Source organism: Triturus cristatus, chromosome 7 (genome assembly GCF_964204655.1).
Source record: "Triturus cristatus chromosome 7, aTriCri1.1, whole genome shotgun sequence".
NCBI lineage: Eukaryota > Metazoa > Chordata > Amphibia > Caudata > Salamandridae > Triturus > Triturus cristatus.
The window spans coordinates 1,074,276,881-1,074,421,059 of record NC_140590.1 but is presented as its reverse complement, the minus strand read 5'-3'; the positions used below and the strand labels follow the sequence as shown (position 1 = coordinate 1,074,421,059).

Genomic DNA, 144,179 nt, shown 5'->3' with positions numbered 1-144,179 from the left:
CTGGAGCAGAGGGTAATCTCCCTCCTCCCCATCCACACGGGTGAGCAACAGAACTCACTTCTCAATAAAACACCACTATGACCTTGATTATAGACCAAATAGCCGCCCCCGAAACTAAAAAGAGCCAGGAACATTCCTTCCAGATCATGGTTCAGTACAGACATAAACTCAGAAAGAAGAGAACTAAGAGCTGCAGAAAGACTGTGGCAAAACAACCCGTCCACAATCCTACGAGCTAGACTCAAAGCAGTAAGAGGGAGATACAATAAACACATAAAAATGAAAATGTCTGTCTCTTGCAACGCCCTTGACAAAGCAAAGAACAGACCTAAGGAACTATTCAGCCTCATCAGCCAACAAACCTCCAAACCCCCTATGACACAAGTTATGGCCTCCTAAGACCTGTGTGACAACTTTGCCAATTTCTTCAATGACAAAATCTCCAAGATAGAACTCTCCTTGGACGTACAAAGCAGTCCCCACAACAGTAAATCGCCCACTGAGTCAGAAGATATCACACCCAAGCACCTGCCTAATTTGTGGAAATCTTTCAACTCCATCTCCGAAGCAGAGGTCATCAAAATGATCTCCAACACCAAACCCTCAGCACACGTCATGGATCCCTTACCTGCCCAAGTGGCCATAAAGCTCAAACTATGCCTAGCCCCGCACTGGACTAAGATTATAAACAGCTCCTTGAGTACTGAAGTCATGCCTGACTGTCTCAAAATCGTCCAAGTCACTCCTCTACTGAAAAAACCTGGCTCTGACACAAACGATCTGAACAACTTCAGACCCGTCTCTAACCTCCCTCTCCTAGCAAAAATTCTGGAAAGATCTGTTCTCCTCCAACTCACTCAACACCTAGACAGCACCAGCCTTCTTGATCCTCATCAATCGGGGTTCAGAAAAGGTTACAGTACAGAGTCAGCGATCCTAAATGTAATAGAAGATATGCACAAATCTCCGGATAAAGGCCAATGCTGCCTACTCATACTCCTGGATCTATCGGCAGCCTTCGACATGGTTGAACACAAACTACTCATCAAAGCAATTCAAGAAAGGGCGGGAGCAGAGGAGGTGGTCCTTCAGTGGTTTGCCTCTTTCCTACAGAACCGGACCCAAAGTATAAAAATCAAGAACTTCTCGTCTGACCCACTCCCCGTATGTAGGGGTGTCCCCCAATGATCAGTACTCTCCCCACAACTTTTCAACATCTATATGGAGCCCCTTACCTCCATACTAAAAAAACAACAACATTCCCTACCACCTCTATGCAGACGATACCCAAATGTATCTGGAAACCTCCTCCATCGAAGACATCCAGAGGCTGAACGCCACTCTACAAGAAGTCTAGCACTGGCTCTCACGCAACCACTTAAAACTAAATCAGGACAAGACGGAAATCCTCTTCATCTCCAACAAAGAGGAGAACCTCCAAATCACAGAATGGATAAAAGCCATCGAGGCTCTCAACCACAACCTCACCCTAGCTGATTCTGCAAAATCATTGGGAATCACTCTGGACCCCAAACTAGACATGAACAAACACATCAAAAACACCGCAAAGAGCTTCTTCCTCAACCTTAAACTACTCAACAAAATAAAACCCTTCATCCCTCCGAGTGACCTCAAACAAGCTACACAATCACTGGTACTGTCCAGACTGGACTACGGGATTGCAACCCTCACAGGAGCAGCAAAATCCCATCTTGCTCCACTCAGATCAACTCTGAACGCAGCAATCAGAATGGTCACGGGAGTAAAGAAATATGATCACATCTCGCCTGCACTCAGAGAGCTAAAATGGCCCCCTGTTGAAATGCGTGCCAACTTCAGAACCACCTGCCTCACACACAAAGTGTTGCACACACGGAAACCCGCTTACCTGGCTGCTAAACTCCAGAAGGCCGGTCAGTCAAGAACCCTAAGGAGTACAAACACTCTACTCCTAATCCCCCCAATATCTCGCAGACAATAAAACGCATCTCGATCCTTCGCAGGAAGTGCACCGAAAATATGGAACTCCATTCCAGTCCATATCAGGACTAACCCCTCCTACATAAAATTCAAAAGGCAGCTCAAGGACCTCCTCCTCAACCGATCTCTCCCAAACGGATAGCTACAAACCAGTCGCCGAAGACAAACCATAGTAACACATGGACACTTTGTCATCAATGACCTCTACCTCACTCTCCGCATGACTACCTCCCGCCCCCCCTCACCGGTCGAACCCCTCCGTGAGTCACTGGGTTCTCTACGACTACCTAAGCGAGGCGTCATATGTTCCCTGTACATTCTACTGCGACAACTGTCATTTGTTCCCTGTACATTCTACAGCGATAACTTACTTTACGAGTGACATTTTGCACTCCACGTCGATATAATGCGATGCTTCTTGGGACATTGTATGTACTAAATTGCTTAATGTATCCTACGAGTGATTCATGCTGTAAAGCGCTCCGATACCTTTGGGTCTGGCTAGCGGTATATAAAACTCATAAATAAATAAATAAAAACGATTCTAAGATTCTCATTAACCTGGGTCTAATTTTTTGGGGGGCTTTGAACTAGTTGTATTTCGTATTATTTAATGGTGCATCATCATCCCTCTCCCCTTTTCTTCAATGAACTCCTAAAAAGAGAGTTCCTTGCTTCTTCGTTGTTATAGTTTAAGTAGGGGTTTTGTCTTCGACCAAACTTTCCTTCATTTGCTTATTTTAGCACAAAACACACTTGTTTACGTTTTTTTGCAACTCTGCAAGTCCTGGTATATTTCCCCACCCAGTACAATGCTTGGAGACCTTCCTGAAAATGTGGCTTCACTCTGGATCGCACACAAATATTAGTGCCCTATAATGATATGTAGTTGTGTTATTAGGTTTGCTACCCACCACTTTGCACAGTATAGATTTTGCCAACTACCTCTTGCCAAAGAGAAGTCAAGTCCAACTTGAGGTTCAGGCCACAAGCAAGACTTCTAAATGCCGACTGTTCCAGGGTGGCCAAAGTCCCATAAGGTTTATGTACTTTTGCCCATATCTAGCCATGGGAAGTGCCAACCCGTGAGCCTTTGCTTACTTCAGCTTCAAATTTGAGCTTGATTTCTGTATTGTAAAAAGTTTATTAAGGAAAATCTTGAAGGGCACACAATTTGGGGACTCGTAAAGTGTAAAAGGTATGCGTGCACTGAGTGCATTTCTGTCAAGAAGTGCTGATACTCCCTCTTTGATAGTAATGGATTCCTACTTAGAGAGTACTGTTACTTTCCCTGTCAGACAACATGTGTGGGTACTAATAGACTGATAGTACTTGCCTATTTAAAGCACAATTAATAGACAAGTGTCAGCTTTAATGGCAGTCCGTATGCAGACAGACATAGCCACGTTTGCCACCCTCACTCACTCTTCTGCCTCTTTTCAGTGGCTTTCCATGTGACTTCTTCAGGGAATTCAGTCTTTTTCCTCGGCAACACGTGGCATTGTCGAACTCACTTCTCAGATAAATACGTTCCTGCAAGCCCCATTGTGTAGAGTGATGCTGGTTAAAAGACAGGAGTGCGCAGAATTGACAACATTGACTTTTGTGATTTTTGTTTTAAAGTTCATCAAGTCAGAGAAGTTAAAATACGTGGCAGGTGTAAGATATAACAAAAACTAGGATTCACAAAAATGAGAAGCTTACTTTGGCAGGAAAATTTCAAGCAGAACGTGTTTTTGTTGTTGTTACTAATCTCATATTTCGCTAGAAGAATTTCAAATTCACACTAAACGACCAGGACTGGCTAATGGAGCCACATTTGACACTGTTTCACAGCTCACATCCTCAGTGACTCATTTTCAAGGGGAAACGCGAGTCATCTCTTAAAGGTGCTCGGTAGCTCTGGGCAATTTTTGGTCGTCAGAGAAAAGGAAGCATCCGAGACACAGCATTTCCAATACTCTTGTACTTGGAGTCTTTCTCAGACTGATTTGTGAGTAATGTAAAGGGTCTTGAAGGTGATTAAGTCCTTCAGTGGGTAATCGGCCCCTAGGTACTTCCTGGGTACATGTCAACCATGGTGATGTCTGTCGCATGTTAGGGTTTGAGTGGTCTTTCAGATGATGCATAGAAGATGAAGGGGAAACCACAAATACCACGACCGCTGAATTTTGCGTTGCATTTACAACGCGGGCAGAATAACAAATGCATCTGAACCACGCATTCCATTTACAACACAAGTCGTTACAATGACATGCGTTAGGTAAAGCTGCAAGACTTTTTAGTGTTGCTGTATTAGCCATGCCATGCCTCATCGGGGCTGCTTCCCTCTGGTACACATTCACATTCTTTTCCCTGTTTTCCAGAATTCTTAAGGGAATCAATGCTCTATTTCCCCTCAGCTGCTGCTGTCTCAACCATATTCCTTCTTTCCTAGATCGGGGAGTCGAGGCTAGACCTGGATATTCCAACTTGGAATTTAGGAACATTTTTGCAAGCGGGTGCACTGAAAGGTTTTTGGTGAAATGAAGTCAGGAATACCATAGGTCGATGATTCAGTGTAAAGTGCTCCAGCAGCTAGGGCGAGGAAGCAGTAACTCAGCACCCAGGAGTTTACTGTCCCTTTGTTTTGGCGCTTCTCAATGTCAGTAAAGCGAATCATTGAACTTAGCGTTGACGTCACTCCTCTCAATGAAATCCTTTGTGTATTATTATATACATTCAAGGAATGCTCTGTGTCTTGCCGCTGATAATTGTGACAGTTCAGGAAGTGCACACAATAAATGCACTATATTGATTCTGGGAGCTTTAATTTTTGATACCACTACCCACCAGAAGGAATGTATTATTTCACTATGGGATGCTAATTGTGGAGTCTGCTGAGCTGTATTCAAGTCCTTTGAGACACTCAGATTCAAGGCATAACTGACTTTTGAGCCATACTTGCATTTCCCTGGTTGGATGCTCGCTATGGGGCTGTATTTAGTGCAAGATGTGCTGCCAGGGACCTATGATGAAATCCACACCCTACAAGGCCGCAGTGTAGTCTCCGCCTCCTGCAGTGTGGAGCAGGTTTCAGCATTTTTACCAGGACTGAGTTTGCTTTCCAGTCCAGCCCTGTTACAGTTCTTCACACTTTACCACAACTGTTGTCTTAACAGACTGAGCCATCTTATTGGCTGTGTTAGATTGGGGAGTGGAAAGTAATGAGACCACATACTGCTTTTTTCTCTTCGTTAGGTCCAGCGATAGCCAAGGCCTTTTGATGTTACTAAAATTAAATGTATAATAAACCTACTTATTGGGGTTTTCCTCCAGCCCTCTTCATCCATTGGCCTTTAACTGTGCCATTCACATATTTCTTCATGACATGCCATGACAGCATACAGCACTGGGCAAAGGGTCAGCCCACTTCAAATATTGTCTAAATTCACCATAGGTGACGGGATTCTAAAACACAAAGTAGTTCTCTTCAGTGCCAGGCACTGCTATGGTATTGTGTTTGCTTTTTTTAGAACACTTTTTTTTAATTTATTTTAGATTGCAAAGGGCCAAGCAGCTTTCTCTTCAAAAACGTTTTGGAAAAAACTACGGTAAAACAAATCAAGCATCGATCGACAAAGCCAAGAGGCTTGCGGACAATTTGCCATAATCGCGAATTGCAAGTCGTGGCCACTTGAGGGCAGGCTAGGATTACAGTTCAGTTGTAAATGCATGGACTCCCTTTGCCTGTACGTCTATGTATCACAACTTGAGAGTTTACACCTGAATTTATGAGCTTTCACTCTGTCGCTATAAGGGACCTTTTTGCCCAACAAGCCTGTTTCGGTCTCTTTAAAACATGTGTTACTTTCATCAAGTCTGCTGAGACAGGTGAACGCATTCACTACATTTTAATATTAATGTGTTTCTGTATAGTGCTTGCTATTTTTAACTACTGTAAATAACAAATCATATTCTTACTCAATGTAATGATACTTTTTTTTTGCCCCCGAAAGATAGTGTGTGTGCGCGCAGCACAGTTATCAATTATACATGTGGAATTACTGCTTGCACACTAGTACTACACATATCGTTGATGCCGTCGAGTTCCGCAGTATTGTAAATTGCTCCACTATAGGCCCCTGAAAATAGGAAGTAACATGAGAAAATGGGAACCACATCATGAATTTCCACACGAGTCCGATTTCCAGGCCTTTTTAGGGATCAAAGTCCTCCAGGTTTGACCTGGATTTGTTCCCGGAAAACAATGCACTATACCTGCATGTGGTAATGCCATTGGACTCTTAGGGGTTTTTTACAAGCCCCTTGCGCTGCCGGTGCGTCACTTTTAAAAGTGACGCACCGGCGGCGCAAGGGCATTGTAAATAAGCCCCTTAATATTTTTGGGACAGAAACCCATGTTTCTGCACAATGGTATAAGGAAGCTAGTGGTAATGAGATCCATTACCATTTAAGTGCACAGAGAGGTTCTTTCATGCCTGTGTGAGTACCTCAGCACGTGGCCTCTGTGTCAGAGCCCTCCTTGATCCAGGAGGAGGGGCTAAAGCCTGAACCTTGTTTTTGCTCTCCAACCTTTCCTATTGTTATAGGCTGGGGTGGGATCAGGTTCAGTGGTCCAGCAGGGTAGTGCCTTATCCCAACCCCTCTCAACTTGTCACAGTTTGGGGTTGGGACCAGCCAGTGCTTAATTTGAACCTGGGCTTTCCGGTGCTCAGCACCGGCACTTAATTGGTTTCCGGTGCTCAGCACCGCCACCTGATTGTCAATGTCAACACCATACTTAGATCAGTCTACCACATGGTGACGCCGCTCATCTAATTTAGAGATGAGCAGAACAACGGTTGTTTAGAAATACAATATACATTAAAATTGCTAATACCTGCCTCCCAGCCATTCCTTTAGCTTTGGGGACCTGGAATAATCGGAACTGTCGCATTTACATGCCAGAGAGACCGTTAGTTATTGCTTTGGCAGCGATGATAAGGGCGATGGGTGGTGCACGCTGCCGTGGCCTCCTGGTCAGAGCTCTGGCACTTAATATTTTACAAATTAAGCACAAACCAAACCCCACCTAAGCTGGTGACGTAAAAACGAATACGTGTGGGCAAGTGTGAGGTCAAACGCAGTTCCAGCCACGCGTCTGTATTGGTTCTTCACCTCGTTCTTCAGAGAATGAGACCAATGGCGACACTTTAGAGGCTGACGGTGGCCCTTGCACGCAGGGCACAGGGCACAGTGCAGTTTGTTACCATCCCATCTTGTGTTTTTGTACAGGGGCACAGCAGCTGCCAGAGTTGGTGTACAGCAGAGTGGACACACCAGGAGGAGAGTAAAACAGGGTGCTGATGTCAGGGTCGGATTGGTAAGGCAGGCACTCGGGCAATGGCCGACGGGCCGGTATCAAAGTTCCAGCTGTGGGCCGATTTTTTGGCAGCCTGGGGGGCCGATTTGGCCGGTGTCTGGTATGTTCAGATGTCGCCAGTGGCCCAGGGGGGCCCTGAGTGGTCTTTCTGGAGGCAGATAGGCGTCCATTACCTACCTTTTATCAACGGGCAGAGGTGTCACTTCCTTTCTCTTGCTGGGCCAGCCAATTAATGTGTGCATACTGAGCGGGGGCAGGGGTCCTAAGCAGAAGTGGCCTCACATGTTTTCAGGTGTTAAGACAACTTTGCCGAAGCAGTGTATGGAGGAAAGGCAATATGCAAATGTGGGCCACTTTTTTTTAGCGTGCCCGGGCCAATGTCTAATCCCCATCCAACCCTGGCTGATATCATTCGATGCAGAGGGCTCAGACAGACATGCTCTGCTCCTAAAGATGACTGGATTGTGCTGCTTATGCTGAGAAAGAGAAGCCAAGAGGTTGTAAGGGGGTGAGCGTGCACACCTGGAATAAGTGTTTTATTCTTCCTTGCCAAATTCGCATCAAGTGTGACTCATTGGCTGTTCATTATTCCACCCTGTACCACTTTTTAAGCTATTTTTTATCCCTTTTTGAGCTCGTTGTTTGTGAGATAGAGAAACCATAGAGGGTACATGGGGTCTGAGCAAATGATTTCCTCAAAGAGACCAGATTCATATTGTGTGTATAGGAAGCCCCCATCCCTTCATCTTATACGTATTTACTCCGAAGGAGGAATGGTTAAATAAGCCCTGCCTAAAATGGGTCAACGAAGGACTAGTGGGGGATGCTCAAGAGGTGACTTCAAAGACGCTCTGAAAGAACACTTGCCTGAAAGAGAGATGGTTCCTGACTACTGCCCTCTAGAAGATAGACTCTTAAATTATTCAATGGTAAGAAAGGACAGACCTAACAAACCAGGTGGTGGGATTGCTATTGTGTTTAAAAATATCTATGAATGCAACATACAAGAATTATCGATATCAGCCTGCGAAGCAGTGTACTTCTCAATGGAACTTACACACAACTTCACAGTATCTGGCGCACTAATTGACACCTATGCAGAGTGGGGGGGGGTTGTAACCTCATCATAAGCTCTCCAAACCCAACACCCACGATTTTTCTAAATCCAAAACTGGGCACCTAATATTAAAATTGGATCAAGGTAGTCCCATTTTTGGTTTTTAATCACTGTCTATCACTGGTTCTGCACTCTCAACTCACCGTTAGTTCTCACAAAAAATCTTTTTGTTTGTATGTGTTGTTTTCCCCTCCCCTATTGCTCCACCTCCAAGCGTTTGGCTGACGCGGAGGTGTAGAAGCAGCCCTATGATGAAGCATGACACAGCTTGCTGTGTGTGAGGGCAGTTTCACAATTTTGGTGTATCCCCCACTCACCTTTTGGTCTCCACATAACATATGTTGCTTTATCCCTCTTCTTCTTGTGATATTCATTCTCTAAGCGGGAGGTCGAAGAGGGATTTACCTCTCACCCCTCTGTAGTTCTTGTGTTTTTGCACTAATATACTGCCTACCCAGATACGCTGGTAAGTGGTGTACATTGCTTCCTGACCTACCAGCCCCCCATATCCTCAGATCTGCCAATTTTATACTGTTAGGGGATCTGAATATCCATCTTGAGGATAGCCTATCCCCCCCTGGTCAGATCCTAATTGAGGTTCTCAGAACACTGAACCTGGATATAATTTGTTCCGCACCAACTCGCAAAGTACGACATCTTTTAAACTAGATCTCTTCCTATATAAAACATCTTGACACTGCACCTACCCTGATATTACTGTGGTTGGATCACTGTGGTGTACCGTTCTCTGTCCAAACCTGTCCAGTTCCGGCCAGAGCGAGGGGTGGATCAGACTTTACGACCAGGACTTGGACAAGACTAAACATCCCACTCCTTAATAATCAACTGAGGAACACGATGCCTAGCTTAGCTCAAGAGGTTGAGCAAGACCATCCTAGGATTGACGACTGTCTGCAGGACTCACTGGATATAGTCCTGCCAGCTAAACTCAGTCACCCAGTGAGATCCTACCCTCCACTCCTTGGTTTTCTGAGGCACTACAGGTGGAGAAACAATTCAAGGGCCTGGAGAGGTCCCGGATGCTCACCTGTGATGAGGATAGCCAGCTCAAATGTATAACAGCCTTGAGAAACTATCAGGGTCCCTTTAGAGCTGCCTAGGCCAACTTTTACTCTGAGCAAATCATATCAGCCCAAAACTGCCCCCAAACTCTTTTTAGAGTGGTGAAGGAACCCTCCCATCTCAATAAGGTTTCACCAGCGCCGGCATTGTCCAAGCCTTAGTGCGCAGAACTGGTCCTTTTCTTATAAAAACGGTGTCAGATATCCAACATTCCCTGAAGGCGGTCTGGAGGTACATTTCCCTGTCAAGCATAAGCCTGCCCCCTCTTGTCCCTTAGGACCTGATTATTTCAGCCACCTCATAAGCTCACCAGAAATTGGATTGTTGGGCCACTCTGTACCTGCCTCTATGTCTGTCACTGCTGCAATCAATAAAGTCAGGCTCCCCTAGAGATCCTCTTCCCCCTGCCAAGCTCAGCACCCTAGACCTGGATGTCTTGCAGCAATTGATGGGGCTACTCAATTCTTCCTTACAAGAGTGGCATATCCTACAGGCATGGACACATGCCATGGTCTAGCCCCTCTTGATGATACCCAGTCTGGACCCTTCCATTTGGTGTAATTATAGACCAATTTCTATGCTTCCCATCATGACCTAAATCACGGCGAGACTTGTTTATAAACAATCACCAGTTTTGTGGAGTCCCAAAATTTGCTACATCCTTCTCAATCTGGGTTCAGGGTGAGACATAGTTCGGAATCCACCCTTCTAGGAGTCACTAAACACCATAGACGGCTCCTGGATGAAGGCGAGACGGCCGCACTCATTTTACTCGCTCTCAGCACGGCCTCCAATACCGTGTCTCATGCCATTCTCTTATAGAGGTTGGCTAAACTACATCTCCAAGGGACAGCCCTATCCTGGATGACATCCTTCTTAGCCCCTTCAGTGCTCATGACGGAATGGTTCCGTCTTGAGCACAAGTTCTAGTGTGCTCATGATGGAACCATTCCGTCATGAGCACATGCTCAGGAAATCCCTCTGCTGCAGACAGCAGAGGGATTTCCCATTTTATTTTTGCCTGGGGAGATGGGTAAGAGCTTCCCCAACCTCCCCAGACTGATTTTTGTAGTTCATTGAAATGACGATCACGCGCATAGTGCGCTATCATCATGACAATGAAATCGAAACTGAAACTTAGTTTCAATTTCTCAGTTTTGGTGCTTGTGGGTCTGTCACAGCCCCCAGAGCACCGAAGGAGATGGGAGGGGTATCGTTGAAAAGGGGAGAATCTCCCCTTTCCAATGGTACCCGTCCCTAGTGGATCCCTGCAGGGGATCACCCTAGGAGAGTGATCCCCAAGCAGGGATCCACCCACTAGCACCAGGGAGGGGGGAGCAGCCCCTTGGGCAAGGGCCTTTGCTCCCCCCATTTTCTTTTGGGCACAAAAGTCTTTCTGCCCCCCGTGGGGGGCAGAAAGCCCACTAGACACCAGGGATTTTTTTTATTGACATTTGGGGTGGGGGCTGCCCAAAAAGGGCTTGGCAATGCCCCCACCCCCCACATAAATGTCAGTCTTTCTGACTCCCCGGGGGGACAGAAAGCCCAATAAAACCCCTTTTTTTTATTGAGGTTGTGGTGGGGGCTGCCCAAAAAGAGCATGCCAACGCCCCCACCCCCCAGAGAAATGTCAGTCTTTCAGTCTTTGACCCACCCACACAAGTGAGGTACCATTTTTCTCAGAAGACTTTGGGGAATGCGGGCTTGGTGGAATTTTGTGGATCCACACAGATTCCAGAACTTTCCACCACAGAAATGTGAGGAAAATGTGTTATTTTTTTTTACACATTTTGAGGTTTGCAAGGGATTCTGGGTAACCAAACCTGGTGAGAGCCAGTCAAGTCACCCCATCCTGGAATCTCCTGGGTGTCTAGTCTTTAAAAATGTATAGGTTTTCTAGGTTTCCGTAGGTGCCGGCAGAGCTAGGGTTCAGAAACTACAGCTAGGCACTTTGCAAACAAAGGGTCATTTTTCACTGTGAAAATGTGGTGTGTCTACGTTGCGTTTGGGCAGTTTCCTGTCATGGGCACTAGGCCTACCCACACAAGTGAGGTACCATTTTTCTCGGAAGACTTTGGGGAATGCGAGGTGGGTGGAAGTTTGTGGATCCATGCAGATCTTTGTTCCCCCATTTTCTTTTGGGCACAAAAGTCTTTCGGCCCCCCGTGGGGAGCAGAAAGCCCACTAAACACCAGGGATTTTTTTTATTGACATTGGGGTGGGGGCTGCCCAAAAAGGGCTTGGCAATGCCCCCACCCCCACATAAATGTCAGTCTTTCTGACTCCCCGGGGGGACAGAAAGCCCAATAAAACCCCTTTTTTTTATTGAGGTTGTGGTGGGGGCTGCCCAAAAAGAGCATGCCAATGCCCCCACCCCCCCAGAGAAATGTCAGTCTTTCAGTCTTTGACCCACCCACACAAGTGAGGTACCATTTTTCTCAGAAGACTTTGGGGAATGCGGGCTTGGTGGAATTTTGTGGATCCACACAGATTCCAGAACTTTCCACCACAGAAATGTGAGGAAAATGTGTTATTTTTTTTACACATTTTGAGGTTTGCAAGGGATTCTGGGTAACCAAACCTGGTGAGAGCCAGTCAAGTCACCCCATCCTGGAATCTCCCGGGTGTCTAGTTTTTAAAAATGTATAGTGTTTTCTAGGTTTCCGTAGGTGCCGGCAGAGCTAGGGTTCAGAAACTACAGCTAGGCACTTTGCAAACAAAGGGTCATTTTTCACTGTGAAAATGTGGTGTGTCTACGTTGCGTTTGGGCAGTTTCCTGTCATGGGCACTAGGCCTACCCACACAAGTGAGGTACCATTTTTCTCTGAAGACTTTGGGGAATGCGAGGTGGGTGGAAGTTTGTGGATCCATGCAAATCTTTGTTCCCCCCATTTTCTTTTGGGCACAAAAGTCTTTCTGCCCCCCGTGGGGGGCAGAAAGCCCACTAAACACCAGGGATTTTTTGTATTGACATTGGGGTGGGGGCTGCCCAAAAAGGGCTTGGCAATGCCCCCACCCCCCACATAAATGTCAGTCTTTCTGACTCCCCGGGGGGACAGAAAGCCCAATAAAACCCCTTTTTTTTATTGAGGTTGGGGTGGGGCTGCCCAAAAAGAGCATGCCAATGCCCCCACCCCCCCAGAGAAATGTCAGTCTTTCAGTCTTTGACCCACCCACACAAGTGAGGTACCATTTTTCTCAGAAGACTTTGGGGAATGCGGGCTTGGTGGAATTTTGTGGATCCACACAGATTCCTGAACTTTCCACCACAGAAATGTGAGGAAAATGTGTTATTTTTATTTACACATTTTGAGGTTTGCAAGGGATTCTGGGTAACCGAACCTGGTGAGAGACAGTCAAGTCACCCCATCCTGGAATCTCCTGGGTGTCTAGTTTTTAAAAATGTATAGGTTTTCTAGGTTTCCGTAGGTGCCGGCAGAGCTAGGGTTCAGAAACTACAGCTAGGCACTTTGCAAACAAAGGGTCATTTTTCACTGTGAAAATGTGGTGTGTCTACGTTGCGTTTGGGCAGTTTCCTGTCATGGGCACTAGGCCTACCCACACAAGTGAGGTACCATTTTTCTCGGAAGACTTTGGGGAATGCGAGGTGGGTGGAAGTTTGTGGATCCACGCAGATTCCGAAATGTTCCACCACAGAAATGTAAGGAATATTTGATTTTTACACTTTTTTAGGTTTGCAAGGGATTCTGGATAACAGATCCTGGTGAAAGCCTGTCCCGTCACCCCATCCTGGATTCCCCAGGGTGTCTAGTTTTAAAAAATGTATAGGTTTGCTAGGTTTCCCTAGGTGCCGGCAGAGCTGAGGTTCAAAAACTACGGCTAGGCACTTTGCAAAAAAAGGGTAATTTTTCATTGTGAAAATGTGTTGTGTCCACGTTGCGTTTTGAGCCGTTTCCTGTCGTGGGCACTAGGCCTACCCACACAAGTGAGGTACCATTTTTTATCGGGAGACTTAGGGTAACAAAGAATTGTAAAGCAACTGTCATTACCTATTGACTTTCGGTGCATTTCTGCCTTCCAAATGAAAGACAATGTATAAAAAAGTCATTTTGAAAAATGACCTATAATTCTCATGCTAGTATGGGTATTCCCAATTTTGGAAATGTGCAAATATCTAGTGTTTCTAAACTTTATATTTTGTTCCCATTTCAGAAATACATAGGTGTCTTTCATACCGATTTTTCCATGTATATATTTTCCCAGAATAATTGCTATATACCCGGTACATAATAAAAAACCATTGCAAGTCGCTGCTCAGTCATTGGCTCTGGGTTCGCCGGGTTCTTGGTGAACCTACAAGTCCTATATATCCCCACAACCAGAAAGGTCTATTGCTTTCAAACAGTTGTCATAATTAGAAGAAGTTACAGGTAAAAACGTTGAAACAAATGGCTTTTTTTTCAACTAATTTTCAATTTTTCCTATATTCAGTGGTTAGTTTCTATAAAGAAACCTTGAAGGATCTACACAAATGACCCCTTGCTGAATTCAGAATTCTGTCTACGTTTCTCAAATGTATAGCTTTCCAGGATCCATTATTGCTTTCATACCCATTTTTACCATTAACTGGAAAGAGGTTGAAAGCACAAAAAATTGAAAAAATAGGCTCTGTTCCAGAAAAATGCCAAAACTGTGTAAAATATTTTGGTTTTCTGACAAAAGTCTGCTTGTCTCTGAAAGCATGGAAGATGGTTATTTCAGCACTACAACCCCTTTTTTGATACAATTTGCAGGGAAAAAAACCAGACGCTTTAATCTGTAGCCTTTTTTTCCCATTTTTCCCATTTCACCTTTAGAATCCCTGTGATGTTGGGAAAAAAAGGACGCAAATTTGGCGTGGATACCTTATGTGGTCAAAAAGTTACAGGGGCATGTTGGAAATGGCCCTTTTTGCAGGGTTATCCCTAAACCTTTTGCTTTTTCCTCCTATTTTTTTCCTGACCTGTGTGTGTTGGTTTTAGGACTCTGGGCACTTTCCCACTGCCAATCAGTGCTAAAGTGCATATGCTCTCTGTGTAAACTGTGTTATGGATTGGTGTTTCCATGATTGGCCTATTTGATTTATGTGTCAATCCCTAGTAAAGTGTGCTGCGCGTGGCAGGGCCTATAAATCAAATGCTGTTGGTGGGCTGCAGCACTGGATTGTGCCACCCACGCAAACAGCCCATAAAATGTAACTCTGGCCTGCCATTGCAGAGCCTGTGTGCTGCCATGTCGACTTGGCAAGTGCACACACTTGCCAGTCCCTAAGCCTTCCCTTTTCTACATGTTAGTCACCCCTAAGGTAGGCCCAAGGTACCCCTGTGGGCAGGATGCATTGTATGTGAAAGGTAGGCCATGCCCTGGTGTGTGTGGCATGTCCAGATAGTGAATTACAGCCTACTTCGTTTTTCACTATTGCAAGGCTACCTGGCTAACTGCCAGAATGGGCAGTTTGATTATAACATCCTATAATCCTAACTGACCCAGGGAACATGATAGACATTTGAGTTTAGTATGCATGAACTCAGAATGATAAAAATACTTATTTTAGTGAAGATGGTTTTAACATTCTTTGCTTGAAAATACCACTTTTAGAAAGTAGTTACTTTCTGACCTAACCATCTAACCTGCCTCTGCTAGCTTGTGTATTGTCTGTCTGGTTTGTGAGTGACCGGGGCTGGGGGAGACTCCCGAAGACAGGGTGAGTCAGCACAGGGCTGAATAGACCTATCTGCACATAGATGGGTGGGAGGAGTCGCACCTGGGTTTGAATAGGGCTGTGCCTGCCTTCCACAATGCCGGCTCCACCTCCTGTGGTGCGTCTGAAGACCCTGGCCTACACTGACAAAGGAAGAAGGTGCACACTGGCAGAATGCACCCAGAACTGGTTTGAACTAGGTACAGGACCCTCTGCCTTCAGAGGACAATGGATTTGCTGGTATAAATATTGGGGCTCAGACCCCATAACTTTAGATTACTTCTGAGCTAAGGAACCTGCCAGGAAGAAGGACCGGGAAAGCTGGAGGAGGAGTACTGCCCCTATGCTGTGTGTTGCTGCAGTGGTTGTTTCTGTCTTGAGTAGGGAAAGGACTGGACTGTGCTTTCATCATCCTGCTGTTAGAATTTTCTCCAAGGGCTTCAAGTAGAGCTTGCCTCCTGATGGAAGTCTCAGGGATAGAAAAGACTTCAAAGAACTCTTTTGGATCAAGGAGACTATGAAGAAGAAGATCTGGAGAAGCTGTGAGGAGGAACTACCACTTTGCTGTGTGCTTTGCTTTGTTGGCCTGCAGTGGCTGCTTCTGTCCTGTGCAGTGAAAGGACTGGACTGAACTTTCTGCAATCTATTTTTGTGAGTTTCTCCAAGGGCTTGAGGTAGAGCTTGCCCCCTGTTCAAGAAGTCTCAGGAACAGCAAAGACTGCCGACTCTGTGTCCTGAAGGCACCGCAGAGGGCACCGCCGCAACGCCCCGCCGCAACCTTGGTCTCACCAATGATCCCTGTCGATGCCGCCACCGAGTCGCTGCTTGCACTGCGACCTGTGGGCACCGCACCGCCTTGCTTCACGCCGAAGCTTTGGCACCGCAGAGGGCACCGCCGCAATGTGACCATGGTCTCACCAACGACGCCTGCTGACGCCGCCACCGAGCCGCTTCTCGCACCGCAACCTGTGGGCACCGCACTCCGCATCGCCTCACTTCACGCCGAAGCTTTGGCACCGCAGAGGCAAAACCGCAAACACCGCAACGCGACCCTGGTCTCACCAACGACGCCTGCTGACGCCGCCACCGAGCCGCTGCTCGCACCGCAACCTGTGGGCACCGCACTCCGCACCGCCTCGCTTCACGACGACGCCTTGGTATCCCCGATGACGCCACTCCACGCCGGGCTCGACGCTGCTGCTTGCACCGTGGTTCGAGGGCACCGCTCGTAAAGTTACACGATGCACCGCCCTCATCCCGCACCGTAGCCTTGGCCTACCGACTCCGGTGCCATCGACTCCAGTTCGTCAGCTGACGACAGCGCTGCTGCACCATGACCTGCCAGCACCGTGACAAGCACCGCCTTCATCTCACACCTCTGGTCTCACTGACTATGCCATCTGACGCTGCCACAAAGCCGCTGCTTGCACTGTGACCTGAGGGCATCGCACGCCGCACTGCTGCACTTCGCACCGCAGCACCCGACGCCTGCCGATGCCAGTGCTCCTGATTCCATCAGAGAGGAGATCGACCTGCAACGCGCTGGACAACGAGAGGTCTTGTCTTAAGTATATAAAAATATTGAATATTTTTCTAGACTGGTGTGGTGTCCGTTTGTAGTGCTTACAATGTATTACTGTTGGTTATGTGCAAATGCTTTACACACTGCCTCTAAGATAAGCCTGACTGCTCGTGCCAAGCTACCAAGGGGGTGAGCAGGGGATATTTTAGGAGTGTAACTCCCTTATCCTGACTAGGAAGAAGGGTCCCTACTTGGACAAAGGTGCAAGCCCTTGCCAACTAGAGACCCCCATTTCTAACAGGTCCTAAGCGCAAACTACCCCAAATAGCCAAAAAACAGGCTTAGCACGGGGGGGGGGGGGGAAGGCCTAGCTGCGAAGGGGTTAAAGGATCACTCCTTCCAGGTCACCTAAGCCAGTGCCTCTTCCAAACGGCATGTCCTTGTCTCAGGGGTTACCCAAGGATCATCCCAAAGTCCGGCATCTTTAACATCTATATGTTCCTATTGGCTGACTTAGTGGAAATTTGCGGCCTTACTTTATTGTCAGACACAGATAACACACAAATCACCTTCTCCTTTTTATCTGATCAAGACCATAAACCTGATGCCTTGAACTCTTGTTTGGGCTTGGTTGCCATGTGGATGAACAACAATTCAATCAAACTTAATGGAGACAAGACCGATGTACTAGTGCTGGGAAAGAACCCGTCACTTTGTGGTCACTCTTCCATGCCCAGCTCCCCAGGTTAAGAACCTTTGCTTTCTGCTGGACGATAAGTTGTCCATGAAGCCCAGGTGGCAAAGGTGGCTGCCACCTGTTTCGCCATCCTGAAATGGTAGTGGAAAATAATTTGGCTACTCCCCTTCCCAGGTCAAAGGATGGTTATTCGGGCACTTCTTATGTTGAGACTGGACTATGGCAACGTTCTTTATCTGGGACTAATAAGGTATCCATCAGATGGTTGCAAGTGTTCCAGAACTAAGATGCAAGGATGCTATACAGACTCCCTAAAACTGCCTCTGCCTTATCTCTCCTCTGCAAGTGTCATTGGCTTCGAGGTGGAGAAGCAGATTCACTTTAAAGCATTTTGCTATGTGTACAGAGCTAGCTCAGGGTCTGGCCCACATTACCTTCACAAACTGGTGAGACCACATCAGCCGGCCCATTCCCTGCTCTCCAGCGAACTGTCTCTGTGCACTGTCCCCAGAGTCAAACAAACACGCATAGGAGGCCACTCCTTTGCATTTAGGGTACTAAGTTGTGAAATGCCTGACCGGAACCCTTGAGAAGTTTTACCTCCCTGTCCACCTTTCATAGGCAGTTGAAGATTTGGTTGTCCTGAGTCAGTGGGGCATGGATAGACCGGACATGCCGCTAGAGCACCCGTACACCCCATGCGGGTAGCTGTGCGCTATACAAGACTCGCTAATAATTAGAAAAACTAATGGTCATGAAAACTCATGAAAATTATATAATTAAAAGAGGAAAGAGAGGAAAAAGTACAGAAACTGGAAATGGGGATCTTGATCAGATGATTACAAAGTAATAATGTTTACAAGCCAATCACTGCCACTGAAGTGTAAGCAAAATCAGGCGATGGAAGAACAGCCTTGAACCATTAGGGGCAATAACTGTCCTATGGAAATAAGTCAACTACATTTGGACGGTCTGTGCATTCATTCGGGGAGCAGCTCAGGGCCCTGATGACTTTCAAGTATGTGCCTGTGGGACATTTCGAGATTGCATAAGCGTTCTATATATGAGAAAAGGTCCCTGAGTTATTGTCTAAAGAAGCCTTTAAAATAGAAAGGATCGGGGCTCCATTTAATGAAAACAAGACGTCATCTTGGCATCTGTAACGACGATGAGTGGGAGTTTTAAAGACAGAATGAATAAGTCCATGATAGAAAAGTGCCTGCTTCACTTTAACTCACGCTTAGGGGAGAATACTTCAGAAACACCCTCTCCAGAGGGACCTTGTGTAAAACAGAAAGTGATCCTAACATTCCTTCTTTGACTTACAGACGATTCAGGGAGGAGCTAGTGAGATAATCCAATACCCTGTCATTTAAACAACAAAATCAGAAATGTTTCCATAGTGCCAAAGTATGTAAGGCACAAAAATCAAGCCAGTTTCGCCCCTCTGTATAATACACCTTAGCCAGGTCGGTATTGCCAATGCCCCAGTATACAAAGTGCTAATTCCAATTACTGTAATGCCCGATAAGCTAATACACTACCCTCTGGCAGACATTGATAATGCCTCAATATGTAAAGCAGCGGTACCATGCACAGGGAGTTACATGTAATTCCCAGTTTGTAAAACACAATTCCCAAGGTTAGTACACACATTTATTTGTTTATATATTTTATTAAGAGTGTGGTTGCCCAAAAGAGACATATTAGTGCTGAAAAAATTAAACCATCTAACCAGCGTTGGGCTAAATTGTAAATAGCCAGGTCTTTAATTTCCTAAACATAAGAAAAAAATTCTTGCTTCTCAATTCTAGGAGCAGAGAGTTCCAAGCTCTGGCCACCTGGTAGGTTGAAGATATACCTCTTAAACAAGATTTTTTTTAAATCTTTTGGATCTGTAAGAATGTGGCTATAGAAGATCCTAATGTTATTGGAGGACAGTACCAAGATAAAATCTGTTGGATAAATAGCAGTTAAGTTTATGCAAAGCCTTGAAACAGATGCACAGGCTTTGGAACAGAATTCACTTCTGGATCAGTAGCCGGGGCAAGGTGCGTAAGTGGGTTGTAATTGAGGCATTACGTGGCACGTTCAAAAGCAGGCGAGCAGTGCTATTGGGACCAATTCAATCTGATGAATAGTCAAAACAGAGAGACAAAGATAGAAAACTGTAATAATGAAGCATCAGTCAGGTAGCCAGGTAACGTAGAACAGGTTGTATATTTATTAGGCAGGTTACAGGATCAAATACGATGGTAAGATCTCAAGTAAAGCCTCTGTTAAGTCCATATATAAGAGAGCCTCAGATCTCTTGTAGAGCCCCACCAGGAGCAGCCTCCCTGCTGCTCAGCCCATCTCTTCCAACTGCCAACTCCTCCAGTCCCTCACACCCAATATTCTAAGTGACATCACACATGGCTGAGAAGCAAGGGACAGAGTAGCAATGAGGAAGATGCACACAACACAACAGGTTATAACACATCTCCCTTCCTTACGAAAACAAAGTAAAAAGAATAAAGATACATCAAAACAAGGTATCACCAAAATAGCATCGCAAGATAAAGAAAACACATTATGCAAGTAAATCAGAAAATACATGCAAGAAAATCACAATAGCAAAAAGAATAATGAACCCCATCCCCCTCCCTAGGGAAATTAACTGAATTGGTACACACCACCATCAAAACATAGAAATAGGGGAACAACGTCACCCTATAGGGGAAACACCTCCCGTAGAGTCTGAAATAAGGAAAATAAACCTTCCCAAGACACACCATAACTCTAATCAACAGCAATGGTGTAAACACACCACCCCATAGGGAAAAACACCTCCCTAAGAACCCAAACAGCGTAATAGGGGAACAACGTCACCCTATAGGGGAAAAACACCTCCCTTAGACTCAGAAATAGGGAAAATAAACCTCCCTATGATACAAAACATAGAAATAGGGGACAACATCACCCTATAGGGGAAAACACCTCCCTTAAACTCAGAAATAGGGAAAATAAACTTCCCTATGATACTTCATAACACCATACTCCCTATAGAGGAAAATATCCTCCAAACACTCTCCAAACACTGTAATAGGGAAAAACCTTTCCCTATGATTCACCAAAATTCCAAATCCAGTAATAGGGGAACACCTCCCTATAGGGGAAAAACACCTCCCTTTTGAAAAGGAACACAAGTCCCTGTGAACTGAATTAGGGCACATAACTCCCAAAACGTCTCAAAATTGAACTAAAACACACAGCTCCACAACTCCATGAAAACCAGAATTGGAGGACTACTAACCAGTAACCTCACCATAAAATTGTACACAACACCTTTAAACCAGGACTGAGGCACACACTACCCCACAGCCTCAACATAGAGAGACACACCTCACTATGAAACTAAATCAGAACACACACACCACCCCCACAGGATAAAAGCACTCACTCACACCCCACAAAACAGTACCTTCCTCCCCCCAGTTGACGCCACACCCATCCATCCACACCCTAGTAAGCTACAACAAGGAAGTGTGCGCATCACCGCGCAAGTACAAGCGATCAAATTTACAAAGAGAGCTCTCTTCTGCTAGCTCCATAAATTGTGCTGAGTATATTGTCACCTTACAAGCTCTCACGTGTTGGCTCTTGTAATGCTGCTGGGGTACTGAATTTTACAAACTCGGGGTATTGACACTGCTCGGGGCACTGCTCTCCTGTGGGCTCCTGTAATGCTGGTCGGGTACTGAACTCACTCCAGAGGAAGTGTGCGCATCACCGCGCATGTTCGGGGAAAGATTCAGCTTCCAGCGCGCAAGTCTAAAGGATCAGCTTCGAACTTGCTGCTTCCTGTTCCCAATGTGCATGCGCCAGCTCCAAAACTTCTCACAATTCAAAAAAACACTTTTTGACACGCAGGAATTTCGCCTCTCAGACCCAAGCTTGCCATCGTCGTCACTAACACTTCTGTAACTCGAGAACAGAGGAAATCACAAAGAAATCTCTTTGCCAGGGATCAAGCGATCAACAGCAACTCACGTCGTCAAGGTAACCAACCCAGACGAAAACGAATGGCCACGGAGCTGCTCCCCGCGGCAGTTGAAGCTGGTAAGACGGCGCGCTCTGAGTGAATGTCATGAGGATGGCTCGTGGCATGTTTGAAAGAGTGAATGTTACTGAACCAAAACCGCCACCGTTGCACAGTGAAACCAAACAGCCTTAAAAAAAAAAAAACTTTCCCATTTTGCTGAAATCGGCTTCAATATCGTAGGTCACACTCCGCTTGCCACGATGATTTCAATTGCCAAAAGAGCACAGCCTCTTACACTTTGTCGTTAGTCCTCACACACCTCACATGCACAGTTCATCTTCCTTACAGCGCGTACAGTGCAGTGGGCACAATCCACAACCTCACCAGCCAGTTAAGAGGCAATCAGTGGTCGATTACTTGTATTGCTCCACAGTAAATTATCTCAGAAGTGTTGACAGTAGTTCCTTTGAAAACAGTTAATTACCAGTTAACGCTGAGGCTCAAACACTGCCATAACCACAAAAAAAAAAACATTCCACCGAGGCTCGACACATGCCCCGATCCCAGAATCAGACGGTCCAGTCACCACACATTGGGATATATTAACTAAAGAAGGACCATTAACACCGGAGCTCATTCACTTTAACGTCATGTAGGTTCACTTTAACGTGTAAGAATCTCTTGCAACACGGTACAGAAGAAAGAAACTGGCACTTACATATTAGGGCGACCGATGGAGTGGTCACTGGTGGGGCTCCTGAGTGTCAGCTTCGTAAATTTCACTCGTAATTTCTCTTTAAGTTCCTTTTTCCATTTCCAGTTCATAAGATTCAATTACTTTACTCACATCCTCAGTTCCAGCACACGTAGGTTCTTTCCAGTCGTCGCCAGTGTAATAATGAAGCATCAGTCAGGTAGCCAGGTAACGTAGAACAGGTTGTATATTTATTAGGCAGGTTACAGGATCAAATACGATGGTAAGATCTCAAGTAAAGCCTCTGTTAAGTCCATATATAAGAGAGCCTCAGATCTCTTGTAGAGCCCCACCAGGAGCAGCCTCCCTGCTGCTCAGCCCATCTCTTCCAACTGCCAACTCCTCCAGTCCCTCACACTCAACATTCCAAGTGACATCACACATGGCTGAGCAGCAAGGGACAGAGTAGCAATGAGGAAGATGCACACAACACAACAGGTTATAACACAAACCTTAGAATATTCAAGGTGAGCTGAGCTCCTACCTTGTAATATTGGATATTAAGCCAATTTTCAGAGAAATCATGATTTTCCTTAAGATCTTTAAGTGTAGAAAAATACTTGATCCGTGTTACAGATTATATTCCAGGTTGTCGGAGAGACAGAATGGATGCCTCATCTCTAGTATTTTTCAAAAGAAGTCGGCCACCGTAGTCAGTCACACATCGCGGTAAGTATTTAATGGATTGTCCACATACTGATCTGAGGAGGACCGCTGGAGTCAGTTTCCTGACAGATAATATGTCACAAGGATCAAGTGTTTACTCCTTATTTAAATATTGGACGTGTGCAGCAGCAACACGCCATAAGGAATTGTCAGTCCCCGTTCCCCTCACAGGTGCTCGGCTGGGCCCCATGTGAGTAACTACCCTTCCTACCTAACTCCCTGCTAATTAGCCACTCATTATTGGCTCGCACATCACCACTCTGAAAATGTACTGCTGTATTCATTCAGGTGTCCCTCACTGTTAGGTCCTGATGAGCCCCCGTATTGAATGTGGGGTCGAAACTCCGTCGACGCACACCTAAAATCAAACCAATTTCAGACCCTACTAATATGTCAGAAGGTTGGGAATAATTACCATGTATTTGCATTATGGCCATTGTTGTACATTATGAAACCTTGTTGTATGTCACAAATTGTCCCTCTTTGATATGTAGCTTCTAAGTTCACTTGGGACACCGAGCACTGTCTTTAGGTGCAATATAATGCAGTTGCAATGCTTACACGAAAAGCATTTGGCCTTTAATTTGTCTTCTATAGGAATGCTTTTTTCTTTTTTAGCATCTTTTTGACCTATGATAATTGCCTTTGTACATAGCTATTATCAACTATCCTATACATTATCCGCAGGAACCTTTGTTCCCTTATTAGATCATTACCAACTAACCATCACGCCTCAAGCAAGTGTGGCATTTTGGACTATTGTAGGTCCCCCAAAGCTATAGAGATGGCCTGGAAATGCAAATGTTATAATTCTTTAATACGTTGAATATTAAACAGTCGTGTAGTGGTTGAAAAATAGGCTGAGACTGCCACCATGAAGTGTACGCTCGTAAACAAGTGCCAGGGTTTAGAAATGAGTGCCGTTGCTGAGCACTGGCAAACACCGCCACAAATTAGCACTGGGGCCATGTAAAGATTGTATAAAATGGGACTCAGAGAGGACCTCTGAAGTACTCCGCACTGCCAAGGTTTAGCTGTAGATCTGAAATGAGGCTGCAGACAGTTAAGAGGTACTCAAACCAATTCAACGGCTGCTCTTGCACTTCGACCCCCTCACTCCTATCCACCAGAGTGACGTGTCAGATGGTCTCAAAGGCCTGTGGAGAGAACAAGGAGGATGAGAGCAGGAACTGCACTTGCACACCGATCATGCACAGTTCATTTTGAACTGCTTCTAAAGCAACCTCTGTTTCATGAAAAGGCTGGAATTCATCCTGAACTTTGATGAAATTGGATTAGCAGAAATATATTCAGAAACCTAATGACAACTTTCTTAGTTACGTTTGCAGAGCAAGGATGAAATGAAATAGGGCAGTAATTGCTAAGAAAATTGTGGAAGTAGGTCACCTCAGTAAGGACAGCAGGAGACACAAATGTTGAATTGAAGGAAGCTTTATTAGGACACGAAGTTGCAGAGACCCCATCCAGTCAAAGGACCAGCTTAACAGCCACACAAGCAGTTCCAACCCAGTGCCTGGTAACGTACCCCACATTCCAGAACATGTAGAATGTGAGTCACAAGAAGATTCAGGACACCACAAAAATAAAAGACCAAAAGAGTTTTTTGTTTTCTTTAGTACTGGACCAATAAATGTTTTTTTCCAGCCAGAAGGCACAAAGCTAGTCTTCAGCGATCAGTTAACTAGATGACAGACCACTGGATTGATATTGGTGGCAATAAGATGAAATATACGATAATATGTTAAAGCACCATCCGAGGGTCAGTATCTATAATGCCCCTGTGTGCAATAAAACATATTCCCAAGCCAGTACCAGTATTAACCCAGTACGTAGAGCACCAACCAGAGGCTGTAATACCAATTGACTGTAAAACACTAGTCCCAATGCCAATTCCCGTAATTCCCCAGTGCATAGAGTGTGCATTACCTGTAATCTCCAGTATGTAAAACACAATTCCCCAATAGATTACCCATAATGCTCCAGCATGCAAAATCACTCTCAAGCCAGTACCTATTATACACCAGTTTATAACACACAATCTCCTGGGGCATGCCCTTAATCTTCCAATATGTAAGACATCATACCCCAGGGCACAATATGTTACGTCCCAGTATTAAAGCCACTCGGTCCAGCACGAGGGGTGCACTGAAGCCCCTGATCTGCACCCCCTTTCCTGGGCTGCCCCTCTGAAGGGTCAGCCAATGAGAGGAAATGGTGGGACTGGATAGTGAAGCAGCCATTGCTGCTTTGCTGCTCTCTTAGCCCTCCCTACCCTTGCCATCTCTAGATATGCCCAGTCTGTCCGCTAAGCCACCACCCTGCCAATCCCTGCCCAATCTCCTTTGGTCCCTGACCCCCTTCATGTCTATTCAAAAGCGTCTTTGGTCGCAGGAGGCAGAGAGCTCTGGTTAGAAGCTCGCCCTCTCCTGAGTCAGGAATGCTCCTAATGGCTACTTAATACATCGGCCGGAACCTCCTGCTCCTGTCACGTTACCCCAAATGGTTTTGGATCAAACCTGGTAGATTGTGTGCCCCTCAAAAAGAAACCAGAAAAAAGAAGGACTGGCGGGTGTCTCTCACCCCACACCACAGAGTTAGTATGCTCTTGTGAAGTAGTGGTAAGAATCAGACAAACCAGTCAAAGAATCTCCTACATCTACACGTAATGTATCAGAGATGCACTCTGAACCCCAGAAGTAGTTTACACACAAATGTTGGCATTTTATAATGTTTTAGAATTTATAATGTGCTGTTCTCGTATAAAACAGGTGAAAAAGTACTATAATCATAATATTGAAGATCCCTGCAATTCAATTCATACATATTTGGAAAAACGTGTGTCTTGCATGCCAGTAGTACCAAAACTGTACACAGGGTGGTGATCTTGTCCCATGGTTAATAAAAGTGAAGTCGAAAGCGACTTAACCTGAGTCAAAGGAACGATTATATCACATGACTCTAATAGTATGAAACCCATTAGCGCTGATAGCAGACAGCTATAGCCATCTCTAGCTAGAGACTAAAAACATAGAAAGAGTGAAAACTAGGTACATCACAAACACTGTTCATCAGACATCCCTAACTTAATAGTGATATATCTAACTATATTTTATGAAGCTTGCTTAAAGCCTGCTGCATTAATCTATCATAATGTTTGCTGAATCATGTAAAGTGCCTCTGCATACCTGTATGCGTGTAGGTCTCAAACATGAGCCACACATATCAGCATCCGTCCTCAGGAACTTGTCAGCCTACTTGACCCACCCCAATCACAATGAATTAGGGTCCATGGAGCAAGTGAGAGCCTGTCACTCTCAGATCCTGCATCTACTACACAGGACAGAAGACACTGCTTCTGTTAATGTGTTTGTAAGCACACAGAAACTATTGCAGAGTATCTGTATAATTCCTCCAGCTCAAGGTTAACAAACAATGCATTTCTAGCTTATGTGAAATGTTGCTGATGAAGGGAAAAGCCTTCTGTGGCCATGATAACTGCAGCAGTGAAAATACATGTCAAAGCGGCATATGTAGTTTAAGTTAGCAAAAGTGGAGCCAAGAAGTCAGTGTTTGCAGAAGCCTGAATCCCAGCGCTAACAGTTCACAATCACACACTTAATCCATTCAGTGCACAACCAAGGACAGTGTTAACACGTTCCAAGGTCTGAGACACATGTAACATTGTTAAACATAGCAGAAATGCATATAACACCCCTGACACCCCCTGACTCTGCTATCTGAACCAGAGGATGACAAAGCAAAGATGGGAAGAAAGAATCACCGAGCTGGGATCACTGTTGTTGGAAGGTAAGTGCAGGGGCTGTGATGGAATGTGTGTGTGTCTGTGTGCATGTGTGTGTGTGTTAGAGCATGAGTGGGCATGTGAATATGTATGAATGAGTGTGTCCTAGTGCACATGCTTGTGTGTCTGCGTGCTTGTTTATCTATGCCCAGGAAGTGTGTAAGACTGACACGTGGCATTCCAGTGATGATCCTGGACAACAACATTTTGGCCTAATTGTGGCATATTTGTGCCATATATTGGCCATCTGGGGCACTGTTCTTGCAGTCCATGGCATAACCGTGACCAACACCAGGCATATTGTGGTATTTGTTTGCTAAATTTGGAGTTTTCGTGCCATAATGCTGATCACTCCAACCCTAGAATAGATTTTTGGGTGATATTTTGGCTATCTTTGGTATACTGTTGTGTTATCATTGACATAGCACGGGAATTCCTGACAACGTTCCAATACCCTGGCATAATAATGGCCCATCATGGCCATTTAGAATAATATGGCAAGTGGCTTGTGGCTATCTGTTGCATAATGGTGGCACACGTTCAATGGTACCAACACTGGACTCTTTTATGGCCTTTCCTGGCATAATGTTTGCTAGCATTAACACAATGGTGGCAAAAGTCTCTGATGATAATGATCTTCCCTGGTGTTTAAAGGTGGGTAGAAATGGAAATCACAAGTAGATCTTGCACATTTGTACCAGTCAAAAATGAAAAACTGTTGTTTCAGGACCAAACGTATTAGCTGAAAATGAAACCTTTTTTAGATTTTGTGATGAATACTCTATATTTTCACTAATTCTTTTTTCAGCAGGAAATATGTTGCCTTTCGTTCTTTATTTCCTTAAACAACTTTTGTGTATGTTTGTTTCTTGCAAACATTGACGTCTGCTCTCTATTAGAAGCACAGTCTAGGCATGTTATTGTGAACACTCCAGGTACTGTAATAAAAAAAAAAAAAGCATAACTCTGGTATCCAGCAGCATTTTATTTTCTTGACAGCATCAAACTAAGGAACTAAGTATAGTGCTTTGCTGAAAACGTTCTTGTGCACCCTGTGTATACCGTCTAAGCTAACAATGCAGGGCCTCATTTACAAGCCCACCGTGCTGCTGGTGCATCACTTTTTCTGACACACCGGCGGCGCAATGGGCTTGTCCATATTTACAACGCCATGTAAAGTCAACATGCGTGACTTTTCATGGCCTTGTAAATATGGGCACCTTTCATGCATTACTCTGCGTGAAAGGGGCATTCCATAGGTGTTGCTGTTCCTACGCAACATCCATGGAGCCTGACACATTCCCAGATTGACAAAGTTTTGTAAAGCTGGGAATGGGTCCGAATCCCACGCCTGCCCATGGGAGGTATAGGAGTGGAGCACCTCGTTTTGTCCTCTTACTATGTGTGCTGCATTCTGCAACATGCATAGTAAGAAGAAAATGCAGTCAATTATTATTTTTGTGCAGGAAGGTGTTCGTTCCTGCACAAAAGCAATAATCGCAGCAACGCAGGCACCCTTGCAACATGACGCAAGTGTGCCTGCTGTGGATCGTGGCAGCAAGTTGTGCACCAGCACAGTGGAAACACACAAATGCATTGTTTTGTTGTTAATACGACACATCTCTTTGCTTCTAAAATGACGCAGCTCTGCATAAAAACATGGCTTGTGGTCCCTTGCTGCATCATTTCATAGTAAATGAGGCCTGCATTCTTTAGTTACTAAAAACAACTACATCCCCAAGCCCCATTTTAACAATGTCCCAAAAGAAGCAGCAAATAACTCAAACGAGCAGTTGGATACATAAAAGTTACGTCCGTTATTGACAAGATCGCACTTTTCAAACCTGTATTTAGGCTTCTTGCGCGCAGTTGTCAGCATAGTTAAACCAGTGCATTGTGAGCTACAGTCTTAAAGTGGTTTATGATGTGGCAATATTGTCAATGTCAAACACTGCATGCATGTGTGTGTGTATTGATGTATCCTCCAGCATATGTGAATGTAAGTGTGTGTCTGCACGCATGAGTATTGGGTATTGGCTAAATGAATATTGATGCCTATATACTTGTTTAATGGTAGTTCATCTAAACGGAATGTACAGTAAAGTTCAGCCATTCCAACAAAGACCACTTCGCCTATCGCAAGCCAGACTAATGTGTTTTGCCGTTGCTTGGTTTCTTAGCGCCAGCTATGTAGGTGGAGGTCTGTTCTCCGCCATGACAGCAGTTTCTGCCAATATTAAGAGATGTCTGCTGCGCCAGTGGACATCTCTAAGGCTCAGATTTACAAATCTGTCACACAACGCAGCGCAGCACGCAAAGATCCTGTGCTGCGTTGCATGACAGGGAGAGAGCAGGGAAGCACCATAGCTTCAGAAATATGGCACTATTCTGCTCTCTCCCTAGCGCTAGTGCACAATCATGGTACCAAGCACAATGCACTCACCTTTGCACCATAGTGCAAAGGTGTCTGTGTGAGTCTAGCATGGGTTTTGTACCGGAAGGGTACCCTTCCAGTACAAAATACTATGCTTAGACTAACTTTAAATGTTTTCTCACTTTGATGTGTGGGATAAACTGCAGCGCATGTGCAAAGTGGGAAAAGTTAGGAGAACTAAAAGCTGTTCATTTGTGGCACAAAAACCTGTCAACTATTGTTAGTAGATAGATTTTTGCCTCGGAAACCATGGGTGGTTGCTTGGGAACACTCATGTACCACCCATGAAACGCCCCTTGATGCAGAGTAACTCAAAGCAGCACATTGTGCTGGTTTGTGTGACTTTTTCTTACCAATCAACACAAATACCAATTTGCATTGGTTTGTAAATCCCAAAAAGGATTTTGCGATGGGCCTGCGTTAAAACAATAACACAAAACTGACGCAAAACCTTTGTAAATCTAGGCTCAGATTTACGAAGCTCCATTGGAGCGTTAAAGTAATTTACTTTGTTGCCCTGACAGGGTATATAAGTTACTCCGAACTCCATATCAGGCCCACAGTTTCCAATGGTGTCCTTGATATACTCTGCTCACTGTTCTCCTGCACTTCCACCTGCCATATTTCTATTTTTAAAACTGTACATAATAATGGAAACCGAAGAAGAAACAGTGAAAATAGTCTCTATAGGAGGGTGCACAGTTTTAGACATAAGTTAACAAGTGTGTGTTGCATGTTAAGTATCCCTGCTCGCTCACCCTTATTTGGAAGGAGTCAGTGGTTAATTTGTAAAAAATGAAGTGCCGGGGCTCTTGACAGGAGGCAGCTTGCACAAGCCCATTTCTCCTGTTAGTGCTGCCTAAATCAGAACCAACTACAGAACCATGAAAGTGGGAAGAGGATGTGGCCTTATGGCCAGAGCTGCCGACTTCGGAGCTGGGGAACCAGGTTCGAGTCTGGTGTCTGGATCAACATCCTGTGATTCTGGGCCAATCACGTAATATCCCCGTAAATGAATGTGTCCTTAACTGGTGCTCCTGAAAAGGGCTGGTGTTGAGGGTTAAGTTCTGGTGCTGAGCACCAGATACCACAGGCTCAAATTAAGCACTGGAAGAAGTCACTCTTAATGGCATCATCCAACAATCCATCTCCTCTAAAGACCTCAGCTGTGCAGAATTCAGTGCAAGTCACCCTCAAAAACGTGTTCACCTCCATTGAGTACAGTGAGTCGACCGTTTGCTCAAAGAATTTCGAGTTGATATCTTAAATAGGCCTGACTGGTTTTGTTTTTCACATAGGCTGAAACAAATGTGAAACTATGTGTTCTCTGTATTGAGTTAAAAAACACAGTTAAAGGTTAGTTGTGGTTCTGTGAACACTAACCCAAGCAAGGCTTGAAATCCGCCAATTATGGTACGCAGCATACAACGCACATCATAATTCAAACCTCCTCCCACACTCAGCGCGCCACTTTGCCAATGGTATGTGAAAAAAAGACAGTCAGCTAAGATCAAAACTTGGCCGGCCGTGTGAATTATGGTGTGTGTAGGGTATTGCATATCATAACTGACAAATTTCAGGGCTTCTACAATCTACCAGAGTTTTCATTCAAACACAGCCTTGAATACATATTTTATCATAAAAAAATTACACTTATCAACAAAGGTTAAAAAAGTTATACATTTTGGATTTTTCTGAAAATTACTATTTGTGGTGCTTGTTTCTAAATACAAAAGTGGCTGTGCAGTTGTGGTTTTCTGGAAAATCGTATCTTTTTCGATGGCAAATTAATCATTTTTTGCATTTCTTCTTTCCATTTTTCACCCTTCCTGGCATTCCCTAGCACTCCCCTAAGGTCACTCACCTCTACTAGGGGGCTGATTAGGATGGCAGATAGATCAGCACCGCCGGCCCAGCGGTGGCGATCCGCCCGCCATCGCAACCCGAATTACCCCCCTCCATATTATAATGGCGGGGGGTATCGCGGATGTGGGCCACAATATGGTAGGCACCGCCATCCATATTATGATGTGGGGAAATCAATTCCTTTCCATGGCGACATCGCTGGCGGGGATTCACTTTGGTACCCCCCTACTTTGCCCTGCACAAGGTGGCAGGCACCGCGCGGTGCCTGCCACGTTGTGCATGGCAATGCACAACATTGCACTTCACCCAGCAGCACCCGCCGCAATGTTGAGAATGCCTGATGCGACCGCCGCGGTGGCGGTCGCATCATGATTTGGGTGGCGGGACCACCACATGGTTGGCGGGCGGTCCCGTTTCCGCTAGGGTGGCGGGTGGACATAAGTCCGCCTGCCATCCTAATCACACCCCTAGTGTCTCCCCTAACCTGTGGATTTTTTTTCCTCAACACATAAATCCCAATTTTAACCAGAAAAATGGCAGGAACAATTGTCTTTGATACCTATCATCAACCAGTCACATTCCTTTAAAATTGGCAAGCGATTGACCAAAATCGTAATTTTTGTCATCAACATTTTAAAAAGCCTTGATTTATAAAAGTGCTAACCCTTTGAAACACACCTGGCACCTTTTTTAAATGCTAGTATTTCAAAAACGACTGAAGTTGTTTGTACTAAACCTTTCAATATGTGCATTATGAGCGAACTTCAATAATCAAGTCAAGTTTGCTGTCAGTCATTCAGCGGTTTTTGCTGTAGCAGTGAGCACAACTTCCAATTTTGCACATTGCAAAACTTTGTAAAGTTTACGGGTTCCATGATTAAAAACTTGGAGATATAGGGGTCTCTTGAACGGAGGTGGAATAGAACAGTTTGTTTATTTTCTACGGAATTCTATTTTTTCAGTTCAGGCCTAACAGCTTTAGTTTTGCTGACAGTAGATTAATGAATACGTCTAAATCTATAGGAAAAACCCAGTTGGCATTTTTTATTTCTTTTTAATGAGAGTGTGATTTTATTTCCCTGTCTAGAGGGTTAAGGTGGAAAGTTTTACAAATTAGTGTTTTATGCCCTAGGGTTAGTAATCCTGTTCTAGTTTCTGTGTATTACCAACGCCATGGGAGAGGTCTAACCCTCACTGATTAATGATGAAGTCATGTTCTTTAATATGGACCTTATCTTAGACTTTCTAATGTATCCTTTGGTATTGATGCAATTGTAATAATTTTTAATTAATGAGCAATGTTTTTTTAATCATAACGAATAGTGAAAAATCCAACTTTTACAGGGCGAGTTTAGCCACAGATATCTTTCAGTGCCCATCAAATTTAGTTTAGTGGAAGGTCAGTTGGGGATGTTTCATGATCGGTGGAGAACTGTGCTAATAAATGCCCATCTTTTCCCATGCCATCCTGGCAGCCAATATCTCTTATCACTTTTTTATTCATCGTGTAATTTTTTTATTCAACATTCGTCACTATGAAACATACCTGTATGCCTTCATAATCTGTGTTATGGTTACCCACAAATGGTTACTTTTCAAACACATATGCGCATCCTTCACAATCACAACAACACTCAGCTCCACCTCAACCTCCCACCCTAGATCTCCAGTACACACCCCTTGCTCTACTACCGACACTCAAACTCAATACCACTAACTGTTCCAACATCTGCACCACCAACGGCACTAATGCCACCACCTTAAATCTAAACCACAACACACCCACACCACCTAACCTTACACTTCAAACTACATTACCATCTACACCGTCACAATCAACTGCATCCCATATTTACACCAGGTACATTGAACAGCCTATTTCCACTCCACTTCCACCACCCATAACATGTCTACATGCTACACCACCACACATACCCCATACAGCTATCTACTCGCCACATACAAATGCACACCTACACTGACTACATCCTGTATCCCACCTCCTCTTCTACCACCATCTACATCTTAGATGTCCATTACCGAGTCCCATCAACTACACCAGTACTTACACACTTTGTCTTAAACCACTACATACACTCTACATTTTTACACCTTAGCCCATTTATAGTTACACCTCCAACACTCTATCATGCCTTTACCATACATGCCTTTTCAAACTCTATGACTTACACCATACACGTCTCACACCACCTACACTCTGCATCACAACCTAGACTCTGGCACCACTTAAACCTACAATGTCATCCACACCCTACACCCAACAACATTGCCTGTGTATAACCAAATAGTTCACCAACACCCTGCATACACACTAACACATGCATCTCCACATATAACCTACACCTATGGCACTATATAGCACCAAGACCTACACCCTATACCTAAAAATTACACACACATTGCAATCGCCCTCACACTTCACACCACCCTACATACATCACCACTTTCACTACACCTACCTTTTACACGTAAACATACATCACATTGTGCTTACCTAACCAAACTTTTACTTCAACCCATACATACAATTACACTCAACCACACATCCTCTTTATCATTGTGTACCTAGCACTTATGGCTGTACTCTACAGCCACAGCACAAATACCATATACCGTACACTGCCATGTCCACTGTACGCCTTAAATTACTCTTGCACCACCACACTCACAATTAAGTCCCAGCTATACCCTCGCCTATTTCTCAGGCAACCCATAACTCACTTCAGCTGTACCATATGCAACCTTCTACACTGTCACTATACCCCTACAGTACCCCCCGCAACAATGTACACTCCACTACAGCTCACAAACTTCATTACGCCTTATATCCCACATGGACGCCATAAGTTACATCACACACAATACAACACCACCACCCACACTTTGCACAACAATTTACACCATACTCTCCCATCTACCCTCACACTACTGTCAACACTCTACTCCTCTACCTCCAGTTCCTCTCTGCACACACATCCTATACTACTGAAACCATAAACACCCCAAACTTACATTTACCCCACTCCCTAAAACTACATCAGTACTTGAACCCACACCACTGCCTACATCTTATATCCTATACCTACACCACCTCCTTCACCACCATACACCTACACCACCTAATCCCTACACAGTACCTGAATCAAGCTCCACCATTTAGACCCTACCAATAACGCCCCACACCTACAACACATTCCTCTTACGTCTTATCCACACATCCATTCATGATCAACAATATGTTTCATAATCATAATACTCTACAGCACTTTATACATCCAGCCACGAGTGTTCTTCATTGGCTGCCAGTGAGGAAACACTTTATTTTTAAGGGACTCTGCAGAGCCTATAAGGCCTTGCAAGGCCAAGGTCTGATGTACTTCAGAGTTAGGATTTTATGGTATTTACCAAATAGGACTCTCCGCTCAAGTTCGGCTCGAGATCTGTGTGTTCCCCTGTACAGACCATCGACCTGGGGCGATAAGAGTCTTGTACAGTGTACGGCTTGTATTGGAATCGCCTCCCTTGGGAACTGAAAAATGCTACTTCACTGCTCAGGTTCAGGAAGGAAATAAAGACCTGGCTGTTCTCCCTGGATCTTTGAGTGATGTGTCTTTTCTGGGAAAGTTGAGGTTTCTGGTTTTTGGGTTCTTTTCTGTCATGGACCAAGACACCTCTGGGCAGTTGTTAGCCCTTTATAAAAATGAAACCAAAATCAAATCAAAATCAAGCACTGTTTATTATACTGCGAATAAAAAACAAACAGAATAGCGATGTCCAATTGAACATGGGATACTTTGAAAGTGATGCAGGTGTACCCAGGGCTTTGAGTCAGCCCTTTGCCCAAACCTGTTTGAAGTCAAAAAGCATGGTGTCTACTGGTGGTAGTGAATGTAACTGTGCAACACTGGACATTTATTCCTACCAGACGGGTGCAGCAGCTGGAATTAGATAGGTCAGATGTAACTGGTACATGTATCAACAACAGCTGAAGAAGAGGTCACACACCGTTCCTCCAAAAAATATCCGGAGCACAGGGATCTCTCCACTCTCTCTAATCCCTCTACTCTTTCACTCTCTTATTTCTTCTTGCCTCACCTCATTCCTCCTCATAAATAGGGATTCTCTAGCCAGGCATGTGTCCTACAAACCTGAGACAGAGTGCAAATGCCTTTTGGTTTCCCCTTGACTTCCTCCCTCACACTCCAGTAGGCTTCGGGCCACCTAGTACATGGCTGAGCCTTACTCAAGGTTTGTCAGACCAACTCAGTCAATACATGGAGAATATTACCTGATGCTCTTTTCAGGTTACCTAATAACATGAGTGGATGATGGATATGAATCTTTCTCGCTAAACTTTAATGGTCAATGCTAGAGCATGGATATGAATTTCTCATGAATTCAAGTTAGATATCTTATGCACTAAACACCACTGTGTAGCTGTGGCTAGCACAATGCCCTCCATTATTTTCTGACTTTTTTTAACTCTTCGTCAGGCTGTCCTCTCCCGTGTCATTTTCTGATTAAAAAGGGATTGCTAAATCTCTGCTATAGACTAGGGCAAACGATCTCAAAATCTGTTAAAGCTAGTAGCTCAGCCATCTGGCGAGCAATGGTATATCACTCTTCCTTTTTTTGAAGCCTAATTCTTTCCTCTATGAGAAGCTCTATGTCATAAGACAAAGGCTGTTTGCCAACTGCTCAACTGGTGCCCTAGCCGAGGCATGTCCTGGTCACCCTCTCAACCTTATGCTCCCCTATCCAGTTAGTGGAGTCTTCCAGCTGGCCCAGCAAGGAAGCTGTTAGAACGGTACTAATTTAACTTAAACCCCAGGCTGGTGGTACTCCAGTTTGGTTAGTAAAGAATCAGACTTCTAATTTTGCCTAGTTGGTTGGTTCTCTTTTCAAAATGTCCTTCACTGAAGGTCATGTGAGGTGCGCATTTAAAGAAGGCATTGCTACTCCAATGATGAAGGGGTGTCTGTTTTAGACTGCACTTACAGGCTTCTTGTGAGGCCTGCAACCACAGCCAGGATGATGGAGAAACTAGTCGAGGACCAGTTTCAGTCATTCCTGAAATCCCCTTCCAGGATGTCCTCATTCCAGCCTGGCTTCTTTTCCGTCCCATTTAAAGGACTGAGCATTGTGTATAATCTGTGTGCGAAGGCAGTTCGAACTGCTGTTGCTAGTGATGTACCAGTTCTGTGTTTCCTCGTGAAAATTAAGAAACTTTTTCAGTACACAAAATCCCAAACTGTTGTCTTTGTCAGTGTTTGTTATCAGAGAAGTCAGGCCACTGCACATTTCTTGTGAAGAATAAAGCATGTCTATAATAGTGATTAGAACATTGGAATGTTGAGAGCTCCATTGAAGACAAGGGAGTAGCTTCAGGCTTATAATGGCTATTAGAACATTGGAATGTGGAGCACTCCATTGTAGACAATGGAGTGCTCCGTGCTTCTACAGGCCGGTAAAGGCCCGCAGAGCAACATTCCAATATTTTACAAAAGCCTCTCGAAGCTCGAGGGGATTTAAATCCCCTCGAGCTTCGAGAAGCGTTTGTTTAATTTGTTGGAACATTCTGCCCTCTAGTGGCAGAATGTTCTAATAGCCTTATAGCCCTTCGTAGCAGGGCTATACCGCTATTAAAGTCCCGCTGCTTTTGTTAAAGTCCCTCGCCTTCGGCTCTGGCCTTTAACACTGCAGCGGGCCTTTAATAGCCGGTATAGCCCGCTACGGCGGGCTATAAGGCTATAGTATTAGCCTGTAGCTCCAACATTCCAATGTTTGTCTTCATGTTTCTCTCTTTTTAATTTAAAACATTTTACCATTAATGGGTGGAATATTCTAACCCTTTTGCCTTGAGCTATGCCAATTGTTAAAGGCCCTCTCCTTCCTTATAGGCCCTTGCCTGTGGCTCAGGCCTATGACTGGAGTTCAGGGCCTTTAACAACCTAAATATCCCTTGACAGCGGGCCATAAGACTATATTATTGACCTCTTCATCTCTATTGTCTTCAGTGGCACTCCCAACATTCCAATGTTCAAATGCTTCTTTGACGAACACTATCACTAGATTTGCTTTCCAGACCGCAGATGCCCTTCATTTGTAAACGAGAAAAGAAGTTTAAGTGAAACCAGTGCCACATCACCCTGCCAGAGTTGTGTCTTTGCACTTTGTAGACACCTATTTACAGAGATCATGCTCAGCTATTTAATAATTAAAGAGTAGTTAAGTTGTCTGTGTTACTTATTAATATACAAATTCCAGCAGTTGGAGAGACTGAAAAAGACTGAGTTGAGAGTCGAAATGTACATGTTAATTTATGGGAGGTTGAGCGTATGAATGGATGTATAGATGAATGGATGCATGGACTTTCTATTGCATTTTTCATATTCAATAATTTTTTTGGTTGACAAAAATACTGTAAAACAAGCATTAGTGGATTCTCAGAGAGGGGTCCAGTGAGTTCTGCATTGAGGAAAAAAAAAATCATTAACTGAAGATGCTATTGAGATGCAAGTTCTTCCGTTTTTTTCACGCACTTGTATGATGCAGAGTGGGATGAAGTGTAATAAAAATATCACATATACGAGCATTTTAAACACATACATAAAAACCTGTATGAAAAAAGCAGTAGTAGAAGATTCTTAAAATATACTGGCTACAGTGGCATATGATAATGCGACATTAGGGGTGAAAGCTAACCAATCACTCAGCTTGGATTTGTAGGGCATGTCTAATCAGCCGTGAAGGTATCCAGGCACTGGGATCTTGCTGGATCAGTTAAAGAGCTAGATCTTGAGTCCTTTTCTGAATTCAGGGTGAGAGGATGCTGTTCTGAGGTGCAGAGAGAGGTACTTCCAGGACTTGGTGGTGAGGTAGGAGAAGGTGTGTCCTCCACTGTTGCTTCGGCGGATGCGGGTGTGTGTGAGGGCGAGGGAGGCAGAGAGCAGGTTTCTGGAGTGTTCTTCTTTCTTCCGTGGTGATGCTGCAATATATATCACCAAATGGAAGATATATCGCAGCATCGCCAAGGAAGAAGGTGTTTCAGACAGCATAAGTCCAGTCCCTGAGCCTGAGTGAGTCTCTTTGACTGGTCACTGGCTTCCCTACCCTTGTTATTCACCCAAACTCTTCCTGCGAGTGAAGCTAAGTGAGTCTCTTTGACTGGCCACTGACTTCCATACCCTTGTTATTCACCCAAACTCTTCCTGCGAGGGAAGCTAAGTGAGTCTCTTTGACTGGCCACTGACTTCCATACCCTTGTTATTCACCCAAACTCTTCCTGCGAGGGAAGCTAAGTGAGTCTCTTTGACTGGCCACTGACTTCCATACCCTTGTTATTCACCCAAACTCTTCCTGCGAGTGAGGCTAAGTGAGTCTCTTTGACTGGCCACTGACTTCCATACCCTTGTTATTCACCCAAACTCTTCCTGCGAGGGAAGCTAAGTGAGTCTCTTTGACTGGCCACTGACTTCCATACCCTTGTTATTCACCCAAACTCTTCCTGCGAGTGAGGCTAAGTGAGTCTCTTTGACTGGCCACTGACTTCCATAACCTTGTTATTCACCCAAACTCTTCCTGCGAGGGAAGCTAAGTGAGTCTCTTTGACTGGCCACTGACTTCCATACCCTTGTTATTCACACAAACTCTTCCTGCGAGGGAAGCTAAGTGAGTCTCTTTGACTGGCCACTGACTTCCATACCCTTGTTATTCACCCAAACTCTTCCTGCGAGGGAAGCTAAGTGAGTCTCTTTGACTGGCCACTGACTTCCATACCCTTGTTATTCACCCAAACTCTTCCTGCGAGTGAGGCTAAGTGAGTCTCTTTGACTGGCCACTGACTTCCATACCCTTGTTATTCACCCAAACTCTTCCTGCGAGGGAATCTAAGTGAGTCTCTTTGACTGGCCACTGGCTTCCCTACCCTTGTTATTCACCCAAACTCTTCCTGCGAGGGAATCTAAGTGAGTCTCTTTGACTGGTCACTGGCTTCCCTACCCTTGTTATTCACCCACACTCTTCCTGCGAGTGAAGCTAAGTGAGTCTCTTTGACTGGCCACTGACTTCCATACCCTTGTTATTCACCCACACTCTTCCTGCGAGTGAAGCTAAGTGAGTCTCTTTGACTGGCCACTGACTTCCATACCCTTGTTATTCACCCACACTCTTCCTGCAAGTGTTTATCGGGGTTTAGCTTACAATAAGGCAGCTGGAGCACTAGCACTGGGGTCCACGGCACTCCAATGACAGCTGTTTTAAACAGGGGTGTAGCTTAGTCAGTAAGATTGAGGGGGTGAGTTTAGGATTTTCCAACAATCACGTTGGCATATAATTTTAAAATACAATATTGACAAGCAGGGTGCAAGAGAGGGGCTAAAGGGGCAGTGAAAAGGGAGACAAATGCAGATTGGTAGGGGTACTAAGTGAGAGAAAACAAAAACAATGTAAAATAACAAACATTTTTGAAGACTTCCAAAGTTGAGAGGGAGAGTGTGTGCATATTTGTCTGTGTGTATGTTAAAATTCCTGGTGAAATCCGACAGACACCTCACCATACCTGAGTAAAAGCACCAATACCCAACTATGTACCAGAAAATGCATTTATTGGGGGTGGGGGGGGGTGTAACACTCCAAATACCCCCCCCCCCCTCCCGAAAGATGTGCCCATGGTTTTAATGCTACCGAACCAGGGGCCTGGGATCCAGTTTCCTGGCTTGCATTAGGGTCATGGCGCCCTTGCTATGCCACTGGTGTTCACTTACTACTAGAGGTGCCCAACATTGGATATCGTGATTCTAGGGGTGCTTGTGACACAGAGTGCCTTAAAGGGTAACAGTAGTGGACGAGGAGCTAAAAGCAGCCCTGATAATGTGTTCATAGCAGCCACCTAGTGCACAGGATGCTTATTACAAGTCAGTCCAACTGCCTCTGTGCTGATTGGGGGACACATTTTATTTGTGTCTGCAAAAAAAGTGTGCGTGTTCCATCAGGGCAGTGTGCCAAGCTGGATAACTGGGTATCCCTCTGACCCCTCAAAGCAGGTCCGTGGTCCTCAGCCTGCCAGGGTTCTCGGGGTGAAATCAAGTCACCTGCGAGTATTCGCATCTACGATCAAAGGAGGGATGGAAGAGTTGTGGTCTATGGGGAAAGCGTGTCTTATAAACCTTTTAATATAAATAATACAACAGAATTTTTTTTTTTAATATTGAATTTATTAGACAGAAAAATACTTGCAATCGGAAAAAGAAGTCAAAGAATTAGAATACAAAGTGAAAGTGAGGCATGCAAACTTTTGAAAATCCGTGGAGTGCCAGCTTAGGGCTCGTATATCGCGCCAACACCTACCTCAGTGGGATAATGCACCAGCAGCTAAGACCCTGGTGCAATCTAAAGGTCACTGTTTAAGTCCTGTCAGAGCAGCCTCCGGCGCTTTTTCTTTACACATGCATGAAAACAGTGCCACGGATTTGGGTAACATCAAAACCTCTCATTTACATATCTACACAGACTCAGCAGGACTGAGGCAGAGAGCTCTTTAAGGAAATAAGATATTTTAGAAGAGTTGCTTTTCATATTTCAGTCGGTTTTGGTTATCCGTCCAGACAAGACTCCATCCCGCTTCTTCCAACCTCAGTATTCGAGGTGACCTCCTCAAACCTCACAGTGGCCCGGGCCATCATGAGAGAAGAGAGAAGCCCACACTCCAGGAGCCCTGGTGCAGGTGAGACGACAAGAGAGTTCAGAGCAAGCTTCTCCCAGCTGCCAAGCCTTGACCCCAAGAACAGTATTTCCAGGAATCCCCATCCCAGCACACAAGGGATTCCTGGGAAAACTGGACCTTGAGGACAAGGTCAAAGTTCGGGTCCTTCTTTTTAGCTTCACGTTTTGTTCAAATAAACACATGGCACAATCAATATCTTAAACACTTTAAATGCACGCACCCTCAATAGTATGTGCACTAAAAATGGATAAACCACCCGCTACAACGCGTCATTGGAAAGGTCACATGACAACCTACACACTGCTCTGCTCCGTCTCCTTGATTTTGTTGTGGAATGTCATCTGAGAATCAAGACCCTCAGAAAAGTTCTGAGTACACACAAACTTTCCCTGTAAACTCCCATGGTTTAGCTTTACCTTTTGCACCAAGGAAACTTCAACAGTTAGGGGCACATTTATGAGTCCCTTCCACCGCGGGGCATCACTTTTTGTGACGTTCCTGCGGCACAAACTACAAAATCATATTTATATTTAGGCTTTGAATGGCCTCATAGATATGAAGTAAGGCAAGGCAGCGCAAATGGCTGTGCTGCCTTACTCTGTGCTTGAGAGGCATTCCATAGACGTTGCAGGGGGTGTTTCCAGGCAACACCCATGGATTTTGATGCTTCCCCCAATTTACAAGACCATGTAAACCGGGGGATGCACCAAAATCTTACGCCTCCCGAGGTGAGGCGTAATGAGGAGAAATAACGTCATTTCTCCTCATTTATTCCTCTTTCTATTCTACAGCACACCTGAGGGAAACGCCTCTCAGGATTGTTTTACAGCACAGGCACTCTTGAACCATGGTGCAAGGGTGCCTGCATTGACACTAGGCTGCCGAAACAGCGCCAGTGCAGGGGGGAAGGACATGAATGCACCGTATTGGATAAATATGGTGCATTCCTGCCCTTTCACTTTGACATAGGGCAACTCAGCAAGATGACTTGCTGTGCAGCCCTATGTCAAATCCCCAAAATAAGTCCCTTATTTCCTCAATTTTCGAATAGGCATAAGCCTTGCATCTGGGCGAGTCTTGGTTCTGCGGTAGAAATTGCTTGAGAAGAGAAGAGTTAAAGGGCATATATTTTTTCTGTACTTCAAATCAAAACAACTTTATTGTTCCGGGGAGCGGTGAACAATGGCAAAAAAATCTCTCACTCTATCGTGCAACAACAGAACTTGCCCCTTAAAAAAACACCTCACCCTGGCTGTGTTCTCTTCCCTTTTGTCTCAGCTTTTATTGCGATCCCACTATTTACCTCCAATTTCAGATATGTCCTTTATGTCACCGGCCATTTTGGTTCCCCTCTGTTCCTGCTACTTGTCTATTTAATTGTATCGCTTCCTGCCCCCTGTATTTGCTGATAATGCCCCCATGCGATCTCAGTCAACTCTGGATGCACTCATAAGGCTGCTTTGCTTTCAAGGCTCTGCAGCTTAATAATCCATTGACTTTATGTATAGCGATGCCATGTGCCGCACTCGCAAACTCAGGCTAATGACCTCACCTTGACCTGCAATGGCTATTACTCCATATGTATTTCGCTCCTTCAGCTTATCATTGACATTTTAACCCTTCAAGTAATATGCATTTCGGTGCTTAATAGATCTGGCTGACATCACAGCTGTATGCATGACATATTGTGACCAGTGCTTTAAACCATACATAGAGTGGCCTCTGGCTTTGCCGAGAGGAGTTTTCCCTCTCACCTCATGCTATGGCCTGATTGGTGGATCATTCCGCCTCCTTTGGAGGACATGCTTTGAAATGTACAAGGGACTATTTTATATCTTTAAAGTAGACTGAACCATGACACATTAAATTCTTTATCACATAGGGGCATCGTCTACAGAAAGCAAGCATGTTTTTACAGTCTGAGGCTGTTTTAAAAACAAATCGTGAGGCCTCAAAAGGCTTGCTCTTTTTCTATTGTTGTATAATAATGTCTTTGTAACTGACTACTGCCACAGGTATTAGATTAGTTTTGGTTTTCAACTTGAAGTACACCAGCTCTTCGATTCCCTTTGTTTCTCGCAGCTCCTGCTCTTTGTTTCTCGCAGCACCTGTTCTTTGTTTCTCACAGCACCTGTTCTTTGTTTCTCACAGCTCCTGTTCTCTGGGTCGGTCCCTGGCACAACTGTGGAATTCTGTCTGCCATGTAATGTTTAATTTTCCTGAATGAGGTTTTTGACTTGCCTCGTTTTCACACCAGCCGCTTTTATTTGGTATTGTTGATCTTCCACCATTTTACTCTCTCCCCTTCCCAAACTTTTTCCAATGGTGCAACAAAGGCCCAGAGAACTGTACTATATACCCATTAAGTTGCAGTATAACTTCCTCTAGTAAAACTCTGTCAAATGTTCTTTATATATACTACAAATGCTTTTCGCGTGTTACCACAGTAATACATGTCTGACTGGTTTCAAATCTGCATTTTTGCATCCGTAACTTTAAGACAAAGATGTAAGCAGTGGTATAAAGTAAAGGCAGTGTTAGTTAAACGTAACTTTTTGGAGCCATTGGCAGATATTTTATAAACATTCTCATTACGTGGTGATGATTTTTGAGAAAAAGTTTAAAACTGAAGTAATGTAATAGCAAATGTGTTCAATGTTATGGAGAGTAAATAAGATTAAAAAAATAAAGGCTTATATGGGATAGAATCAGAGCAATGCCAATTAAATGTTATATTTAAATACGGCCTAGTCAGACATAGCAGCCCACAGGCTCCCTGGTGTGTTCTAATCTCTCCATTTTCAATGTGTTTTTATGCCAAACGCAACAGACCCCTGTATCACTGCATGATGACCATGTGTCACTTTCACTATACTTTATTTTGATCTGAGATCAAGACCGTCCCCACCCCTTTTTAGTATAAACCAACTAAGTGGCATTATGCTTTATGAGGGTTGCCCCACAAAGTTTTAGGAGGGTCCCCCATGGAGTGGAATTCAAAGGCACTGGGCCATAGCTGCAGGGCCTTGTGTTATCGAGATGTGAGGTACTGCAAGTGTGATGAAAGGTAGCTCGCGTTGTGTTTTAACCTGTAGTCCATGTTGAGCAGCTAGGTTACAGGACTCCCAAACGAGTTACGACAGTGAGAAACCACAGCGTTTAACAACTGTTCCAATACTGGTAGGACGTGTTCAGTCACCAAGTAAGATACTCCAGCCAGGTTTTCAGAATATCCACAGGTGCTATGCAGTTGAAAGATGTGCACCAGTTTGAGAGTACTTTTTGTACATTTGTGTAACCCTGAAATCTCAACTGGATTTTCTTATTTGGTGAATAAAGGAACCTAGATTTAATGTTGGTGTTTTTTATTGGAGGATTGCAACCTTATCGCATTCATAGAAAAAATAATTTCCTCCTACTTTGACCTGTCCTTTCTTAAACTGCTAAAATACGAATTGCCCCCCGGCCCCCATCCCTTTAAAGCAGGGGCAGGGTGCAGTGTGCCTGGCTGGGGCGAGATGCATTTTCATTTAAGTGCCAGCCTTCAAAGACCCTTTATTTATTCGCTCAATTTCAGCTCATATTTTTTTCTCCACTGTGACTACAGCTGATAGATCTACTCCCACAAATTACTCAAATGTGCCCACTTTTTTATCATGCACAGGGTTGATGATGGACAGATACTGTCAGGCACGGAGTACCTGCACTTGTTTATTTGAAAAGGAGAGTACCTGCACTTCTTAGCAGGAGCATGAGACTGCCTGCACTTCTCAGCAACAAAAGGTCATCTGAATCAGTAAGTACCTGCACTTTTTTCTGATTTGGAGAAGAAAGCACATATCGTACTATATTCTATTTGAAAATTTTAGAGCACTTAAATATAAAACAGTTCTGTCCTCGTTATAAAGCTGCTTAGTCAAAAGTAAGGTTACATAAAACATGGTGTTAACAAAATGCATTTCTGAAACCACCCTATCTTTGTGGCAGCAACTTATATAGAGCACACCGTCTCCTAATTTGCTCTTTCAAGGCGCTCCGTCGTTCTCCTGGTCAGTGTCTCTTCCGTGACGCAGACATCCCTCCCCTCCCGAGCTACAGTGCTTCATCTCAGACTCACAGCTGACCAGAGATGCAGCACTGCACCCCGGGCCTGGAGGCGCTTCCGGGTCCGCCTGTCTGTCCGTTCAGCCCTCTGTAAGCAGTGCTCCCCAGCACGAAGGACAGGCTCTGCGCCTCACAGCGCCTCGAGGCGCGCCGTGAGCTGTCTTCACCATGACGACATACATTCTTTAAAATGAGCACAGACTCACCACTCGAGCAGAACATCCTGAAGCTAGTGAAGGGAGACCCCTGCAACCATTGCCACGACCATGGTGAACATGGTGAACACGGCATTGTGTAGAACAACATAACATATAATGAAACATGTGGAAATATAATAGATGTCTGCATGATGTAACCGTCCGGGACCAGCGTGGGGCAAAACCCTTGTGTGTCTGACTGTCTTTATTATTCTCTCTGCTCCGTTTGTCTGTCAACGCATGTTTACCTGTTAATGTGTCGCTCACTCACTCCATCTGTTTACTAACTGTCTGATTTTTGTATCTGTCTTTTATTTGGCGAAGTTACCAATCTCACTCCATGACTGTTTGCACATATATCTGTCAGCAGCGTTCTGTTAATCTGCGACCGTTAACCTGTCTGTCAAACGGTCTACCTGTCTGCGGATCTGTTGCCTATGTGTTTGGCTGTCAGTACGTCAGTGTCCCTGTCTTCCTGTCTGTCAGTGTGTCTGTTTGTCTACCCTTCTGTCTGTGGGCGGCTCCCAGGTGAAGTCAGAGCTGCCTGTCGTCCATTCGTGGCTGTATTTGTTTCCGGCGGTCTCTGTGGTCTTCAAGCCGGAGTCTGGTTTGTGTTCTGCCGTTTCCTCCACATTTGAAAACTCGTTTCATTTTGGTTCTCTTTCTGGCGTGTTCTCTGTTTCTCCCGTCACTGCAAGCCGGCGCCTCCCTGTTGGGTTTAAAAAACACACACAGGGTTGAATATATCAATATTCACTGGCAGTGAGATGCTTAGAACACTTTGGCCTGTGTTTATATCTCTTTATGATATCATCACATCTTAAATAAAAACTGTAATCTACAATTCCATGCCCCTTATTTTATGCCCCCAAAAAGGTGGAGTTAAGCGAGGGCATGTTGTACTGAAATAATACAGGAAGAGGAAGTGACATCAGACCCATTTTCTCCCTTGATTACAGCACAGAAAATGACACCAAGTGATCTTTCTAGCCACAAGAAGTGACATCGCCTGACCCTGGGCTCTGATTCCATCACGCTAAGTGACTTCATGGAAGTAGGCCAATCAAATGATACCTGAAGAATGACATCATAACGTTACTTCGAAATGACATTTAAGGTGACAGTAATCCTATAACAATTATTGCATTTCCTAATATTTCACTAAAACTGTCCCTTCACATGGATTGTGAATCATTGTCCGCGGATACAACGGAAAGGCAAATTTTAATTGCAAGATAAATTTGATAAAGTGGCTGGCACCACCCCTGACAATGTTGTTATATTGTTTATGTTTCTTATAATTGAATAATACACACATTTACATTGTGCTATCACATAAGTGTACAATTTGAAAGTATGCACAATATCTTTATAACATTTATTATCTATGACATAAACATATCCACACTTATTCCTTTAAATAACGATAGGTTTTGACCGTCTGTAATACAGATATTAATGCGCCATATAATGTTAAACTCACAGGGCCCTGTTTATGAGGCAGTCTGCCCTAAACCCAAGGCGGCCTGTGTATATTTTTCTCCAAGGAAGGTAACGGAATCGGGGAATACTCGTGGCAGGGGACCTGGTAGATGTGTTCTCTGCTCCTGGCCTCAGAAACTCATAATATTGGTATCCCTGGTCCTGATGTCTCCACCGGTGGCCCACAGTGCTTTTAGCATAGGACCTAAGCATAGACACTTAAAGTCTAAGTGCCAATGACGTGGAAGCTCCCATGACCATGTGATCCAAGCTGAGGTGTGCGTGTAAAATGCTACCACCTTCCTCAGCATCCACCCTCCTCGCCCCTATTCACCCACAGACATAATTTCACTCATATACTTCATACCTCGAATCTACCCCATTCAGCAGTAGCTCTAAGTGCATGGCTGGAATCAGGGCTTTAAGTGGGCCGGGTCTCGCCGGTGCTGAGCACCGGCAGTTCTAAAAAAGCAGGTGTCGAGACAGGTCCCTATCGGGCTCTCCATTTTTGCCATAACCCTCCGGGTAAAAATCTTAACTCTGCAGCAGTACCACCCTTCACTGCCTCTGGCGTAACTTCGAAGAGGCTCCTTAAAGTTCTTTCACAGTCTCATCCTTTCAGAACTGAAGGATTGTCATATTATATTCAGCTAAGTCATAGTTGTTGCTTATGCGACTAAAAACCATTGACAAAGCCAATGGTTTTGACGTGCGGTAGGTGTAATGCTACTTGTTGTTTTATATATCTGGATGCAATGACAGAAGCAGCAAAATAGCAGTCGGGCAGCACACTATGCTAAGATATTTCACATGCGTGTTTTAAGCCACGCCCCGAATAACATTGGCCACGCCCCTCTGAGAGACCACCCAGTTTCTTCAGCCCACTTAAAGCCCTGGCTGAAATTGTGGCACCAAGTCTAGGAGTAGGTTTATAATGCTACTGTTTAGTTACTTCAAGGAAAGGAAAAAGAAAAGGAAAAAAAAGGAAAGGGGAAAAGGAAAAAGGGAAAAGGGGAAAGGGGAAAGGGAAAAGGGGAAAGGGGAAAGGTTTCTCTGACTTTTCCCGGGCCAGAAAACCCACCTAATCTTTCAATAGCAATGTTGAGCCAGTGATTGCCGGCCATGAATGACACGAATTATTTTGACTCCTGATGTTTTCATGTAGTGTACATGTGATTACACCTTTTGGTCATTCGAGAAGGCTAGGTTTGCTTCTGAGGGTGACAACAGCCTATTATCCATTCTTTGATTTTGAGCATTGTAATATTTAACTTTGTTGGGCAAGAGTAGCTTACATATTTTGTCTGAGGAATTGACTTGGGCCTTTGTCTCTCATTCAGGGGGCATAGGGTGCACGTTTAGGGGGTAACGGCCTGGGCTAGTACATCTAGGGTTCAGGATGGCCGGGACCGGCCTCGAGGCAAGTGCATAAGGGAGGTGTGGGTTATCAAGCACAATTTTTTATGCAGACTTTTTTTTCGATATTTCTGGACCCGGCATAAGATTTGCAATGTTCATGATGTCAGGAATAATTGCAGAACGTATATTTTCTGGATTTAAGTACAAATGCAGAGTTGTCAGTGTTAGCATCATAAATATGTTCTGTACTTTTCCACAAAACGGCTGTGGTCTAATAATTCTTCGAGTGGGCAGGAGGTTTGCATTCTTTCCACATCCTTACCCTTAGTGGAGACACAACAACCAGAAATGCTTTGAGCTGAGGCAGACTGGTCTCTAGGCACGCTGAAGAATTAATGATAAATTGAGGCCACTGGGGAGGTGGTAGGTGAAGTATAGACCTATAAATATATCAGGACCGTAACATCAACATGGTGAAGTTAACCACACAAAAATCTATACTTATTCTGACTATATTTCTGGAGTCAACATTATCGTACCATATATCGACCTAGTTATTTTTGGGGTCAATAATGTGACATAAAACCCTCTTAGGCCAGGAGGATTGTGCCAGAGTGTAGCCACATGTGACCTGTTTTAGGTCTCGGCTAGACAGCGCGTGTGCTGTCTCGAAGAGACATGTTGTGTTCTATCTGTGGGCTTACAGGCCGTCAATCTCCTATCATTGGTAAACTTCAGCATCGCTCTCATTTGCTTTGATGCCATTCGTCATGGCATGCGGGTGTTATGCCATCATCTTCTGTTTGGCCCTCCCATAGTGCATGGACCAAAAACATGTCTCCTTACACTGTTTGCGAAGCTATGTTTTTCTTTTCTTTCAAATACTTCGTAAGAGTTCTTGCATTTTCAGGCCGTCGCCCTTGTACACACACATACCATTAAAATGCATGCGCATATACATAAACTAATGCATTTCTTAAAGAGTTGTTAAAACACGACCAGCCCTTGTTTATATTTTTTTGCCCAATCTGATGGTATTGGAGCGCTTGTTCTGACCTCCATCTTGTTCTTTGTTTTCAATCACTCCGTAGGAGGACTTGTGTTTTCTGGTTGTCACCCTTGTGCGCACACTCACACACATACCACAAAAATGTATGAGTATGTACATAAATGAATGCATTTCTTCAAAAGATGTTAAAACATGAACAGCACTTGCTTATTTTTATTTTTTGCACGATCCAATGGTATTGGAGCGCTTGTTCTGTCCTCCATCTTGCCACAGTGCTAACACAGGCCGATGGTATTGGAGCACTTCAAGTGCTCACCAGTTACATTACACAATGACACATTCATTGTTGTAGCAGGGGGAGTGTACGTGAATTGCTCAGAATCACAAATTGTTCAGCCGACCTCGAGAGTCGAACCTGGTTTCCCAGTTCCCCTGTTGGCAGGTCTGGCCATTATGCCAGGTCCTCGTTTCACTTCAAAGCTCAACTGCTTCTCACTATCACTTTCACATTTGTTCAGCAAGACCCTGGCAACACGAACAAGCATTGGCAAAGCCAATAGATCTTGGCAATGCACGAGCCATTGGCCTTGCCAATGTTAAGCCTTATAGCCATGTTGTCTAGCAGCACATGTACAGTTCATCATGGCTGAAAGTCACTGAAAAAAGCTCTAAGATGTGTCAGCGCGAGACACGTCATAGCACTTTCTTGTGTTAGGACGGTCAGGACAATAAACTCAACATAGGGGCACAGAGTCTTGGTGTCTGCTCAACATCCTGTGATTCTGGGCTTTAAGTAACTTTCAGCCATGCTGAACAGTAGATGTGCTACTAGACAACATGGCTAAAAGACGTTCACATTGACAAGGCCGATAGCTCAGGCAATGCTGATACCTATTGGCTTTGCCAATGCTTGTTTTGAACCAGGGTCTTGGCAACCAGAGTCCCAGCTTTTGTCGGAAGCTGTGTGATCTTAGTCAAGCAGCTGTTTCTCTCTGCACCTGAGCTAATCCCCTGTTATGGCTTTATTATTATCCAGCCCCTTGGCCGATGGCACGCCCGCCGCTTCCAAGTTCCTCCTAACACAAATAAAAGTAAGCAAAAGACAACAGTTGAGAAGCGTGTTCCGTTCACTTCCTCGTGCAAACCCTTAGATCCGGAGCCGACCAGATGTACGCAAACATCTGTCAGATGTTTCCGACCGGGGTTAAATATTTACGTTTTCGATAGTGATTCATGTGCCAAACTCATCTTTTTGTTAAAAAGAGATGAATGCGTTTCATCCCAAGAAAGAGGCCAAAAACCAGCCTCAGCTTGTTAGGAAATCGACAGCTGCTAGATTGCTTAATTTGTAAAAAAATAAATGTAATTGCGTGGCCCCAAGATTTTTGTTAGTAGCCTTCTGCCACGCTGCTCAAAGGGGGGTTGTCGATACTACCACAGTGGTACGCGCTGCTACAGAAGTAGGTAAGCGCTATAGTGCCCCATATATGACTGGCAAGTGCTATATGTTGCAATACAGTACCAGCACAGTACTTCATTTGCAAAAATATATATATATAAGTGCCAGGGCTCTTTTCGGGGGGCCGCTGCCGCTCGCACCACCCATAGTACCTGCCAACGCTGCCAGTGACGGTACCTTCACAACTACTAACCATCACACTGCTACAACTGAGGCAGTTCAGACTGTTGAAGGCCCCAAAAGGCCAAAGAATGATATGGGCGACATGCATTAGCTCTTCTCAGTTATTAAACAACTGTTGTCCTACTCATCTCCAAATTACACAAACAGCTGTCACAAGTGCCAGTGTTGACAATAAAGTGCCAGTGCAGAGCACAGAAAACCACTGGCTCAAAATAAGCACTGCAGTACCAAGACTGTCGAGTCTTGTTTCCACCTCATGCCTCTTTCGTCCAAATCGCCCTCATCTTCCGCTCTTTATCACTCTCTTGCTGTTATTTTACTTCCATGCTTTCTCCTTTTGTCACTACTTTTTCTCTTCCTCCTTGTTTCTCCCTTTTCTGCATTTGTCTCATGCTCTGGTGAAATATGAGTCCCGGTACCCACAAAAGAGCACACTGCCCATCACCTGCACCCACCGGCACAAATGCAGGCCTGCTCTGGGCTTGAGGACCGGCCAGGCACACTTCAGCAATCCTGGGCTGGCCTTTCGGAAATCCGGCCATTCCCTGATTGTCTCTTGTGGTTGAAAGCGGACAAGGCTGGGGCAGAGTTGGCCATTCTCAGCAGAGCTGGACTGGCCTGTAAGAAATAGTGGAGTATTTAATGCCAACGCTTCTGAGAGGCGCGAAGGGCTGGTGACAGGTGCGGACGCACATCTACAGACCTGGGCCGGGTGCAGGAACTTCTGGGGAGTGGTTGAAATGCTGAGGCCCCTGCAAGGTCTCCAGCGCTGAACCCTGTCTGCCACATGGCAGAAAAGCGCAACTGTTCTGTTGGGAAATAATTGAGAATTCTTGAGATGCTGAAAGGAGTGTAGGCCAGCGCTGGGGCTGAGCCGGTCTTCTGAGAGTGGCGGTGGACTCAACTGGGTAGTTTGCTGTCTTTGAAAGGTGGGTGGGGCTGGGGTAGATAGAGATTCCTTCACACGTCAGATCTATGGGCCCCTCAGATGCACAGGCGCGCGACTCCATTTCCCTTCAGGAGATCTGGAATGCCAGGACTGCCAGGCACGTCCCTGGGCGCATTTCTCCATCTGGCTTCCCAGAAGTGTTTCCTGCCGAAAGTGTGCTTCGTTCCTGAGCTTGTACATTTCCTGTTGTCTTTAACTGTAAACTACTCCCAGCCCCTAAACTAGAGGGGCGGACCTCTCTGGGGATGGCGGCGTGGAGCTCGAGACGGGAGACCAAGGCCCACCTGGGAGTCGCGCCCCCTGGACAGCCTCCGAAGGCGAGTATTCGGGCACAACCGGGATCTAATGCGTTCCTTGTTTCTTCACCAATAAATATTTGTGTTTGTGGTGGTAACAGGCGTTTATTTTCTACCCAAGCGAATGGTGTTCATTTTAACAAGTGCAGAATGATGAAAAGCTGAGCAGACCCACCGACACTGAAGAGAAGGTATTAGTGCACCAAGCCACCCAAGCCTCTGCACGCGACAGATCCGGACAGATGACGTCACCACTGCCAGGAACGTGCAGCAGAGACGGGCGCTCACCCGGTATAGGCTTCGGGACCACAACACTCCGGGTGAAAATGAGTCACATTAATCAAAGTGAAGCCGGGACAGGCACTGCAGCTACACCTAGAGTAGGGACATCCGCGGGAACAGGCACTGAAACCAATGCCATGGGAGTGACACCCTAGAGAATAGGCGCTGCAGCCAGTGCTACAGGAGAGACACCCTAGAGAATAGGCGCTGCAGCCAGTGCTACAGGAGAGACGCCCTAGAGAATAGGCGCTGCAGCCAGTGCTACAGGAGAGACACCCTAGAGAATAGGCGCTGCAGCCAGTGCTACAGTGCTACAGGAGAGACACCCTAGAGAATAGGCGCTGCAGCCAGTGCTACAGGAGAGACGCCCTAGAGAATAGGCGCTGCAGCCACTGCTACAGGAGAGACACCCTAGAGAATAGGCGCTGCAGCCAGCGCTACAGGAGAGACACCCTAGAGAATAGGTGCTGCAGCCAGTGCTACAGTGCTACAGGAGAGACACCCTCGAGAATAGGCGCTGCAGCCAGTGCTACAGGAGAGACACCCTAGAGAATAGGCGCTGCAGCCAGTGCTACAGTGCTACAGGAGAGACACCCTAGAGAATAGGCGCTGCAGCCAGTGCTACAGGAGAGACGCCCTAGAGAATAGGCGCTGCAGCCAGTGCTACAGGAGAGACACCCTAGAGAATAGGCGCTGCAGCCAGCGCTACAGGAGAGACACCCTAGAGAATAGGCGCTGCAGCCAGCGCTACAGGAGTGACACCCTAGAGAATAGGCGCTGCAGCCAGTGCTACAGGAGAGACACCCTAGAGAATAGGCACTGCAGCCAGCGCTACAGGAGAGACACCCTAGAGAATAGGCGCTGCAGCTAGCGCTACAGGAGAGACACCCTAGAGAATAGGCGCTGCAGCCAGTGCTACAGGAGAGACACCCTAGAGAATAGGCGCTGCAGCCAGTGCTACAGGAGAGACGCCCTAGAGAATAGGCGCTGCAGCCAGTGCTACAGGAGAGACACCCTAGAGAATAGGCGCTGCAGCCAGCGCTACAGGAGAGACACCCTAGAGAATAGGCGCTGCAGCCAGCGCTACAGGAGAGACACCCTAGAGAATAGGCGCTGCAGCCAGTGCTACAGGAGAGACACCCTAGAGAATAGGCGCTGCAGCCAGTGCTACAGGAGAGACACCCTAGAGAATAGGCGCTGCAGCCAGTGCTACAGTGCTACAGTGCTACAGGAGAGACACCCTAGAGAATAGGCGCTGCAGCCAGTGCTACAGGAGAGACGCCCTAGAGAATAGGCGCTGCAGCCAGTGCTACAGGAGAGACACCCTAGAGAATAGGCGCTGCAGCCAGCGCTACAGGAGAGACACCCTAGAGAATAGGCGCTGCAGCCAGTGCTACAGGAGAGACACCCTAGAGAATAGGCGCTGCAGCCAGTGCTACAGGAGAGACACCCTAGAGAATAGGCGCTGCAGCCAGTGCTACAGGAGAGACACCCTAGAGAATAGGCGCTGCAGCCAGTGCTACAGGAGAGACGCCCTAGAGAATAGGCGCTGCAGCCAGTGCTACAGGAGAGACACCCTAGAGAATAGGCGCTGCAGCCAGTGCTACAGGAGAGACACCCTAGAGAATAGGCGCTGCAGCCAGTGCTACAGTGCTACAGGAGAGACACCCTAGAGAATAGGCGCTGCAGCCAGTGCTACAGGAGAGACGCCCTAGAGAATAGGCGCTGCAGCCAGTGCTACAGGAGAGACACCCTAGAGAATAGGCGCTGCAGCCAGCGCTACAGGAGAGACACCCTAGAGAATAGGCACTGCAGCCAGTGCTACAGTGCTACAGGAGAGACACCCTAGAGAATAGGCGCTGCAGCCAGTGCTACAGGAGAGACACCCTAGAGAATAGGCGCTGCAGCCAGTGCTACAGTGCTACAGGAGAGACACCCTAGAGAATAGGCGCTGCAGCCAGTGCTACAGGAGAGACGCCCTAGAGAATAGGCGCTGCAGCCAGTGCTACAGGAGAGACACCCTAGAGAATAGGCGCTGCAGCCAGCGCTACAGGAGAGACACCCTAGAGAATAGGCGCTGCAGCCAGCGCTACAGGAGTGACACCCTAGAGAATAGGCGCTGCAGCCAGTGCTACAGGAGAGACACCCTAGAGAATAGGCGCTGCAGCCAGCACTACAGGAGAGACACCCTAGAGAATAGGCGCTGCAGCCAGCGCTACAGGAGAGACACCCTAGAGAATAGGCGCTGCAGCCAGTGCTACAGTGCTACAGGAGAGACACCCTAGAGAATAGGCGCTGCAGACAGTGCTACAGGAGAGACGCCCTAGAGAATAGGCGCTGCAGCCAGTGCTACAGGAGAGACACCCTAGAGAATAGGCGCTGCAGCCAGCGCTACAGGAGAGACACCCTAGAGAATAGGCGCTGCAGCCAGCGCTACAGGAGAGACACCCTAGAGAATAGGCGCTGCAGCCAGTGCTACAGGAGAGACACCCTAGAGAATAGGCGCTGCAGCCAGTGCTACAGGAGAGACACCCTAGAGAATAGGCGCTGCAGCCAGTGCTACAGTGCTACAGGAGAGACACCCTAGAGAATAGGCGCTGCAGCCAGTGCTACAGGAGAGACGCCCTAGAGAATAGGCGCTGCAGCCAGTGCTACAGGAGAGACACCCTAGAGAATAGGCGCTGCAGCCAGCGCTACAGGAGAGACACCCTAGAGAATAGGCGCTGCAGCCAGTGCTACAGTGCTACAGGAGAGACACCCTAGAGAATAGGCGCTGCAGCCAGTGCTACAGGAGAAACACCCTAGAGAATAGGCGCTGCAGCCAGTGCTACAGGAGAGACACCCTAGAGAATAGGCGCTGCAGCCAGTGCTACAGGAGAGAATAGGCGCTGCAGCCAGTGCTACAGGAGAGACACCCTAGAGAATAGGCGCTGCAGCCAGTGCTACAGGAGAGACGCCCTAGAGAATAGGCACTGCAGCCAGTGCTACAGGAGAGACACCCTAGAGAATAGGCGCTGCAGCCAGCGCTACAGGAGAGACACCCTAGAGAATAGGCGCTGCAGCCAGCGCTACAGGAGAGACACCCTAGAGAATAGGCGCTGCAGCCAGCGCTACAGGAGAGACACCCTAGAGAATAGGCGCTGCATCAACTGCTACAAAGGAGACACTAAAGGGAACAGGCACTGCAGCCAGTGCTACATGACAGATACACCTTCAGAACAGGCACTGGAGGGAGAGCTACGGGAGAGACAAGCATAGAGAACAAGCAATGCAGCCACTGTTGCAAGTGTGACACTCTAGAGAACATGCACTGCAAGGATTGCTGCGACAGGAGAGACACGTGCATATAAAAGGGACTGGAGCTGCTTCTGCAAGGGAGACACCCAAGAGAACAGGCACTGCAACCAGGGATGCAAAAGAGACTTCCAAATGTACAGGAATCGCAGCTAGCAAAGGCGTGATACCAGTTGAGCACAGGCACTGCAGCCAGTTCTACGGGGGAGGTTACCGAAAAAGGAGGCACCCAAGAGAATAAGCACTGCCACCAGTGCTACAGAGGGAGCACCCAAGGGAACAGCAGTGAAGCTGCTGCTAGGGAGAGAAGCCATGGGGAGAGGACAGGCGCGACACTCAAGAGAACCGGCACTGCACCCCGTCCTTCGGAGGCATCAGAAAGAGAGAGGCCATCCTTGGAAGTCATCACTACCGGACGTGCGAAGACGCCATTCATTCAGGGCTGTGTGCAAATTCCTCTCCTCCTTCACACTCCACCAGAGGCCCTGCACCCCTGCCGCACCGTTCCCCTCACAACACAGGGAAGCCATGCTAACCACCCTTTCCGTAATGGATACCCACCTGTATCTGACCATGTCCGTGTGTAACACATCAGGGGCCAGATGTACGACCGTTTTTTTAGCAGTCACAAACGGGAAATCGAGCCATTTGTGACCACTAAAAAGGGTTGTAGCATGTATCAGATTTCCTGACAATCTTAAATAATACATTTATTAGGGGGAGTAACACCCCAAACACCCACCATGAAGTTCCGCCCCTGGGGTCGTCCCTTCCTAGGAGTGAGTTGCAAATACGGTCACAAAACAATCGCATTTAACACCAATTTCAAATTGGCGGTAAGCCCGTCACAAACATGAAGGGGTCCCTAGGCGATCCCTTTCCCTTTGTAATTAGCAGCAAAAGTGTTTATTAAGAGCAGGCAGTGGTCCCACAAAAATGAAACTGAAATGTTTTTTTTTTTTTTTTAAATGCATTCTGTTTTCCTTTAAGAAAAATGGGCTGCATTTACGAAACAAACTGCTTTATTTAAAAGCAGTCCCCGACATGGTGGTCTGCTGACCCCAGCAGGCCCCCATCCCTGAGAGTGCCAGACATTCCCAATGGGGTCGCTAAATGAGACAGTCTCATTATTATGCATGAGGCAAGCAATTTGCAGCCCCATTGGACATGGTGGTCTGCTGACCCCATCATGCCACGATCCCTGTTTCTGCTGGCCAATCCCAATGGGTCGCAAAAAGCCACCTGCCTCATGTAAATTAATGAGGCAGGTCCTTTGCGATTTATTTGGGAATCCCAAACAGTATCTCAGATACTGTTGTACATCAGTGTTTGAGACTCGCAATTTTCAAGTCACAAAAAAATGCAACTTACGAGTCGCAAACACTGAGGGCCGTACATCTGGCCCATAGTGTACTCAGCTTTACAGTTTTTATAGGTCATCTCCTTCCACTTGAGGAACTGTTGGGCAGATTCAGAGAGACTCAATCAATCAATCAAGCCATTTATAAAGCGCACTACTCACTCGGAGGGTCTCAAGGCGCTTGGGGGGGGGGAGGGGGTGCCGCTACTGCTCGAACAGCCAGGTCTTGAGCTTCTTCCTGAAGGAGAGGTGGTCTTCGGTCAGGCGCAGGTCGGTCGGGAGGGAGTTCCAGGACTTGGCGGCCAGGTAGGAGAAGGACCTTCCTCCTGTTGTCGCTCTTCGGATGCGGGGGACGGCAGCGAGGGCGTGGCTGGTTGATCGGAGATGGCGTTTGGGGGCGTAGAAGTTGAGGCGGTTGTTGAGGTAGTTCGGGCCTTGGTCGTGATTCTCTTGTTGACGGGGAGCCAGTGTAGGTCTCTCAGATGTCCGGAGATGTGGCTGCTTCGGGGGATGTCGAGGATGAGTCTGGCTGAGGCGTTCTGTATCCGCTGGAGTCTCTTCTGGAGCTTGGCGGTGGTTCCGGCGTAGAGGGCGTTGCCGTAGTCCAGTCGGCTGGTGACAAGGGCCTGGGTGACCGTCTTCCTGGTCTCGGTGGGGATCCACCGGAAGATCTTCCGTAGCATGCGCAGGATGTTGAAGCAGGACGAGGAGACGGCGTTGACTTGTCTGGTCATGGTGAGGGAGGAGTCCAGGATGAAGCCCAGGATTCGTGCGTGGTCTGTCGGTTTGGGTGCGGTGCCCAGGGCGGGGGGCCACCAGGAGTCGTCCCAGGCGGAAGGCGAGGAGCCCAGGATGAGGACTTCCGTCTTGTATGAGTTCAGTTTCAGGCGGCTGGTCATCATCCACTCGGCTACGTCTTTCATCCCTTCGTGGAGGTTGGCTCTGGCGGCGGCGGGGTCGTTGGTCAGGGAGAGGATCAGCTGGGTGTCGTCTGCGTAGGAGATGATGTTGAGGTTGTGTTGGCGTGCGATGGCCGCAAGGGGGCTCATGTAGACGTTGAAGAGGGTGGGGCTCAGTGATGATCCTTGGGGGACGCCGCAGATGACTTTGGTGGCATCTGACTTGTACGGTGGTAGGCGGACTCTCTGTGTTCTTCCGTCGAGGAAGGAGATGATCCATTCCAGTGCCTTCTCCTGGATTCCGACGTTGCTGAGGCTCTGCACTAGGGTGCGGTGGCAGACAGTGTCGAATGCCGCGGAGAGGTCTAGGAGGATGAGGGCCGCTGTTTCTCCGTTGTCCAGCAGGGCTCGGATGTCATCGGTGGCAGCGATGAGGGCGGTTTCGGTGCTGTGGTTGGCTCGGAAGCCAGACTGTGAAAGGTCGAGGGATCCATTCGTCTCGAGGAAGGCGGCCAGCTGCTTGTTGACGGTCTTCTCGATGACTTTGGCTGGAAACGGGAGGAGCGAGATGGGGCGGTAATTCTTGAGTTCGGTGGGGTCCGCTGTTGGTTTCTTTAGTAGAGCGCTGAGTTCGGCGTGCTTCCAGCTCTCAGGGAAGGTGGCGGCGTCGAAGGAGGAGTTGATGATGTCCCGCAGGTGGGGTGCGATGACAGCGTCGGCCTTGTTGAATACGTGGTGAGGGCAGGGGTCGGTCGGAGAACCGGAGTGGATAGAGTTAATCGTGCGGATGGTGTCTTCTGTGTTGATCGGGGTCCAGGCGCTGAGGGTGGTGGTGGGGGGCGTTGGTGCGGTCGTGGGGGGCGTTGTTTGTGTGCTGAAGCTGTTGTGTATGTCAGCGATCTTGTTGTGGAAGTACGAGGCGAGGGAGTTGCAGAGGTCTTGCGACGGGGTGATGTCGTTGTTTCCGGCGTTGGGGTTGGAGAGCTCTTTCACGATGTTGAAGAGTTCCTTGCAGTTGTGTGCGTTGTTCTCCAGCCGGTCCTTGAATGCAGTTTTCTTGGTGGCGTGGATCAGTTGGTGGTGCTTCCGGGTGGCGAGCTTGAGGTTGGTCATGTTGTCCGGTGTTGGCTCCCTTCTCCAGGCTTTCTCGAGGGCTCGGCAGTTCTTCTTGGAGCTCTTGAGTTCGTCGGTGAACCATGGGGCCTTCTTGCTGCCGGGTCTGCTGGGCGGGGTCCTCAGTGGGGCGAGTTCGTCCGCGCAGGTGCTGATCCACTTCGTGAGGTTGTCGGCGGCAAGGCTAGGGTTCGCTGAGCTGGCTGGAGGGTGCTGGCTCAGGGAAGCGGCGAGCTGGTCGGCTGTGATCTTGTTCCAGCTTCTTCGAGCATCCTGTTGCTGGTGGTGGTGGATCGTGGATCTTCTGAAGGTGAAGTGGACGCAGCTGTGGTCCGTCCAGTGGAGTCCAGTGGCGTGGCTGAAGGCGATGTCTTTGCTGGATGAGAAGACGGCGTCGAGTGTGTGTCCGGCGTAGTGGGTGGGGGTGGTGACCAGCTGCTTGAGTCCCAGGTTTGCGAGGTTGTCAAGCAGGGTGGTGGTGTTGCGGTCGTTGTAAGTCGGCGATGTCTTCGCTGAATGGTGTGCGTGGTCCCGGGGGTCGGTAGATCAGGGTGCCTCTGAGGGTGGTCTTGGGGTCGGTGTGGGACTGAGGGATGCCGCAAAGACACACAATGACTATATGGGGAACTTGCTTTCCGCGCAATTTATTTTTTCGCAAATAGTGATGCAAATATCGCTTTGCACTACTTGACGTCAAGGGGGTGTTCCATAGGTGGTAACTGGGCATTATAGATCAACCAGAATTATTAGACTGTACTTTGCATAAAAAATAACACCTCCTTGAAGCACTTGAAACATGCGCAAACTTGGAGAAATCTTTTTATTTCCTCTAACATTTTACACATTGATGGGCGCTGCACTGTACAGCACAACCCCAATGTGTGAAATGTTTTAAAGTTTGTCAAGGCATAGTGTTTCGTACTAGAGGGGCACTATGGTGCAAATGTGTGTACGAGGCGCCCGGCAACCTGTTTGTGCCCCGGTCCAGGGCAAAGGCACACGATGTATTTACATGCGTTGTACCATCATACCACCGTAAATATGGCTCTGGGCTGCTCTCCTCACCTAGTGCAACGCAGCACACCATCTTTGGTTGCAGTGCTGTGCTATAACTCAGTAAATCTGCCGCCACATGTCATACCTTTGGGGCACAGGGAAATAGGTCTGACCTTTTGTCCTCTAGTGCCAGAGTAAGGGTTCATCTCCAAACAGCAGCATGGGATCCACACAACACATTCTCCAGAAATACTGATGTATCAACACATAGAGCTTTCCCTCTTGGGGTGAGGGTCACCCCTAAAATCAGTGACAGAGATACCTAAACAGTATTTGGTACACAAGACTCCTGGTACTAGTTAAAACACACGTTACAAGTAATACTACCTACCAGCCGCGGCCCATACAGGTAAGAGCGGTAGGGCCCGGTGGGGAGGGGAGGGATTTCGACAGACGCTGACGAGGTAAAATTATATATTTATTTCATTTTCCCTTGTCATCGTCCGTCGAAATCCCCTCCCCTATCGGGCCTCACCGCTCTTACCTGCCCGGGCTGTTACCTTCCCACTTGCTGCTCATCCTTTCACTAGACTAAGCAGTGTTCCCCAACACCAGAAAGAGGTCAACTTAAGTATGCTTGCCACAACCAACAAATGAACCTCTGCACAAGCACACCTTCCAACTACGCTTGTCAACCTGCAGAAGAGCTCCTCGCTTGCAGGCAAAGCGAGGGGTCTCTCCCAAACAACAGGATGCACTCCTAAGCCATACTTTACAATGATAAAACGAGCCAAGACGCAACAGGATTGTGAAGGTTACTGAATTAGTGTGCTTGACAAATTAATACCCCACATTTTGCTGGCTACAATGGGGTTAGTTCCGTGCCGCTTAGATGCATCTTTGAGTATTAATGGGAATTTGTTTTTAAAACTGCTAGTAAGTTATTTGTTATTTTTGTGCCCGAAGATTTCCTGGCCTAGTCATCTCTGTATGCCAGTTCTTCTTGTTGAGCATAGTTTAGGATTTATGCAAAGGATTTCGTATTTTATCAAGCATGCAACATATTGATCTTGGTAGAGGAGGTGGTACCTTTATTGATTTGTATTTAAATATTTGACGGCCTCGTTTTTATGGGTTTTGTAGTCGGGTGATAGGGCGTTTTTCTCAGCGGCAGAACATTCATAAGAGTACCTGACGTGCTCTTTAAATATTTGATTGGTTGATTAAATCACATGTTTCAAAGTGTTTCTATGGACATTGTTTTTTTATCTTTGCAGTTAGATGTAGTGTGAACTCCACCCGAGGGCATTGGAGCGCTTTACATGAGCACCAGTTACATTTCAAAATTATTTTTTATTTTTCATTTGCATAAGGAGATTAAGGGGCATATTAACAAGGGCCGGCGATAATTATCGCAAAGCGCGCTTAGCGCTTGCATATTTATCGCCGGCTATCTCTGGAATTTATCACCCGGTTTGCGCGTTATTAACAACGTGCATCGCCGAGACGATAAAAATTCCAGAGATAGTTGGGATATCGCCGTTTTCCATGGTGGAAAACGGCGATATCCTAGATGATAGGGCCTGTGGTCTTAGCCACAAAATCCACCCCCCATGTTAAGTATGCCTTAGTCAGCAATTTAACAGACGTTAAATTCCTGCGTTAAGGCATACTTAACGCGATTTTAAATATCGCTACCCTCCCTTGTTAATATCGCGAAGCTGCCTTCGCGATATTTTCCCAAGGGAGTCTTGTCAGGCACGCCTCCTTTGCATCTCATTAGCGATGCAATCGGAGGCGTGCTGCAAACGGGCGCTAAGTCAGCAAGACAGGCGATAGCGTGTCTTTGCTGATAAGGCGATTAAATTATCGGCGCTTTTCGCCCGAGAACGGACGCAAAAGCGGCGATAATTTCATATCGCCGCCTTGTTAATATGCCCCTAAGTCGTTTGCCCAACACAGAGGATGTTGAGCCAAGGCTGGACTCGAACTTTGGGGCATATTTACAAGGGCTTTATCTCCGCTTTTTGGGCTAAAAAAGCCAAAAAAGGGAACATAAAACTATCACCCTATTTACAAGAGGGTGCTAACATGCCTAATCGCATGTGAGCACCCTTTTTCCCAACGCCTCCCTTTGCATCTATAATGAGATGCAAAGTGGGTGTCACTGGGCGTACCCCGGATGGACTACCTTGCAAATATCGCTGATGTTCACATTGCGATATTTACAAGGCAGCCCACAGGATTTTAGCACATGTTAGTTTTGGGAGAAAACACCTGTTTTCTCCATAAACTAACGTCTGCTAAAATGCAGACTTTCCTATCCCTGACATTGGGGTGGATTATGCTGATAAGACCCTGTGGGTCGTATCAGCAAGGTTATCGCCGTTTTGCAGGGAACATCACAGGAAAACCAGCGATGTTCCCTGCAAAACGTCGATTTCCCTGCTATCGCTGGAATTTTTATCGCCCTGGAGTAACGCGTTGTTAATAACGCGTTACCAGGGCGAGAAATTCCAGAGATAGCCTGCGATAAATAACAAAGCGCTAAGCGCGCTTTGCGTTTATTTATCGCCGTCCTTGTAAATATGCCCCTCTGTTCCCTGTTCCAAAGTCGGCAGCAATGGCTCTAATGCCACATTCTCTCTCCTTGTGATCCTGTGTGTATCTCACACTCTTTAATTAATTAAAAAATAAATCAATAAACTGTTCTTTGAATACATAACTTCTATATCCAACACCTAAGATGAACTTCAGGCACGCACAACCCCTTATGTACCGCTCCCCCGCTTCCTCAGGGCTAGCAGAGCACCCCAGACACCAGACAAGTTTAACCCCAATGTGTTCTGAGTACTCGGGGTATGTGTCCGAGCACTAACACGCCCTCCCAGTACGCAAACCCGTCACTACAGTCAGTGCTGTGTGAGAGGAACCCGGAAAGAACAGGACCAGTGTGACAGGAAGGACACCCAGAGGACTCTACGGGTACTAGAGCCAGACAAACACCCGTAGGGGACAGGCTCTGCAGTCAGTGCGACGGGGACACCCAGAGAAGCAAAGAGACAGATACCCTGGGAGCTAGACACCCCTCCAGAGAGGGCAGGCTCTGCAGTCAGTGCGACGGGGGACACCCAGAGAAGCAAAGAGACAGATACCCTGGGAGCTAGACACCCCTCCAGAGAGGACAGGCTCTGCAGTCAGCGTGACCAGGAGACACTCAGAGAAGTAAAGAGACAGACAGATACCCTGAGGGGTAGACACCCCTCCAGAGGGGACAGGCTCTGCTGACAGCGTGACCAGGAGACACCCAGAGAAGCAAAGAGACAGATACCCTGGGAGGTAGACACCCCTCCAGAGGGGACAGACTCTGCAGTCAGTGTGACAGGGGGCACTCAGGGAGATAAAGAGACAGATACCCTGAGAGGCAGACACCCCTCCAGAGAGGGCAGGCTCTGCAGTCAGTGTGACGGTGGACACCCAGAGAAGTAAAGAGACGGACAGATACCCTGAGAGGCAGACAGACTGATGAAACCCAGAGGGGACAGACTCTGCAGGCAGTGTGACAGGGGGCACTCAGGGAGATAAAGAGACAGATACCCTGAGAGGCAGACACCCCTCCAGAGAGGGCAGGCTCTGCAGTCAGTGGGACGGGAGACACCCAGAGAAGCAAAGAGACACATACCCTGAGAGGCAGACACCCCTCCAGAGAGGGCAGGCTCTGCAGTCAGTGTGACGGGGGACACCCAGAGAAGCAAAGAGACGGACAGATACCCTGAGAGGCAGACAGACTGATGAAACCCAGAGGGGACAGACTCTGCAGTCAGTGGGACGGTGGACACCCAGAGAAGCAAAGAGACAGATACCCTGGGAGGCAGACACCCCTCCAGAGAGGACAGGCTCTGCAGTCAGTGGGACGGGAGACACCCAGAGAAGCAAAGAGACAGATACCCTGGGATGCAGACACCCCTCCAGAGAGGACAGACTCTGCAGTCAGTGGGACGGTGGACACCCAGAGAAGCAAAGAGACAGATACCCTGGGAGGCAGACACCCCTCCAGAGAGGGCAGGCTCTGCAGTCAGTGTGACGGGGGACACCCAGAGAAGCAAAGAGACGGACAGATACCCTGAGAGGCAGACAGACTGATGAAACCCAGAGAGGACAGGCTCTGCAGTCAGTGGGACGGGAGACACCCAGAGAAGCAAAGAGACAGATACCCTGGGATGCAGACACCCCTCCAGAGAGGACAGACTCTGCAGTCAGTGGGACGGTGGACACCCAGAGAAGCAAAGAGACAGATACCCTGGGAGGCAGACACCCCTCCAGAGAGGGCAGGCTCTGCAGTCAGTGTGACGGGGGACACCCAGAGAAGCAAAGAGACGGACAGATACCCTGAGAGGCAGACAGACTGATGAAACCCAGAGGGGACAGGCTCTGCAGTCAGTGTGACAGTGGAGATACATGAAAACTGATAGGCGGATACTCCTTTAGTGTCCAAAATAGAGAGTGGAACTCGCTGTACTTTGTCAAACTCTGAGGATGTGTGACCCCAAGGTGGGCGGGCCGAACAGCCTTCATCACTCCAAGCTCTATGACTTTGCGGCCAGCCTTAGTGGCATTTCATGGACCCCATCAGATTTTTCAAGCAGAGGGGGGACGGTAGAGAAGATAAATATATTGCCACAAAAAAACTTACCAAAAATGTGCCAAATCAGTTAAAACCACATGACAAGAAAAATAGCTCCAAAATATATGGCATCCTATCCTAGAACACGCAAAGGCGGCCATTAGCAAATCTTTAGTATTTTATATGTGTATGCATAGATGTGTGTGAGTTATGTGTTTGATCACAAGCATGTGTGCTTATATACATATACATGTTTATTTATGTATGCATAAGTGTACATGTATTATATCCATGTGAATGTAGATGTACCTGTTTGGTACAATTCACAAATAATTGTGGGCAGTAAATACCATCATGTGGGGATGTAGTGTTCTCTGAAGAGAGTTGCAGAAGGGTTGGGCAGTTTTTTTTTTCTGCATATACTACATGATATTATTTCAAATACAGAAAGATTTCAAAATAAGTCAGTTGTAAGATGAAGGGTACCATTGAACACTTCTGCTAGTTACAGACAGCCTCACTGGCCACTCGAACCCCCATATCTTCTAATCCCGCTTTCTATTGGCTGATGCTCTGCGCCTTCACAGAGCTCGGTACCTGAGTAATGTCTCTCGACCAGGAACAGCCCCAACCCCAGGTTCGCCCGTCCCATCCTTATGCATTTACACCAAGATGTGTGGAGTGAGGGCTTTTGTAACTACAGGAGTGTGTTTACTTGCATGAAAATCAACATCTTAAAATATGTGAAGTTTCTTGAATAAATGGCAATAATAACTTTGGACTCAATTTGTCATTTCATGAAACTTCATTTTACTTGAATTCGAGCAAGATCATTGATAGAGACAGAAAATGACAGGAAGATATTAAGTTGAAAGGAGCCCCATATAGATGGGAAAGAGGTGGAGGTAGGGGTCCTATGAAGAGGAAGGGGGTAATATGTGGAGGAGGAGTGTCCAGGGTAGAGGAAAGGAGTAATAGGTAGCTCCTGAAATGTGCCTGTTTATTCCCTCTTACCCGTTATCCGTTTAGTTTGTATTTTTCCTCTTTGACCTTCACTCTTTGCAATGAGGAGTTGACCCGCAATGTCACTTATCCCATCAAAATGTCTCTTTTCAGCTTTTCGGTGCTGCTAGTTGTCTCATGGGGAATGGAGAAGTGGGGGCGCTGGAAGTGAGTTAGAACAATGGTGCACCTCCTCAGCTTGCATTTCCCCTTTCCTTCATCTTAGCAGAAGGCCCGCCAGTGTCTTCTAAATATGGCGCGGCCTTCTTCAACAGCAACCAGGGCCTTTTATGGTCATAAGCCTGGTCTCTGGGCCCAGGCCCCAGTCTGGGCGATGGCACTGGGCCATGGGCCGGAGGCAAAGGATTTGTGGACTTCTCTGGGATATATTACAATACCACAGAAATGAGGAGCAGCTTCTGGCCTTTCAGGAGGTCCATGTTCCGGTGAACCCCCAAGTGCTCATCAGATCTGACCGAGAGAAGGAGACCCACCTAGATCGGGCAGAGCAGGCAGGCTAAGACAATACCAGAGGCGCCCATAATAATAATTTTAATAATAATAACAATAGCCATTCAAAAAGTTGCCCAACAAAAAGTGCACAGGCCCGAATACAAATTTGCAGACAACTCTGTGGATAGTAACAAAATGCTGCGTTTTCGTTTTTACGCCTTTATGAAAGCATATCTGCACCTCCCAGACCTGGCTGGTGCTTTTTTTTTTTTTTTAACTTTTTATTTTATTTGCATTCAAGGCACCAACAAACCAAGTATTGTATCCAAATACTTACAAGCATTACATTCGCACCGTGTGAGGTTACGGCAATTGGCGCAGGCTGGCTGGTGCTTTTTGAGACAGAGGCGTAACTCTAGCCCCGCAAAGCCTAACCCAGGGCAGCTCCACCATACCAAGTGATTGACATTGTTGACCTTTTGCTGCAGATTGGTGTAATACATGAGCGGAAGAGAATTAACTAGAACACTCTGGGCCATACCTGGCACAGGTGCCTGCATTGCAGGATGATGGTTTTTGTGCAGGAAGGAAAGAGGAAAAAAAGAGAATTAAGAGTATTTCTCCTTGTTGTGCCTCTTTTCACCACCCCTGGGGATGCATAGGATTCTGACGCATTTCTAGGTTTACGAAACCTTTTATATCTGGGAAGGAGGCAGAATCCATGGGTGTTGCGTGGGAACACCCTCAGCAACACCCATGGATGTTATGCGTGAAATGGGGACGTATTTACAAGGACTCGAAAAGCCATGCACAGTGGCTTTTCACATCCTTGCAAAAATGGACCGCCAATTTGCTCCGCCGGTGCGTCACAAAAAGTGACACACTGGCGGCGCAAGGGGCTTGTAAATATGCCCCTCAGTGTCCAACCAGCTTCATACGTCCCACACACTCACTCAAGCAAATACTCTGATAACACCTGTAAAAGCATAGTAGTAGCTCACACAGCAAGGTGTGCACTAACAGCACAAGCAGATGGACACAACTGACACAGGCTGGGTGGGGGATGAAATGATCCGCGTCCATACTGTGATACGCTGTGCAGAGTAGTGCTTAATTTGTAAAAAAACATAAGTGCCCGGGCTCTCGTCAGGAGGCCACTGTAACTTGCCCCACACATTGCCCCTGCCATGCTACCAATGATAGTAACAACACAAACACTAACCATCACACACCTGGAAGTTTGGCAATTCAGACTATTTCAGGCCCCCAAATGTATATGAATGGCTTGGGCAGCAAGTGATAGTCCTTTATAATGTACATTGAATGAATAATTAACTGTTGTTGTGGTCATCTCTAAATTTGCCAGACAGCACCACCTTGTGACAGAGTGTCATAAGCACGGTGTTGACAATTAAGTGCCGGTGCTGAGCACCAGAAACCACTGGCTCAAATGAAGCACTGGTGCAGAGATCACTCTAAAAGCACCACACCTTCACTCGCATTTGGCCAGCAGGCGATAATGACCCACCCACGCCCTTTGAAACGCAACTGCATGGAAAACTCAACGACCAAAATACCATACCCCCCCCCCCTATTTTGGACAAGGTATGTCCACAGATGGATGACCCTTTAGGAGCATACCCCAAGGGGCCAAGTAATTGGCCAACCTGTGCTATATCAAAAGTACTTTATATAACATGTAACCAGGGGACAAAATTGTCCTGGGTCTATTTTATATCGATAATCTGTAGAGTGTGCCTCAGCGCAGGGAGCACGCGGCACTGGATATGATGCAATGTCGCTTCCTGTAGAGGGAGGTTCATGAGCAGATGTGGATCCTGCCCAGAGCAGTCTCCAGAACAACCCTTGAGAGTGGTATTGAACACTCAGCCTAGTAAGTATTCTTAAACATTTTTGGGCCGCTTTCCAGGAGAGGAGTAGTGTTAAGTCTTTAAAGAAAGACTATTAGCCATAGTTATATCTGTCTGCTTTCCATTTACACTGAGTTTTACAGATAAATACAGAGAGAACCCCATCTATATTCCTGTCTGCCTGTCACTACTTTTAGTCATAGGTGACAGGTGAGTAGCTGTGCAGATTGAAAGGTAACATTTAAAAAACTCGGGAAAAAGTTTCCCCAATGAAGTTTACATGATTGCAGGTGTGCAGCTCTCTGAGCCCGTCTACAATGAACATGTTTTCAGGTGATTGCATTGTACGGTAAACGGAAAAACTCTGTTAATCATCAAAATGGGAATAAATATTCATAAGATAAAGAAATGTGGAAATATACCCTATGTATATATATACATAGGGCTGAATATAGATAAAGTGAAGGATAAATACAAGCAGAAATGTCAAAAAAGTATATACCATAAAACAGGAAGCTCTTTTCATATTTAACACTTGATCTGCTCCCTGGCAGAGGAGTGTGGGCAGGCTCGCACAGGTGCTCTCAGATATTATTCCTAAAAAATAGGAGAGTTTGCAACTGTCCAAACACGAAAGGAAACCGAGATACAGCTTTTGAAATGTGTATATTGATGCTTACCATGGGGCACAGAAATGTTGTGTCACAAGACTAGAAGGGAAAAGTAAATACGGCTGGAGATGTTTGTCCACAAACAAATGGTCTGTGGCTGTTTTTTTGCGCTGGCACCAACACTATTTGTTAAATCCTGGATATGTAGAATAAGCTCTCCAGGGGCGGCCCCTCCATTTGAGAGGAGGAGCGTCACCCCGCCAACTAAAATGCCCTCAAAAGCCCCAGAGATGAAAAATAAAATGGTAATAAAGTTAATTTATTACCATTTTATTTTTCATCATCCCCTCCCGAGCAGAGTATCAGAACGAGGTGGGGCCTGCCGAGTGACAGCAGCAGGGAGGAGTGGTGGGCTGGCGGGACACTTAGGTTTAAAGTGCGCATGTCTCTTTGGCCAGAGGTCTTGCGACCCAGACATGCACACTTTAAAACTCCCAACCCAATTACCAATTTATTATCTATATTGCTTTTCACTGCTTCTTTACCTATTTATTTAAATAATCATTATATACCTATTTATGTATTCCATATTTATTTGTTTTATTCAACAGCAAATGTTATACCTCCATTGATATCTTGTATTAGTATTGTATTTATTAACAACTAATTGATGCCTTATTATTAACTTGTATTATATTATAAAACTCAATAAAAAATTTCAACGCAAAAAAACTCTCAACCCAGCTGTCTAGACAGCTGGGTTGAGAACAAGCACAGGCCTCCTGTGCCCCTGGAGCACAGAGAGAGGCTCTCCCTCCAATCCCGGTGCATTTCTCATGCTGATTACCAGCATGAGAGAAGCACCAGGATTGGTTAAGGGAGTTGGTTGGGGCCCGCACTGAATCCCAGACTGGAGCGAGGAGGACGACGTGCCGTGCCAGCATGTAAAGCAAGTGAAATTTTACATTATTTTATTTGCGCCTTACATGTAGCGCGCATCGCAATAGTGCATGCACCTGCTACCTATTTGCCCCCCCTCTCTCAATAGATGCCAGTCGTCACTGAAGCTCTAGTTCCCATGTGCTGACCTTATAGGAAGGACCAGGCATACAGACCACTGGAATCACGTCTAGTTTACATCGACAAAGTGCTGCTGCCTCAGCTCCATCTTACAGCGGAGAGGTGGGCGCCCGGTCCCTGCTTAAGTTCCTCGTTCTCAGGCCCGTACACTCTTCCCTCCCTCAACCCGCCACTGCCACAGGAAGAGAGGAGCGTGTGAGCCCGGCCTCTGACATGGGCCCTGCGGTCTGTTTACAGGCAACATTCCGGACCCGAGGACAGTGTTCTCCCAGGGAAGTCCCACGGGACCCGGAAGTCGTCCCCACGCCACTCAGGGCCTCCCCACTTCCTCCCAGGCGGTGGGGGTGTATCTGCTTGGAAACTGTGGGAATGCGCAGCGGAGTTTTAGGCAAAGCATTAGGAAAGAGCACACGAGGAAGAGGTCAGATTGATATTACAAGAGGTGAAAGCAGCGACCCCCATCTGGATGAGATGTTCTTCGACGTAGAACTTCGCAGCACACTGATCTTGTTCTTGGGGTCAGAGTGCTGTTGTTTTGTGTGAAAACGAGGGCCTGAGTCCCCCGTCCACTTTCCTAATACTGCCTTCCCCCACAGCCCCACCCAGACTGGATCATCTTCCGGTCCTGGTGGTTATGGGTAGGGCCGGACTGGCCATAGTGGGCACCGGGCATGGCCGGAGGGGTGTGGGCCGGTTTTGTGCCCGTGGGGGCTGGTTTTATCACTGGGGGTGGGTTTTGCAGCAGTGCTGCAATATCGGCCCCCTGTAACAAAAGCGGGAGCGATGCTTCTTGCTAGCACCCCTGCTACCAGGGCCGGTCGAGCAGCAATCTGCCAGGGCCGGATGCTGTTCCCAGTCCGTCCCTGGTTATGGGCCTCTGATGGCCACAGAGTGTGTACAAGTTATTGGGAGTAAAGTGAGGAGACCATCCTCAGACTGCCCAAAATATATGTCACATCTTTGTTGTAGTGTCAGTTTTGTTGCACAGCGCACTCTACGAGCTCAGACCCAGAAGCAAAGGAATTTGGTGCCTGCGATTCTGATGTCAGGAATGCCCTTGCAGCTCTGTCATAAAGAGCACCGCCTACTCTGCAATGACGTCCAATGCTGATGTTGATTTGTGATGTCACCAAGGGGTGGTGTTTCTCTGTGATGCCTAGACATTATGCTGCTCTGTGATGTCATCAAAATCCATTGCTCCTTTTTGTGTCCTCAAGGGACGGGGATGTACAACATGATCATAATATATATCTGCTGTGTGATGTCATCAGGAGAGGTTACCACTAAATGTTCTCACCAAAAGCTGTTACTACATTGATGTGATGAGTTGTTCCTGAAATGTGACCTTAGTAATACATACTGTTCCTCAGCATTACTCTTAAAAGATGTTTTTTTCCCTCTACGATGTCACGAAGAGCTGCAGAGAGCTATTTGTTTCTAGTTTCATCAGGACCCATTGCTGCCCTGTGATGTTATAATCTGTTGACACTCTTTGATGTCATATAGGCCTGCAGCTCCTCTGTGAGGTCATCAACAGCTGCCAGTGCTCTGTTAACAGGCAACGAGCTGCTATGATCTGTGGTCCATTACATCTCTCTGATGTTAAAAGATATATATATATATATATATTCACTGAAAAAACCATAGGTTTCACACACGTTATAGTTAGGAATTAGCTTTTAAAAAACCTTGCAAATTCACTGAAAAAACCATAGGTTTCACACATGTTATAGTTAGCGGAAATTTTACTGATAAAAAACCAATGAAATTCCCCCGTTATAGTTAGTGCAGGCAACTATAACTCACGCGACCGCAATCCTCTGCTGATGCTAATACTGTATTTAGACACTTATTTGCCCATGTCTTCTTCCATACATTTTTAGCTATACATATATTACAAATATTTTTTTTTCATAAAGACACATATGTCATCAGCAGAAGATTGCGGTCGCGTGAGTTATAGTTGCCTGCACTAACTATAACGGGGGAATTTCATTGGTTTTTTATCAGTAAAATTTCCGCTAACTATAACATGTGTGAAACCTATGGTTTTTTCAGTGAATTTGCAAGGTTTTTTAAAAGCTAATTCCTAACTATAACGTGTGTGAAACCTATGGTTTTTTCAGTGAATTTGTACGGTTTTTTAAATGCTAAGTTACTTTACGCCATTCGTGGCGTGCGCGCCCACTTAACGCAGTTCGTTCCGTGAGCACGCGGTGCGCTTCGCGCACCGCGCGCCCACTTTACGCAGTTAGTGCCGTGCACGCACGGTGGGCACGCGGTGCGATGACAAAGCAAGAAAGCACGTCAACAAATCTGTTTCTGCTTTCCTCCGTGACTATGGTATGGGTGCCATTTACCACAACAACTTGCGTTATGACATGCAAGACATTTATAGAGGAGATGGTGTGCACTTCAATGATGAAGGGAACAGAGTCTTCCTCTTGAACCTTAGACTCTGCATCGGTACTTACTTGTAGGTACCACTAAAAAATCATTTCATAAACACAACGGCTCTTTTTAGAGCCCCCTAATATCTAAACACTTAATCTGATTTTCATTTTTTTTTTTTTTTTTTTCTACCGTACGCTTACCGTAAGCTTACCGTACGCGTACCCCGTGATTTTTTTTAAAATCAATAAATGTTTTCTTTGTACTTTACAGTCCTTCTTTGACCCCCTCACAAATGTAAGGGGGTCTGTAACTCTCCTCATTGCCCCCTTTTCTTGTTTTCACTCTTTTTTTTCTGAGTGAAATACACAAAATGGCGGCCGCCGCTTCCTGGTTTCTGCCGATTCGAATGTTTACTAAGATCTAAGAGCCAATCAGAATTGCGCTCGCGCACGCCACCGTACGCTTACGGTAAGCGTACGGTAAGCGTACCGTAAGCGGGCTCAGATATATATATTAATTTAAAGGCTATTTTCTCAGAATCTACTGAACAGATTTACACCAAACCTACAAAAGGCACTTCCTTGACCTAGGGACTACCTCTCTGCCAAATTTCGAGTAATTCTGTTCAGCCGTTCGGGCTGTAGCTCGTTCTAAAGGTCCTATGGAAAAATGCATGGGGAAAACGCGTTTTGGGACCCCCCTTTTATCTCAGCCCCCGCTTGACGGATCCCCCCGAGACTTTCAGGGTAGGAGCGGAGCGGAGCGCCCCACCTATTTTGAGAAATTCGCGAGGATTCATCGACCGGCGCCAAAGTTATTCAAAATAGAATGTTGAGGTTTTCCTATGGAAAAGGGGTCCTAACTATAACTACCTACTGGCGACCGCCAGTAGGTAATATATATATATATATATATATATATATATATATATATATATATATATGCCTTTATTTAAGGAAATAATATCTTGTTTTTTAATGCTTCATGCTGTCTATCTGCTCAGCTGGCGGTCTGTAATTCATGAAAGACAGCAGGGAGAGTCTCTCACCAGAAGCACAATACTTGTGTATTTTTCCACTTTTAAAAATAAATACAGACAGGTAACACATGGTTTTCTGTCTGTATTTATCTATACAAATCAGTAAAAAAGGAAAACTGAGAGCCCTAAATATTATATAGATATATTGTAGCTGCTCTGCTGGGTCCCCAAAAGCTGCCATTGCTTAGATATCAAGAACTTCTGCTTATCTGCGGTATCATAAGAAGTGTGTGCACTGTGACTCCACTCAAATACTGAACTCTGAATGAAAGGTAACAGAGTAGCTTCATTCTTTTTTGCTGTCACATAATGGAGCATTCAGACTGCAGTGGACGGGGCAGGCTGCATAAATGGGTAAACTGCTAGCTAACCAGACACATATCTTTGTTGCCTTTATTCAAAGCCACTGGAATTATGAGAATTGAGTCTATGGCAATTTCTGCATAGTTATGGATTTGCTGCATTTGACACATTATCCATCAAGTGCTGCATAATTTGAAGATTTTAACCAACAAAAATGTGTTTCTAGCTCAAACGGATCAAAAGTTACTAAAAACGTAGCAACACGTGTTTCTTGCTCAGTGGATGTCCCTTCGCAATGGCTGACTGTTCACCTTTCCATTGCTTACTGCTAAATGTGGGTGCTAAACTGGTACTAACGAGGTGAAACCTACACCCAGACCGTGTTAAGAAGGGTACAAAATGACAACATAATGAAGTACTGGGATCACAAAATGCGGCGCATTATGCCACATAATTTGTCATTTCATGCCACATAATGTAGTCACCCCTGCCGCACAATGGTGTCCCACCCTTTTGCATAATTCCAGTGACCTTGCCTTTAATTAAGGCAAAAGTATTACACGGGCCGGGGGTAAAAGGGCATTGGTGGGTGGTGAGGAGGACGTGAAGGGGGCATTAAGAGGGAGGAAAGGGTGAAACACAGGAAGAACGAGATGAAAAACGGCTGTAGCGGCTGGTTTGTTTCCAATAAACAGATAAATACCAACAAACGTGTACAGAAAGCTGAAACGTTATGGTGACAAATCACTTTGAAATGGCGCTAAACAAAACACTCGTGATTCCACTCATAACTGCATTCCGGGTCAAAGACACCATCCGATCGAACGTCTGTGCCTGCTGGAAGGGCGCTTCCAAAACGTGTCCCTCCGAGGGGGGGTCGCTCCACTGCAGAGGGTCCGTGTGGGGGGAGCGGGAACTCAGCCAAGCTCTGAGAGGCTGGATTCCCTAGAAACCTCTGGTAACATTCTTCTTCAAAGGCCCCGCGCCCCCAAACTCATGTTTGTTGCACACAGCACAGCTGCGCACATCTGGAGGGTCCTCGGCGTTTCCTGTAGCCGGGCGCCATCCGCACTCCCCCGTGTCTCCCGCCATCTCTACGCGGCCTGGGAGGGGCAGTGCATGTCTCGTTAAGGGCGAGGAGGCGTTTGAGGAGCCAGCCGCTCATTGGACTGTACTTATTGTAGCTGCATTTATAATATGCTTCATACACATGGCGAGGCGCTGATATGCATTTGTGAATGGAAAGTAGATACGTTTCTTTCTGTGCAGATAAGTACTTCGGGGAATATTATCAAGGACGGCGTTAACAATTAACGCCGGTTTAGCGGCAGAAAACGCCGCTAAAGCGGCGATAATGCGCTTGATAATATGCTGCAGAGAATTCCAGAAGTCCATGTTCTGGTGTGAACATGGGCTTCTATTGGAATTCTCTGAGGCATATTATCAAGTCCATTATCGCCGCTTTAGCTGCAGTTTTCCGCCGCTAAACTGGCGATAATTTTAACGCCATCCTTGATAATATTCCCCTTCATTTGCGAAAAATACGAGTGTAGAGGCTCATATGTTTCTTAGAAATACCCTCATGGTTATTACCACATAGTGAATGGGATGCACACAAAGGCTGTCTACATTTGATTCCGCCAGGGCTTTAAGTGGAATGAAAAAACTGAGGGTCTCTCAAAGGGGTGTGGCCAATGCAATTAAGGGTGTGGTTTAAAAACACGTAAGCTAAAAATATGTGCTTAGCATAGTGTGCCGCCCCACTGGTATTTTGCTGCTTCTGTTTTTGCATCCAAATATGTACTACAACAAATGACATTACACCTACAACTAGCCAGGACTATTGGCTTTGCCAGTGGTTGTTAGTTGTGTAAGATAAATAATACCATATAGAATATTGAAAATGCTTCAGTTTTTAAATAAGAGATACTGTGAAAGAACTAAAACAGGTCTCTTTCAAGGTACATCAAAAGCAGTGAAAGCTCGTTCTGCTGCAGAGTTAAGATTTATTGTCTCACCCTGAAGGTCAGGGAAAAAACAGGAGCCGATAGAGACTCATCTCGGACCCTGCTTTTTAGAACACCGGCAGGACCCGGCTCACTTAATGCCCTGGATTCCACCTCATACCCCTTTCCTCCACCACTTTACACATCCTATCTCTTTAGCTCAATGCTGCAGGTTTTTCTTCAGTACTACTTTCTTCTTTTGTCACTGTTTTCCTATCTCTGCCTTCCCCCTTCTGTCCCTTTATTCTGCTTTTCACTGACTTGCTATAAAGTAAGTGCCAGTGCCACACCCTGCAACCACAGCACAAATTAAATGCTAGTGTGGTTGGTGGTGTGGCCTGTCATCACAATTTTTCAGCATTGTGGGGCTTATGTACAAGCCCCTACTGCCACCAAAGCGTCACCTATTTTGACGTTCCAGTGGCATAGTGCCATTTCCCATATTTACAAGGTGGCGCTAAGTCACTTAGTGTGGCTTAACGCCACCTGGTAAATATGCCTCTTTCGGCCACAGTCTTCTGCAGCAAAAGGGCGTGCAATGGGTGTTGCTGTGGGTGTCCCACCTGCAACACCCATTGCTTTTTCACACTGCCCCAGATTCACATGGCTGCGGCAGCGCCAAAAACAAACACCATGGACTACTAGGCATTATCATTATTCATTTCTCCTCGTTGTTTTGCTCTTTCCATGTGTGCTGCATTAAGGGTTGGATTGGGATAAAAAATCGGCCCGGGCACACAAAAAGAAAGTGGGCCAACTTTGCGTATTGCCTATCTGCAAAACACTGCTTCAGCGAAGTTTACTTAGATAAAAAAAAAATACACAGATTTGTTCACACTGCTGAGCCACACTTGAATGCAAGTGAGACCACTTCGGCTCAGGCCCACTGCCCCCTCTCAATCAGCATACATTAATGGGCCGGCCTAGCGAGAGAAAGGGAGCGATACCTCCGCCCTTTGATAAAAGGGAGGTAATAGAGGCCCATCTGTCTCTAGAAAGGCCACTCAGGCACCCACTGGGCCGCTGGCGGCATCCTGACAGCACAGACAGCCCCCAGGCTGCCTAAAAAAGCAGCCCACAGCTTGAACTTGGCTACCGGCCCTTCGGCCATTTCCCGAGTGCCCGCGTTACCAATCTGACCCTGGCTGCATTAAATTGCCATTATTGATTGTTTATGTGCAGGAAGGTGTGCCTTCCTGCACATAAACAATTGTCCCTGCAGTACAGGCACCCTTTCAACATGGCGGCAGGGTGCCTGCATTGGTCAGAGCGCGGCGCTGCCTAATTTGGCGTAGATCCGCGCTCCGATATTTCTTTGTAAATATGTCCCTGTGTGTGATGTCCAGTTTCTTGCTCTTCTTGTGCTTGTGTTCTTGCATCTATTTGTAGTGAATGGGAACTGGTAGAAGCTGTGACAGGGCACTAGAGCGTGCAGGGAGAGATTTGTGACTGCAGTGCGGTCCATATAGAAATGTTGTACTGCCTTGCGTGTGTGACAAAGCGTGCTGATGTCGTTCCGCGGCGAAGGTGTACCTGCGCTTATGTGTGTAGTGAAGCAGGGCAAGAGACATCTGCACATGTGGTTGTGCCTATCATCAAAGGGGGTAATTTGGTCGAGGTTACGGTTTGTATAAGCTTTTTAAAGATTGAGTTGTTTTCCAATAGTAGGGCATGCACCAGGTTCAGCATGGCGTCAGTGGGTCATTAAGATGGCTCAGAAGTGTGAAGCAAACCTGTCATTGGACTGGACAGATACGTGCCAAGGCAGACCCCACCAGGACTCAAACAAGTCCACCTATAGTGGACTCGAGGAAGGAACTCAAAGCCCATTTAAACATCCTTCTTAGAACTGAATTACAGATACTTAGGCCAACAATGCCCAATCCAGAAAGATCTAGAATCAGTATGGAATATCTCATTAATGTCGCAGGCTTTTAAAAAGGAGGAGCGAAAAAGGATCTTGTGTCAGAGTTGAGTAAAATTGTGTTGCATTCTGTGAACGTCTGGGAGATCAAAGTGTACTCTTTTTTGGCCATGGATATAAATTTCACGGGAAGATCCAACATCTTAAGCGGATTAAAATCTCAGCCAGATGTTAAAATAACACAGCGATGGACGCTGCATTTCTCTGTGCCTCCAATCTATGGAACCCTCCTTTTAATGGCATCTGCCACCTTTTTGGACAAAGACTTGTGAGGCGGCAGCACTTCTAGTTTTAGGCATCTGACAATCGCAACAATAATAGCGCACGGCTTGCTGCTTCTCAGGAAGAGATGAAAGACATGCCTCTTCTGTGATCAATGGACAGACTTAGTCACAATTTTGCGTGGAATCATCCAGCAGATCTTGACCCCTCACTGTCTCTACGCTCCTCCTTTCCACTTTGACTATTTCCTTTCCCACGCCAGTCCCTTCATCGAAGGCTGTGCACAGTGAAGTCACTCTGGTCTTCATGGACATTTTGCAATTGTTCTATAAATCAGTACATAAGAAAATTAGCCAGGGTCTGTGTCCGTCAAAGAGGACACTTAGCAGCACCAGTGCACCAATGCCGTCTAACGCAGTAGATCAAGCTTGTTGGGGAGGAAACAAGGGTTGATCTCGTATGATGATTAAAGCCATGGAGCGGTGGCCTTGAACAATGATGGTGAAAGGCATGGTGATTGGACTTCTGCGTTCAATGAAGGGCATGTGGGAGATAATGTTAAATGTTGATGACATCAGAGGAAGGCGTGATGTTGCATGATAATGAACACTGCTGTGGACGTTGTCCTGTATGATACTGAAAAGAGTGGGGGTGATCTTGAATGAATAATATGAATCATAAATGATGAATAATAAATGAGAGTTGATGATCAAGGCCATGTGGAAATGATGTTGTTAAATAACCATGAAGACCGAATGGGAAGTGATCTGGTGGGATAATGAAGGCCAAGCAGGGGATTTGATTGTGTTAATTTGTTTACGTTGTTTTCCAAGGAATTAGTGTTATCTCATTGCTACGTCGGAGCACTAGGTAGAGTTGTGGTTGGCAGTTGTTGGTAGTCGGCGGTTGGACCAGGTAATGCCCATTGGTACAGCACAGTGACCAGAGAGTTGAATCTGGGTACTTCATCTCTTGGGGCCGATTTAATAATTCCTAAGTCTGGCAGTGAACCATGTGGAGTTGTAGAAGGGCAGCACGTTGGGCAATGTAATTGGATGTATATGGAAGGGTTTGGGGCTTACACAGTTGATAATTTTGGTATTTGGTCTACATTTTGAAATAAATAATGAGAAACACAAAATTCAGAACAGAAAATTTAGAAAGAATGACAGTTAAAAAAACAAAAATTATAAAGAAAAGGCAAGGGTCAGAAAAAAATTAAATGCATAAAAACATTTAAAATGAATAAAGATTAGGGTTAAAGACAGCGTCAAGTTAAGGTTTAGGGTAAGGGTAAAGTTCTGCATTAGGTTTTGGGCAATAGTTAGGGTAGGATTAGAGAGAAGGTAAGGATTAGATATCAGGTTAATAAGGGTTTGTATACTTTTAATGTTAGGGTTATGTTTAGAGATAGGGTTATAACTAGTCACAGGATTAAGGTTTGAGATGAAATAAGGGTAAAAGATTAGTTTTAGGATTAGGATAATGTATACTCTTAAGGTTAGAGTTAGGGATAAGGTGACAGATTTGGTATGGTTTAGGTATAGTATTAGAGAGGAGGTTAGAGATTGGGCTAGGGGCGTGGTTTAGGGGTTGTTATGTAGGGTTAGATTACCTTACAGCAAAAGGAAGGTCCTGTAAAATCAAAATACTAAAAAATGAACAACATTTTGAACTTTTAGTTTTCACACTAATTGTCAAATACATAGATTGCATTACAATTTAAAATGTTGGTTTCTCTCTTTTACTGCCAAATTAAGGGTTTCTCATGTTTACATTACGAAAATTGAACATAAATTACTGATTTGGATGCCTAACATCACAGAACTGCCTACAAAGGACAAGTGTCACAACTTTTATGTATCTTTGGAAGTCTAATTGAGTGCTCAGACACAGGACAGTTTGATGGTTTTTCTTACCATAGTATCCTGTGTTTTAGGTTTCCTTCCTTTGCTCTTTTCCATTTCACCTGGTCTGCTACATCAAAAGGTTGTGTTCTGATTTTAAATCGGGTTGGATGAAATTGCATAATTTTTTACCCGCTAAATTTTATGAAAACTTTGCAAATTACATTCTTGGCGTAAAATATGAATTGCTGGTATCTCGCATCACTTTTTTACGCAACTGTGCACCTCACATTGAAAAGGCTGATCGGGTGATACCAGCAGAAAATGGTTCCAGTAGAAAATGTCTCTTCGTGAGGCCTTTTCTCTCCGAACCCGTCCATTAATGGTTCACGTGTAATGCGTAATTTAATAGAATTCTTTGGTAATTAAAATTTCGTCCCGGCCTAATTTTAAACTCCTCCAGGGATAGTAATGTGTGTCCAGCTTCTGTAGACAGTCATGGGCCTGGAGTTAGAAGGCCTGTTGTATGGTGTATTGTGCTTTGCTTTGCTTTGCATTGCATTTTGTATTCCATGAAAGACTGGTGGATTTACCTGCTTGGCGTATTGCAGGCTCTTATTTATTTATGATCAGGCGCATTGTGTTGGTCTGAATTTGTATCCTGTGCAGGTTTTCAGAGTGGCCTGGATAATCTTATGTCAGTAATGTCATGACAAGGCCAGACAGCTAGTTAACTCCTAGTTAGCAGGTAAAGTACCTCCTGCATCACCCAAAATTTGTTCCTTGAATCACCACATTTAATTCGGGGATGGGGGATTCAAAGTCTAGGAGGAAATCCAGGATTTTGTTCCTGCTTCTGGATGTATTTTCACTAAGGGAGTAGAGCCAAGTGAAAAGCAGGATGTTGCTGGTTCTGATTCTAAAAACCCTGACCAGAGATGGATTCTGAGTCTCATCTGGTGCATGAGAAATTAAAGGCAGCGAATATCGATGACAGCAACTGTGAGAAGCGTGAACATGCAGTGTGACGAAGATTGGCTTGGGGTGGTAGCTGAAAGGTGGTTTACAAAGAAATAATAAAGGACTCAGTGGGGGTGGTCTCGTGTGATGACACGTGGAGAAGATGATGTGGGGTGAGGATGAAGGCCATTAATTTAGGTTGTCTAGCGTGCTGATGACGAAGTCTAAATAAAATTTCTCTTTATGTCAATGAAAGTAGTGGAGTTCAAAGTGAGCTTGTGTGATTATGAAGCTTATGTGAGAGTGACATTTTTTGTGGTTTTATTTTACAACGAGGAACGCTAGGTGGAGTGGTTTTGGTCTTCTGGAATGATGATAAAATCTAATTGGAGTGATTTTGAGGAATGTTGAACGTCCAGGGGTTGTTGGAACCGAAGATAGGAATCCTGTTCAACACCTCAATAGCCACAGACACCTTCTCTGAAGATGGGAAGCACACAGAGGTCAACTCCCTAGTAAAGAAACAATCATCCAACCCTGTCAAACTCAACACCTACCGACCCATCTCTCTACCACCAATCCCAGCCAAAGCATTAGAAAAAGCCATAAACCAACAACACACCAAACAACTGGAACAGAGCCATATACTCAACACCTCCCAATCTGGATTCCTTAGCGACCACAACACCGAAACAGCCCTGATTGTGGCCTCCCACGACATCCAAGCCCTCCTTGAACAGGAAGAGACAGCAGCACTGATCCTCATTGAACTCTCGGCAGCATTAGACACAGTCCCTCACCACACACTGATCAAAAGGCTGCACAAAAGTCTGCCTACCACCATTCCTCTCCAAACCCACAGAAATCATTGGTGGAGTACCTCAAGGCTCAGAGTTCAGCCCCACACTCTGCAATACGTACATGACACCATTGGCCAACATCACCGGATTCCAAGTGCTCAACGTCATATCCCACGCTAACGACACACAACTCATCCCCTCCCTCCCCAAAGACTCTACCAACACCAGAACTCCAATCCACAATTGCAGGACCAGTGTTGCCAATGGGATGAGGGACAGCTGCCTAAAGCTCATCACAGAAAAAACGGGTATTGATCTTTGGCACCAAAAACTATCCCTGGGACACTTCCTGTTGGCTCTCGGGAATTCAGACCAACACCAATCCCGATCGACCATGCTAGAAATCTAGGCATCATCCTGGATAGCAAACTAACCATGACATCCCAGGTCAATGCCGTCTCCTCCTCCTGCTTCTTCGTCCTGTGCATGCTGCGCAAGATCTTCAAATGCCTACCCCAGAGTTCAAGATGCAACATTCCTAAAACCCTCATCTCCAGCCGACTAAACTACGACAATGTTCTCTGCTCAGCCCACCTCCTCCATAGGCTACAGACCATGCAGAATGCCGTGGCCAGACTTGTCCTCGACTTCCAGGGATGAACCCACGTCACCCCTCAACTTAGAGAACTCCACTGGCTTCCAGTACAGAAGAGATGTCAGTTTACGTTACTCAACCACGCATACAAGGCCCTGCACGACTGCGGACCTGCTTACATCAACAACAGCCTGAATTTTCACCAGCCCACCAGACACCTCTGCTCCGCTTCCCTCTCGCTTGCCCCCCCCATATCTGTGGAATCAGAGGATGCTCCTTCTCCTACCTCGCAGCGAAGACGTGACACGAAATCCCCCTACATCTCCAAACCTCCCCATTCTACCGGAATTCTGAAAGTCGCTGAAGACCAGGCTCTTCAGCTGAACCACTAGACCCAGCCAGCACCTGGGTACCCTCACGGGTGGCAAGCAGCGATAATCGACTGATTGATTGAAATCTTTGTGTGTGCATGATGTTTGTAAGGTGGTTTTTATCACTGAGGTGTAGTGTCGGATGGCGGTTGAGGTTGTGATGGTGATGAAGAGCTCTTACGATAGGTTTCTGCTGAGGAGTGTGGAATTCATGGGGAGGTAGACATTTGCAAAGATGATGCCATGCCGGTTCAATCCCATTGGCTCCATTCAACTGGTCACCCCTCACGAGATTGATAAAATGAGCGCCATTGAAATGGGTAACTATCATCTGTTATTTGTCAAAAACACCCCAAACCCCCTCCTCTCTCTGTAAGGTTATGATGAAGACTTCCGTGGGTGATTTTGCGGGTATATCAGTGTCAAAGCCGCCTCTAAGGTTCTGGCTCGAAGCTCAAAAGCTGAAAAGGTGCACGAATCGGATTCTCTCTGGCGTAAACGAGCTCCCCCTCCCCCTGCCAGAACTGCACTTTCTTTCCATCGTGAATCCCCACGTTTTCCTGTTATTGACTTGTTCGGTCAGGAATTCGCTGGCTCGAGTTCACATTTGCGGACATCTGTTTTATTTTATTTCATATTCCTTCCCCTCTACTTCTTTTGCTGGAACGAGCCAGACAGTTTGAAAAGCACATTTACATTAATTCTTCCTGTTTACTTTTCTGACTTCCCTGCACTTGGCTTTCTTACACACCTGTTCTGCACTCCATCTACTGATGTTATTTTTTCATTCTTTTAATTTTCCTTATTCACTCATTTGCATTTTCCTTCTTTTCTTATTTCCCCATCTTCAATTGATTGCCTTTTGTAACACACACTTGTGTAAATGTCTGCACATTTCTGTGGGGTCCTTCCCCATGCTACTTTCTAAGGACAGAGCATATTCTTGGAAGACTGTACCAGCAAAACAGCAAGAACAGAACTGAAGGGGTCATCTGCTGAATGAGGTCACAAGATATCTGAAATCTAAAGTAGGCATCACCACACAAAGCACAATCCTACAATGATGATTGCTGCTGACTGTTTAAAAAATGCAGGATTGGGTCAAAGTGGAAGTTAATTCAATTGGGATGATAGAATATTTTTCTCAAGTTCAGGGAACATCTCAAGATCTGGGGGCATATTATCAAGAAACGGTTTTAAAATTATCGCCTTGAGAATTCCCATAGAAGCCCATGTTCTGGTGTCAACATGGACTTCTATGGGAATTCTCTGCGGCATATTTTAACGCCGTGCTTGACAATATGCCCTAAAGTTATTAAAGGAGCAGTTCACTCGCTATTTGGTTAGATTATCTGTTTTTAGCACCAGGATGTTTCTTTTGGGAATCACACACTCTATAAATTCTTTATGAAAACAATTACCATTAGCAATTTGGTGGAATAACTACGTGTTGTGAAGATATTTATAAGCCGGCAGTAAAAAATGTGTCTGTTTGAGAGAAGGTATTTCTCCAAGTGTGATCTCCAAACAAGGGGAGGAGGGGTTAGTGTGACCTCATGGTTCAAGATCCTGTTTTGGTGTCTCTAGAACCGTGTTGAAACTAGGGGTGTGCGAGATTCGAGTAATTTGAATTTGAATTATTATATCACATTTGAGCAAAATGATGCCAAAGTGTGCAAAGTTATGCGTAATTATGCAAAATGTAAAACTGGTATTTGGTATTACATTTTGGCTCAACATGGGTCCTCGCGTCCACTTGAGGCGCAAGAATGCGTTTCACGCTAAATTAATGCAAAAAAAAAGAAAGCACCACGAACAGCTACTTCGTTGTTCACATTGATCCCGTGCATTCTGGGTAAATTTTACAGCGAATGGTGCATTCTCTGTAAACTTTTTTAGAGAACGCCACGTAACCATGCAGTGCGGCGTAATAGCGTAATTTCGGGAATTCCTCTTGGCAAGAGTAATGCAAAATTACTGAAAGTTTGCTAATTATGTCGGAGTAATGCAAATTTCACCTGACCCTAATTGGAACCCCGCTGTCGATGACAATGTACTGTGGATTTCACAAAGAGTTCACTTGTACAGTGGTCTCTATTGATACATATTATTACACTAAAAAGGTGAGTGCAAAGAAAGGACATGACATGCTCTTTAAAGACCAAACTGGTCATACCTTCAAAAGTCAATTTCTCAAAACAGGACATATGCAGTCTCAAAAATTACCATATTATTACATTCTTTTACTTATTTTTTTGATATAATGAAGGATGTCAATACCAAAAACATCAACCACTCTTCTTGCACTGACAAATCTTGTTGACAAAGAAAACAACGAACCGTTAAGCAAATGAATTTCAAAAGTCTTGCTCAGCTTACATTTTGTGCTATTGAGTCTTTTTGAGACTAGGGGCCTCATGTAGGTAGCATACCAGTTACCACTTCTTAAATACCGAACGTTACCGAATCGGTATTTAAGAAGTGGTAACTCGTATGTAGGTAATGAGTCGGTAATTTTTACCGATTCGTTACAATTCGGTAATTACCGAATCGGTATTTACCGATTCGGTAATGAGGCATACCTTCCCATTGATGGGAAGGTATGCCTCATTACCGAATCGGTAAATACCGATTCGGTAATGGGGGGAACACTTGCAAGGGTGGCAGGGTGTCACATTGACACCCTGTTGCACCCCTGATTCGGCCATGTGTGCACATGTGGCACACATACATGCCCTAAGGGCATGTATGTCTGCCACATTGCACACGTCTAAGCGCTTTAAAATGCTGAAACACATACATTCATTATTTACCACCAACTATTAGTTGGTGGTAAATACCGACTCCTAAAAACACCCACACACTCCCCCTACATCTCATTTTTGTATTCGGAATTTACCGAATCGGTAAAATTACCGATTCGGTAATTTTACCGATTCGGTAAATTACCGAATACAAAAATGATCCCCCTACATACCAAAAGCCAAAATACCGGTCGGTAACGGTATAATTACCGAAAATCGGCCGTTACCGACCGGTATTTGGCTACCTACATGAGGCCCTAGGTCTTCTACCATGCACCCTCACATTTTTACTTTCCATTTCTCATTTTTCATAAACTTGTACAAAAAAAGAGAAATCGATTGCTGGACCGTAACTCACACTCACCAGTGCTTAGCAGTGCTTGTTTCATCACTTGATGCTCTTCATGGCACAGTCATGCACTCACCCACAGTCACACATACTCACCCCCCACTCATTGACACTCATGCCATTGCTCATTCACACACTCACAATCACTCACTCACAGTCTGACCATAACTCACCCACTCACTATAATTCATCGGCTAGAGTAATAGTGTGATTGGTGTAAGTTACTGGCTTCAGCGCGCATGTTTGAATTGAAGTTATTCATCCGAGGTCATTAAATTGGGTACCATAAATGTGGGTAATAATTAAACATTTCATGGGGGATGTAGAAAAGGCAATATGTACCATATTAAAAATAATGTATGTTTAGGCTTGACAACACTCACAACTACCCCAAAAAATCCACATACCTCACCCACATGCTACCAACACTCTGAACATTACGCATCCACGCTCTCAAAATTGCTCACCGGCTTGTCACTCCACCACACTCTCACCACTTGCTTACAGTCACTCACTTCCACACACTTTCCAATACTGAGCCCAGCTATCACCTTCACTCACACACTTTGACCACGGTACAGTCACCATCACTCACATTCTTTTTCCTTCGTTCCGTTACAAAAGGCACTCAGAGACGCACAGCATCATTCACCTATTCACACTCACCATCATTAAAGAATGCACGTCATCATCCAAACATACACCCTCACAAACAGTCACTCCCACACCACAGCACAGTGAGATTGAATCACTCCCCCTCACTCACAATACTGGTATTTCTTCTTTGCTTTGGGGGAAGGCGGGTTAACAAGCCCCATCTACAGACCTTCCTTTCCAAGGGTGCCTTTCTGCGGTTTCACCAGCAGCCAGCAGTATTAATGCGAGCACGCCACAGTCGAGGGTAGGATAGTCCTATTTTGGAAGCTTCCCACATGGCAGGAAACGTGGAGCTGGAGTTGAAAACAAAACCTTTAATCATTCACAGACAGCGCAGTGAGAGAGGGGGAGTGCAGCGCGTCTAGACGGCCTTTGAAGGGAGCCCCCGCTGAGGCTGTCGGGAAGTCGTGAACGGCTGGGCTGTTTATAATACGTTCAATACTATACCTATGTACGTCTCAGTGTAAAGTATATAAAATCCGGGAACCCCTCCACGAGCTGCAGGGGCGTAGTTTCAGGGGGGGTTTGGAGTGTTACCCTCCCCCCCCCCCCCCCCCATAAATGTACTATTTAATAAATAGTTGGGTACAGGAGGTTTCAATCAGGTATGGTCAGATTTCTGTATGATTATACCTGGGGTTTTAAATAGTCACTCACACAGACACACATCTAGTTTTGAAGGTATTAAAACATGGTTACCTTACACAATGTTGTGTTTTGAGTGCCCCACCCCACACAATCCGCACTTCTTTCCCTTTCCACTGCCTCTTCAGCGCCCCCACTCATGTGCTGCTTCCCATATAATGATTACCATGATATGCCAGCGTGATTGTCGGAAAATGTGAAGCTAACACCCCCCAGTCTTACTACTCCCCTGACGAGCTGACACAACAAGGATATTTAGGCCAGAAAGCGGACTAGGCGGGGTCTGAACACTTTACCTGATCATAAAGGCAGCTTGGGAAAATGGTGCACGCCCCTTGTCTCTGTCTTCAGTGACTGCAGCTGGGCAGACGAGAACAGTGCCCAATTTTACAAACAAGCATTTTTAAAGCCGGTAGGTCTGGGTTTATTTATGCTTACATACGCAGCATTAGGACATGAGAGCGAGATGCACAGAGGAAGCCAGCAGGATGAGAGAGAGAGGGCTATAGCTGTTAAGTAGTCCGTCTTGCAGGTCCATGTAAGCAATTGAGTCGCAGAGGAAGGATACATCCAAAAGCACTAAGAACATTAGGCAAGAGATGGATAAACCGCTGGCTGAGCCAGGATGTGATTGACAAAGTCTCAATCCAATGATTGAAAGTGGTTGGTTGATGAAAGCTAATGGTTGAAAAGGGAAGGCCACAGCCCACTTTATGTATACCATTAGCAATACGTCTGCCTGACAGCTGTGCTGTCAAAACCCAAACCTGACTAGCATTGGTAAAGCCAATAGGTCTCGCCTTTGGGAAATATTGGCTTTGCCAATGTCTTTTAGGGATGCTCTACAGTTGCTTGCTAGGCAACTTCATAAAATAAATGAATTAAAGAAGGCACGATAATTCAAATGATTTTGGCAGCCTCATCATTCCACGGTGAGTACATGCGTGATGATGTATGCGTGCGCATGCATCAGAATTATATGGACACCATAAAGCTTCATTTTTTTATTTACCAATCCAAGATGGCGATGTTACTTGGAACGATATTTAAAAAAATTAAGATTTATTGAGCACGAAAGTGCAAAAGTAATTTTTAAAAAGGAACGGGTTGAGGGGGTAAGAGAGGAGCGAAAGGGGGAGCATGCAGAGATGAGGATAGGAAAAGCTTCACACAAGGGAGAGAGCAATAATGGGGCAGGGGAGAACTGTACACCGAGGAGATAAGAACGCAGAGCACTGAGACAGGGCAGAGAAGAACACAGCGTGGAGGTAAAAGCAAACAAGAGAGCAAGAAGCACACGAAAGAGGCGGCAACAAGGAGCATGAGGAGAAGCACACATGAGCAAGAACAAAACAAAGCGTGAGTGGGGCAGGAGAGAAGTTCTCAAGAGAGAAGCATGAAGTGCAGGGTAGGCTTTTGGTTGGAGTACATGGGGGAGCGAAACGGAGAGCTGCAACTCTTGTAGGGTGCTTAATCAAAAAGAAAAAAAGTTCCCTAACAGAGAGCTGTAGAATAGAAGTCAGTCAATTGGAGATGGTACAGATACTATACTGTATGGGAGGGACAGACTAGGACAAGGAAAGCCACTGAAAAGGAATCAAGCAAATAAGAGTGACATTAAACCTACCAATGGTAAGCAATGGGAGGACAGGTAGGCCCTGTATGTTTTTGGTAAGCCCACAATGGGGCTTTTGCATCCAGACCGCTTGTACTGCCTGGTAGGAGTGATCTATAAATGCTCTCTTCCTAGGACGGGCACAAACGTGTGCTTGGTCAGGGGACAGAACAACAGAGAACCATGGGCCAACGGTTTCAAACCACGGGTGCTTCTTTCGCTGTGGAACAACCTCCCGAATTTTATAGGTTTAAAGAGTAGACAAGGCCTGCAGATATCCACCCTATCGGCCGGTGCACTTTACGGCTGCACATGCCTGTGAAGGGATGCCTGGCGGGGCGCTGGGATCCTTATAGACCCCCCCACCCCCCAAAAGTCCTCTGCGGGGTGCATTAAATTGCACCACTTTATTGGTGATGGACACTTAGACCCTCATTACAAGTGGAGTTAAATAGGGTGGAGTATTTACCGCACGTAGCAACTGCCACTACCCCAGGATGAGAAATTTACCATATGTAGTAAATACCTCCTAGTCTGAATTTTTAACATGAAAATGGGGCATAACATGCAGAATACTTTTTCTACGAACCGAACTGCCCATGTTTTGTCATTTTTTCCAGTACCCCCTGACAACAGGTTTAAACTGTTAAAATCAACTGGGGCCCTCTGCAAAGGCAGCTTATAATTCCAATCCCCTGGTAAACAAGAGTTTGCACAGGGTTCGGATTTCAGCCCTTCTCATGTAGTGAGGGTCATAGTGTGCCTCCCTCCAATGAGCCTCCTTTCCTCTGGGCCCATATGGGCCTTCCTGGGCGGGCATCAGAACAGGCCGTCCTTTCAACTGAAAAGGGGCATACCTTCCTGCTGGGGCCCTGTGCAGGTGATGGTGTGTGGCCTGAACCCACAGGCAGGATTACAGCAGGCATAGTATGCTTGAACCAGGTGGTTGCATTATGTTTTGATTTTTTTCAATGTTGTGTAATGTTACGGTACTGTATATACATGTGGCTTGGGAACGCGGCCACGCCTATAAGAGGGTTGTGCCTAAATTATTTTGAAATCAGTCCCACTTGTTCTACAGCTGATCCTTGCTGCAGGGACAAAGGTGGTCCCTCATTTGCACAGGGCCACACTCACTCCCATGTAAATGGTGAAATGCAACCTTGTCGCTGCACAGGTACAAATGTGCGCTTGCGTGATCAGCATTACAGAGAGAGCAGAGGAGTACCAGCAAATCACTTCTGTGATACAAAAGTGCCATGGGGGTGAAAAAAGGACACACATGCTCGTTCAGCCCCCAGGACCCTGTAATATAACCCAAAGTCTGATGATGGCTCAAATAAAGAATGTCTATAGCACTCAAATGTGTGCATTTACTAATGAAAGCCATCTTTATTATCATGCAGCGCACAGGAAACAGAAAGGGGTAGAGGCATCTGCAAACAGATCGTGGGCTGGTGGCCTGGAAAGAGACAAAAGGCACACAGTGACCAGGAACCAGAAACAGACAGAGGCATGCATACAGAGGGAGGGCAGGGCAGAGACTGAGGCAACAGACTCAACTAAACGATGACCGATAAGTCGGGAGCACCACAGGTGTATCTATTTAAGTAATTGTCCTGTGAGCCATTGGAACACAACACGACTGCCCAAGAACCACCAATTCAATGCTTTGCATAAGTACAGAATTCTTCCAGGGATCTCAGGGCCAACATGTTCTTGAGGGAGATATCGTTTATGAGAGGCAGGGTTCTTGGAGGTGTATAGGCATGCAATACCAACATTACAAATTTAAGACTTAAAACTTCCTTCACACCAAAGCAAGTTTATTGGGAAATTCTATCCCTCCAGTATGTTTCCCGAATCTCCCTCTTATCTGTTCCCAAATGTTGATTGCCATGAATATAGAGTGGAAGGTCTGTGTGTGGGGTGACCTGCCCACATAGGAGTATTAGGGGGTCAACTAGGGTGGCAAGTTCAAAGAGGTGCCAATTTAGAGAAATAAAAATAAAAACACTGATGGGGCACCGACTACATGGTTCACTAAGGGAGCCAGCTATTCAAAGCTGGTCTAAGGGCACTCCAGATTGTAGGAGCCGAGGGGCTACCGGGTCAGGCACTGATTTGAAGACCACAGTGAGGCACTTGAGCGCAATCCTATTTCAACTGAAATACAACCGAGTCAGTGGAGGAAAGCAGCTGGGTGGCATTTGGAAGGCTGGACAAATTTCAGAGGAATATTTTGAGATCTTTCTTAAAGAGTGGAAAAGTCCGAACGAGAAGATGATAAACGCTGGTGTGTCCTTGTGTTACTGTTGAGATCCTATGTGAGACCTTTGATCAATTCTGGCCAAATCAGTAGAGAGGTGGAGCCTGACCTTGCGGCAGACGAGCGATGCCTCTGTGCAGAAGCAGCAGTTGGGGCAATCCTGGTTGAAATGAGACCTCAGACCCACAAGTAGTGGGTGGGTCAAAAGAGGAACAAAGGATGGGTGGACTGTGAGCTAGGATGTGAACCAGGACAATGACCTTCCAGAGTCACCCAAGGGCAGCAGGCAAGACAATATGAGTGGTCAATCTGACTCCCAGCAAAGAACGGTTCCTTTGGACCTTAAACTTGAGGGAACAGCAATTCACAGAAACCAAAATTACAAAATCTGAGTGTGTCGGAAAAAAAGGAAAGCATTGAAAGAGCAGCATCAAATTCTATTGGAAACGTTAGACAGGCCAAAAACAGTGATTATTTGCACTTAGAATAATTCCATCTGAACTCTATAAACTTGCAATAGGGTTTCTGTTTTTTAAAGCTCTTATGTTTTCAGTGCTATTGTGAAACACCTAGCTCACATGACCAAAGCAAAAAGTAATGGCAACTCATTTCAAGTTATCAACCCACACAAAGTACAGCATGGAAGCTGAGTGTAGCTTCTACTATCTTTCATTAATAAGCGTTCACAAACCAATAGCTCAGCCTTTTGTTTTGGGAAGTGTTTGGTCATATTTGGGCAACTTTCTGTGTGTTGTCCCAGAAAGAATATCCCCTAAAGAAGCAACACATTAATTGGGCTACAGAAATATGGAAACCTGGGAGTAGGGTCACTTTACTGAACAGTCTGCATTAACAGAAGTGAGTTGTACCTCAAAGAGGAGTGATATGAAAAGGACTCTGTAGATAAAGTGTGCATTGTAAGCAGTAAATGTAAAAGGTATACTAAGCAAAGTACTGTATACTACATTCTTTTAATAAATGGGCAGGTTGTTTTACTGCATCTTTTAAATAAAAAAAACCTCTGTGCAAGCATGTCTTTATATGTGATGGCAAAAGGCTTAAGAAACATGTTCTCATGAAAGCAAAGTAAAACAAATCAATGCGGAACAATACTCAGTGAATGGCACCGTGTCTTTATGACAGGCCATGATATCCAAACAGCAAACACTTCCTAAACGAAATGTAATTGTGTCAGCTCAGTAAATACATCCAAAAACTCACACTGGCTACCAATTAGAGCTATAGTCATGTCTCTTCTGCAGGTTAACAAAAGGACTACATGAAGCCCCTTCACCAAAACCTAGTAGGTTCACAAATGGTACAATGTGACCATCCAAGAAATGCCATTGCCTTGAGCAACAGTCCATCAAAAGAATGGTAAACCAAAAAAAACAAATATAAACAAATGCCTCAAGGAGACTGACCCAAAGTCACCCTCTCTCCGTACTTCGTATTGCACTGATTTTTGCAGAATGTATTTATTTTTGCAGAATTGATGCCATGAGGTACCCCAAGCAGCCAAAGCAGCTTCCGCAAATAATATCTCAGCTACGTCGTGAAAATATAAGCCAGGATAATAAACCACAGGTAAAGGGTAGGATTTTCCTGGACATTTAAACCTAACTGTATAAAACAATGCACCATTTACAAGGACACCACCTGTGGTCTCACTAGAAGTGCCCGGTGTCACCTCTGGGATGAAGCTGCATGGACAAGGAAACAAACGGTGAGCATAATTACAAGTACTAACAAGCACCTAGAATATAGGCAGTAATATTTTGTGCTATGGGAAATAAAGGTGAGGCAACCTAAATACGTAGCAAAATTAAATTACAGAAGAACTGTTGCAGGACAGGTGTAACACGGCGCTTAACTCAGAAGCAGGGACTCTGACGACCAGGCTCTGTCAGTGACTTATAGGCAGGGCCATTGAAATTATGTGAATGTGCGGTATCTGCGTTTATCGCATAATTATGGATTTGCCGCCTTTGCCACAGAACCAATCATCGGCTGCAAAATCTGTCGATTTTAACAAAAGAATTGTTTCTAGCTCGAACGGTTTAAAATTTACTTAAAATGCTGCGGCACGTGTTGTCGCGCAGTGGAACGGCCTTTCCGAAGGTTAACTGGTCACCTTTCTGTTGTTTATTGCTGTATTTGCGTGTTAAACTGGTATTAATGAGGTGGAACACATGCCCAGACCGTTTTAACAAGTGTAAAAATGAGAAAGTAATGAAGCAATACTATCTCAATATGTGCCTGATTACGTTGCATAAATTACCTTTTGATGCTGCATAATTTACTCAACCCTGCCACGTAATTTGACCCTCCCCTGCGGCACAATTCTAGTGGTCTTGCTTATAGGCTGTGTCATGCCTTTACGGCGAGGACACACAAACCCAGATTTATTAGCGGTTTGGGTCGGGTTTAGGTAACTTTTGTAATGAAAACCCAATGCAAACTGTTAGGGTGGGATTTACTATTCAACGCAAATCTGGATAGTGTCCTATAGTAACTCAAAGATGCACAGTGCGCTGCCTTGCTTTACTTTATGTCAAGGGGGCATTCCACGGGTGGTGCATTCTTGTTCCCATGCAATCACTTATGGGTTTTGACTTAAAACCTCATGTACAAAGAATCATAGACAGGGATTTGCACCAGAATCCTATGCCTCCTCGAGGCAGGCGCACCGAGAACAACTAATGTCATTTCTCCTACTTTGTGTGTGTGCTTCGTTGTGCAGCACATATTCAAAGTGGGAAAAGCATTGCATCATAGTTTTTGTATTGGAAGGGGCCCCTTCAAATACAAAGCCTATGGTTTAGAGAATACAGACACCCTTTTACCATGGGGCAAGTGTGCCTGCATAGGCACATCAATGGCAAAAGTGTGTCAGTACAGGGAGAGAAGAGAACCACATCTCAGTTAGGGTGACCAACCGTCCGTAAATTTCACGGACCGTCCGTCATTTTGGTGTGATGTCCGTTGTCCGTAAACATTCCTTTTACGACGCCTTTTGTCCGTAATTTTGGACATTAATTACAGCGAGCTGTGCTGTTCCCCTGCAAGAAGCCCCAAGAGATTAAAAGTTCTCAGGGGCCAGCTCGCAGTTCTCTGTTGAACTCCGGAGGCTGCAGCAGCCCCTCCCTGAGCTCTCGCAGACTGTGGGTAGGCCCATTGTCATTCCGACTGAGGCCGATTATCCCCTCTCGAATGACAATGTGCCAGCCCTGCCTTTAGCATATCATGTGCCAGTGAGATCATAGTTAGTGATTACAGAGGAGCTTTCCCCAAACAGAGTACTGTGGGGAACTTGCCGTCGTGAGTAATTTGTCAATGTTGTACACAGAGTGAAGAGGGCAGGAGCAGTGACGGGACAGAAGAGATGACAGGAAGGGATTGGTGATGGGGCAGGAGAGGTGATGGGGCAGAAGAGGTGACAGGGCAGGAGAAGTGACGGGGCAGGAGAAGTGACGGGGCAGGAGAGGTGACGAGGCAGGAGCAGTGACAGGACACGAGAGGCGACAGGAAATGAGAGGTGATGGGACAGGAGAGGTGACCGGGCAGGAGAAGTGATGGGGCAGGAGAGGTGACGGGGCAGGAGCAGTGACTAGGCGTGAGCAGGAGCGGTAACCGTGCAGGAGCAGTGTACGGACAGGAGCAGTATACGGATGGGAGCAGTGAATGGGGCAGGAGAAGTGATGGGACAGGAGAAGTGATGGGGCAGGAGCGGTGATTGGGCATAAGCAGGAGTTCTGAACGGGCAGGAGCAGTGAACGGGCAGGAGCGGTGACGGGGCAGTAAAAGTGATGGGGCAGTAAAAGTGACGGGGCAGGAAAAGTGACGGGGCAGGAGCAGTGATGGGACAGGAGAGACAACAGGAAAGAAGAGGTGATGGGGCAGGAAAAGTGACTTAGCCGGAGAGGTGACCGGGCAGGAAAAGTGACGGGCAGGAGAAGTGATGGGCAGGTGAAGTGATGGGCAGGTGACGTGACGGGGAGGAGAAGTGACGGGCAGGAGAAGTGACAGGGCAGGAGAGGTGACTGGGCAGGAGAGGTGACTGGGCAGGAGAGGTGATGGGCAGGAGAGGTGACGAAGCAGGAGAAGTGCTGGGACAGGAGAAATGACGGGGCAGGAGAAGTGAAGGGGCAGGAAAAACGATGGGGCAAGAGAAGTGACGGGGCAGGAGAGGTGGCAGGGATGGAGAGTTGATGGGGCAGGAGAGGTGACTGGGCAGGAGAGGTGACTGGGCAAGAGAGGTGGCAGGCAGGAGAGGTGACAGGCAGGAGAAGTGATGAAGTATGAGAAGTGACGGGGCAGGAGAAGTGACGGGGAAGGAGAAGTGATGAGGCAAGAGAAGTCACCGGGCAGGAGAGGTGACAGGGCAGGAGAGGTAATGTGGCTGGAGAGGTGACGGGGCAGCAGAAGTGACGAAGCAGGAGAAGTGACGAGTCAGGAGATGTGATCAGGCATGAGCAGGAGCGGTAACCAGGCACTAGCAGTAACCAGGCAAGAGCGGTGAACGGACAGGAGCAGTGAACGGGGCAGGAGCAGTGAACGGGGCAGGAGCAGTGAACGGGGCAGGAGAAGTGAAGGGGCAGGAGAAGTGACGGGGCAGAAGAAGTGACGGGGAAGGAGAAGTGACGGAGCAGGAGAGGCGACAGGGAAGGAGAGGCGTCAGGGATGGAGAGGTGATGGGGCAGGAGAGGTGGCCGGGCAGGAGAAGTGACGGGCAGGAAAAGTGACGGACAGGAGAAGTAACGGGGCAGGAGTGGTGATGGGGCAGGAGTGGTGATGGGGCAGGAGAGGCAACGGGGCAGGAAAGGTGATGGGACAGGAGCAGTGAATGGACAGGAGAGGTGAGCGGACAGGAGCAGTGAACGGGGAAGGAGAAGTGACGGGGCAGCAGAAGTGACAGGGCAGCAGAAGTGACGGGGCAGGAGAAGTGACGGGGCAGGAGAAGTGATGGGGCAGGAGAAGTGAGGGGGCAGAAGTGAGGGGCAGGGGAAGTGACGAGGCAGGAGTGGTGATCGAGCATGAGAAGGAGTACTGACTGGACAGGAGCAGTGAAAGGGCAGGAGCAGTGAACCGGCAGGAGCGGTGACGGGGCAGGAGAAGTGATGGGGCAGGAGAAGTGATGGGGCAGGAGCAGTGATTAGGCGTGAGCAGGTGTGGTGACCGGGCAGGAGCAGTGAACGGGCAGGAGCAGTGAATCGGCAGGAGCAGTGACGGGGCAGGGGAAATGACAGGGAAGGAGCGGTGATGGGGTAGGAGAAGTGACCGGGCAGGAGAAAGTGACAGGGCAGGAGAAGTGACTTGTACATATGTTCCTTGCCTATTTATTTATACACTATTGCATGACATCCACTGATGTGTCTGCAAAGCATACCTGCTGTCCCGAATTTTTGTCCTGAATTTTGACCCCTTGTCCTGAATTTTTACACTCACCATCCTGAATTTGCGCCCATGCCAGTTGGCCACCCTAATCTCAATAGATATTGTGCTGTTCTGTTCTCTCTCTTTCATGCAACGTAGCACAGCTTAGCGCAGCACAGCACAGCAATTTTAGTTACTGTGCCTTTGGGCAGCCATCTTTGTGAGAATAATTGTACTCAAACGTGTGCCTTTAGTTAAAAGTTCACAACAGACACTGCTTCCGCTGCCATTGAGCCGTGGTGTCATGTTAAATTGTGTTTGGAGTCAGGCAATCGCCATTATTTGCTTGGCATTGCCTCTGACATCATCGATGTGAGACTTGTTATACATATGACGCACCAGAGCTTCTAAGAGTAGCACAGTGCAGAAGATGTTCTCACCATGTTGCATGAATCTTAGTAAATCTGCCCACAGTGTCTCAGGAGAAGGCAGATGTGTTCCGTTATTCAGAGAAGCTCCCTGACTCTGAGGTTCGCCCACAGTGTAGCTTGAATAATCTCTGAGGCTAAGAGGCGGTGATCCAAGTGTCAGTAGCCTTGTAGTCTGACAGTGAGAGAGACGGTCCCTGCCTTTGAGGCTAAGATGCACAGTGTCCCAGGCATAGGTACCCTTGTGGTCTGTCAGTGAGAGAGAAGGTCCCTGTCTCTGAGGGTGCGACACAGTGTCCAGGCACAGGTACCCTTGTGGTCTGTCAGCGAGAGAGAAGGTCCCTGTCTCTGAGGGTGCGACATACAGTTTCCCAGGCACAGGTACCCTTGTGGTCTGTCAGTGGAGGGTGCGAGGCAAAGCAGGGCCGGCTCTAGGGTGGTGCGAGTGGTGCCATCACACCGGGCACTGACTTGGGGTGGGAGCATCTTTTTTCCAAGTATATTATCATTTAAGCACCTGCTGTCGCGTCCAGATCTCTAGCAATTTTCAGGCACCAATTAAAGTGTCAAGATTACTGTAGTGATTAATGGTCTACCTGGAAAGAGACCGGAGGTTTGTTTAGTGGAAGTTTTAACTCATCCTAAGGTAGCGCAGAGGGTTAAAATGCCTGCTGCTAAGAACGTGTACCATGAAGATAACAACGTGCATATAATGTAAACAGGTCAGTTGGTTACTGCTTCTGTCAGAGAGCTCCTTTTGTAACTTGTTGTTTATAAGTAAAAATTCTAATATAGAACATTGAGCTATTAACTGTAATCAAAGAGCTGCTGCAAACTGCAAGGTATATGTTAAAGCTATATGTCTTTCCCCCAGTCTTTCATTATCCTAATCTTGCCAAATGGGTTCATTTGGGAAGAAAACAATTCATATTATTTAGAAAAAACCCTTAATAATTATATTATGTTTTACATTCTGAATTTGTGCTTTTCAAGAATAAGGACTCTTAAACTATATTGCCTCCCAGTATCGATCACATGCGACTCCTACACCTTGTAGTCCTGTCTGATGTAACGTTTCCTATACACTGATTTACACACATATCATTGTCTCTGTGCAATGTGGGTGTGATGTAAAGTGCTCTGACACCTTACACTGGTCTGAGTGGTGCTAGAAAACAAAATGAATCTAAGAGACAGTGGTATGGAGACTTGAGGGGCACTGTGAAAGGGTGCTAGTGAGGGAATCCGGGGCAGAGGTGGTCACTGGGGCGGGCGCCAACAGACATTGTCGCACAGGGCACCACCTGTGCTAAACCCGGCCCTGACACAGAGTGTCCCAGGCACAGGTATGCTTGTGATCAATCTTTGAGCGGGAAGGTCACTGTCTCTGAGGTTAAGATGGACACTGCCCCAAGTGTTTGAAGCCTTGAGGTCTGTTTGTGAGAGAGACGCCCCTGTCCTTGAGGCTAAAATGCCCAGTGTTCCAGTCGCAGGTGGCCTTGCGATCCATCGGTGAGTGCGAAAGCCCCTCCCTCAGAGTTTAGTTCACAGGGTTGCAGGCACTGATGGGGATCACCGACGTCAATTAACCAAAATGCCAAGGGTGGCGGAAGTGAAATCAAGCGCCCTTTGACCTTCACTTTCACTCGCATTCACACTTACATACACTCTCCTTCACGTAAACACACTGCCACCCGTGAGTAAACTCGTAATAGACATTTAAAAGCATTTTATTACTCCCCTCAGCTCCTAGGGAAGGTCATGTTCCACCTAATTGTACTCCATGTTTTATTACACTAATAGTGACTAATGTAATATTCACTAGTGTGATAAAAAATGACTGAAAATAAAGTGAGCGGAGCCCCACCTAAGGTACCTAAGGACAAGCTGTCACTGTGCTACAGGCACTGATTTTGTCGCTGCTGAGGCAAGGGGTCGCATGGGCAGTGCCCGGGGTAACAAGGGGCAAGAATGACGTCCATGATGGGGATCGGTGTTGGATTGTGTAGAAAAGCTTGGAATTCATCCGGAATCGCTGCTTGGAATATGATGAATGAAGAGCTGGGAAAGGAGTGAAGATCAGCCCATAGAGAGGGTTAGGAAGAGAAACTGCAAATGGGAGACTGTTAAGTCCCAGAATGTGATGGACTCTCAGCTGAGAATGAAACTGCTACCAAAGATGGCAATGGAATGTGAGCTTAGCTAGGCAAGGACCGTCCATGAGAGATGGGAAATCTGGCGTGAGTTGAGTGGGGATTATTCTTGACATGGGATTTGAATGGCTTGGTTATTGCTTATAAAGTGTCAAACCCCACCCGGGAAACAGCCATCACAATGTGGCGTTACCATTACAACGTGGCTGTTACAACATGAGTGCCGTCACCATCCATAACCATTACCATGCATTTTTTTTTACAACAAATACGCCTTCATCACGCATGTCTTTAGGTGGAAAGGGTAATTTTAGGGTTTAGGGTAGATATGGGTTTTTGGGTAGGGAAGGTAATTTTAGGGATTAGGGTGCTTTAGGTGTTTGGCTAGCAAGGGTAATTTTAGAGTGGATATGGGTTTTAGGTGGCAAGGGGCATTTTTAGGATTTAGGGTGGGTATGGGTTATTGGGTGGCAAGGGCATTTTTAGGGTTTAGGGTGAATATGGGTTTTTGGGTGAGAAGGGTATTTTGAGAGTCATGGGTGGGTATGTATTTTTTGGGTTTGAAGGGTACTTTTAGGGTTTAGGGTAGGGTAGGTCTGGGTTTTTGGGCGGAAGGGGTATTTTTAGGGTAGGTAGGGATTTTTAGGTGGGACAGGTAGTTTTGGGGTTTAGGGGGTATATGTATATATATATATATTACCTACTGGCGGTCGCCAGTAGGTAGTTATAGTTAGGACCCCTTTTCCATAGGAAATCCGCAACATTCTATTTTGAATAACTTTGGCGCCGGTCGATGAATCCTCGCGAATTTCTCAAAATAGGTGGGGCGCTACGCTCCGCTCCTACCCTGAAAGTCTTGGGGGGATTCGTCAAGCGGGGGCTGAGATAAAAGGGGGGTCCCAAAACGCGTTTTTCCCATGCATTTTTCCATAGGACCTTTAGAACGAGCTACAGCCCGAACGGCTGAACAGAATTACTAGAAATTTGGCAGAGAGGTAGCCATAAGGTCAAGGAAGTGCCTTTTGCAGGTCTGGTGTAAATCTGTTCAGTATTTCCTGAGTAAATAGCATTTAAAAGCATATATATATGTGGGCGGAGCCTAACCACACATCTCATCCTGAGATCTGATTGGCTGTCAGCACTTCATCCAAGAAGTGTTGGCAGCCATCTTGGGACAAATATACATGATAGCACCTCATTAAAAAGCATTGCAGTTAATAGAAGGTTTTAAGACTTTAGTTACATTATAAATCATTTGTTGATAGTACCATACTCATTTTAGGAATTGTGGTATGTTCTAAGGTGATTTCACCATGTGAAAAAGCCTTCTGCTGGGATATCATGATTGAGAGAAAAATATTTTCTCATGCTTTTACCACAGAGGTTTGGAAGGTGATCTATAGGCTAAACTGAGAGCTTATTTTCTGTAAATTCACATTATCTTTCTCAGTCATGTGAGAATGAAGTCTGATATTCTCAGTAAAACATGTACATCCAACAAGGGCAGAGACTGTCAGTTGATTCCTTTGTGTTCTACTGCAGCTTCCCAGAGTGTTCCAAAGAACTACTAGAGCGCTAACAGTCCTACTTATGATAAACGTATGGCACACCTGAAGCCATCTTGCTTGGATTAAAGTGGTAACTCTTAAAACATTTAATTTAAAAAGGAACAAAATGAGGGGGTTCATTTTTCCATAAAAAGTATGATTAGTGCTGCAGAAAGAAAAATTAGGGCACATTTTGAGTGACTTCTCAAATCCTCTTCTATTTCATTAAAAAATTCTGACATGCAGACTGAAACATGCCCTTTCAATACCAGCAGCAGTTTTCCCTGGTGAGCAGTAGCTTTACTACAGTGATCTAATGAGCAAAAAGAGTGCTATCATTCTGAATTTATGGCAAATGTGTGACACATCTGAATGCCTTCTTGATGGAATCAAAGTAAAAAACTGAAAGTATTTCCTACTGAGGAGACTGCAGTAAATGAGGAAATTAGGAAACTTCATAACAAATAAGTCTCCCAAGATGGCCACCAGAGACAAAAGAGCCCAAATGTAGCCCAAATATCACCCAGATGTAGCCCAAGTATAGCCCAATGACAGAATGTCCCAGAATGTTCTTAAAAACAACTAGAGCGCTTACTGTCTTCATTATGACAAAAGTATGGCACACCTGAAGCCATCTTGATTGGAATAAACTGGTAACACTTAAAACATTTAATTTAAAAAGGAACACAATGAGGAGGTTCATTTTGCCATAGAAATTATGATTAATACTGAAGAAAGAAAATGAGGGCACATTTTGAGTGACTTCTCAAATCCTCTTCTATTTCATTAAAAAATTCTGACATGCAGACTGAAACATGCACTTTTAATACCAGGAGCAGACTTCCATGGTGGAGTAGTTTTACTACAGTGATCTAATGAGCAACTAGAGTGCTAACATTCAGAATTTATGGCAAATGTGTGACATATCTGAATACCTTCATGATGGAATCAAAGTAAAAAACTGAAAGCATTTCCTACTGAGGAGACTGCAGTACATGAGGAAATTAGGAAACTTTATAACAAATAAATCTCCCAAGATGGCCACCGGAGACAAAAGAGCCCAAATGTAGCCCAAAATCAACCAGATGTAGCCCAAATATAGCCCAATGACAGAAGTGTGCAAAACACGTATTATTTTGTGTTTTTGCAGTGTTATATAGTGCAGACTTGTCAGGTATTGGAGTGCTTTACATGAGCATTGGTTACATCACACAAGAACAAATTCATTTTGGTTGTAGACATGGGGAGACTAAGTGATTTGACCAGAATCACAGAATGTCGAGCTGAAGCAGAAACTTCAACCTGGTTCCCCAGTTGCAAAGTCTGCAGTTCTGGAAGTAACACCACATCCTCTCCCCTAAGTGCAACATTTAATCAAGTGGTCAACTGGATAAAAAAACATAAAGATAACAAATAATTTAAAAGTGCTTTGTCGCTATTTGAAAACTCAGAAAATATGTCCTTATTTTAGTCTTTTAGAGCACTAACCATAATTTTGATGCCAATAAGACCCTCTCATATATGTAATTTCTAAAGGAAATGCTCTAGGTATTACAGTTTTGATTACATCAAGATGATGTCAGGCGTTCCACACTTTTGTAATAAATATAGAATGTTAGCAATCTAGTTGTTCATTAGGATACTGTTGAGAGGCAGAGGCCAGGGGCACGGACTCTGAAAATTGAAGGCAGGTAGGAGGGTGCAAAGGCAACAATTTAACCACACTGAGCAGGCAGGAAGGGCCGTGGAAGCACAACAGACTATGGAGGGCAGTGGAAAGGGGGGCAGGGGCAACAAACCAACAATACAGGACTTGCAAGAGAGGCTGTTGGAGGGAAGATCTATTACGGGTCAAGGAAGCTAGGGGCGGTCCCCAGATCCCCGGGAGCCACCACAGAACTGAGCAGGAGAGTGAGTCAGGGACAAAAGGGGCACCTTAATTTGAGCCGGGGTGCCTAGGAACGCTTGCTCCAAAAATGAAGAAAACAGACATATGAGACATGGAATTGGAGGCAGAATACAATGGCAGTTTAATGAGAAGATGCAACTTCAAAGAAACCGCAGAATAGAGACATAAAGTACAAAAAACAGAATCCAGATAATCATACAGCTGTCATAATATTCTCTGTATCTCAATTAATGTACTGACAGAGAGAGAGAGAAAACACATCTATAAATGCATCATGAGAAACAAGTTACACCAAGGAAAATGTTACCTAGGAACACTCACGTTTACTCTTAGAGCAAGCATTCCTGCAATTACAATACAAAATCTTTTAAATGCAAAAGTAAAGAGAACAATGGTTAAACATAACATGACATTTCATATAGGTAAAATAGAATAAGATACTTCAAGCAAAGCAGAGCAAGACATTTTAAGCAAAGGAAGACAAGAGCTCCCAGCTCTTGGGGAAAACCTGCACTGCCTGTTAACCTACATACAGACGGCGAGGTAGTCCGTCGATATCTGTGGGTGCTCCCTTTTTATATCATTTTGTGGGCTCCTTTGCACGCTACATCTACCTACGTATGCTACCCAAAAGCTTCGACTGCAGATTTTACCAGACATTTCGTCATTTACCCACTTAATGCTGACAATGGACTGGGTGAAAAGGTCAGTCTCTCAGGCCAATCGCTTATCGTAAGTTCCATAGAGCAAGCAGAAAATAATGGGTATTGTACGGGAATTCAATATATTCATGTATAAAATCTCCTCAGTTCTCCTAACATGACGCTCTGCGGTTGCCACTTCCTTAAAAGCGGGAAACCTGCCCAGGAAGCAAGTACCAGTCCAGGATGCAGCCTACTGTATGTCGACAGCTTCAGGGGGATGTTGAACTTTGATACCGAGCACGGAGCACTCGGGTAGGGTGGGGGCTACTAGTTTGGATCAGAAGGCCTCGCAGACCTGCCTTCAGACTGCTATACACTAAAATTGCAGAGCTATGGTCAATTTAACAAAGAGGCCTACATATTGAACAGAAGGGCCTACACAGGGGTTTTATGCTGGCTGAGTGGTAAGGATGTCTCAGGATAATTATATAGCAATACAGGACCCGCTGGTCAATTTAATACGGCCTACAAATGCAGCTGGCAGGGCAAGGACAAGGGTCTCATACTTCAGGTGTGGACAGAACGGGCCAGGGGCCCCCTGTGATACAAAATCTACCCTCCTTCAAGGCTGTGGCAATGTAATAGACCATTGTGGGCAGAAGGAAGAGGCAATGGTAGTACAACCATACATGCCAACAGACCCGATTCAGCCAGGAAACGTCCAATGTTTTTAAGCTCAAATGGGCTTTATTTGATCTGTCTCCTGTCTACAATATCCTCTTTTTCAATGTAACTCAAAGGGGAAAATCAATACCCCAGTTTTTTTTCAAAATCTCCCTCTTACCAAGTTCAAAATGTTCGCAAGTATGGTACATTGGATCATGGAAGGAAATGGGATAGGGACATGGACTTGGATAACAGAGGACAGGAGGGACATGGAGAGGTGCACCAAACTGACCCTGCAGGGCAGGCATCAGGGTTTGCAGCAGCACAATACACCACACAGGGCATGCAGGACGGGAGTGCAGCACAACAATCCATAGAAAGCAAGAGGGAGGGGACAGGACCATGCACATGGACAACAGAGAACAGAGGGGCAAGAGGCAATGGTAGCTAGCTGACCATAATGGACAGACAGGAGAGAAAGCTGCAGCATAACAGACCATAAAGGGCAGGAGGGACGGATCAGGGGCATTACAATGGAACAGACAAGCCAGGAGGGAGGGAGTAGGGCTGGGGGCAAGGGGGCAGGGCAGGAGCAGCAAGATAGCCATGGAGGTCAGGCAGGATGGGCACTAGAAGCAAGACACACCATGAAGAGCAACAGTGAGACTGTGATGGCATACACACAGACCATGGAGGGAAGGTGGGAGGGGGTCAGGGGCAGCTAACTGACCACACAGGGAAGGTGGGAGGGGCCATGGCAGCACAGAAGACCATGCATGGCAAGTGGGAGGGTTAGTGGCAGCACAATGGCTATGATGGGCAAGAAGTAGGGTGGAGGGGCATGCACAAAGGACAATGGAGGATAGAAGGGAGGGTCAGGACCTGTGCACAGACAAGAAAGTTCAGGGGAAGGGACCTCACAACAGACCACACGGGGCAGGCAGGAGGAGCAGTTGCAGCACAACAGACCAGGGAGGGCAGAAGGGTGTGGCAGTACAATGGACCATGTAGGACAGGAGGAAGAGGATAGGGGCATGGCATGTGGACAGGCAGGGTGGAGGTGGCAGGGACAGGTTACAGTCATCTGACAATGCTAGGCAGGTGGGAGGGGAGTGGCAGCTCAACAGAACACTCAGAGTAGATAGGAGTGGCAGGTCCATGGGACATGGTGGGCAAAAAGGATGGAGCAGGGGCATGCACAAAGACATCGGAGGGCAGGGGGAAGGAGAATAGGGGCAGCAAGCTAAGCACAGAGTTTAAGCAGGAGGTCAATGATGGGGCATAGAATTGGGCAATGGAGGGCAGGAGGACTGGACTGGTACATCATACTAAATTGAGGGCAGTGGCAGCACATCAGACCATGCATGGCAGGAGGGAGGAGGCTAGTCCATGGATTCACACAACAGAGGATAGGGAGGAAGGGGATGGGGCAGCAAGCTAACTGTTCAGAGAAGGCGGGTATTAGGAACTTTATTGTTTTTAAAACATTGTGTCTGTGCGAACTACTTAAAATATGAACAAGTATGCAGCATAATCTCACTTTTATTCAGGAAGAAGAGGACGTTTGTGACTGTGACTCCGGGCTCACTTGGCAGAAACACCCCCTGACCCTCCACCCCCTATCGCAAAATGTAATGCCCGTGAAAAGGGTAGGTGAACACAGTGTTATATAGAACATAGTCCTGAGAGCACGATTGAAAATGAAAACTAGATATAGTGTATGGTATAAACTATGCACCAAAAAGTGTGATATAAGATGAACCGGGCGTGAAATATAATTTGCAATACATTGTGCGCAATGACAGATTCATTGGAGAGCGCGAGATAGCACAGGCACTAGCGCGTGCTATGCGATATGCGCCTTGGAGTGTAATATGCACAGGGCAGTGTTGTGTAACCTAACTAGTCTCTAAAGTTGTAATATAAAATATGTGCTGGGGAGTGTAACGTTGCATATGCACTGTGACAAATATATGGATCCCAGATTGTAATATGTATGGCATAGCACTGTGCGTTATAACATAGGCATCGAGAAAGGCACGTTAGATGGGGCAATATAACCCGTGCGAAGACAAGTGTGGCATGACATATTCACGGGGTGGTGTTACAGTGCACATGGGCTAGAGAGTGTCATAGCATATGCACTAGCTAGTGGAATACAACACAGAGGTGTGTGGCACTCGGCAGGCAATGGTGGGTGTAACATAGCATTGGGCTCTGTCAGGAGCACGCTGTGACTCTCAAGTGATGTTCGTCCCCTTTCCAGAGAGTAAAATAAAAAGTATTACACATCCGGCAGTGGATGTGTGTTTTATTAACCGTGAGGGGGGTTTCTTGCATAGTTTTGGTCAAATTTTTGTCGAATCCCCTTTGAATGGCTTGGTGTGCATGTGTATTAAATGTGCCCGTCAATAGCTACCCATGTTTGTATAAATAAACGTCAAGGGTGTCTACCAGGATTAGGCACGGTAGGGCATCAGACATGTCAGAGCTTCACTAGTGGTGTAAATACATTCCACGTGGATTCATTGCATGCATAGTCGCCTTTTAATGAATATCACGCAAATCGTCATGGTGATAGGTACGTACGGTTTGTCCAGCATGTCCTAGGTGTGTCTATAAATATATATTTTTAAAAAATAATAAAAAACAGTGGCCGGCCCTGGGGATTGGGGTCAAAAAAATATAATTAGGAGACTGGCCCTGGGGGATGGGGTCATCAGGGCCAATAAATTAGAATAAGAAGGGGAACCAAACAGCCCCCCTTCTTAAAAAACTAAAATAAATAAAAGACTGGCATCGTGCCGGAGGCCATGCCCCCTCCGTGCAGCACTCTGCAAACGCGCCCCCAACAGGCATCTCCAGTATGCGCCAGGGAGCTGCGCTGCAGCCAGGTGTTCTGAGGCCAAGCCCCTTTTTACACCTCTCTGCAACGCAGCTCTGTGGCGCTTACTGGAGGTACCTAGTGGTCTAGTTTGACCCTAGGGACCCTTAGGATTCAGGGGGACTCTCAACTTAGAACAGCCACAGGGCGCGTTTACACAGTGGTGAAGGGAGGGGACGGGGCCTGAGGTGACGTGTGCAAACACGCACTATGGCATGTTTTAAATTGGGGATATAATTTCCCTTCAATACTGAGGGCCCCTGGGGGCTAACTAGCCCACCAAGTGCTTCCAGTAAGCGCCACTGAGCTGCATTGCAGAGAGGTGGTCCAGGCCGTGCCACTTTTTACACCTCTCTGCAACGCAGCTCTGTGGCACTTACTGGAGGTACCTAGTGGGCTAGTTGGACCCTAGGGACCCTCAGGATTCAAATGAACTTAATCTCCCAACTAAAAATGGACACAGGGCGTGTTTACACAGTGGTGAAGGGAGGGGACGGGGCCTGAGTTAATGTGTGCAAAAACGCCCTGTGGCCTGTTTTAAGAGGTAGTTTTAATCCCCATGCCCTATTATACACTAGGGGCTTACAGAGGAGGTCATGCTAATCACAGGGGGACCACAACGCATAATGTTCCCTAGTGTATGTAGGTGTTTTCACTGTATTCTAAGTGTCTTTTAACATAGCACTGGCTCTAGGACTGGTTAGTCAGACTCAGTTACCACCAGTATCCGTCTGAAAAAGTTGAGGGTACAGGATGATTTTGCAACAAGGCTTCTTTCTGCTCTTCTTTTTGTTCTTTCTGCACGTTATCCTTCTTCCTGCACTTATCTTCGTATTTGAGGACTTCTGTTGCTTCTTTCTGCACTTCTTTTGTTTCTTTCTGTGCATTTTTTCTTCTTTCTTCACATGTCCTATCTCTGTAGGCATAGTTAGAAATTAGCATTTAAAAAACCTTTGAAATTCACTGAAAAAACCATGGGTTTCACACACGTTATAGTTAGGAATTAGCATTTAAAAAACCTTAGAAATTCAATGAAAAAACCAAAGGTTTCACACATGTTATAGTTAGCTGGACATTTCACTCGTAAAAAACCATTGAAATTCCCCCGTTATAGTTAGTTCAGCTAACTATAACTCGCGCGCCCGCAATGCACTACTGATGACGTCACATATTACATCACTCATGACATGGTCACTGACATCACTCATGACATCACTGATGACATCTCAAATGACATCACTGATGACATCACTGATGACATCATCCAGTGATTGTGTGTTTTTATGAAAATTATATATTTTTTATATTTATGTATATCTCAAGGTCAAAGGAAGAATAAATGGGTATATAAGTGTCTAAATGGATACTTTTTTTTGGAATTTTTTTTGTGTAACTGACTGTTTAAGTGTATCATAGTGAATACATGGCTTACTGAGTAATCTTTAAATATTTAAATATCTGTATCAGTTTCTTACTTTGTGTATAAGTGGCTGCATGGGTTGGTGAGTAGCTACATGAGTGTCTATATAGGTTATTAGTTGGTTTTTTATCACTATGAGTGTCTGAGTTTCTGTATGGTTCGGTGGGGGGTATTACTTAGTGCATAGGTGCATGAATGAGTGACTCACTGTTTGTATGTGTTGAATACAGCATGTGTGCAGGACTGTATGGGTGGATGAGTGTGTGCATGGGTGTGTTAGTGAGTGAATGACTGTCTCAATAGTGTCTTTATGAGTAACTACATATGTTTTAAACTAGTATATGTGACTATTGGTGTATATAAGTGAGTATATGTGAGAGTGAGAGATTGGAAGAGTTCCTGTATGAATAAGTATGTGTTTCTATAAGTGATTGTTTAAAAGAGTAAGTATATGTAAGTTTCTGTAGAAGTAAGTGTGGTGGTGTGTGTATAACTGTATATGCAAGTAAATGGATGATTGATTCTTTATTAGCATGAGTGACTATGTGTGTGAGTTACTCTATGGATGAGTGGCATTGTGTAACGGGATGTACAGGTGTATGAGTACATATGATGAGTGAGTACATGTATGAGTGACTGTAGAGGACTGTTGGTGAATTACTGTATGTGTATGTGGTTCTTAGAATTACTGAATAGGTTGTTGTAACTGATATTGATATGTTCATTATTTTGAACATTTTAGTTTCTATTTTTGAATGTGTGTTTCAATGGTTATATTAGGGGGAGAGGAGGTCTGCCACTCTATCACAAGGATGATGTCATCAGTGATGTCATCAGTGATGTCATTTGAGATGTCATCAGTGATGTCATGAGTGATGTCAGTGACCATGTCATGAGTGATGTAATATGTGACGTCATCAGTAGTGCATTGCGGGCGCGCGAGTTATAGTTAGCTGAACTAACTATAACGGGGGAATTTCAATGGTTTTTTACGAGTGAAATGTCCAGCTAACTATAACATGTGTGAAACCTTTGGTTTTTTCATTGAATATATATATATATATATATATATATATATATATATATATATATATATATATATATATATATATATATATGTGTGTGTGTGTGTGTGTGTGCGTGCATGTCTGTGTGATTACACAAATAAGGTTTGTACCTACCTTGTTCATTTTTACCAAGTGTATGTCTTTACCACGGAAATGTAAGTATTATAGAGGTAAATATAAACCCTTTTTGTATACATAGAAAGTGTTTATACTCACCTGTAAAATAATTACATTTGTGTGGTAAAGGCATACGAGGTAAATTCATATGTATGTTAAAAAAATGCATTGTAATGGCACGTGTGGTAATGGTAATCGTTGTATTGTCATACATCCATACCACCCAGAGCAGCTTCGAGGCTTTGAACTTAAGGCATCACATTACAAATTCATAAACATACAATCAGTAGAAAAGTAAAAACAAAACCAAGACCAGCACTTGACTTTACATTCGGTCTTAGCATTGGGTGTGCGTTTGCGTAAAATTAACTTGCAAGTGTAAGAAGAGCCAAGTTACGTGCAAACAGTTGTGGCACCAATATGGTGTGTATTATTACATTTGTTAACCTATTGCTGTATAGGTTAGGACTCGCCACAAGATGGTGTTAGAGTTGGGGCATAGTATGTGATTGAGCACACTTTCTAATCCCCTTCTAACAGACACAAGTGCTAACGTTTGTGCAAATACCATTTACACACTTTTTAGGTCTCGCCTGACCCAGCGCATGCGCTGGTCTGGCGAGACATTTTGTGAGGGCTCCAAAAAGTGCTACCAGGCCAGCCTAGAGCTACAGTGCATGTGCGCGGTCGCGCTCGTCGCGCTTTACCGCGATTACTTTCTCTATCGCGGCCGCGCGGCCGTTTTGATATTTGATCGCGATCACTTTCGCAGCCGCACAGCAGTTAAAACAAGCATTGGCATAGCCAATAGGTCTCGCTTTTAAGTGTTTAGTTATGCAACTGTTGCATGGCTAAACACTTATAAGGTCCCAAAGGCGAGACCTATTGGCTATGCCAATGCTTGTTTTATCTTAAGTTCTGTCCGGGCATTAATGGCCACAATTTCCTATGGCCTCTGAGAGGGGGATGGAAATCTCGTGTGATAGGGATAAAATGAGGCTCACCTCTCAGGGATGGGATGAGAAGGGGCTGGGATGTGTTCTGATAAAGGCACGGCAATGGAACCTGAATGAGACAGAATCAGCAATCAGGAGGGTAATGTAGGCCCCTACGTCACGCTGGGGGGTCCCCAAACCAACCCTTCAGCCCCCCCAACTCTTCATGGGGCAGCTAAGCATTCTAGAGGCCCCCATTTACCCCCAGGCCAATGAACATCTGTGAGATATGGGAGACTCAGAGGCCCTGCTCACATTTTGCAGGGAGCCCCATCATATTGCGCTTCGCCACTGTCAGCAATGGGAGAAGATGCAATATCTTAGCTCCACCCCGGCTCCCACCGTATTTCCAGGCCCCTTCCAGAGCATAGTCTCCTCCTATTCCCATCTCTTTCAATACCTTCTTCTGAATCCCATCCTCCTCTTTTCCCAATGCTCAGTCTATTCCATTCTCACGTCCTTCAATACCCAGTGCGGATTCCCAATCCCTTTGCTTAGCCTCATCCCATTCTCATACTTTTAAATATATTTTGATGATTCCCACCCCATTCACAGTGCTCATTCCAATAGTTTCTCAGTTCTTATCCATTTTGCTCACGCCCTCCCTCCCCATTCATCTCTTTAGTTGCTCTTTGCTGGTTCTCATTCCATTCCCAGTGCTCAGTCCCATTCCAATCCATCCCATTCATGTCTTTCCAGTGCCCATTGGTGGTTTGCATTGTCATCCATTCTCGGTGCTGATTCCCATTCCAGCATCATCATTCCAGGACCATTATTGGAAGCAGGGATCAGAGCTCAGACAATGACTGACCCCTCCCCCCACACACACACACACAATGGCATCAGAATTTGCAATGAGGTGAAACTCCCTCATTGAGTGGAACTGCCTGTGCTTGTGCACCACTATTTCCCAAACTCCATCCTTAAAACATACTGTTCTGGTCCATGCATCCTCCATGGGTTAAGGGAGGGGTGGATAGATTGAGAATGTGGTCCATGACCCCTCCACTGTACCATACACGAACACGGAGAGCCATGGTACTCATATGCTGTACCCTCGGTATGTGACAGCTTTTCAGTACAATGCCTCTTCCATATAGAAACACATTATGAAACATGTCTTATGAAGATATCTTGAAAACGTGCCAAGGCCCTGGCCATATGGAAATACACCCAGCATCCGGCTATGTTCACTGCATTATAAGGTTTGTAATGTGGATGGGCACAGAGTGGGTACACTGCAGTGTTTGCACCATGTGTTAGTGTAAACACACCTATCACTGTAGGCGTGCACACGGTGTGTGTCTAATGTGCTATCGGTCTTGTGTGCTTAGTGTACACAAACACACCCCACCTGCAAACACTGCAAGGTGCAGAATGATACTAGTTTTGCAGGGAGGTCAGTAGGAAGAAGGAAATTACAGGAGTATTATGAAGATAGGTAGAGGTAGGTAACTTCTAGAGAGAAGACATAGGACATTTTCTCATGGAAAGCAGAGCACGCATATCCCTACATAAAACAGACTATTCAAGGACTAATATGATGCAAACAATACATGACCATATATAAACATGTAAATATATGTGGGAGCACGCATACACACAGATCTTTGCGTTGATCAGACCACATGGTCATATGTAATGCAAACTGTGCAGGGATTTACAAGGGAAAAATGGGAGGGATGTCAGTGGACGCGAAGGTTAGACCTGTCAAAAGTTAGTTATGATCAGGGCCACTGGTTTTATGGGATCTTGCAGCTGAAGCGTTTTCCACATAATTATGGATGTACTGCATTTGCCACATAATCCATCATGTGTTGCATTATCTGCAACTTTTAAGACCATAAAATTGTTTCTATCTCAAACGGGTAAAAAATTATTAACAAACGCAGCTACCCTTGTTGCCGCAAAGCGGAATATCTTTCGCAAAGGTTGACTGGTTAGCTTTCTGTTGCTTATTGCTGTACTCGGGTATTAAATTTGTACTGATGAGGGCAAAACTTTGCTCAGATAGTGTTAACATGTGTAGAAAAAGATAAAAATATTCAGAGTAATATAATACTTTCACAAAATGTGCCACATTACGCCGCATAATTTGCAATTTCTTGATGCAAAATGTGGTCCTCACTGCCACATAACTCTAGTGCCGGTAGTTATGAGGGGGTTCTGTGGTGCTGGTAACCTCTGGTTTTGGCCCTCCTACCAAGTCACCGAGCATGTAGCCATCAGTATTGGTGTCAAAGAATAATATTCTGACACATATTTCCCTCTGGCACTTTAAGCCCCATCGGCTTTATCAAGGCACACAAGGCCTCATGATTTCGTCAGAAATAACAATCGGTTTTGCCCATTGTTACATAATCACCAAGGTCTGCTTTACACACGGAAACTAACACGAACAGCATGTGTTGCCTCGAGGAAGCTCATAGTCATGTGTGGCCCCAGGGAATCACTCGTCACAAAAGTATCCTTTTACATCAGCACAGAACTCACTTTCTTAATTGGAGAGTTTTTATAAGCCCAATCACATATAAGTGTGTCTGCGTGCGCACACACACACACACACCCACTCTTATATAAACATGAACCAACAAGGCCTTATATAAAGCAAGACGTTCAAGGCTGTAGACAGATTAAGCAGACCATATATGGCATTATATAAAACAGACCATATAAGGCATGATCTAAAGCGCGCAAGATAGGGTATTTCATAAAGTAGACCATACAAGGCTGTATATATATTTTTTTTTAAAGAAAGAAAACCCTCACACACTTGCTTTTCCATATAGCATAAACATTTAAGGCCATATATAAAGCAGGGCCGCATATAATGCAGATACTTGCAAGCCATACACAGGGGCTCGTCTAATAAATTAGTCTATTTCTACCATAGTGAGTTCGGCAGCATAGGGGTTTAAATGGTATAAAGACAAATCCGTATTTTAACTCATAGAAAAGAGGCCCGGGCGTATATTTTGGGAAAACACGTGGTGGCAGATTTACAAGACCCTTGCGCCACTTTTGCGTCACTTTTAACATGGGAAAAGTGACGCAAAAGTGGCGCAAGGGGGTCATAAATCTGCCCCAAGAATGGAACAGGGGAGGGAGAAGCAATGGAGCAGGGTATGGTGTAGGCTGCTTCCGAGTGCTTGCGTCATTATTAGATCACTCACTACAAAGCTCTGCGGGGATGAAAGAACGGACTGGACCCTGGAGCTGAGGATGAGAAAATCTGCGCCATAGGTCAGGGGTCAGACGTTTCTGGAACGCTTACTTTGAGGGAAAAGATGAAGTACCAACATTGTTAGTTCAACAAGAGGCCCTCGCCTAAAAACATCAGAACTGCGTGAAGGGTACCAACGGTCTCCGTGACTGCGAGGCACTGGCCAGTGGCCTCCCATGGCACCGACTCTCTCCCGCCCTGTCAGAGGAACCAAACTGCTTCTTTCTCTGAGCGAGGCACGGGTTTTAGTGCGCATCTCTGGAGTATATGTCAGTCACTGGCCATTTTTCTCATCAGCTTGTGTTAGCACCACACACAACACAAGCAATTTGATCGGGTGACGTGACTCGCGATGCATGTTTCTATTGGCTACTTTCAGATAGCAGACAGCACTTGTAGTCCTGAAGAAACACAAACGTGGTTTTGGGGCCGAGGGGGCGGTGGTGGAGTGGGCCTTTCTGCATCTCCAGAACCTACCCCACCTTCCGCTTTATCTGGAGTTTCTAGCCCAGAATGGAAGGAGAAGCAGAAAGCGCAAAGACGCCAATGACGAAGCTAGCACAGAAAATGAACGCCTCAGTAGTTCCGAACCATAACACGTGCTAACGTCATCATTCTCACCATTCTGACCTCACCCCCCAAAAAAACCCAATGACAGCTTGGAAAATAGTACCCCAGACTGTCAAAAGGCGCTGCGATGCTATACTTAAAGCAACTTGTGTGCTATCAAAAGTTTATTAGCATCGCAAATATTATGGGGACATTTTATTCTGCCCTGACTATAGTGCATACGTATTATGGGGCAGATTTACAAGTCCCTTGCGCCACTTTTGCGTCACGTTTAACATAGGAAAAGTGACGCAAAAGTGGCGCAAGGGGCTTGTAAATCTGCCCCTATGTTTTTATCATACTAGTTACAGGGCTTTTTAGGTGGTTTTCTTTTTACTATTTTCACTTCCTTTAATCTAAACTCAAAAATGCACTTTTTCCACTGGGCTGCCGCTTGAGTTTCGAATATGTGCTTGAAATTTAATAGTGGGGTACTTTGTTTTTTAAATCGCATTTCAGTGTTTCTGGTTGATCAAAACCACTGGATTAACAGCAAAACAGCTTCAATGGAAAGTCACATTGCGCCACGTCGGTTTCTTTATTCAAAGAGTAGAGGCCTGGTTATGTGACGTAACACAACACAGCTGTGCGTGACAAACGTGGACCACTCCCAAACTGCACTTATCGTTGAAGGTACTTGCACTTTTTCCAGACCCGTGCCTTTAGCACTCTGCTCTCCGTATAGCAAGCAGGAAATAGCAAAAGTGACTGACAGCCGTTTATGTAAAGGCAAACATTTTCTGAATAATGTTGTTAACTTTCAAATAACAAGGGCACACTTTCTTAAAAATCACGCACAGTTAAAAAAAAAACTCACCCCACTTTGTAAAGGGGTTCTGTTCATTTCAAGGATTCATGCACATTTCCAAAAGAGCTGTTTTATGCGAATTTAAGGAAATAACCGCGATCGCTTTCACAAATGATCCCTTGCAAAGCCCCTGAAAGGGTTAAAAAGTTGTTAAAATTGGACTTTGGACCTAAAGGTGTGCGGTAGCCTCGCGGGAGTTGAACATCTACGACCCCCTCCAGCAGCACGCGCGGCCCCTGCACTTCTGGTGGAAAAGCAGATTGTTGTTAGAAACCGTCGTCGCCGGATGCTTTTAAAAAGACGCGTTCCACGTGAGCATCCCACAGCTGTGGCTCCTTGTCGAGCGGTGTCTCCCGGAATCATGGCCCGAGCAGAAGCTGTTATTCATATGTGCTGCATCCGTGCAAAGGAAATGAATCGCGATACGTCTCGTTGTTGTGAAGTTGCACGGACGGACGGAACCTCTGCGACCGGCTGCATGGAGCCCCCGTCTCAGTAACACTTCAATAAAGAGTTTAAACTCCATGTTATTACTTAAGCGCTGTCACTATGTTGTTGCTATTACTTGTGCGCAATAAACCGTTTCTGCCAGGGGTTGAATCTGTGGCTGTGGCCATTGGGACAAGTTTGGATTTGCAACATGTGCTTCAACCCACTAAGTTATCGTACTAGCGAATCACTCCCTCTCCCCCCCCAGCCCCTGCTCCAAAACCGCAGGAAATCAGCATTTGGAAGATGTACGTACCATTAGCTCCGGGCAGGGGGGCGCATAGCACAAGGGGACGAAATGATGGCCTCTAGGCACTTGCTACGAGAAAAGGTGGGGGTCTACAGTGTCTTACTAGCATGGCTCTCTTCCTATCATCTTGCATTTGGTTGGGGAGGGGGGGGGGGTCATAGCGCCTCGTAGACATATGTTTCACCTATAGACCTTGAACGAATCCTTTAACAGGCAGCTTACAATGTCACGTTTTCTCCTCGGTATTCAATTTTCCTGTTCGGAGCTTGCTGTTTGTATTTCATTTTATTTGCGAGCTTTTTTTGGAGGGGTGGGGGGTATCGCGAGCTTCATTATCACACTGGCCTTCTAGCACACTAAACTGACAATTAGAGACCCTAGCTCCTGCGCCGAGGCGCTATGTGCTAGTGAAAAATGTACCTAGACTGAGTGGCAAGGCAATGGATTTGACACAGAGGTGTGAGGTTGAGTCTCTGCTCAGGCCAGGCATACATGTGATCTTTGGCGCGCGTTTTATCTTTGCTTACTTCGTTAAGTATGAGCATCTAAAAAGAGGACGAGGAAGAAAAGTCTAACTCTGTGACCACATTAAATAAACAGTTTGGCCTCTTAGAGACTCGCATACGTTTTTAAACCACAACCCTCTCCACCATCCACTCTTAATTGACTGCGTGGAACGTAGCTTACACTGGCAAATGAAGTAGCCTTGTGTGTGTAGTCTCTATGCGAATGCCAGTTACTGGTGGGGCTGTCCCAGTCATTCATCCTTCTAGGGTCATATAATGTGAACCATGGTGCTGGGTAAAGCTTTCTCGCGCACTACAACCGCCCCGCTTCGCAGCGCTGTCATTAACAGACGCCTCTGTGACACGGGGGGTGCGGAGTGTTTGAGGTGAGACAGTGTCAGACACGTCACGAGAAGCACGCGCTGCGCAGAACAAGCTACCCGCAGGTGTAAATCACCAGGTTGCACCCATCAGCAGACCCTCGAGGCGTTCATGTCAGGGCAACAGTCCACTCCCATGTTTTCCTCACATACATGTATGTAGGCGAATAAATAGACACCATAGGGCCTGGATAAATGACCCGTTGAAGCTTAGCTGCCCTCTGCGGGGGGTGCTGCCTGGTAGCTGGGTTGGGAGTTGTAGACCCAAAAGCCCGAGTTTCAATCCCGGCTACCCACCTAAGCGCGCAGTGTGACATTAGGTAATAACTTACTATCGATGGGCCTCTGTTCTCTCAAAATATGAATGTGCCTAGAAACGGCTGCACGCTATTATCAAATTCGACATTAATTGATGCTGAAACGCTCCCTGAGGGCACATATGTGGTGAATTATACCCACTCCCCCGAAACATCCACTTTTTTTCACATACCTCCAGTGTCATTTGGTAGCCTCCCTGCACCTCATTTTTCTACTGGACCTCCAGAGGGGTGGCACCTCGTCGCCTCAAAACACGGACCGCCAACTGGGAGTCTTAGTGTCAACTCTTGGGGTTTTGTAAACCTAGTAGGCGGGCGGAGAAGCGAGGGGCGTTTAAGGGGGGGTCCATCCCCCTCACTGGACACTCTTCAGTGGGCGACGTTCCGAGACTGTGGGGAAAATTCTTTTTGTTTTACCTTATATGAGCTGAAAGGCGCGAAGCCAGGCCCTTCTGTCAAAGCCTCCGAGGCGGGCCATTGGCTGGGGGCACCCGGGGCTGGGTCACGTGTCCAGCACCCCCCTCGCCTTGACCTGCGACAAGTTCAGCCCAGAGTGGGCCTTGCCCCCCCAAGGAAGGAGCGCTCTACGATTTTCATATTTCTTCTAAATTTGGAGATTTCAGACAATGCTGGAGCCTCGGCCTGGGATTCCAGACCTCCATGTGGAAGCTGTTAGAGTCTGAGAGAGCGGGAGCCGGGGCAGGGAGGGGGCTGGGGGGCCGGGAGAGGGAGGGGGCTGCGCCCGACCCCCATTATCCCATCGTCGCTGGGATTTGTTCTGACAGCATGGAACAGGGTCTTTACAGGGCGGGTTAATAGCGCCTCGTAAAGGGAAGGGCATGTTCGTGCCCTGTCGATACCCCTGGGCTGAGCGGGTGAATAGGGTATGTGGGGGGAAGCAGGGGCAGGCCGCTGGTTACTGCAAGTTACTCTGCATGCCTGGGAAGTTGCGTGAACTAACACACCGACTGTTACTCATCAGAGCTCGTTTCCTTCTCCCGCGTGCGCCCGTCATCTGGGACAAGCGCAGAGGCTCGAGAACGGACCACACAAGGCCTCCATTTCTGTACCTCAGCGACCGGCCTAGAGACGACAGAGAGAGTTAGGCGCACCCCCTTCAAAAAGACCTGGGGGCAGATTTACGAGCCCCTTGCGCCACTTTTGCGTCACTTTCCCCCATGTTAAAAGTGACGCAAAAGTGGCGCAAGGGGCTCATAAATCTGCCCTAGTGTGTCAGAAAACGTACATCATTTTAAAGATGTTGGGGCAGATTTACAAGCCCTTTGCGCCACTTTTGCGTCACTTTTCCCATGTTAAAAGTGACGCAAAAGTGGCGCAAGGGGCTTGTAAATCTGCCCCGTTATTCGGGGCTGAGAAGGCGCACATGGATCTCTCCAAGCGGAAGTTCTGAGGCTGACATGTTATTGAATCTGCCGCATATTCATTGGCCTGTTTGGAAGTCACTCACCTTCCCTTTAGCCAGTCACCTCTACTGTGATTGACTCTGTCCCATCCCAATTGGCCTGCTTGGAAATCATATAATTTCCCTTTAGACCACTCACCTTTGCTAAAATACGTTTTTTCTCAGAAATCCCAATGAGTGTGAGGAAAGATGATGGCATTTAAACAGACGTTACACAGCTTCCCATTTGGGGGTCCATAAATGATATTTTTTGTGTCATTTCTGTTCCTGCCAGTACCCCCACAGAAGTATAACCACAGGCCCCATTGACTGGTGTTTTAGTACACAGATTTGAATCAGAAGGAGACTCCCGGCATCAGGGAGTGCCAGGGACAGGATTCTGCATGTGGACATGTCCCCGCAGTGCAAGGACCACACAGGACCTGCCAATGTGACACGGAGTGAGAGGGACTGCACTGCCTGCCAGCTATAGGAGCCGTCCCGCGACCAGAAAGGTTCGGAAGCAAGGCCCATTTCTCTAAAGCCTGTACGGAGGTTGTTCGGAGGAAGCGAGGATTGTGTAGTCCAGCTGGCCTAACCAAGCCTTCACCCCATGCTAACAAAACTGCCTTTTCTGAAGTATCTGAAACAGGATACGTCTTGCATCTCCACCACCAACTCCTCAGAACATTCCTGGACCTGGGAAGATGCCATCTGAAGAAGAAGGCCCTGCTGGAAGCAGAGTGTGACTTCTGACTCCTGATGTAAAAGAAGATTCAGGCACAGTCTGCTCTCACTTTTGATGGGTGCTAGAGGGCATAACTCTTCCCGCTGAGCACAGATGATCCTTTCCAATGCTGCCTTTCCCTAGTGGGTCCCTGCTCGGGGATCGCGCTGGGCGTGCATACTTCAAGCAGGGATCTGTTCCAGTAGGCCACCAGGGACGATGATTGCGGTGGGGGAAGGAGGCCTTGGCAGCCCTCTGCACACACTCAGTCTTTCTGCCCACCTAAGGCTCAGATGTGAGTGTTCACCCAGAATCTGCACCCAGGGAGGCAGAAGGTCCACTAGGCACCAGGGATAGGTTGATGTCAGTACCTTTGAGGGAAGTGGCCCCAAATGCACTGGGCCTGTGCTCCCCCACCTGGGCTCACTTAGTCTTTCTTCTCCCAAGGGGCAGATGTGGTGTTTATCCCAATCTACCCCCACCTGGGGCAGAAAGCCAGATAGACACCAGGAATAGGTGAAAAATAGTATTTATTTTGTGGGGGCTATAGAATGGGACTGTGCTCCCCCTTGTCCTGGGCCCAGTTTCTCTGCCCCCCTATCTGGAAATTGGTGGTGTTCACCCCCAATCTGACCCTATGGGTGACAGAAAGCCAACTTGGGCCATTGCTCCTCCTTGCACCGGGACCAGTTACTCTTTTTCCCTCTCTGGGGGTGGGGGATGTGGGTTTTCACCCCAATCTGACCTTCCCAGGGTAGGCAAAGAGCCTGGAAATGGGTCTGTGCTCCCCACTCCAGACCTAACAGTCTTCCTGCTCCTAAGTCAGATTTTGTTAGTTTACCCCATTCTGCTCCTGGGGGCAGAAAAGTCAGCAGACCACCAGGGAAAATATGGTTCCAAGCACAGAAGGGGCAAGGGGTTCTGTATCAGGTTGCACTCTTAACCCAGGGGTAGATTGGAAGAATTTACCTTCAATGTGCCCCCTGGGAGGCAAAAAGCCCATTAGATACAAGGGATCTATTTTTTGTTGTAGAAAAGAAATATGGCATGTGAGTGACTAGCCTGGTGTTGGGCCTACCCTTCAGCCCTAGAATCTGAACAGTATTTCTACCCACCTGGGGCTCAGACCAACCCCATTCTCATGACAGGCAAAAGGAATTTTTTATTTGCTGGGCCTTAGTTTTAACATACGAACCGTCAGTGTAGGAGTAAATAAGAATTTCCTCCTACTTGCCATTGTGAATGGTGGCTTGCAGCGGTGGCCGGCACAGGTAAGCGTGGTGAGGCGGGGCGGAGCGGAGCGTAGCAGGGGGGGAAGTCGACAGACGACGGAAAAGGTATTAATTTATTTAATTATTCATATTCCGCATCACCGCATTTACCTGTGCCAGCCGCTACTGGTGGCACTGTTCAGGCCTGTGCTCTGCCAACCAGGGAAACCAACTAAGCTGAAACATTTTAAAAACTAGACACCAGGGGACACCAGAGTGGGGTGCCTTGCTTGGATCCCACACCCTTTTCTTCCCCCAAATGCCCTGTAAGCCTCAAACTTTGACCAAAATCACACATTTTCCTCAATTTTCCTGTGATGGAAAGTTTCTGAATCTGTTAGGACTCACACATTTCCAACCACCTACCATTCCACTCCTTGTCCAGATAAAAAACTGTACTCCACTTGTGTGGCTGACCATAACACCCAAAACACAAAAGCACACAAAACGCAATATGGAGAAATCGGCAATAGGGGTAACAGTGGTATTTGGGCCTGAGCTTGAAGGCCAACCAGTGAAACCTACCTAACCTAGACAATTCTGAAAAATAAACATCCACATTTTTATCAGAACAAGGTGGGGGAACGCTGGATCCCTGCTGTTTCTGGAATTGTATGTCACAATAATGCACAGAACTGTGAGATTTTAGGCAAACTTTGAGGTTTGCAGGAGATTGTGGGTAAGAAACCTTTGGGGGATCCACATGAGTCACACCACGCTGAACTCTCCAGGGTGTCTAGTTTTGAAAAATGTCTGGGTTTGATAGGATTCCCTGGGTGGCTTCGGAGCCGGGCCCAAATATCGCGGCAACCCCCATTGCCAAAAACGATCATTTTCTTGACAGAAAATGTTTCCACATTGTGCTTATGGCTCTTTTATGTTGCAGGTATTAGACCCACAAACACAATTGAAGTACCATATTTATCAGGAGCAGTGGGAAAACAGTTGGTGGGAAAACATTTGTGGCTTAGAGTAAAAAAAAACAGTGAGAGCCACGCCAGTCATGCCACCCTGACTCCAGAAATGTGTGAGTTTGGTAGGTTTTCTTGAGTGCTGAGTGAGGGTCCAAATTCGCAGCCACCAACTTTGCAGAGAAAGGTCAGTTGTTGGGTGTAAAAACTTGTTGCAGCCATGTTGAGTTTTGGGGCTTTTACTGACATGAGCACTAGACCCACCTACACAATTGAGGTAGCATTGTTATTGGTAGACTTTGGAGAATGCTGGGTGGTAGGAAATTTGTGGTTTCCCACGGATTCCAGAACTTGCAGTCAGAGAAATGTGAGGAAAATGTGAACTTTTAGGCACTGTTTGACGATTGCAAGGGCTTCATGGTAAAAACTATGCTAGAACCAACAACATCACACCACCCTGGACACCCGTGGGTGTCTAGTTTTCCAAAATGTCTAGGTATGATAGGTTTTCCAGAGTGGCGGCTGAACTAGAGCCCTAAATCCCGAGCTACCACACAAAAATAACATGGATTCAGCTGGCTAAAATATTATGTCTCCTGTTCGCCCTTTGGAGCATATTGTTTTACAGACACTAAGTCCAGCAACACAAGTGAGATACCATTTTTATCTAAAGACATGTCTAAACACAGAATAGTAGAACATTTGTTATTACTAATTGGATTTCCCTACATTTGTGTCTTCCAAATGTAAGCAGTGTGCAAGAAAGAAGACCTTTTGCAAAATGCTCTCTGAATCACATGCTAGTATCGGGTACCCATAAATTCAGAGTTGTTCCTAATCTTAGCATCTGGTGTGCATTTCGGAAATACACAGGATTCCTTTATACCCATTGTACACTCTTTATATTTTACCTTAAGAATTGCTCTATATTCGGTACTCAATAAAACACATTGTAAGGTGCAGCTCAGTTGTTGGCTCTGGTTACCTCGGGCTATTCGAAAACCGACAAACCCTATATATCACCACGAACACAAGGGTCAAGCAGACGGAACGGTAAATTACTTTTGTAAATCAGCCATCGCGACAAGAAGTTACAGATAAATACGTTATCACAAATGTCTGGTTTTTTCCTACTCATTTTCATTATTTTTTTTATTTCAAAATTTGGTTTGTTAGGGAAAGAAAATTGACAGAGCTGCACAAATGACCCCTTCCTGAATTCAGAATGTTTCCTAATTTTCAGAAATGTATAGCTTTCTAGCATCATCCATGGCTTTCGCACCTTTTTCCACCACAAACAGGAAGTAGGTTGAAAGCACAAAAAGTGGGAAAATAAGCTGCCGTTTAGAAAAATGCCATAATTTTGGTAAGAAAAATAGTTTTTTTATACAGCTCTGACTGTTCTTAGAAGTTGTAAAGATGGCAATTTTAGGCCTGCAAACATTTAATTTATGCCATTTTTAAGGAAAAAAAGACCCTTTTTGGCTTACCACTTTTTACCCCCAAACCCCCAAAATGTAGCTATATGTTAACTATTTTCTCTGCCCCCTCTAGGGGAACCCACAAATCCTGGCTATCTGTAGAATCTTGAACAAGGAGGGGGACTGAAAGGGCTGTTTAACGGGATCCAGCGTACATAGCCCAAATACTGCAAACAAAGAAAGGAACGCCGTTCCCCAAGAGGGATGGAACAACGTGAGTGGAAACCAAAAGGAGGGGAATCCTCCTAAACGGAACTAGAGTCCTCACACACCCAGCAAGCTAGGTGTCATGCTTCATCATATGGACTCGCTCCTCGTCGTCGGGTCGGCGGTGCAATACCCGACTGGCACCCATTGAGGGACTCTTTAGTGGAGATCTTCTGTTCCTGCCGTATGGTGCAGTGAGTGTGAGGGCCCTAGGGGTAAGTGTAGATGTGAGTGAGTGATTCTAAAAAAGGTTGGATAATCCACAAGAGAATTTTAATGGAGTGTTCATCCACCTTATTTAAAATACAAAAGAGAGGCTGCTCGCTGGCTCAATGATCCGGGGGAGCAATGTTCTACTCTAGAATTATGGTCAACATGTTTCACGCAGTGTGTTCAAAATAATACTGTGCATTTCATCAGGACCAATAAAAACTATCTACACATGGTGGATAGGTGGAGGAGTTCCTACCTACCACTATTCTTATGTGCGAGCACGTTGTCCCGCCAGATCTAGTGGTAACCTAGACAGGGATGACAAAAGCAAAAACAAACGGAAATGGTAATCTGTATGAGTTATTACAAAGTCATCTTAACAACCCCACAACACGTCCATCAATCAGGTGCATAGGTGAAAGTACCTGTAGAATCCACATGATTTAGGGAAAAAAGAAGGCAAATTTTCTGTGGATACCTAATGTGGAAAAAGGTATAGTGCGTAAACATGAAATACCCCAAATAACAAAAAAGTGTCTCAGCACTGGGGAAGGAAAAACCTCAGTAACTAAGGGGTTAAGAGCGGATTTTGCACACTGATGGGTTTTAGGAGAGGATGAGTGGCTTGCCATCTTGGACCCGTGACAGTGTGTCTACACAGTTGGCGATGCTGTGTTGAGAGCCGTCCTCAGCTGTGCAATCTCACATTGGTATAGTTGTAAACTTCTTTTGGGTAGGAAGAATCTCTAGTTAGGTTATCTGCAAAGTTGTTGAAGGGTATATGGTTATGAGTACTGGTGCACTGCTTGTGAGTGGGGGCATAGGTGGGGCAAGGGTTTCAGAAAGGTAATATGTTTTGTAAATGCAATTGATTCAAATGTTAGAGTTATGAGGAGTATGCTTTCCCAAACAGAGTCTGTTCACAAGTGCTTAATAACAAGACTCTGCCTGCAAATGATGCACCACATCAGGGGATCCCTATAAAAATGATGGAAATGAGGTGTTGCAAGGTACCGAAATTGGAAAATGGATCCTGGAATATCAGAGGCCTAAATAATTATACCAAGCATCATTGAGTACACTCCTGTTTAAAAAAGATTTCACCTTGTGATTGCAATGCTACAAGAAATACACATTTCCAGCAAACACTAGTAAGATAATAATCATAATTGTGATTATAAATTCTGCATATTTTTGAGGCCAAGAAAACTCTTCTCATGCTTTTTAAGCTTTTTTCTTCCCAGTAATAAGCTATATATCAACAAAGCTGCTACACAAATGTCCATGTAGCGTATCTAAAATACACCTTGTTGGTCCTTTATTGTGAACACATAGGCGTTTTACTGAAAAGAGAGCTGCACAGTATCCTGTAGTAGGGAATTTGATTGTCCTTTTGACCTCCAATCAACAGGGAGATAAGCTACCACAAGTATGGATCTATGCCAAGATGGGAGCCCAATAACTGAGGATATTGTGGTGAATTCACACAAATGCTTCATTTGTCATTTCATGTCCCCTTCAGTAACTGTTAACTTTTTTGTTCTTAATCTGTGTAGTTAATGACATCTATGTGTGGACTATTGGGGGTTAAATGCCATTATCATCTGTAATCGATAGCTACTTCCCATGAAATATGTATTTCTTGATCAGTTGTGGAATGCTGTGGTTTTCTTCAAGCTCAAGCTCTCTGGGGAATGTAGTTAAGTTAGTATACGATAAAAGGATGAGTGCAAAAAGGACTTCAACATTCCATAATTATTGCCTCTGTCCCTGGCTGATAGTATTTGCCATACAAAAGATGGTGGTCTTACCAAGGGGCATATTATCAAGGGCCTTATCTCTTTAGAAGCCAAAAAAGTGGAGATAATGCTTTCGCCCTATTAACAAGGCAGTGCTGACATGCATTAGCGCATGTTAGCAGCCTTGTTATCGACGCCTCGCTTTGTATCTCGAATGAGATGCAAAGTGGGAGTCACTGGGCAGTACAACCTTGCAAATATCGCTGATGTACACATCGCGATATTTACAAGGCTGCCCCAGCATTTAAGCAGATGTTAGTTTTTGGAGAAAACCGCTGTTTTTGCCAAAAACTAACGTCTGTTAAAATGCAGACTTACCTACCCCTAACATTGGGGTGGGTTATGCTGATATGACCACAGGGTTGTATCAGCAAGGTTATCGCTGTTTTGAAGGGAACATCGCTAGAAAACCAGCGATGATCCCTGCAAAACGGTGATTTCCCCGCTATCGATGGTATTTTTATCGCCCTGGAGAAACGCGTTCTTAATAATGCGCTACTAGGGCGATAAATTCCAGTGATGGACGGCGATAAATAAAAAAGCGCTAAGCGCGCTTTGCGTTATTTATCGCCGTCCCTAGATAATATGCCCCAAAGATTTTTGTACTTATTTATGAACATCCCAATTTGGCTCACACAAGCGCTGTTTTCTAAATTGCATTCAGCCATGCAGCGACAAACTTTGGCCGGGAAGCAGGCGAGAGTTGGATGGGAAGTTATAACCAAACCATATCATCAAGGGGGTTTCGGAGCACCAGATCTCAAATTATACTTTTATTGCGCTCAGGCGCAACATGCCCACTACTGGCTACATCCACATGCACATATACCATACATAGCCGTAGAGCATGAGAGCGTGCTGCCATCTCCATTGATCACCTACATATCTGATTCGAAGAGATACACCCCAAGAGGGGAAATACACTCTGTAACGAGCACGTCACGAGCATGGCACACATTAGCACAGCGTGTACAGAAACTCCCGATATATGCCCCGGCGTAGCCCATCGCTCAAAATCCACGAATGACAGTCACACAAGAGAAAAACATGCTAAGTTTACTAGGGGACATGGGTCTATGTACAATGAGTGACAGTTTCCCGCATAATAGATTTATACCGCAAGATGACCCGTCCCTCAGCGTGCATTCACACCACTGAAGATCTTTGCGTACCTGCAGCTCCGTATGGCACTCAGGGAGCTATACCCATTGAACCCCCCCAGCTTAACGCACTACAGATCCTGCTAACAGCTCTCACACGCCAACGCTTAGTAACACGCCTGTATAACGCAACACAGGGGGAAAAGAGTCAGGCCCAGAATAGACAGCTCCAAAGATGGGAGGAGGCAGTCGGAAACCCTATAGATAAAAAAGATTGGGATTATAGTTGCACACAAATGCAGCTGCTCACATCAAATTGCAATTTGCGAATTATTCACTTCAAATTCCTACATCAGATATACCACACTCCAGCAAAATTACATCAATCTGGACTTAGACCAGACGATAGATGACACAGATGCGGTGCTCCGAACGCAGACTTTCTACATATTGCATGGGCATATTCCCAACTCAAACTATACTGGCAGGAAGTAACTAGCACCCTAACGACTATGCTATCTGATCAGATATCAAATGCTCCACTAGTATGTTTGTTGGGACTCTACAAGATTCGGGTGGCTAGAAGACGAAAGCTTCTGGCTGTGGCATTATTACTAGCTAAGTGCCGAACCGCAATACGATGGGGTAGAATGCGCACACCACAATACAAAGATTGGGTTTCTGATATGACCTACTGTAAGGAGACACTGGAGTCATTTGCAGAAGAAATACCACAGGCATCTAGACCTAGGGATTTCTGGGAACCTTTTGTACCATATCTTAGATCCACACAAGACACTGACTAAACTAATGCTACAGTGCATAGATAATGCTTGATTAGCACAGAGAAAGCTTAGCGACAAGGATGAGGATGTTAAGAAATATGTAAAGGCGACAGGCAACAACCAGGGAAAGGATGAATGATGTACGAATACTATACTGTTTAACCTATGTGTGGACATGTGTGTAAGACCTCTAAGATACGAAATTGTATATACCAAATGACATCATGCTGTGTAACCATGTTTCTATACATTTTTTGCTGACCAGGATAAATACAAATAAATAAATAAATTAATTAAAAAAACATTCCATAATCAGTCTTTGGGCCAGATTTACTAGCATTTTTCATTGTGGTTGCACCAATTTTTTGGCGCAGCCATGACACAAAATTCTAGTTGAGATTTACAAAGCCACATAAGGTTCGATTTGCGTCGCCTTCCATGGAACTGTAAAAAGAAAAAGTAACACTGCACACTACGCTGCATTGTTCTACACTGTGTCAGGTAGGCCTGACATGGGTGAGTATGGGCATTCCCATACATCTACCCATGTGATTTGGCACAAACCCAGATTCACAAAAGGCAGTAAACTTGGCTCAGGCCCAAAATTGCGTGCTTCACTGAGAGAGGTGTAACAAGGAGAAATACCTTCATTCCTTGTAGTTTCTTTCCTCTTTCCATGTGTGCTGCATTCTGCAGCACATATGGAAAGAGGAATATGCCTCTGAGGGTTACTTTTGTGCACAAAACAATCTTGACCACAATGCAGGCAGCCTTGCAATATGATACAAGGGTGCCACAAGTGCTAGTGACGCTAGGCAGCCACAAGTGCACCAATGCAGGGAGAGAGCTGAACAGCGCCATATCTTTGTAAGTATGGCACTGTTCAGCTCTCTTCCATTCACGCAACGCAGTTCAGCAACTTGCCTTGCTGTGTTGCATGGACTTTAATACATCCGTCCATTTGAGTATTTAGTCAAACCGTTCAGCTTTATGCCCCCCTGAGCTTCTCAGCACCTTATCAGTTGCTTATCAGTTGCTTATTCAGTGACATTCCTGGTACATTCATCATTGACCACCTAGATGACATTCTTGTCTGTTCTTGCACGATGTCAGACAATCAAGTACAAATGAAAGTAGATTTTCAAAGGATCTAAGAAAAATATCTGTGCTGATAGTTCCATGCCACTCTGATCCACTCTATGCAACTCCCTCTATGCCACTCCACTTTACTTTACTCCACTTTACACATCTCCACTCAGCTTTACACATCTTCACTCTACGACAATCTATACTACTCCACCCTATGACACTCAACTCCACTCTATGCTCTTCCACTTTATGACACTCTTCTTCCTCCATGCCACTCTACAACACGCCACTCTAGGACACTCTACACCACGCCACTCTAAGACACTCTACACCATACCACTCAACGTCACTCTACTCTTCTTCACGCCATTAACTTTTAGTCACGCTGAACAGCACCCACCCTGGTTTACAACATGGCTTAAAAACATTTAGACAAAGTCAATAGCTCTTGCATAGGCGAGACCTATTGGCTTCGCCAATGCTTGGTATGAACTGCAAATCTGCACCCAATAAAACCACGAGTGAAGAGGGCAGGGCTGCAAGAAGAGGTACAGCCTGACCCCCACCAATCCCTTACAGCACCAAGACAGGAAGGCTACAGATTCTCCACCCCCACACCATCCATGATGCCACTCCTTCCCTTTGTCCAATACCCCGTGATCAGCACTGACCCCACCCTGCTAATATTTACGAACTGCTTTGAAATGCTGCTAAACATCAGCGTTAGTGTCCTTGGAATCAGGGAAAACCTACATTAAACGACAAGATAATTTTCGATCCTGCAATAATTTTTGATCCTGAAGTGTTTTGACCGTGATCTCCTTAACTTAGGGGACAATATAATCTGGAAATATTAATTCCTGCCCAGTGGCATTCGGAATGTGGGCCTAACAGGAGAACCAAATTAATACCCTGCTCTCATTTGTCAAGTTTCTACCATCATCAATCTGATGGGTTGGCTGAACATGTCAATCATGTCATCAAACAGTCAGGAGCGGCCGTCACCGATCAGGGGTGGCAGGGCAGGGGTTAAGTGGGAGCAAATAAACAAAACACATAACTTACCCCCTCATCGCGCCTCTTCGCCGTTGTCCCGCCGTCTTCAATCCTGGCTGGTCTTCCAAACAGGAAGCACTCAGGCTGAGGCTCCCCTGAGCCAAAGACAATGCTGCAATGCAGTGTTGTGATTTGTTCCCCTAAGCCAATCACAAGGCTGCAATGAAGCCTTGTGATTGGTCTGACAGGGGCTGGGGGACAGGGCATGTTATCCATGCAGGCTGTAATGCATATATGTGCCCACCAGGGAACTGAGGGAGCATGTTTGATCATGACATTGACTCAACATCAGCAAATTACTTATTCTCCCCATGTCTAAAGGTGTTGAATTTCTGTTTCTTTTGTAAAGAGCTCTGATACTCTTAGCCAATTCAAAATATATAGCTGCCAAATCAAGCATTGGCAAAGCCAATAGGTTTGGCGTTGGCTGCCAACCTTTTCACTTGGTGTATGTCTGTTTATTTTTGGGGTGATTTTTTCAAAAATGTAGTGTTGGGGAAGCCATTGGGCCTTGTCAATCCAGAAAAAAACATTGTCTCAAAGAAAAAATATATTTTTTAGCTTCACAAAGCAAACTTGGCCACTGTAGCTGCGGGGCTCGGAGCAACTTTGTGTGGATGTGCTCCTTCCAAAAGGGCAAATTAAGTTACCCAATGGCTGAAGTGGGCTGTGTTAGAAATGGGATTTCTGGTTGGCTAGGGCAATGTGTAAAGCGTTTGCGCAACACACACACAGCAGCGACACACTAGGCACAAAAGAAACTCCACACAAGGTTATATAAAAAATAGCCTTTGTATTATCCATAAACACATTTGAATCATAATCACAAATGTACACTGTGCCACCTGGCACTAGGCTATACATCACAGGGGATTATGTACAGGACAGAGCCAATCGGGCCACTGTCAAAACCATAAGAACAGGTAAGCAATAAAACAACCAGTGACCACTGGTAAGATACTGTACTTAGCGGAACACTATGCATAAACACATTAGGCATAAATCACAGTTAGAAGTGCACTGTAGTAACACTCCCTAGGTGCATACATCACCTCAGGCATAAACCACATTACGCATTCTTTTAGGGCCTTGCGCCCTGCCAACACCACAAAAATGACCCCAGCCAAACTGCCTTCCTTTGGGCCCGTCTGGGCTGTCCCAAATGCCCTCTGTCCAAAAGTGAGGGCTCAATAATCATAGGGCCTTCCACCAGGCCCTCCGGCTGCCAATGCAGCAGAGAGATGTGCGTGATTCACAGGGGGTGGGGGGTGCATCTTACCCCTTTCTCGCTATCAGAATAAGCATGCCCCCGTAGTTGCAGCTGCCCGTGCTCTCGCAGTGCAGCTGGGAAAATCTGCCTTGGCACCACAGTGCCTCTCAAGCACCACTCCAGGACTTCTAAACAAAGTGCCCTCTCGTTGCAGCTACACGCGCTCTTGCGGTGCAGCTGGGAAAGAGACATCACTGGCACTAACCGTGCCTTGAGGGCCCCCCTTCACCGGGGCCAGGGCCGGACTGGCTGTAGCGGGCACTGGGCGTTTCCCCGGCGGGCTGCCGGGGTGGGGGCCGGTTTGGGCCCCAGGGGGCTGTTTTTGTTACCGGGGCCGGCAATATCGGCCTGCTGTAACAAAATCGGCCAAAACCGGCACTAACTAACAGCTTGGCCGCACCTCCCTGTCTCCCCTCCTGGGGTCAGGCCGAGCAGTTTGCCAGGGCCGGATTCGCTTCCCAGTCTGGCCCTGACTGGGCCACTTTCGGTGCCACTCACGGCACCGACAATGCTCAAAAACTTCAGCCCCACTCACCGGGGCTGTTCTGGGCCAGATTCAGGAAGGGGCACAACAGCAGGCATCGACAGTGCCCTGTGGGTCCCCACTCACCGGGGCTCTTCTTTGTCTCCTGGGTCCCCTCCGCTTGCACACAGGACTTGGGCCGGGAGCCCGCGAGGCTCCGGTCCCTCTCTGGGCTGCTCACACATGCGGGGTAGGCTCCCGCTCACCGTCAGGCTTCGCTCCTGCCTAACTTCCTTCGCCAGCCCCCAATCAGGCTGCAACCGCCGGACTTTTTCTCCTGGACCAGCAATGCGGGTAGGCAGACACGCGGGGCTCTCCTCCTCCTTACGAGGAGCCCCGTCCACAGTCAGGCATGCACCGCCTGGCTTCTGGGGCTCTCCTACCACTGCGCGACGGCACCCTCACAGGCCAAGTGGAATCCCCCTCTTTGGGATCAGGCCCTTAGAGATGTAGCGCTCGCGAGGTGCTTGGGCACCAGATCTCAGAGCGGCAGCCCAGCTCACAGGGCCCTCCAGCAGAGGGCAGTCCCTCGTGGCAGTTCCTCCTGGGGCCCAGCAGGTACAAAACAAGCACCCAAAAAAGCACACTTTCAAGGGGTCACAGCCCCAATATTTATACTCCATTTGTCTTTGTTCTGCCCTGGCACAGGGCTTGGAGAACCAGTCCCAGCTGGTTCTGGGGGGTACTGAAGCACTTTGTTTACAGTGCTTCCACCCTCCTTTGTCAGGTTGGGCTCTGTCCTCAGACACACCACAGGGGGGCGGAGCCAGCATTGAACAAGGCAGGCACAGACCTATTCAGGGTCAGGGGCTACTCCTCCCACTACTCCAAATGCAGATCTGTCTATTCAGCCTAGCGCTGACTCACCCTGCCATCTGGAGCCACACACATCACCAGCCCCTGTCACTCCAGAGCCAGACATGCAATACAGATCAGGCAGGCACAAAGACACATAGCACACAGAAATGCCAACTTCTAAAAGTGGCATTTCTAAAATAGTGATAATAAATCTGCGCACACCATTATGCAGCATTTATTATCACTATTCCAAACATACCAAACTTGACCGCGCTGCTCCTCTCATATCAGGAATTACCACTGAAACACTTATCAGGGAATCCCCAATGCATTCCTATATTCCTATGAGAGGGCAGCCTCACAGCAGTGAGAAACCAAAATGGCTGTTTGTCACTACCAGGACATGTCACACACTTAAGGTACATGTCCTACCTTTAACCTACAATGCACCCTGCCCATAGGGCTAGCTAAGGCCTACCTTAGGGGTGACTGACATGCAGTAAAAGGGGGGTCACAGACGTGGCAACCACTTTGCGTGCCACGTCACAGCGGCAGTAAACTGCGCGCACAGAACCTGCAATGGCAGAGGCCTGAGACAGGTTTGAAAGCAACATTGGTGGGTGGCGCAAGCAGTGCTGCAAGCCCACCAGCAGCATTTAATTTACTGGCCCAGGGTATCTGAGATACCACTTTACAAGGGACTGACAGGTAAATTAAATATGCCAAACAGGTGTAGACCAATCTTACCATGTTTACCACAGAGAGCACACACACTTTACACTGGACAGTAGTGATAAAGTGCCCAGAATCCTAAAACCACCAACTGCAGGTCAGAAAAATGACTAGGAGGAAGGCAAAAAGTTCAGGGATGACCCTGCAAAAAGGACCAAATCCAACAGGCTGACCTATTGAGCTATGTTGTAGGGGGTGGAAGATAAATGTGAATGACACAATACCAGACCAATAGAAATCCCCCTTTTTATTGTATAAAAATAGATACATGGAGTATATTGAGTCATTAGTAACAGTGTACAGTTTAGACATTCAAGCATATATGCAGCATAGACGTTGTATCAGGCATTGTGGGTGACACAGCATATAAGAGATATTAACTTTGTTACAGGAGGTAATCATGGACTGTGTATCCCTTTTACACTGACGTAATGCAACTCAAGCAAAATGCTCATACCATACCCCCCACTCTAACCCCAAGTAGTCTTCTGTTATGTGTAATTATTAGAGAACAATAAAGGTAAGAGGGTCTTGGGGAGGGAGGGGAGTAAGACCCAATGGGTAAGGTTGACTTAGGACACCCGTGAGCACAAAGACAGTAGTCTTTTTCTGCCTCATTACAACAGTCGTGGGGAATGCCAGACGGGGTATCAGGAATATCTCTGAGGGGGATTCCTTTCCATATCAGCAGGTCCCTAAACATCGTCGATTTGGGACTTGAATGTTTCTAAGAGACCATCTCATACTAAGGCTATGGGCTGTTTTCGAAGTCTGCGGTACTCCTCCCTACACAATGCATCTCCCTTGGCTGTGCCCAATGTATGACCTCATTCCATGAGCTGGTCGCAAGGGGGGTTTGAGGGGATTTCCACCGTATGGTAATCTGCTGTTTGCCCAGGAGGAGCACTAGGTCTACAAAGCGTGACATGGTTTAAGAATTCTTTGGGGCGTCTGTACTGGCCTAATAGACAGTACTCCACCGTATGCCAGTGGGGGACCCACTCCAGGTCCGCCAAGGCAGAGTGACCATTAGTCCAATAAACCTTCATGGGGGGACATGTCCAAAGCACGTGTAAGAAGTCTGCTGGGTCTGCATGGCATCTTGGGCAGCTCTGAGTACCTGGGAAATATTTTGCCCTATTTATGACGTGTAAAATAAGCTGTTTGCAGCAGTGAGAATTGAAAAAATTTGAACTGGGAATTATGGGGAATCTTCCTAAGATATTTGATGAGGAAATGCCTTTATTTGTCAAGTAGTTGCTTTTTGGCATGTTTTACATCGCATAGGACAGAGTGTCGTACCCCCACATTGCGGATATGGACGCCCTTCCTATTGATACTTTGAAAACCTCCTACTCTATAAGAGGGGAGTAGGTGGTATCAGTGTTTTCTGTAAAGTAATTAGTGATAGCAGTAGCCAGGGTATCTTTGAAAACAATGTCCTCTAATTGGAGAGGCTGTAAACGCCATGTGGGACAGGGGTAAGGATCCGGCCCCAGGACATGGTAAGCTCTAGGGGGTTGTGATCGGAGAGGGTTTTACCCAAGTAAGTGGAGTCAGTAATGTTCACTAACATGTGTGAGGGGCACAAAATACAATCTAGGCAGAAGTGCGCTCTTTCCACAGTGAACAAGGCTGAGAGCCCCTGTGGGACATCCCTGGTCTTCTGTCCTAAACAATGTAACATTAGGCTCTTCTGTACCTTCAGGCAGTCCAATAATGTGCACATTGTTGCGACTTGCTCTGCCCTCCGCATCTTTAGCCCTCTAATGTAAAAGGGCAATCTCAGAGAGCAGATCATCCATTTCAGCTGTATGGGTCACCTGTTGTGGAGTCAGGGTCGCTATTTCTGTTTCTGTGACTTTGATCTTGTCGGAAGATTGCAGTCATTGTCGTGGAGTAGACCCAAGTCTGTCACCAGTGAGCCAATGCAGAGTTCTATGGTGACCCTTGAGTCCCAGATTTCCTGCAGAATTCTATCAAGTTTGTCTGGGACAGTACCCGGCGCTATAGGTGGGATGTAATTCACTTCTGTGTGAGCCGATGGATTAAACATGCCTTGATCGGGAGCTGCCACGACTGGGTGTTGGGGCCAGTCTTTTACTCCTGGTGCGACCATGACAGCTTTGTTCCAAATATGTCAGTAGCGTTGAGGGATCAGGTGGGATACAGTACCTTTGGACAGGCAATAAATGTCACAGAGCACTGCTTAGCTGGTATCTTGTGACTGAGCCATGCATCAAGGTGTCAGTAAGGTTTATTCCAGGAGGGATGGCACACCTCGACTGCGTACAATAAGGGAAGTGCAGACTCTGATGAAAAGGCAGGGGAAGAACCTGATTTGGGGGCCTGTCATGGGAGACAGTCAACTGGCAATGAAGGCTCGGGGTATGAAGCAGGAGGGAGAAGCAGCTAACCAAGTCCTTGGCTGGGAAACAGGTGTGGCGGTCCCGGGGTGGCGAGCAGGTGTTAAGTGGTCCCTTGCGGTGAGGCGATGCTTTCCTATATATTGGGCCTGGGTTTGCCGACCCAGTCAGTATCCAGCGCTGTATCCACTTGCTATGCCAAAGCCTTTACTGTTCATATGGAGTGCCGCTCTGTGGGGTGAGGAACAGGGGTGCATCAAAATGGCAATGGAAAGACCCCCGGGCTGGCCCGCCGTGGACCCAGTGCTTCGGTGTCAATGTATAGCCAGGAGAGCTCCTGCAGGGTGAGGTACGTGGGCTGTGTCCTTATCCCAGCAGTGTTTGTTGTGAGCTATTAATCCCTGTAGCAGGCCAAGTGGGCACCAGTGCCAGAGTGTCCCCAGGATCCAGTTCTTACCGTGACGTGGCGATGCAGACAAGCGTCAGGTGCACTGACAGGGTGGCCTCAAAGTGTCGGGATGTCCATCACTGATTCAATTATGGCAATATCTCAGGGCCGGCTCGCACCCAGGGCGGGCTCACCAGTGAGCCGCTCTCCCACCCGAATCGCAGCGAGAGACGGTAGGTCGCAGTGTATCTGTGGGCGCCAGTCGTGCCCGCCTCAGCCACAGTTTTGCACCTAGCTCTGTCTCTGGTAGCCAAATTGATTATTTTGGGGCCTGTGGAGACCGCCCCTGGAATAGTACCACTCCCTTAGCATGGTCTGTGCCAGGCTGGTGCACGGCTCTCCAGTGTCGGCGGCTCCACCTCACGGGGCAAACTCCTTATGTATCAGGCTAGGCCAGGGCGGTCTGGGCTCGGATGCCTGGAGGGCCCAGCGGGAGACTCATCCAAGTCTGTGGGATCGAATTGGCACTCCAATGTAGGAGTAGGGTGGGTCGCCGGGAGACCAGCAGAGACAGGCTGCACCGTCAGCCCCATTGCACGCCCCTCGCAATGGTTGTCCGCGGCCTCACTGTGCCCTCGCCAGCCAACACAACCGCTGTCGAGGGTGTAGGGGGGATTGTCAGCACATATTTACTGCATTCCAGTGCTGATTGTGGTAAGGATGGTGGTGGATTTTCGTGGGCGCCCCTTGGGAGCTCTAAGGGAGTCTGCCCGTCATCTTCGGCTGCTACCCGTGCCCCCTAAAAAGTCCTCCTAAGTAAGTATATTATACATATAAAGGTGGTCAAATTACAAGGTCTCGTCTAACACTGAAACAAAAACATATAATTTTAGTAATGCCAGACCTAAAAGAAAGGTGATACTGTCATTTGCTAGCTGAGTCAGCATGGCTTTTGAGAAACTGGTGGACTACATGGGCACGAGAGTAGGTATTTGTGTTCAGTTCGAGATAAGTTTCAAGTCTCTTGGTGTTGGGTAGACTTTGGACGCTTTTGGGAGATGTGGGGTTTCATGGTCCTGTAAGCAACCTCTGACGTCAGTATTTCTTGAGTTGGTTCGATTGTTGGCCATACAGAGAAGGAATCAGAAACCATATTTATATTGGTAGCACAACAAGACAACTCTCTTTAAGATAGTTGTTAAAGAGCATAAGTAGTTAGACAGGTTGGTGCACTGGGGTGGCAACAATGCGTTGGTTCTCTCCACTTTCACTTTGGTTTATACCAAATGTTCCTTTCATCAGTGCACTTTTTGTGCACGCCATCTTTGTTGAGGATACTGACCATTGTAACTCGCTTCTCCTCTGGAATCCGCTGACACAAGCTCCCCTCCTCCCAGTCCCCACTTGCAAACTTCTGGTGTTGTGCTTCCTTCTCAACACAATGTAAGGAAATGATAGAAAAGGGAAATTTGCTTCTGGTTCAAATATATGATTAATATTTCTCCATTATATTTGTTCCATACTTAGCTCGTAGTTAGTACTTCTCTGCGGTCACTTAAAGGGGCCATCCTATGAAGAGCGAAACACACTGTGCTCTTTGTGCAGTCCTGCATTGCTAACAATCACCAATAAAATACATTCGCAAATATTTCTGTCTTCTTCGATTTTGCTCCATATTGTGACATCCTTCACCGGACTGCTCCTTTGAAGAGGAGGTGGAGCCCTAGACTGTTCTAGAAATATGGGCTACGGTAGCTTGACATGATTCCAAGGTGCACATTTTACGCTGCCTGTGGACGTTAGTCCATGAACCTTTTCAATAGATATATATTTTGCTTCAGATTATTAAACTTAAGTTATTGACGTTGTGTAATGTTCTACAGCTGACCGGAAGAGATATTGTTACATTTTGACACCAGAACGAAGACACTTTAACATATAGGTAGTTCTGACATCACTCTGATGTCATGTCGTAAAACCATTACTCCAGCGGAAAAGGGCAAATTTACATATCCTCCCTATGTCACAAACTCATCATCACATTAACTCATTCATACATTCATTTATTGGTGGGGCCCATAACACTAACACTCATACGTCTCACTCGAATCTGTGCACAGGAGAAAAAGAAGCGCTGGACATGTGGGATACCTTGTTGCCTGTCGGAGGAACATTTCTTTACATTATATACATTATATACATCCATACCTATAGAGTCCTAACTTTAACATCAAGGTACTCCACCACTTGGTCGATGGACCAATTAGTTGGACTGGTTGATGGTGATTTAGAACCAGCTAAAACACATTTAAAGCTTCAGAACCTTCTGGTTGATCAATACCTTATTAAAGAATCACAGACTCACATCTTATTAATAAATGTTTAGTTTATATAATTAATCAACTTCGTTAGCATAATAAAAATTACAGTCAAATCAGAATTCTAATGAGCGATTTCTTACACATCCATTTTGAACACAAATTGACATGACAATGATATTTACCTAAATTTGAATATTGGCGACCATTTCCAGAGGAACCCTTCAACCCACAGCATAACTCAAAATCCCTTCAGATGGTATCAGCCTGTTAGACTTAAATAGGAACTCAATGAAGTCCAGGAAAAGTCCCTCTCAGCACGACACAGTCCCACAAATTTAGCCAAGGGACCAGGCGATCGCGCTAACAAATCGAACCTCCACACCAACAGTCACCAATGAGAAGATGGTACGGACTTTTTTTTCTTCTACTAAATATCCCCTTTATATATTCTTTCCCCCCCTACTTCTAGAACAATGTGCATCAATTTTAAAGCAGAAGTGTTCTGATTGGCTAAATCCCTCTAAATTTGCAAGAAGTGGTGATATTCCCAGGTTTGCTTGCTTCCCATGGGACAGAGTATGACATCTCTCAGAACTGTATTCTTTTCACGGGTTCACAGGCGAAAAGTTCCGAAGTAACAACGTAGACCTCCGGGTACAGGTCACTATTGTCTTTTTAGTCATTCACTAACTAGGTCCTGGCAATCCTCCACGTTCCTATCCTTGACAAGGAACACGTAGTCTTGTGGTTAGAGGTCGCCTGTAATTAGTATTTTCATGAAAAATAGAGAAGGTATACACATTTTTGCTTTACCTGCTCCACCACCATCACTCCTAAAATGTCAATAGATAACCCCTGAGTACTGATATGTAGGTTAGTTCCTAAATTCTATAAAATGAAATCTCACATACCTGGTAACCATCATCTCTACTGACTTTTTTAAAATTTCATTTTCGTATCTAAAGAAGCCTTTATTTATGTACCCGGTATGTGTAGCACTGGCGTGTGAAATGAAGTCACTTCGCATTGCTAGCAGGTTGAGTATATGTAATTTCTTTATAAGTGTTCTCTGGGTGTATTGGAGGATGCCAGTGGAGCTGGGAGGAGAGCCCTCCCGAGGGTCTCGGATGTCCGGTTTCTGCAGAGAATGTTATAAACCTATAGGAGTCGTGTCCCTTCTCTGAGGGGCTGGTTTGGTTCTGAGCGTATCGAGATGAAAGATGAACACTAAGGGGCATATTTACAAGCCCCTATCGCCATGGGAACTAGGGACCTTGCCTTATGTACCAGGCGGTGTTAAGCCACTTAACGTGGCTTAAAACTGCCTTGTACATAACGGCACCATTTAGCGTGAAAGGGGCGTGCAGTGGGTGTTGTGGTGGACGTTCCACTGCAAAACCCATTGTATTTGACGCTGCCCCCTATGTACAAGGGTGGCGTACATAGGAGGCAGCGCCAAAATTAAGACCAGGAAAACCCTGGTCTTAAGTTGGTGAAGCGAGGAAAAATGCATTTTTTCTCATCGTTTTTGCTTTTTCCATGTGTGCTGCCTTGTGCAGCATACATGGAAAAAACAAAATGCCATGGTGTGTTTATGTACAGGAAGGTGTCCCTTCCTGTACATAAACAAACCTTTAAAAAAAATGCAATTCTGTCACTTTCATGTGCGCTGCATAAAGCAGCACATATGATAGTGACAGACTTGCATTTTAGGATTGTTTATGTGCACCTTCCCTCACATAAACAATCCCCCCTTGCACCTAGACACCCTTGCTCCTGCGTTGGCGCTAAGTTGTTAAACATAGCGCCATCGCAGGGGGAAACGCAAGGCTGCACCACATTCTTGTAAATATGGTGCAGCCTTGCGTTTCTCAAGTGGCGGAGCGTGTCGTTAAGCGAAGGAGGCTAACAACACGCTCTGCCACTTCATTGTACACATCCCCCTAAGTGCCTCATTCACAAAGGTAAACTTCCACTTTCGGTGTAAGTTCACTTTTTTTGGTATTCAAAAACAACGAGTGTGGTTTTGTATTGTGCCTTCACGGCTCTGGAAAGCTCCTCACATTAGTAGATAGGACACTCTCTGCAGTCATACTACATTTGTAGTTTGTGACTAGCAAAATAACAGTAAACTTACATCAAAGGTGCAAGTTTAACTTTATGAATATGGTGTGCGAAATCACACAATTTTTCGTGATATTGCAGGAATTCCATTAAAATGTTGGAAAGTTACAGTTTCAGAACGAAATGTAGTTTCATATTGGCACGTCTGAGTTTTTTTTACACCAGCATGCACTCGGCATAACAAAAGGTTTTTCGAGATACCACGAGACTTGTTTGCAAGCATGCAAAAATTATGCAAAATTGCATGATGGGAAATGTCAAGAATTTCATGTAAAGTGGAATTCTGGATTCAGGCAAATTTCTCGTGACTGATTGGAGTTTGTCCAAGGCCCTGTTTAAAGAGGCTGTTTTGTTGTCTGGAGGGTTGCTCGTCCCTTGGGTTCTTGCTAACTGTGGCAGAATCGACGGTAATCTCCAACCTACAGTCACAGAGCAAATCTCAGAGGGAGTGGTGGCAATTATGAACGAATAGTTGTAATTTCAGCATATCAGGAAGCTTGGCATAATGCTCTTGCAGCTCATGAAGATGTGCACGGCTGGCCAGTTTCAATGTGTGGGTGAGGTGTTGTGGCTGGATCCATACCAATGGAACAAGGTTTGGTTAGTCTGCAATTTAGAAATCCATCAGATGCAGCTCTTGGCCTGATTGTCAGACCTTTGCCATCATCCACTGTGTAGAAGAGAACACTTCGACTCACAGGTGCATAGAAGTTTCCATCTTGGAAACCACTCACCTTCCCCACAGCTGTCTTTGTCCAAGGGCTAGATATGGTCAGTGCAAGAGAAGTTAATTACAGTAATTAAGGATTTTCAAAATTCCATATTATTGTTTCATGTCACGTCAGGAAATTTCACGGCAATCTCAAGAAACTATTTCTTTCACAATCCTCCTGCTGGGAAAAATTTCACAAGAATCGTGTAATGCTAAATTTGAAGAAATTGCGAATTTCACACATTCCAAAACCAAAATTTAAATTTTGCCTGGGAATTAGAATCATAACCTACCTGGTATAAAGAAAAGTCACCCTAAGAAAAGTTGGGAAAACCAGAACTGATATGGTCCATAATGCACTCCGGCTATGTAGACAGTCCTCACTTTTCCATATCTGCTATATTCCTGTTGTGCTATGGAATCCCTTGCAGGTTGGATGGTATAGCAGAGAAATACCATCCATGTCAAACTTTTTACTGAATGTCAAACTTTGGGCAAGGCTTGCTGATATCATTGTCATCAGGAAGAGAGCCATTTCAAGGGAAATTAGCCAAACTGAATCAGAATTAAAATGTAAAAAAATATGAAGAACTAGGCTTTTCAAATAATTGTCTGCAAGATTAAAGGTCCTGATTGCAAGCAATGGGAGGCCCTTCTGGGTAGCCATGCACTTTAGAAATTCCAGAGAATAGAATAGAATGGAATAGAATAACTACAGTCATGCCACATTGTTTGAACAAAGCAAGTCTAAATTGCAACACCTATTGTCAGTTGCAATAATGATTCCATCTGACCCCTAGACACTCATAATCGGCCATAAGTTAGCCCACACCCTTGCATTTATTTCCTGAGGATCCCCACTGAAAAGAGGCAGAGACCTTGGAGACTTACAAACTTGACATAGGGTCAACGTGTTGCAAAAGAAGTTGGCCAGACAGGTTGTGGAATTGCTGAGAAGGGTCCTTTAGCTGGAACTGACGGATTCTTGGAAGCCCAAGATTAATGCAGATGGTATCCTTGCTGGGGATGAACAGCTATGTTACATGGTTAAATAATTCTGAGAAGATTACATTGGAAAGAGGCCTCTCTCTTAGGGCAAGACAACGTTCGCCCCATTGCTCGCTGGCCAGCCGGTGGCTCGAGGCGCCTTCAAATAAACCAATACCCCAGAAGAGAACAGAGAAGACAACACCTGCAGTCTAGGAAACATTATACAAAAACCTTTAGTGAAAAATGCTAAATCTATATCTTGACCTTTTCAGAACCTACCCAGTTGTTGCCCCAGTCTGCAAATGTAAACAATCTACTGAGCTTATTCAGAGTTTTGTAAGTTAATTACCTGAATGGTGTGTATTTGATGTGAAAGTCTTCATTTTTTTAGGATTATTTTAATTAGACGTGTTGAGTTTTGTATTGAAAATATAGTTGTTTATTGATTTATTATTGAGCTAAGCTGTGTGACTGGTACTATTGTGTCAACCATACATTTTCAGAAGAACTTCTTTACCCTCAGCCCAGTAGTAGAAGGAAAGCAGGTGTTTGTGATGGAGCAGTAGATTTCTACTTTGTGGGGGACTACTGCAGCTAGATCTGGTTGGAGACCTGGATTTATGCCTATTAAACCAAGATCAACCATTTGACCTTTAAATAGCACATCAGCTTATCTAAATCTTAATCACTCTTGCCTTCACCCAAGTGGCTTATCTGGATGGGAATGGATCCAGACGGCATCTTTCCTCACAGAAATTGTTTGTGCAAACCCGATAATGTGCGGCTTTTATGTTTACAAATGTTCTCTAAACTGTGCTTGGGATGAGAATGTTCCCTGCAAGGTGTACGGGTATGTTCCCCTGCCCTGTGTGCTGACTGTATGTCAATCTAATATCTAGACTTTTATTTTGGCCTGTCGTCACACTAACTTACAATGCGTAATGATACCTAGCTCTATCCCTGACAATGTGAGGTCCAGAACCTGCCTTGTCACCCGTCAGGACACACCAAGAATACCCTCCTAGTGATCAGAGGACTACTGTCATGGGTGTTGTACATAAAGCATTGTGGCAGACTACAGTGTTTAAGGAATCCTTACTATTTCCAGACCTTTGTATCAGTGCCAATGAGAATGTGGTCAAATGACCCCTCTTTTTTATTTACTATTTTATTGGTAGGAAAAAAGGGCATATAGAAATGCATAGTTATAAATAACAAAGCATAAATAGCAAATGCTCATACAGCGGCATCATACAATTAAAAAAAAATGCATTATATCAATTAATCAGTGAAACAAAGTTAAAAGGCATATCATAAACATGCTGTGGAACAGAAGAACCTGCTCATGTGGAATCTAAATTGCACCAAACACAATTATACTTCTTCAAGGGATTACATCTTTTTGCAGAAACAAATTCCGAAAATGTAACTCAATTCATTTTATTTTGCCAGTGAATCAATAACGTTGTCTCAATTGATATCCATCATTGCAAGATCAAATAGTGGACAACTGACTTTGCAATGAAATTGAGCCGACACTCAGATAATGAAAGATAGCAAAATCCGGAGGCATTACTAATAATCCCAAGCAGAATAGTAAAGGGTTCCAACAAAGAGGGCTTATTTAGAAATGAATTCAAATAGATGGCCAACTAATTCCCAGTTGCCCATGCTCTTGGGGGTATAATATGGAAGCCCGTGAGAGAAAAGCTCCAATGCGTCTAAAATTGGCGCTTCTAGATGACATAGAGCGGAGCTGGCGCAGTTCCTCCCAATCCTCAAATGTCAATCTGAACCCAGTTCCTTCTCGATTTTCTGAGTAAGTTTGGCAATCCTATCATCAGGACCTCCCTGTTGAATTTGTCTGTACCAGCTGCCAATACCTCTCAAATTAGATTCAAACAACATTTTTAAAATAACAGAGGCCTGCCCTGGAAGAGATGCTGAGTACAGCATTTGGATTTTCAGACAGCTAAACCATTACTGCTTTCCTAAAATAATATTTGCAAGGCCTAATTGATCCCACGCCTTTCATGAGTTGTTTTATTTGAAATTAATGACCTTGCGAAAGCCAAGGCTTTCCCAGCAGAGCAGCTCCTCGCCAGAGCGGACTAAACCGAAGCCACCATAATTGTCCAGTGAAAGGAATTCATGACAATCTGGAATTTTTAATTCTTTATAAAGGTCATTCTTACGCCATAATAGGTCCTGAATCACCTTATACCTATTTATTTTTTCCAGTAAGTGAAAAAGTTTCATGAATACTGGCAAAGAAACACCTGTATCCTGCACAGTGGCCTGGACTCAGCAATTATCAAAAAATTGGGGCAGAAAAGGTGTCATTGAGCAGCCACGGCACGTGCAGGTAAGAGCGGTCAGGTGGGGGGCGGGGGGGGGTCTTGGGGAGATTTGACAGACGGCTGCCAGGGGAAATTAAATAAATAAATAATTTTCCCTTGTCGTCGTTTCTCGAACCCCACCTCGCCCCACCGTTTTTACCTGCACGGCCACGGCTATCATTGAGATGTCTAAAGGTGTCTAAGAGAGCTGCCAGATGATATGATCACAGGTTGGGCAATGCAAGGCCGCCCTGTTCTTTGTCCCATTAAAGATTTGGAAATCTCAGCCTGGGCTGATGATTATTCCAAATGAATCTGCGTAGTAACACATCATTCTCTGAAAAGAATTTCCTTGAAATTTTGATCAGTACATTTGAGAATAAAAAGATGAAGAGAGGTAAGATGGACATTTTGATTAAGGCCACTCTACCAATGATTAAAATAGGAAGCGGAAATCATTTAAGAGGAATGTTACGAACTTCGATTAGTATAGACACATAATTAAGCTTAAACAAATCCTCAAAATTAGATGTGACATAGATATCTAAAAAACAAACTGGATGTAAGGGGCCGTACAGTCTTATAGCCTAAGTCTAATGGGATGTGTGCGGTGGAGGTATTAAATGAAAGATTTTCTGTCTTTTCTTGATTTATTTTGTACTCACAAATGAGGTAAACTCTGAGATCTTGTCAAGTAAGTTGGTGCCTGTGACAGGGTGCAGGGGTTTTCTGCAAACACCCCTTTTCCCCATAGGAGCCTGTGTTACGGCCAGTTATCGGGCAGACCACAAGCTCCAATATGAAACAATGGGAATCCGACCAAACAGTGTTCAGTTGCATCGAAATCCGGTAGTTGGAACCACCGACTGCTAGTCGGTCGGTCCCAAATCTGAGTCGGGCGGAGGCTTTCTGCCCGACATCGTAATCGGGCCCCAAGTGTTTCCTATTTTTTGCCATTATTGCTGAAAGCCTGGCCTGGCCTCTGCAAAAACTATTCATAATAATTTGAGTCTACAATTCTCCTAGTAACTGAAAAACAAAGAAAACCAAAATACTCTAAATGCTGCCCTATGTCTAGTCGTATAATAAGTACATTGTCTAAGTGTCAGGAATTGGGATTGCCGTGGGTCTATAAGACCAAAATCTGCCTTAAAAATGGCAATAAAACTTTCGGTTTTAGGCTTTGATCGCCTTGTATTCTTCCTTAAGGTATCATATTTTGGGTCTTGAAGGAAATTAAAATCCCCACTCAAAATAATAGGGCGTTCAAATTGGACTGCGAGTGAAACTAAATGCTGTAGGGCACCTATCTGGTCAGGGATAGGGCCATAATAGTTCACAAAATTACAGACACCAGCTCCCACCCCGGCTCGGACCCAAAGAGATTTTGCTAAAGGATCTTTAACTGAGTTAATAATCGCCACCTTTAATGAGCGCCAAAAAAAGATCGCCATCTCCTACAAGAAACATTTGCAGAAGCAAACAGGAACTGTGATTCCCAGTTAGGCAGCAAAAGCAGAGCATTGATGGATTCAAAATGAGTCTCTTGAAGAAATACGATATCTGGGGAAAAGGTGGCTGACCATC

At 45.8% G+C, this 144,179-nt stretch overlaps 1 long non-coding RNA gene across 1 annotated transcript; it reads right to left on the bottom strand.

Moving 5' to 3' along the window:
- Positions 1-40,246: 40,246 nt before the first annotated feature.
- Positions 40,247-116,242, bottom strand: LOC146811111 (uncharacterized). The gene is made up of 2 exons (XR_014966686.1): positions 116,162-116,242; positions 40,247-45,787 (listed from the first exon to the last, which is right to left on the bottom strand). It is a non-coding gene; the product is annotated as an uncharacterized LOC146811111 (long non-coding RNA).
- Positions 116,243-144,179: the final 27,937 nt, after the last annotated feature.